The sequence below is a fragment of the Mauremys reevesii genome, linkage group 22 (assembly GCF_016161935.1).
Source record: "Mauremys reevesii isolate NIE-2019 linkage group 22, ASM1616193v1, whole genome shotgun sequence".
Taxonomy (NCBI): domain Eukaryota; kingdom Metazoa; phylum Chordata; order Testudines; family Geoemydidae; genus Mauremys; species Mauremys reevesii.
Window position 1 is genome coordinate 18,939,315 of NC_052644.1, and position 131,658 is coordinate 19,070,972.

Below are 131,658 nucleotides of genomic sequence, written 5' to 3' on the forward strand. Positions count from 1 at the left end.
CTCGGGGGATTTCTGCCCCCCAATACTGGCGACGGCAGCACAAGCCATTCCTCTGTACCCCCTGCCTCCCCACTATATCTGTGGGGGACCCCCTCTGCCCCCCATTCCTTCCCATCCCCCTCCCCAGACATCCCCCCCCGCTGAACTCGAATCAAGGGCTAATGTTTCCTCTTCCCCTCCTCGCCCCAGGGGTATTTTCGTGTTGGGGGGGGAGCAGGTTGGGGGGGGGTCAGGGTTTTGTTGCTGTTGTTGTTGTTTTTTGGAAGCATCTCAATGCAAAACTTTCCCCTGATGGGGGGACCCCAGGCATGGGGGGGAGGTCCCCTGGGTCTCTGCTGCCCTCCCCCCATCTTGGCTTTGGGGGGCAGAGGGAGCCAAGCCATTGGCTCCATTCACCCTGCCCTTTGCCCCTCAACTCGAGCCATCGCCACCCCCCCAAATAATCCCAGGGATTTTGGATCTTCCCAGTCAGCTCAGACCCAAGATGGGGTGCGGGAGCGACCGGTTTGGGAGACCGCCATGGGCCTCCCCTGTGTGGCCCTCCTGGGGGGGGGTCACAGAGTGCCCCCCTTCGGTCCCATGCCTCCAAGCATAAGCCATAGTTGACCGGGGGTGGGTTGGGTCCCTGGATGAACAGCCATTCGGCCAGGACGGGACCCAGCACCCGCTGTTAAAGGAAAGGTGCTGAGATGTGAGGGGACTGGTTGCGGGGGATCCCACGTCGCTGGGAGCGGGGGGGAGGGCGGTCATGGCAGCCTCGGGGATGGTACAGAGAGGATGGGGGCTGTAGGTGGGGGGGGCATGGCGGGAGGTGGGAAGTTGGGAAAAATGGGATGGCAGAGGTGGGGAGGTTGGCAGGAGGAATGTGGGGGGACAGTGGAGGTGTTTGAGGAATGTGGGGGATGGCAGGAGGTTTGGGGGATGGCGGGAGGTGTGGGGGGTTGATGGAGGTGGGGGGGTTGACAGGAGGAATGTGGGGACAGGAGAGGTGTGTAAGGAATGTGGGGGATGGCGGGAGGGGTGGGGAGATGATGGAGGTGGGGAGGTTGGCAGGAGGAATGTGGGGGGACAGCCGAGGTGTTTGAGGAATGTGGGGGGGATGGCGGGAGGTGTGGTGGGATGACAGAAGTGGGGGACGGTGCAGGTATGGGAGGAACGTGGGGGGACAGCGGAAGGTGGGAGGTTGGGGGTTGGTGTGAAGTGCGTGAGGAATGTGGGGGGGACAGCAGAGATGTGAGGGGTCGCTGGGAGGTGCAGGGGTTGGCAGGAGGTGGGAGGGGCTGCGTGGGTTGTATATGAAGAGAACGTGTGTGTGGGGCGCATGGGAGCCATGCCGGGTTGTGCCCAGCTGTGGGCGTCGGGTGTGTTGACACGCGCACAGCGGGATCCGGGGAGGCTCAGCACGGGACGCAATGTGTGTTGCCTGAGACCCAGCTCTCCCTGCCCCTCGCCGGGCCAGGGGGCCTGCACCCCCCGGAGACCACAACCCACCAGCCGGGCCAATCCCCCCACCCCATGCTCAGCACCCACTCCCCATTGGAGTCCACGGCACATCCTCCCCTCCGGGGCTGGGCCGTGTCGCTCCTCCGCCCCGTGGCCCGGTTCTGGAGAACTCCCGGCATGATGCCGAGGGGCACCCAGGGCTGGGCCGTGTCGCTCCTCCGCCCCGTGGCCCGGTTCTGGAGAACTCCCGGCACGATGCCGAGGGGCAGCCAGGGCTGGGCCGTGTCGCTCCTCTGCCCCGTGGCCCGGTTCTGGAGAACTCCCGGCACGATGCCGAGGGGCCGGTTCTTCAGCCCCCAGGTGTCTTGTTTTGCATTTTTTTTAATAGAAAAAAAATTAAATGGTGTCTTCTATTTTTAGAACCGCGACTGTTTTGACCAGTCGCGTCACACGCCCTAAGGGTTAAGCCATAGGCTCTGACTGGAAAGCCCACCCTCAGCTTGCGAGGCGCCTGCCCCCTCCTGACCGGCGCTGACTTCGGCCCCGTCTCCTTTGCCGGCCGGCAGGTACGGTGGCGCCTCCCGTGAAGTTCTGTGTGATTGGACGGGCGCGTCGGCCCCCCGGCTCCCACGCTCAGGGTGTGACCAGCCTCGAAGCTGGCCTAGGCCTCGCTTCGTGGCCACCTGGCTCTCGTCACTCCTCAGGAGTCCCTATTGCGTGGGAGCTCCCCTGGCCCGGCGGAACGAGGCGCACGGTGTCAGTGCCTAGCTGTGCGTGGGGGCAGGGGGGCCAGGGTCCTGAGCCCTGGGGTACGGCTGTATAAACGGCCCATAAACGAGGGTCATCACTAGGCGGCTTGTTACCGCTCGTTCACCCTCTGCCATTCATGGTCTGTTAGGCACTTGGCAGCGCGCTAGTGGTGAGCTTGTGTGTCTCAATAGTCATTTGCTATTCACTCCTCCCTGTCCCCCGTTCACTGCTCACTGTTCACTTTGTTATTCACTTCCACTATCCCCGTTCACTGCTCACCTTTCACTATTAGTTATTTGCTATTCACTGTTCACTGTCCCCATTCACTCCTTGCCGTTCACTATTAGTCATTTGCTATTCGTTGTTCAATCTCACCATTCATTGCTCACCATTCACTATTAGTTATTTTCTGTTCACTATCCCCATTCACTACTGTCTGCTCATTATTAGTTATTTACTATTCACTATCCCCACTCACTGCTCACTATTCACTATTAGTTATTTGCTATTCACTCCTCCCTATGCCCATTTACTACTCACCATTCAGTATTAGTATTTGCTAATCACTGTTCACTTTCCCCATTCACTCCTCACCATTCACTATTAGTTATTTGCTATTTGTTGTTCACTATCCCCATTCACTGCTCACCATTCACTGTTAGTTATTTGCTGTTAACCATCCACATTCACTACTCGCTGCTCATTATTAGTTATTTACTATTCACCGTTCACTCTCCCCATTCACTGCTCACCGTTTCACTCTTCGCTGTTCATTGCCTGCTATGCAGTTTGCACTCTCAGATATCGTTCACTATTCTTTATTCACTATTTGGCCCTCGTGTTTCACTCTTGGATAGACATTATTTCCTGTTCACGGTGTAGCTCGCTCTCTGCCGTTCACTGTTCTTCTTTCTCTTGTCACCGTTTCTCATTAAGACCCTCTCGTTCCCCGTCCACTGTGCTTTGCACACGATTCCCTCTTCGTCGCTCACTCTTCCCTGTGTCTTCGGGCTAGTTCTCATTCCCTTGCTGCTCTTGGCTCCTTGGTTGCCAGCCGCTACTCCCCAGTGGCCGTTGGCTCCTCCTCACCTGCCAGGCCATTTCGAGAAAGGCCCAGGAAGACAGCAGGCGGCCAATCCCACGCACCGCGAGATCAACCCACTGGGGAGCCCCACCATGGGCCGACAGGGACAATGTCCTGTGACCAATCACTTGGGCTCCTGTAGCTCAAACCCAGGGAAATGAGGGCCAAACCCAGGGGAACAGGAAGGGCCTTAGCAGCAGGTCATTCCACTGGCCCCAGTAGCGAAAGGGCCCCAATAACCAGCTGCTGAGGACGGGGAACTCATTTCCCCTGCCGCATGTCGACTCGTTTTCGGCCAGCAGAGGCTGCGGTTCCTGGTGTGCCCTGAACACGCCATCTATGGACAAAAAGGGGAACGCTGCCCCCTGCTGAGCCCCCGCTTCCCGCAGCACAGCACCCCCTGCTGAGCCCCCACCCCACTCCCCACATTATAGCACCCTCTGCTGGGCCCCCACCCTGCTCCCTGCAGCCCAGCACCCCCTGCTGAGCCCTGGCCCCACTCCCGACAGCACAGCGCCCCCCGCCCTGCTCCCCGCAGCACAGCACCCCCCACCCCATTCCCCACATTATAGCACCCTCTGCTGAGCCCCGCCCCACTCCCGCAGCACAGCGCCCGCTCCCGCAGCACAGCACCCCCCAGCCCGCTCCCCCCAGCACAGCACCCCCCACCCCATTCCCCCCATTATAGCACCCTCTGCTGAGCCCACTGCCCCGCTCCCAGCAGCACAGCGCCCCCTGCTGAGTCCCCCGCCCCACTCCCCGCAGCCCAGCGCCCCCGGCCCCAGACCCCTCAGCACAGTGGCCCCTGCTGAGCCCCCCGCCCTGCTCCCCGCAGCATGGTGCCACCTAGCACCACACTGGGGTATCGGGGCCTGCACAGACTGCCTGGGGAGAGCGCCCCCTAGTGAGCAAAGGGCCCATGTAGCCTGGTACCCTGCCCTCTCTCTGCCCCCCCAATAAGACCCATGGGCCCATCTAGCTCAGTATCCCACCCCCCTCTGGATCAGACCCGTTGGCCCATCTAGCCGGTATCTAACCCTGGCTGATCCCACCTCTGGCAGTGGGCAGCACCAGCTGCCTCAGAGGTGGGTACAAGGACACCCCCTAGTGGGCAGCCGGGGAGCAGCCTTCCAAACCTCAGTGCAGCAGGCAGAGTGGGGGTGGCCCTTCTGGCTCTGAACTGCCCCTCACCTGGCAAGGGGGTTCACATGCCTTTAGGTCATCGTCTGCAACCGCCTACCCCGACAGCATCGGGGTGGGAGCCCCATCCGGCTGCAAAAATGACGCAGCCCCTGGATCGCACAGAACTCGGAAGGCGCCAGAACCAAATCAGGTTAATTTAAACGGAATTTGAAGCAGAAAAAAAAAACCCTAATAATGAATAATAATCAAAGTAATTAACTATCGACTCAACGAATCAGGGGACCTCGCCAGCGGGTGCGGCAAATCTCGAAGGACTCTGGGCTCAACCCATAGACCAGTGACTTCATATGTATTTAAAGGAGAAATAAAGTTGTTATAAAGTACCCGGGAATTGCTGTAATTTTGGGATTTTGAATAAACTGATGTTTCCTGCTGCTGGTTATGAGTCCTCTCCTCGCTGTGAGCTGTTACTCACGACAACGTGCAGACGCGGCCCCCTCGGGGGGGGGGGCTGGTTATATGGGGACCCCTCGCCTGCCACTGGGATGTGACCTCTCTGGAGTGGGGCAGGGAGCTGGGTATACGGGGACCCCTAGCTTGGTGCTGGGATGTGGCCCCTCTGGGGTTGGGGTGGGAGCTGGTTATACAGGGGGACTCTACCCAGCGCTGAGACATGGCCCCTCTGGCATGGGAACGGGGACTGGTTATCTGGGGACCCCTCGCCTGGTGCTGGGATGCGGTACCTCTGGGGTGGAGCGCGGGGGCTGGGTACCCGGGGACCCCTCGCCAGGCGCTGGGATGCGGTACCTCTGGGGTGGAGCGCGGGGGCCGGGTAGCCGGGGACCCCTCGCCTGGTGCTGGGATGCGGTACCTCTAGGGTGGAGTGCGGGGGCTGGGTACCCAGGGACCCCTCATCAGGCGCTGGGATGCAGACCCTCTGGGGCAGGATGTGGAGGCTGGGTACCCAGGGATCCCTTGCTCGGCACTGGGATACGGCCTCTCTGGGGTGGAGCATGGGGGCTGGGTACCCAGGGACCCCTCGCCCAGCACTGGGATGCGGTACCTCTGGGGTGGAGCGTGGGGGCCGGGTAGCCGGGGACCCCTCGCGTGGTGCTGGGATGCAGCCCCCTCTGGGGCAGGATGTGGGGGCTGGGTACCCAGGGATCCCCACCTGGTGCAGGACAGCAGCAATTCTCCACAGGCCTGGCAGGATGGATCTGCCCAGCGTGGGATGTGGCCAGGTCCCGTGGCTGTGGCGCTGCCAGCTGGGCGCCCGAGGGCATTTTATGGGGCACCCCAAATACCAGGCCTTTGGCTTTATTATGCTGAGAGAAGGGAACAAGGGCGTCCCCCAGCCCCACCCTGGGGCATCAGGCACCCCCTCCCCAGCCCTCCCTGGGGCGCTGTAGGGCTCATGACACACACACTGAGCCTCTGGGGTGGCTCAGAGGGGGCAGGGAAGGGGTCACAGAGCTTCTCCCCTCTGGAATGTGTCCCCAGACCTGGCTGAAGTGGGGTGTGGTCATTCCTTTGAGTTAGGGTGACCCTAATTCGCCCCCTGCCCACAGTCCCAAGTCCATGAGCTGATTGGCTGATGTTATATTTGCATATTATATAAATATTTATAAGGCTATGCTATATACGGGGAGGGTTCGCTCCTTCAGCTTTGATTGGCTGCTTGGGCTGCCATTTTCAAAAAAAATAAAGGGAAGTCCCACCCCTCCTCTCAGTTTTTTTTTTAAAAGGTCGCGCCCCTTTGTGGGAAGTGGATCGTGTCCGGCCCTCCCACTTCCGCGCGCGCTTCTCCGCTCCCATTGGCTTCGGCGGCCGTCAATCCGGCATTTCAAATCGCTGTCCCGCCCTTCTCTGCGACCGTTAGGGGTAAACAACCCTGTGCTCTCTCTTCCCCCCTCCCTCCTGCCTCTCAAACCGCCGCCTTCACGCGTTCATATTCAAATCCCGCCAATCGGGCGGATGGCCCCGCCCCTCTCCCCCTTTCCCATTGGCTCCTACCCGTCGCGGACATTCGTTGTCAACGTCCTCCCGGGGAAGGCAGGAGGGGGGGTTCAAACCCCTCCGTTCCACCGGGCCTGATTGGGCGGCCGGGATTCGAAAGGGCGTGGTCGGCCCGGGCCAAAGGCTATAAAGTCCCCTGCTGGGCCCTAGCCCAGCTCCAGTGAGGGTGGGAGGCGATTGGAGAGAAGCCAGGAAGGGGAATCCCTGCAAGGGGGGCAGCCCAGATTTTTTGGGGGGGCAGGTAGAGGGAAAGGGGGGAACCTGGTTGGCACAGGTGGGGAGGGGGGGGCCTGGGAGGAGACCCTGCCTCTCCCCACCCCACAAAGTGAAGGGGTGAGTTCTATAGGGCTGGGGGGTAACCCCCAGATTTAGGGGGTGCCCTACCTGTGCAGGGGGCACCTGGTCTCTGCCAACCTCAGGCCAGACCCACCGCCATGGTGAGTGGTTCTTGCTCCCTTGATCTCTGCTTTCCCCAGGCACCCACCAGGTTATGGGGCAGCAATTTTTTGGAGGTGGTTGATCTGCATTTTGTGGGGGGTGGCTGCCTGAGTCCCCTTAATGGGTTGGGGCTGCTTGCAAGGGCTTATGGGGCAGGCAGGTCCATTATCAAGAATAACAGCAGGTTGGGTTGGGGTTTTACCAGGATCTGGTTGCAACTTGGGGTAGGGTGCACAAGGCATGGAAATTGGGTGGGTCCATTAGCCTTTTAAGGTTGAAATAAAGGGCCTACCCTTGGGGGGCAACTGCATTCAGGGAGTCATTAGCCAAAAGCAATGGCTGTGTTTAGAAATAACGGGGGCCACAATTCGCTTAAGATCGAATGGGTACATTTGGTGTGTTAGGATATTTCATGGGGTGAGATTGGGACACCTGGTTCTTTAAAAGCTGTAGCCGGTGCTTATTTAAAAGGAAATACTTTAATAGGCCGTAAACTTGGGGTGGAAGTTGATTTTTTTTAATGTGCCTTGTTTATTAAACAGCTGCTTTTTAAAAATGTAGGAGAGAATTGGCGCCAATATTAGGGAGGTGAAAGGTGGCTGCATGTTTTTATGGGTTATCGATAAAGGCTGCCTTTTAAAAGAAGTATATAGATTTAATCGGGTCTGACAATCATCAGAAGTGGGTCCAATTTTTGCTGCCTCCCTTATTATCGATAATACTAAAAGCGGCTCCTAAGCTCTGCAGAGTTTTTTAAATCTCTGGGTAACCTGACAACCACGTGGCCTTTCAAAATATCTTCTCTGTTGGGTGCCGCTGTGGGAGCAAGGAATGGTGTTCCAATTTGCTTAGCTCTGTGTTGCATGCTGTTTGTAAGGAGGATCTGAACGCGTGGCAGGTATGTACTGTGCCTCTTGTCTGCCGGGTGATGGTTCGTCCCTGGAAAGGACTGGACAAAAAGTGATCTGCATGTATGAATTTCTTCTACACAAGTCCAGTGGCTTTCCAGACTTACCCTTTTTTTGGACAGCGAGGGATCTGCATGGATGATTTTCTTATACAGGCCTTGCACGATCCTGGTGACTTGTCCTAGTAACCTTTGAGTGTAAAATTATCATTATTTTCATGATGGGTGTTTAAGGGGGGTGGGAAAAGCTGAGGGACAAGAAGTTACTAGCTAGTGGATTTGGATGCTGATCTTGCATGGTTTAAGAATACCTGGTAGGAAAAGTTTTTGGTGGCTGGCTGGCATGTGCCATGGGTCGGGCTGTCAGATTCTAGGGCAGGTATGAAGGGCCTTACACCTCCCTGGGTGCCAAGGATGCTCTTATATCCTGCTTTTCAGATCATCTGCTTATTAACGTTTAGATCTTCCCCAGCCCATGTTTCACCGCCCCAGATCTTGTTGCCGGCAAAGGCCGGGACTTTTCAAAAGCATGTAGTTGTTTTTGGATGCCTGATTTGATTTGATTTTTACCTCCCCACAGGAAAACCAAGAGCCCCCTTTTTGGGAGGGGTGGGGGGAGGGGCTCAAGCCACTTTGGAAAAGCCGCGGCCTAATTTTGAACAGGCCTCGGGTGTGAAACTGGCCCACGGAGAGTTGCTGTTACTAAAAGGGTGTAGGGGTGGCTGCCGAGTCATTTCTTGCTGGGGCATAGCCCCGTGGAGCAGCTGCGGCGTGCGTTGTAAAATGTGTCTGTGCAGCACCGCAGAGCCCTGGGGAGGAACCGTCTGCGGCGGGGAATAATGGCTTAGCCCGGGCGGACAGTCCCAGGCTGGCTTGGAGGAGGGCTTGTTTGCATATTTGTTATGTGGCTTCATCTCTGGATGGTCACCTGCCACGTATGGCAGAGCAACGCTCTTTGAGGGATCCCCCCGTGTTTTCTCGGCGGCAGGGCCTAGCACCGGCCCACGGGGTGTCCCTGTGCTTTGCGGGGTTAACCAGGGATCCAGGCTGGGCAGGGTGATGGCTTTCGGAGCATTGTGGTCCTGGGGGGAACCTGCCTTAGGGAAATCCTGTTTCCGGGCCTGGCCTGCCCTGACCACGCTCCCCTCCTTTAGCCGCAGCTTCCTGGCTTTGCAGCCCCTTTGTATTTACCTTTCAGGGGCTGGATCAAGGAGGCAGCTTCTACCCAGGCTGCTGCCTCCTGTCCCAGGACGCTCCTGCTGCTGGCTTCTTGGCTCTCTTTGGAGGCTGAGGCCATGTCCCAGGCTGGTTGTAAGGGGTGGGGGGGTGTAAAACTGACTTGGTTTGAGATTGGGGGCAGGGAAGGTGCTCGGGGTCCCCTTGAGCTGCTCTGGGGCACTGAGCCTGTAGTGTGTCTCTGGCCCTCGTGTGCTCATCCAGGAGGGCCTGCGAGTCATCCCCATCGGAGGTCTGCTGGGCTGTCCTCTCTGGCATGCCGTGAGTTAGTGGGTCTCCATCGGCGTTACCGCCGAGGGACCAAAAAACCAGGACCTCGGGGGGTCACCCTGACGGCCAGCTGAGCACCCTTAAAGCTTTCCCAGGGCAGCTGGATCTGAGGCTCCTGGCCTGCGGTGCATGGTCAGCAGACCCTGCTGTCTCTTCTGTGATGATGCATCTGATCTGGCATAGCCGAGGCTGAATCCACACCTTCCCCGGGATGTGGGATTTGCAGTGGCTCTGGGGCTGGTTGTAGCCTCTCCTGGGGCTCGTCCCGGCGTGCGACACATCCCATTACCCTGGCAGAGACCTTGAAGGGACTGAAACCAAAATCCACTTCCCTTGAGCACTCCCAGCATCTTCAGAAACCGGGCTTGGCCTTGGAAAACTGGGCCTCCCACCCCCAAAAAATCTTATATAGGGTCCTGTGTCCCTAGCACAGTGGGGACTTCATCCTTGTTAATATGCCTAACGAGAATTGGGGAGGAGGGCGGCATCTTTGGATCTGTCTCCCGCTGGTCAATATCCTTGAAGGCCCCCTGCCAACGTTTAGCTGCTACAGGGCTTAAGGGGGAGGAGAGGCCTGCAGGTTCAGGAAGATGCTACTGCTTGATAGTGTGGGTGTGACAAGCTGAACTGAACCCCCCTAGAGAGGTAGGGTGGGGGGAATTTTGCTCTGCCACTTCTGGGGATGAATCCTGGGCATCGGGTTCCAACTGATCCCCATGGACCAGCCCCTTGAGTAGCCTCGGTAAAGCCAATCTGCGTCCCCGGGTGGTGCCTGCTGGTTTGGGGGGAGACCCCAAGACAGGATTTGTGGGGGGGAAGGAAATCAGTGAGTGGCTGAAGCTGATGGGGCAGCCTCTCCTTTTAATCTCTCTCTGGGTTTCATCTGCACCAGAGCCACTCGCTGCCTCTCGTCTGGCCTTGTGACTCGGTGTGAACGGTGCAGGGGGCTGAGTTAACGGGGGATCCCCTTGGGATCTTGGGGCTCAAAGCCAACCTGGACTGGGCGGCGAGAACGCTGGGAGGGGAAGCCGTGGGCCTGGGAGGGGACAGCTTGGGGGGCGAATTAGGGGGCGCTCTCCTCTGTCGGTGCTGAGCCCAGTGCCCCACTGTGCCTGGCCCTGGCACGCTTGGCCCCTGCTTTTCCTGGGCTCCTCTCCGCTTTCCGGGCCTGCGCGGTTCTGGAGTCCATCGGGCACATCGGCCTGAGCGTAACTGCTGGGCCCCGCTGGAGGGGGTGGGCAGAGGGTGACCCCCCCGGAGCAGGTTATCACTTGGTCTGTGACGCGCTCGTGTCCCTCTCTCCTGCAGAACTCGAACATGGAAAACCTGCCTCCCCACGTCATCCGGCTGGTCTACAAGGAGGTCTCCACCCTGACGTCGGACCCGCCGGAGGGCATCAAGGTCTTCCCCAACGAGGAGGACATCACGGACGTCCAGGTCACCATCGAAGGACCTGGTGAGATGGGGGTGTGGCTAGTGGCTGTAAGGGGGCGTGGCTTTACTCTGGCGCCTCCCCCCTTGCTAGCTGCCACCTCCCCCACTGCATTTAATGGTTCTGCTCTTGCCTGAGGCTGGAGGAGTCGATCTCTGCTTGAAGAGGGCGCTGTGATCCCTGCTCTGACCCTAGTGTGGCACTGGGGGCTTAGTGGGGGGCGCTGTGCTGTAGGGAGCCTGTCGGGCCTCAGAGCACGCACACACCCTGCCCCCGGCACAGACAGGGCCTTCCTGGGGTGCGGGGGTCTTTCATTAAGGTCCCACCCCAGCCATGATTTGCTGTCATCTTCCCCTGCAGCCCGGCGCCCCCTAGCCTCATGGGGCTGTTCTGGGGCCGGTCCCCTCCCAGGGGCGAGTTGGGGGTAGGGACGTACCCTGTGGAGGTGGGGTGGGGGGAGTGGATCCCCTCTCACCCGCTCTGCTCCCTTGGCAGAGGGGACGCCCTATGCCGGGGGCGTCTTCCGCATGAAGCTCATCCTGGGCAAGGATTTCCCGGCCGCGCCGCCCAAGGGCTACTTCCTCACCAAGATCTTCCACCCCAACGTGGGCGCCAACGGCGAGATCTGCGTCAACGTCCTCAAGAAAGACTGGAAGGCAGAGCTGGGCATTAAGCACGTGCTGCTGGTAAGCGGCGGGCCCAGCAGGGGGCGCTCTCCCCGGGCAGGCAGGGCTGGCTCTAGGGTGGCACTAGGGGGCGCTGTGCTGCAGGGCCAGGGCTCAGCAGGGGGTGCTCTCCCCGGGCAGGCAGGGCTGGCCCCAGGGTGGCACTAGGGGGCTCTGTGCTGCAGGGCAGGGGCTCAGCAGGGGGCGCTCTCCCTGAGTAGGCAGGGCTGGCTCTAGGGGGCGCTGTGCTTTAGGAGTTGATCTTTCAGATGAGGGGAAAACCCGAGGCTCTGGGTACAAGATCATCAAAGGGGAGCTGCAGGAGTCACCAAGCCCAGTATTTGCTATGGCTGTTGAAGCAGCCTCTTGGGGGTGGGACGCGGGGGGCTGGGTACATGGGGACCCCTCGCCTGGAGCTGAGACACGGCCCCTCTGGCGTGGGACGCAGGGGCTGGGTATGGGGACCCCTCACCCAGTACTGAGATGTGGCTGCTATGGGGTGGGGCTGGTTATACTGGGGCCCCTCCCTCGGCACAGCAGCCCCAGGTCGGCAGCGCAGAATCCTGCCTCTGAAGCTGCAGGGAGCTTTGGAGGGCACAAGCTGATCACCCTACAGGCTGCCCCCACCCCCTTCCCCCAAGATCTGATACCCCAGGACGGGTTTCCATCAGCACAGCGCCCCCTAGTGCCTGGTGCCAGCTACCCCAGCTGTCTGGCCCCAGAAGGGATTGGCCAGTAGCGACAGAGCAGCGCCGATCGGGTTAAACGTCCCGCTGCCTGGCTGGGAGTTTTCCTAGCTAGGACGCCGGGAAGCTTTAAAACCTTAAAGGGACCCTCTGTTTCAAATGCTGCATGAGCTCACTCCAGCCCCCTGCGTTTCAGGGTCTCCCACGGTCCCCCTCCCTCACATCAGGGGCTCTGGTGTCCCATTCCCCCTGTGCTCTTCCCCCCCATCCTATTATTTCTGCCTGGGTGATGGCTCCAGCTTCCCCCCGGGACGACGGGCAGAGCCAAGTGAGGGGTGACTCCGTGTGTCCCCCGTTTTCCCCCTTCCCATTGTCTAGCTTCCCCCCAAATCCGTTGCCTTCTAGCATGTTAGACATCCCATCTTCCCCCCCCCCCCCCCCATGGAGTCACGTCCACCGTGTTATCTGAGCACCTCAATATACTTACCTCTGCAGCTGGGATGGTGGCAGAGTGCGTCTGTCCGGGGAGGGGGGAATAACCCATCTGGTGGCGTGGCTGCATCCACGCTTCGGGGTTGGGCTGATGTAGCTCTGCTGGTAGTCTCTGCAGCGTAGACACACCTTTAGTCTGTGCCTCAGTTTCCCTGCGTACAACGGGGATAGCTGCCCTGCCCTACCTCTTGTGGGGAGGGGGGCGCCGCAGGGAGGATAAATTCAAAGGTGGTGATGGCCAGATGAGCCCCTGAAATAGTCTGGTCATAAGAAACAGCTGTGGTTAAACTCTGCCTCGTGGGAGGCCGGGTGCAGCGCCTAGCGCTCTGCTCGGAGCGAGCCGGGTTCTGTTCCTCGTGCTGCCTGTTGTCGCGTCCCGTGGCCAGGCCTCGGTTTCCCCAGCTAGGGCTCCAGCGACAGGCCCGCCCCTACCCAGGAGAACGACAGCTCTGGGGGTTTCTCAGTGAGCCGTTCAGTCTGGTGCCGGGGGGAGCAGCCAGGATCTCTGTACAACCCAGAGCCAGAAAGCCAGGCAGGCCCCGGGAATCCTGGCTTTTCGGAGCAGCCGTGGGTTGGATTCCCCGCAGTGGGGGCTGCTCCTGGTGGGAGGGTGGCCGGGCGCCTGGGGACGGGGCTGTTTAGGCCGGGGACGCTCTGTCTTTCTGCACTTGATTGTCAGATACTTCCACAGAATCCCCACAGGCCGGGTGACGGGGGTGGAAGTGACCCACAGAATTACCCCTGCCACAGGCGGCGTGGCCAGGGTGCCCTGTGCTGTGGGTATTCCCAGCCCCCCAGGGGCCATACGGGGTGGATTGGGGCCAGGGTGCCCTGTGCTGGGGCTATTCCCAGCCCCCCAGGGGCCATACAGGGTGGATCGGGACCAGGGTGCCCTGTGCTGGGGCTATTCCCAGCCCCCCAGGGGCCATACTAGGATGGGCTGTGTCTTTGACCATCCCTGAGGCTTCCCCGCCCCCCCCAGCCCGGGTCCCATTAGCGCTGGCATGTGGATGGGCCCCCGGGACGTGTGGAGCTCAGTTGGCGGCGTGGCCAGGGCTGGTACATGCCGCTGAGGTGGGAACGCGGGCGAGTCGCAGCAGAGGGCAAACAACCCGAAATCCCCTCCTGGTGGCTCCGTCCTCCTTCGCTGACACGTTCTGCGACTGCCACGGTTCCCCCTAGAGGCGGTCGCATCTCAGCGCTGGGGCGGGGGCAGGGCAACGGGCGCTGCAGCAACACCAGGTGTCCCACTTGGCAGGAGATGAGCTCAGGGCCCCTCGCCCCAGGCTGTGCCCTGCACCTCAGGTCTGGGAGGCCGCTGTGGGGCCGAGTGTTCGCTGCCGCTGCTTCCCGAAGGAAGGGCCAGAGTCTGTCTGTCTGTGGGGCGCTGAGCGGCTGGCATGAGTGGCCCTAGTGTGGTGGGAGGCCGGAGGAGGGGGGACTGGTGAGAAGAGGAGAACGGGGGGCAGTGCTGGGGGTATGGGGGCCCTGGCGTGGTGGGAGGAGGAGAACGGGGGCAGTGCTGGGAGGGATGGGGGCCTGGCGTGGCGGAGGAGGGGAATGGGGGCAGTGCTGGGGATGGGGGCCCTGGCGTGGCGGGCGGCGGGGAATGGGGGGCCCTGGTGTGGCGGGAGGAGGGGAACGGGGATGTGCTGAGGGGATGGGGGCCCTGGCGTGGTGGGAGAAGGGGAATGGGGGCAGTGCTGGGGATGGGGGCCCTGGCGTGGCGGGAGGAGGAACGGGGGCAGTGCTGGGGGATGGGGTCCTGGTGTGGCGGGAGGAGGGGAACGGGGGGCAGTGCTGGGGATGGGGGCCCTGGTGTGGCGGGAGGAGGGGAATGGGGGCAGTGCTGGGGATGGGGGCCCTGGTGTGGGGGGAGAAGGGGAACACGGGGCACACGGAGGGTATGGGGGACGGTTCACAAGGTGTCCTGGAAATAGAGGGGGCTGGGCAGGTGGCCCCCAGGGGATTGAGGGGGACAAGGAGGCCATGGTGTGGCCCTTCGGAAGTACCAAAGGAGCAGATGCTTTTCGGCCTGTATCCTCTCCGTGTGGCGGGGATTGTGCACACGTACAGCCCCTAGCGCAGCAGGGCCTGGCCTTAGATCTGCCCACCCGGGGCTGGCTGCCAGCTGCAACCTGCTGCCCCTCACCCACCCGCCTGGGCACCTTCCCTGTGCAATCCACAGCGGCAGCAGCGTCCCTCGGGGGCAGCCTGGCATTTCCGGCATTCCTGCGGCTTTTGGCATCCCGTTTCCGGGGGGGAGCGGGGCCCTGGAGAGGGAAGGCCAGGCAGCCTCGCCTCAAGCTGCGCCCGCCGGATTTGCTGCGTCTCTCCTGGAAGCCAGGGCCGAGGCTGGATCCTGTTAACTGCGTGTTCCTTCCCCAGCTCCTGCCCCCCAGCGCTCCCCACAGAAACTGGGTCTCTAGCCGGCAGCTGGGACCCTTAACCAGGAAGCGAAACTGACTAGGGCAGCGGCAACTGACGAGAAATTGCCGTGTTGCTTTTTGCCTGCCTCGATTCTTGGGGTGCTGCGGGGGCGCCCCAGATCTCTAGGCACCTGGACAGGCATGTGGCAGGGTGGAGGTTTGGTACTTGTGGTGGGTGCTTGGGGGGGCACCGGCCTTGTAATAACCGAGACCAGCGGGGCCGCCTGACCTGCCAGCAGAAGGGGCCGGAGTGGAGGGAGCCCAGTGGCACCTCGGCTTGTCGCCTGAAGCTGTGGGGAGCCCCCCACTCAGGTTAACCCCGTCCCCCCTCTGCCCCCCGCAGACCATCAAGTGCTTGCTGATCCACCCCAACCCCGAGTCGGCGCTGAACGAGGAAGCGGGGCGCCTCCTGCTGGAGAACTATGAGGAGTACGCAGCCCGGGCCCGCCTGCTGACCGAGATCCACGCCCAGCCCTCCAGCCTGCGGGGGGCCAGCAAGGACCCCGGCGACCCCTGCTCCTCCGCCGCCGCCCTGGCCGCCGGGGGCGAGGGCCCCATGGCCAAGAAACACGCCGGCGACAGGGACAAGAAACAGCTGGCGAAGAAGAAGACGGACAAAAAGCGGGCGCTGCGGCGGCTCTAGGGGCGCACGGGGGCCTGGCTCGAACCATGGACTTGGGGGGGCGGGGGGGGGGGGGTCCAGGCAGGGTTCTAATAAAACTCTCCCTTTTCCCATCTTTTTGTTAAGGCGCTTTCGTATTTTACCCTTTTTTCAATCTTAAGTTATTTAAGTTATAAAAAAAAAATCTATTAAAGGACTTTTTTCTACCCAAGGGTTAATTTATTCCTTTGTCACTGGGCCATCCTTGATCCTCAGCCCCACCCCCCAACACCCCCCTTTTGGAAGCAGGAGGGGGTTGGCAGTGCCTGGCTTGAGATCTGTTACAGGGACCTGCTGGAGAAGGTGTGAATCCAGCCACCAGGGGGCAGAACTGCCCTGTATGGATGTAACATAGCAGTCCTGGCTCCCAGCCCCCCTGCTCTCACCACTAGCCCCCACTCCCCTCACAGAGCTGTGGGCGGCCCCCTTTCAGCCTCAGAGGCTTGGGCCCCTTTGGGGGCCTGCTGCTTGTGCTGGTTGCCTGCCAAAAAGGCTGCTGGAGGTCGGTGCTCGCTTTAGCTGGTATGTGACAGGGCTGGGGTCCTGCTTCTCCCACAATATCGACCCCCCAGCGCCACCTGAGCGGCTCTGCAGGGGAGGCTGGGATGGGATTGTCAGAGGTGTCTACACAAGACACGGAGGCACGTTAATCCCAATTAAGATGTGAATGTAAAGTGGGTTCATTAAACTTTTTTGTGGATGTTTATTCTGAACCGAAGTGACCTTAATCTGGTTTAGTTTAATTCCCATTGGCAATGAATTCAGATTAAACCAGTCTCCTTTAGCGCTGAGTCAGAGCATCCAGCTAGGGCCCAAATGCAGAGTAACTTGTTGAATTGAAATGGGCAGGGGGGAGGAACTGTCCTGTCTGTGCCGTGGCAGATGCTGTGTCTCTGGGGCTCACCGCTCCAGCTGCCTGGTGAAAGCAGGGGCTATGCGGAGCTGTTAGCTACGTGTCTCTCCTGCCCTGGTGCGGACGGGACAATGTCTCAGGCCATAACTGCTTTGAATCCGGAAGCAGTTTGGAATCTCAAAACCAACTGGAGACAAAGCAGGCTGCTCCCAATGGGGGCGATGGGTCCCCTCACCCCCCTGTGGGCTGGGCAGGTGGGCTGCAGCCCATTAAACCAGAACAGCAAGCGCCATGCACAGGGGTGCTGGTTCCCCTTGATCCTGACCCTGCTATCCTGCCATGGGTCCCCCCACAGCTCTGGCGGTGCCCCTCACTCCCGACCCGCAGCCCCTGCGTTTGATAGCCGTTGGCCCCTGTGATTTAGCTTCCGCTCAGCGTTGCTGTGAGCCTGAGGCGTTGGCTGCTGCTGGTCTTTGAGCCTCCTGAGGCCAGTGTCCCGGATCCTCCTGCCCTGTCCCAGGCCCTGGCAATCCCACGGGCAAGAGGCCCCAGCCACTGCCCTGCGTGCCCAGCAGAGGGCCCCCCAACTGCAGCCACTCAAATGCATCCCCGGTTGCTACCAGCCAGCAGGTGCCATCAGTGCTGGGCTAGCAGGGGCTGCGGGTCGGGAGTGAGGGGCACCGGCAGAGCTGGGGGGGAGCCCAGGGCTGGGCTAGCAGGGGCTGCGGGTCGGGAGTGAGGGGCACCGGCAGAGTGAGGGGAGGGGAGCCCAGGGCTGGGTTACCAGGGGGCTGTGGGTCAGGAGTGAGGGGCACCGGCAGGGCTGGGGGGAGCCCAAGGCCAGGCTGGCAGGGGCTGCGGGTCGGGAGTGAGGGGCACTGGCAGGGCTCAGGGGGGCAGAGGGGGGCTGCAGGTCAGGAGTGAGGGGCACCGGCAGGACTGGGGGGGAGCCCAGGGCCCCCTCACTCCCAACCCACAGCTCCCTGCTAGCCCAGCCCTGCAGGGGTGGGGTGGGTGACTGACCCCACAGCGCCAGGGCAGGGACCCTGGGAACAGGAAAGGTCCTTTGTAAACAGGGCTGGGCCTGGAGCCGCAGGCTGGAAGGCCCATGGACCCCCCCTCCCCCCAGTCCTGGGAGAGAGGCAGCCAAGGTGTTAACCCCTGCGCTGCTGGAGCCAGGGTCTCCCGGACTCCTGGGTTCTGCTGAATCAGGGCTGGGATCCACTCCCCACCCCTTCCAAATCTCCTGTGTTCTTGGGGGGCGGGGAGGGGGAGCAGAGGGGCTTTGCCCTGCTGGGGATTTGGGTTTGGGAGCTGCCCCCTGCCCAAGGCTCGGGCCCAGCCTGTAATTCATACACGTCTTGGGGGGGGGGGGGGTGTCTCTGATGCCTGACTCCTGGGTGCATCCCCAGTGGGAGGCCCCCAGATCTGTTCCACCCCCTCAATGCCCCCCCATCTCCTCAGAGACCCTCCTCTAGTGTTCTGGGGGGAGGGGTCTCAGAGGCCAGGGCCCAGCCAGATCTGGGCTGGGGTGGGGGGATGGGGGCACCGGAAATTTAACTGAGACCCAGCAAACTCGTTTCACACACGAGGTGAGGGGCAAATTGCCGTCTGTGCTGCCCTGGGGCTGGATGGGGGCGGCGCCCCCTAGAGGGGCCAGGCCCCGTGTCTCAGGGCTGCGGCCGGCAGCCTGGCGGGTTCCTGACACAACGTCCCTCGCCCCCTGCCTGGAGCTCGAGGCCTGTGGGGCCGGGGTGGGGGGCTCAGGCCATAAGTCATGGAGGGGTCACCGGGGTGTCGGCCAGACCCCGGCTGTGCCAGGCAGCAGGTGCCCGGTGCCTGGCCGGCGCTGGGGGGGGGAGGGGGCAGCTGGGGGGGAATCTCAGCCTAAGAGCAGGGGTGGGGGTGACTGTCTGGGGAAGAGAGAAGGTGCAAGGGGGCGCCCATCTCCCCACAACTGCACCCTGCTTACCCACTGCCAGGCAGAGCCCTCTGGGTGAGCTAGCAGGTGAGGGGCCAGATAGATTGATGGGGAGGGCTGTGGGGAGGGGAGGGCAGGGGTGTTTGGGAGGAGAGGGGGCTGTGGGGCGGGAGGGCAGGGCGAGGGGTGTTTGGGAGGAGGGCTGTGGGGAGGGAGGGCAGGGCGAGGGGTGTTTGGGAGGAGAGGGGCTGTGGGGAGGTGTTTGGGAGGAGGGGGCTGTGGGGAGGTGTTTGGGAGGAGAGGGGGCTGTGGGGAGGGAGGCAGGGCGGGGTGTTTGGGAGGAGAGGGGGCTGTGGGAGGGGAGGAGGGCAGGGAGGGGTGTTTGGGAGGAGGGGGCTGTGGGGAGGGGAGGGCAGGGCGGGGGTGTTTGGGAGGAGGGGGCTGTGGGGAGGGGAGGGCAGGGAGGGGGTGTTTGGGAGGAGGGGGCTGTGGGGAGGGGAGGGCAGGGAGGGGTGTTTGGGAGGAGAGGGCTGTGGGGAGGGGAGGGCAGGGAGGGGTGTTTGGGAGGAGAGGGGCTGTGGGGGAGGAGGGCAGGGAGGGGTGTTTGGGAGGAGGGGGCTGTGGGGAGGGAGGGCAGGGCGAGGGGTGTTTGGGAGGAGAGGGGGCTTTGGGGAGGAGGAGGGCAGGGCGGGGGTGTTTGGGAGGAGGGGGCTGTGGGGAGGGGAGGGCAGGAGGGGTGTTTGGGAGGAGAGGGGGCTGTGGGGAGGGGAGGGCAGGGAGGGGTGTTTGGGAGGAGGGGCTGTGGGGAGGGGAGGGCAGGGCGAGGGGTGTTTGGGAGGAGAGGGGCTTTGAGGGAGGGGAGGGCAGGGCGGGGTGTTTGGGAGGAGGGGGCTGTGGGGAGGGGAGGGCAGGGAGGGGTGTTTGGGAGGAGGGGGCTGTGGGGAGGAGGGCAGGAGGGGGGGTGTTTGGGAGGAGGGGGCTGTGGGGAGGGGAGGGCAGGGCGAGGGGTGTTTGGGAGGAGAGGGGGCTGTGGGGAGGGGAGGGCAGGGAGGGGGTGTTTGGGAGGAGGGGGCTGTGGGGAGGGGAGGGCAGGGAGGGGTGTTTGGGAGGAGGGGCTGGGGGAGGGGAGGGCAGGGCGGGGGTGTTTGGGAGGAGAGGGGGGCTGTGGGGGAGGGGAGGGCAGGGGGGTTATGTTTGCAGTGGGGAGAGAGATCCATTCTCCAGGGCGCTGCCCCCCCTACATGCTTTCTAACCTCAGCCCCCCTCCCCCCCCAGCCCCCGTGCGGGATGCAGATAAGCCGGGGGGCGCCGGGCACGGCCCGGGCACACGGCTGCGAACAATGTGCTGACCCGGCCGGAGCCCAGCCCGGGGCTGATAAGCTCTGGCTGTTTACACTGAGATGGCAACAACCAGGCGGGCGGCTCCCACCCGGCCTGGCAGGACAGAGCAGCCCGAGGGGGCAAAGGGGGGGGGCGCTGCGCTCAGGGACTGCGGGGGGGGGATCCCCATAGAACCAGCCCCCGCTCCCCACCCCAGAGCGGGCCGCAGCGGCTGATCTACCCAGCTCCAAAGCGCTACCCTCCCTCAGAAACCTTTATAACTAACCCAGCCCCCGAGCAGGGACAGAAACCTCCCCTACCTGGACCCCGTCCGCTTTCTGAGCTCCGTGCAGGCCCTTTAAATCACCACCCGCCCGCCAGCAGCAGGGAGGAGACTGGATCAGGGTGAGATATTTTTGTGCCCAGCCTGTGGAACTCCTGGCCGCAGGATTCTCAGCGAGGGCAGGAGCTCAGTATCCAGGTGAATTATTCCATAATCGCGCAGGGGGGGCGGGGGTGTCTCATGCCGTTCCTCCACAGCAGCAGATGCCGGTGGCTGCTGGAGGCCGGATGCCACGCTAGATGGGCCCATTGGCATGTAGTTTCATGCGGCAAGAGGGCTGCAACCAGAGTCTGAGGCAGGGCTGGAGGCTGTGATGTCTGTATGCAGGGGAGTTGGGCGAGGGAGTGTTGGGTTTAAAGGTGAATCCCCCGTGATCTGCAGTACAGAGGCAATGACACACAACGCAGGGCAGGTCCCATACAGCAGGAGGTAGGATGGCTCAGCCAGGGGACTGTGGATGGTGGCAGAACCCGGCCCGGATACCCACGCCGGCCCGGATCGGACTTGGGATGGAGCCAGAACCCGGACTGGAGCCCGACGCCGGCCCGGATCGGACTCGGGATGGAGCCAGAACCCGGACTGGAGCCCCGCGCCGGCCCGGATCGGACTCGGGATGGAGCCAGAACCCGGACTGGAGCCCCGCGCCGGCCCTGATCAGAGTCGGGATGGAGGCGGAACCCGGACTGGAGCCTCGCGCCGGCTCGGATCGGAGTTGGGATAGAGGCAGAACCCGGACTGGAGCCCAAACCCGGACTGGAGCCCCGCGCCGGCCCGGATCGGACTCTCACACCACCGCCTTCTGCTGCTGCTGGTCCCCCACCAGCAGGGTGAAGCTGCTGCGCCTCCAGCCCCTGATCTTGCGGCCCCGGCAGCGGTAGGCCAGGTAGCTCCCGGCCAGGCCCAGCACCCCGGCACCCAGCAGGGACAGCCCCAGCACCCCCAGCACCAAGCTCTGGGCGTCCCGGGCGTAGGCCACGGCCGTCACCGCCACCCCGATCAGCGCCGCCACCACGCTGAAGGGCAGGAGGCAGCTGTGGCAGGCGCCTTCCACGCCGCCCGTCGTCGTGCTCACCAGACGTGGGTCCGGGCACAGCTGGATCTGGACCTCCTCCGTGCCCACGTTCACTGTCACGCGGTCGGACGGCGCCGGGGGGGCAGACATGGCAGGCGGGGGAGGGTGGGGGCGAGCTCCTATCTGGGGAGAGAGAAGCGGAGGGAGACGGGGGTTGGGGTTATGGGAACCGAGTTACAAACCCAGACGCCTGCCCAAAGACCCTACAAAAATGTTGCTCCCCCCGCCCCCCGCCCACCGCAAGGCACCAAAAGGCAGCTTGTGCCTTTAAACAAAGAATTGGCTTGGAGGACCCTACAAAAATACCCCTCCCCCCCAAGCAGAGTGTAACGTGGCCCTGCCCCGACCACACCCCCGATCTGCCCCCTATGGGCCCTGGAGGGCAGGGATTAGCCACAGTGCAGGGCGCCCCAGCCACCCCCCAGTCTGGGAGTGGGAGGAAGGTGCGTGTGGGTCAGAAGGCTCCTGCACGGCAGAGCGGCCATGGGGCGGCCAGGTTTCTGAGGCAGGCGCCGGGGACCTGTGAGGCCCGCCGGGGAGGCGATGGCAGGGGAACCAGGCCCAGGGAGTCCTGCAAAGCCAGCTCTAGAAGCCGCAAGGGGAAGTGTTGGGGCGGACGGGGCAGTGGGGGGTCACCTGTCTTGGGGGGCATGGGTATGAGCCAGAGTGTGGGTGGGCTGCATTCCAGCTGGGGGGCAGGGCGGGGCCGGGGCAGCAGGCCAGCTGTGCGGTGCGCTCCAGATGTGCAGGGGGTCCCAGCTGGGGGGCAGGATGGGGCTGGGGCGGCAGGCCAGCTGTGCGGTGCGCTCCAGATGTGCAGGGGGTCCCAGCTGGGGGGCAGGGCGGGGCCGGGGCGGCAGGCCAGCTGTGCGGTGCGCTCCAGATGTGCAGGGGGTCCCAGCTGGGGGGCAGGATGGGGCCGGGGCAACAGGCCAGCTGTGCGGTGCGCTCCAGATGTGCAGGGGGTCCCAGCTGGGGGGCAGGGCGGGGCCGGGGCAGCAGGCCAGCTGTGCGGTGCGCTCCAGATGTGCAGGGGGTCCCAGCTGGGGGGCAGGGCGCGGCCGGGGCGGCAGGCCAGCTGTGCGGCGCACTCTAGGTGCGCAGGGCAGCCCAGCCGGGGGGCAGGGTGGGGGGCAGGTTGCCATTCCAGATGTGCTGGGCGTGGCAGATGTGTGGCAGGTGCAGCATGATGTCCCAGCCGTGGGGCACAGGCCAGATACCAGGCGGGGGCCCCCCAATGGGCTCCTCTCCCCACTGCCCCCGATTTCTCCTTTACCCTCCAGCATCCAGCCCCCCACTGCCCACCCCGAATGCTGCCAGGCTCTGCCCTGGGCCCCCATGGGGCAGGGGGGGTCGCACGTCCTTTCCTCGCCTTACCTCACAGCTGCCCGGGGCCGCGGCCTTTTGAGCGCTTGGGTTCTTCACTTCTTTTTCCTCTTCCATGTTCCCTCCGTCCTCCTTACCCTGCCCTCTGCCCCCTGCTCCAGCCCTTCGCACCTTCTTTCTGCTTCTCTTTCTTTCTCTCTTTCTTTCTTTCTCTCTTTCTTTCTTTCTCTCTCTGTCCCCGTCCCAGGCTCCGTCTCGCCCTTATCTGCCTGGCAGGAGTGCAATAATTTTGTTTTCTTTTTAATATAACCCTGGCCAAGAACCCGGCCCCCCCCCCCCCCCGCCTCTTGGCAAGTGGCGTCTCGACTCGGCAGATGAAATGATAAGAAGCCAATTAGCCAGTTCCTTTGCTGGGCGGCCAGCGCCACATGGGGACTGGGTCGCGCCCACCCGGCTCCCCCCACCCCGATGGCTACAGATACACAGACACAGAGCAGGGACCAGCCCCTCCAGCAGGGGGCGGCAGACACACACACGCACACACAAATTACAAGCACCCAGTGTATGCACATACACACAACTTCCTTATAAACACAACCCCACCACCAGCCATACACACGACTCCCCTCCACAATGTCTATACACACATACAATTTATCCCGCCACACAGAATTCCCAGACACCCCTCACCACACACACACACACACACACACACACACACACACACACACACACACACACACACACACACACACACACACACACACACACACACACACACACACACACACACACCAGGGCATATCCCCTCCAGCAAGGGGCAGCAGGGACAGAGGGACACACACACAGCACTGCTTCACAAATACACACTGTGACAGCACATGTAACCCAGCCACACACATGTGGCCAGCCCCTCCACCACCACACACTCCTGTCCCAAACCCACACACCCCACGCATATGTCAACACACTAGAGGGGTGTGGCTGGTGTGGGAATCTGGGCTGCCGCTGTGTCTCATGGGAGTTGTAGTTCTGTGTCCCTAACATCCCCATTCCTGCAAATAGGGCCCGTTCCCTCAGCTGGACTCCATCTCCCATGATGCACCATGGCTTCCTCAAACGGTTCAGCTTCTGCAATGCCTCATGGGAGTTGTAGTTCAGTGACCCTGATATCTCCATTTTCCCCTAAGGGCTGCTCCTCAGTGGGAGTCCGTCTCCCATGATGCGCTGTGGCCTCCTCCCTCAGCTCAGCTGCTGCAAAGCCTCATGGGAGTTGTAGTTCTGTGGCTCTAACATCCGCATTCCTGCCGTAGGCCGCATTCCGTCAGCTGGACTCCATCTCCCATGATGCACCGCAGCCTCCATCATGAGACGGGCGGATTTTCCATCACCTGGCATCTTCACAGCAGGACTAAATGTCATTCTAAGAGAGCCCCTCTAGCTCAGCCATCAGATATGGCCTGGAAGCAGCCATCACTGAGTGAAAAGCTCTGGCCTGGGTTACAGGAAGACAGAAACAGCCAGACTGGGTTAGACCTGAGGCCCATCTACCCTGGTATCCTGGCACCAACAGTGGCCAGCACTGGATGCGTCAGAGGGCTCTAGGAACCCTGCAGAGGCAGATCTGGGGCAAGTGGTTAGAGAATGGGACGGACTGGGAGCCAGGATGCCTGGGTTCTATCCCTGTCTCTGGGAGGGGAGAGGGGACTAGTGGTTAGAGCAGGAGGGCTGGGCGCCTGGACGCCTGGGTTCTATGCCCAGCTCTGGGAGGGGGCTGGGATCTAGTGGTAAGGGCAGGGGTGTGGGGGCTGCGAGCCAGGATTCCTGGGTTCTGTTTCCAGCTTGGGGGGTTACAAGGTGCAGAGCTTTACATCACTGCTGGTACTCAGGAGCCCGGCCTCTGCTCATCCCTCAGTGCTGGGGTCCCAGAGAGTCATTTAGCTCCCTGGCTCCTCAGGACACTTCGACCCAGAGGCCTGCGGGAAGTAGGGATCAGCGAGCTGTGGGTTCCCCCAGTCCCATCGACTCGTGATTCTGTCCCCTTTCTGCCCTCACCCCCACCCCCCATGATACGGAGCCATCCCTGTCCCTGACAGATCAACCGCGACACTAATGCCGCTTTGCTGACAGATCTGACCCACCAAAGCCGATTGAGCATATGGCACAAGGCACAGAGCGGCTATAATTAGCTGAGGCCCATTGTAATTAGCCACCGAGGGGCACATGAAACAGCTCTGGGAGGGGAGTGGGGTCTAGTGGTTAGAGCAGGGGGGGTGCTGGGAGCCAGGACTCATCTCTCTACAAACACCTCTATCCACCCATCCACCTTATCTATCTACCCCCAGCCACCCTCTCTACCTATCTTCATACACACCCAGCATCTCTTTATCTAGCTAAACTAAGTTACAAAAACCCTCCTGCGTTTTAAAAGAGCAAATTGTAGTGGGAATCAAAGTCAGGACTCCTGGGTTCTCTCCCTGGCCCTGGGAGGGAAGTGGGGTCTAGTGGTTAGAGCAGGCGGGCTGGGACCAGGACTCCGAGGTTCTCTCCCCAGCTCTGGGAGGGTGTGACAGGATCCATGGGGTACAACCTGGAACTGGGGTACCGCTGTGCCCCCTTAAGTCTCCAGCCCGGCTGTCTCTCCCAATGCTTTGCTAGTGACCCCCAGCAAACCCCTCCAGGCGCTGTGATCGCTCAGCACCACAGCATGGGGAGCCCCACACCCATGAATGCTCCCAGAGCCACTCGTGAATCACACCGAGAAAGGCCCCAGCCAAATCCCCCCGGCTCCCAGCCTGCACCCGGGTCAGAAGCCTGGCCAGGCGGCCCCTCCCTCAATGTGGAGAGGACAATGCGCCTGCCTTTGTAACCGGAGCTGAGATTCCCCCAAGCACTTTCCCCAAAACACAGGGCGTTAGGGGAAATAGAAAACGGGTATTAACAACAGAGAGCTGGATTGTAAGCAGTTATAAGTGGTAGGCACAGCAGGTCACAGAGAGTTATCAAAGAAAATAAAAGCTCTGCCCCCAGGCGAAATCTTTAACCTTCCTACACGAGGCAGCGTTTCGATCGAGCAATTCTCTCAGCCCCCTGGATGTTACAGTTCTTAAGACACAGGCCTCTCCCTTAAGCAGGGGGCTGGGAGCCAGGACTCCTGGGCTTGCCGAGGGGACTGGGGTGGATAGAGGGGTTTGTATGGGCATAGATAGATAGATAGATAGATAGATAGAGGGGGTGGATGGGGACAGATAGAGGGGGTGGATAGAGGGGGATGGATTGGGATAGATAGATTAGATGGGGTGTTGGGGTAGATAGAGAGGGTGGCTGGGGAGAGATAGATAAAGGGGTGTTGGGGTAGATGGGTGTGTATGGGGATGGGTCGATAGAGGGGTGGCTGGGCTGGGGGAGATAGAGGGGTGGCTGGGGGAGATGGAGGGTTTGTTTAGGGGCGGGTCGATAGAGGGGGTGGCTGGGGTGGCTGGGCTGGGGAGATAGAGGGGTGGCTGGGGAAGATGGATGTGATGGATGGTGTAGATAGATAGAAGGGTTTGTTTGGGTGGCTGGGTGTACCTGGGCTGGGGGGAGATAGAGGGGGTGGCTGGGGGTAGATACGGGGGTGGCTGGGAGTGGCTGAGGGGAGATGGAGGGGGTGGCTGGTGTAGACAGAGGGGTTTGTTCAGGGGTGGGGAGATACGGGGGTGGCTGGGCTAGGGGAGATGGAGGGGGTGGCTGGGGGTGGCTGGGCTGGGGGGAGATACGGAGGGTGTCTGGGGGTACCTGGGCTGGGGGTGATAACAGCCATGGGAGGCGGCGAAGCCCGCACGGAGGTGGGCGCACAAGGGCAGCGGCCGACAATTCGCCAAGTGGCTCTGAGCTGCCAATCTCCCTTTAATAGCTAAAGAGCTTCTCATCCCCTGGCCGAAAATGTGCTCAGCGCTCCTGAAATAGCCTCGTGTGTGTGTGTCCGGGGTGTGTGTGTCCGGGGTGTGTGTGTGTCTATCAGAGCCCCCCCCACCTTCCCAGGGAGTCTATATAAGCAGGGGAGCGCGAGGGCTCGGGAGAGAGGAGACAGAGCCAGCGAATCAACCTCCAAGTGCCAGGGATCAGGGCGGAGGCTCGGGGCGCTAGGCGGGGATCAGGGCGGAGGCTCGGGGCGCTAGGCCGGGGATCAGGGCGGAGGCTCGGGGCGCTAGGCCGGGGATCGGGGCGCTAGGCCAGGGCAGAGGATCGGGGCTCTAGGCGGAGGATCGCGCTAGGCCGAGGATCAGGGCGGAGGCTCGGGGCGCCATGGGGAACAGTAAAAGCGGGGCGCTGTCCAAGGAGATCCTGGAGGACCTGAAACTCAACACCAAGTACACGGAGGACGAGCTGTGCAAGTGGTACGAGAGCTTCCAGAAGCAGTGCCCGGACGGGCGCATCAGCCGGGCCGAGTTCGAGAAGATCTACGGCAACTTCTTCCCCAACTCGGACCCCAAGGTCTACGCCCGGCACGTCTTCCGCAGCTTCGACACCAACGACGACGGGACGCTGGACTTCCGGGAGTACATCATCGCCCTGCACCTCACCTCCTCCGGCAAGACCAACCTCAAGCTGGAGTGGGCCTTCTCCCTCTTCGACGTCGACCGCAACGGGGAGATCAGCAAGAGCGAGGTGCTGGAGATCATCACGGTGAGTCCGGGGCAAGGGGGGCGTGCTGCGAGCTTCCCCGCAGCAGTGCCCTGAGGGGGTGCGGCGAGCTTCCCCGTAGCAGTGCCTTGAGGGGGTGCGGCAAGCTTCCCCGTAGCAGTGCCTTGAGGGGGTGCTGTGAGCCTCCCCACAGCAGTGCCCTGGGGGGGTGCTGTGAGCTTCCCCACAGCAGTGCCCTGAGGGGGTGCTGTGAGCTTCCCCACAGCAGTGCCTTGAGGGGGTGCTGTGAGCCTCCCCACAGCAGTGCCCTGAGGGGGTGCTGTGAGCTTCCCCACAGCAGTGCCCTGAGGGGGTGCTGTGAGCTTCTCTGAAGCAGTGCCCTGAGGGGGTGCTGTGAGCTTCCCCAAAGCAGTGCCCTGAGGGGGTGCTGTGAGCTTCCCCACAGCAGTGCCCTGAGGGGGTGCTGTGAGCTTCCCCAAAGCAGTGCCCTGAGGGGGTGCTGTGAGCTTCTCTGAAGCAGTGGCCTGAGGGAGTGCTGTGAGCCTCCTCATGGCAGTACCCTGAGGGGGGTGCCACGAGCTTCCCCACAGCAGTGCCCTGAGGGAGTGCTGCGAGCTTCCCCACAGCAGTGCCCTGGGGATGGGGGAACAATGTGAGTGCTCCCACAGCAGTGTCTTGTAGGGATTTCAGCCCCAGAAGGGCCGGGGGTGGTGGTGAAACAAGGCGTGCTGCAAGCTTCCTTCCCAGCAGTGCCCTGAGGAGGGGTAGATGCGCAGGCTTGCCCAGCACCCTGAGAAGATTCCCGGTGCTCATCGAGCCAGAAACTTTTTCCCCATCTCCACCCACAATTCCCCCTCGTGGCAAATGAAACCGATTCCTGCTTGTTCTCCCCGCCGGGGTAACCAGCTCCCTCACCAGCATCACGGCCTGTCCTCAGGGGCTCCCCTCTCTCTCCCCCGAGGCTGGGCTCCCCCGCTGAACCCGTCACCGCCCGTGTCTGACGCTTCCGTTAACGGAGGCCGGGCCGACGCAGCGTCACAACGGGCCCATTTACCCCGGTATCCCGCCTGCTCCGGGTCCCCCCCGGCCCATCTAGCCGGCTGTCAGCCCCCCGCTCCCAAGAGGCACCGGGAACACGCCTGCCGCCAGCCCATTTGGCGGAGTGGGGAAGGGCCCCAGGGCTGCCTGACCCCCGGGCAGGTGGCGGGATGACGCCGGGCAGCATGACAGTGGATTAGCCCCGATCAAGGTTTGCGTAGTTCGCAAATGGCATTAGCCGCCCCTGCTGGGATCCCCCCCCCCCCGCCCAAAATCCTGTTACGCTAATTTCCCTGGGCTGAGCCTCTTGGTTGCCAGCCGCCCGCCCGAATGGAGGCTGAAAGCGGCTTGGCCGAAAGCAGCCCCCACCCCCCCGTTAATTTCCTCAGGGTGGCCTCACCCGGCCCTTGCAGAGCTGCTGCGCGGGGGCCGGGGCGGTATCGGGGCAGAACGTAACAGGCCTTAAGCTGGATTTGCCACCGCAAAGAGGAGGAGGAGGAAGGCGGGGGGTGGGGGGGGACAGTGGCTTTGAGACGAGAGACGTCACTCTAAAAACAAGCGGGACCATTCCCAGAGGGGGCCATAGCCTCAGTGACGGTGGCGTTCATGGCACCCAAGGGGCCTGGACGTGAGGGCAGCAGGGGCTGAGTAAATGATTCATTCCTCTCTGGAGAGAGAATCCAGGAGTCCTGGCTCCCAGCCCCCCCCGCTCTGACCACTAGACCCCACTCCCCTCCCAGAGCCGGGGACGGAACCCAGGAGTCCTGGCTCCCAGCCCCCCCCTGCTCTAACCACCAGACCCCACTCCCCTCCCAGAGCCAGGGATGGAACCCAGGAGTCCTGGCTCCCAGCCCCCCGCTCTAACCACTAGACCCTACTCCCCTCCCAGAGCCAGGGATGGAACCCAGGAGTCCTGGCTCCCAGCCCCCCACTCTAACCACTAGACCCCACTCCCTTCCCAGAGCCAGGGATGGAACCCAGGAGTCCTGGCTCCCAGTAGCTCCCCTGCTCTAACCACCAGCCTCGCCCCTCCCAAAGCCGGGGATAGGGCCTGTATTGCAATCTATGGGTTGAATGCCCCCTAGTGGCCAAAACCTCCCTTTGCTGCTGATCCACCCTCCTCCCACCTCCACCAGCCTATGCTGGGCTAGCGTCTTGCATCTGAAGTCAATCTGAATGGCACATCGGAATTGTTCTCCCTTGGGACCGGATCAGGGTGGGGTGGGCAGCTGTTATCCTGACCTAATGTCTATGGCGGGCCTGGGGAACTCCCTGCTACTGGATTTCAGAGAGGCTAAAAGATGGCTAAGATTCTTTATATATATATAAAAGGACGTTTTGGGGAGGGGACGAGACCCGGACGGGTTTAAACCGAGTCGGTAGGAATCTGTCCCCACTCCTGAAGAAACAGGAAGCCACCCTGGAGCTGAGCCGCCATTTAACTTGACCCCAAGCTTTTCCCCCTGTGGGTTTAGATTCGGCCGTTTCCGGAGGGGTTTCGCTCAGCTGCTTTTGGGGTGGGGACGGGGGGTGAGTGTCACCTTCAAAATCGAAAGCCGACTCCCATGTGAAAAAGTCTCTTCCAGTCTTTTTTCTCCCCCCTTCTCCGGGATCTTTCCGGGCTCTGAAAAATCCATTTTTTTGATGAGGAGAAAACAGCAGATGAAATGTGGCCCATCACAACCTCTGAGGCCTTCATAGTGTGTGTGGGGGGATGGGGGGCAGGGCCGCCCAGAGGATTCAGGGGGCCTGGGGTCTTCAGCAGCGGGGGGCCCCCGCCACCGAATTGCCGCCGAAGACCCGGCACTTCGGCGGCGGGTCCCGGGGCGGAAGGACCCCGCTCCAGGAGCCCCGAAAAACTCTCGTGGGGGCCACTGCGGGGTCCAGGGCCTGGAGGGGGGGGCTGGCTTTAAATCACAGCGATTGAAATCACCCACTCTAACACCTCCGTTTCAATCACCGACTTTAACCCGCTTTTCCATCTGTACGTCGGACAGAACTGTTCAAACACGGCGATTTACAGCTCCCGGGTGCCTTTACCCGAGATTTTGTGCGTCTTTTTGCTTCCTAGCAGGGTCTGCTGCACGTTTATTTAAGCACCTAGGTAGCTTAATCTTGTCAGGTTCTTATTCATTGTACTTTTTTAGTATGGGAGGAACCGGTGACTCTCAGCTTTCGTTTTAAAAGGGAAAATTGAATCGTTTAAATAGCAGAATTTTAAAAATTCTGATTTAAACTTTAAAAAACAAAATTTTTCAAATAAAGACCAAAAATCATTGGTTTTTATCCCTCCTGGTTCTGCTCCTGCAAGGCAGGGTTAACCAGCAACCCACCAGCAAAGTCTCATGTATTCAGAACAAAAGCTGGTGTCCGAACCGCTCCCCCTCCCATCTGATCCCAAATTACCCGGCTACTGGTGGCATCTGATCAGCTAATGCCTCGCCTAGCACGTATTCACCCTCACCCCCCCCTCACCAGCTGGGCTCTCTGATCCCCTGTAAATCGGGGATTAGCCCTACGCTGCAATGGACACGAACCTAGAGTGGGATCAGAGGGTAAGATAAAGAGTCACCTGCTTGTTAATAGCAGGAGGAGGGGAAAATATGTGGATGGTCAGTGGAACTACCTGCCACTTGATTTTGCTGAGAAGGTGACAGGGAGGCAAAACACTGGGGGCCTTGGGGTGGAGGTTCTTGGCTAGGGGGCAGGTGTTTCTGAGGACCAGGCTAGTGGCCAGGGGAGGATCTTTGGGTGGGAGGATGAGTCTCACCAGGCACGGGTGGGGATGCAGGACTAGGGACCTTGGAAATGGATCAGAAACCGCCTCTGGGAAACAGCTGCCTCCACAGAGTGGATGGGGGGGCTTTGCTGATTGGAATGCAGGGGTGTTTGGGACTCATGGCAGACGGCGAAGAGAAAGTGTCGGCATCCATCCACCAACCCCAACACGTATCCCTCCATCCATCCACCGACCCCTCCATCCACCCCGCCCTCCATCCACGCACCGACCCCTCCATCCACTCACCCCTCCACCTAGCCCTCCATCCACACCCCCACCCCAACACATATCCCTCCATCCACCAACCCACCCCTCCATCTATCCCTCCATCCATCCACCGACCCCAACACATATCCCTCCATCCACCAACCCACCCCTCCATCCACCCTTCCATCTATCCCTCCATCCACTCACCCCTCCACCTAGCCCTCCATCCATCCACCGACCCCAACACATATCCCTCCATCCACCAACCCACCCCTCCATCTATCCCTCCATCCATCCACCCCTCCACCTAGTCCTCCACCCACCCACCGACCCCTCCAGCCACCCACCCCAACACTTATCCCTCCATCCACCGACCCCTCCATCCACCCCTACACCCATCCCTCTGTGCATCCACCCCCCAACCCATCCACGCCTACACCTATCCCTCCAGCCACCCACCCCTCCGGCTGGGTTAACCCCATTCTTTCCCTGGCAGACAGCTCCCGTCCCCCCCCCCCCCAATCCCTTTCCCAAGCATGGCGGTTCCCAGAGGCTGGGTTAAGCTGCCCTCTGGTCAATCCCAGGGACCCTTTAATCATTTGCAATATTCCTCAGGGCTGGGATTCTATTCGGCGCCCGGCTCAGATTAATCTCCTGAGCCCAGACCGGGGGGAAATCTTAATAATGCCCCCCCCACTGCAGTCAGCTGGGGCTGGCAGCAAGGGCATTAGAGCATCATATGAACACAGCTGAGATGAGGGTCACACGGGCTATGGGGAGTGGGGACGGACACCTTAATAGCCATGGCGGTGGGAGCAGGGGGCTGGGAGCCAGGACTCCTGGGTTCTAGCCCCAGCCGTGGTGGGGAGGTGGGTCTAGTGGTTAGAGGAGTGGAGTTGGGAGTCAGGGCGCCTGGGTTCTCTCCTTGCTCTAGGAGGGCAGTGCAGTCTAGTGGTTAGAGCTGGGGGGGCGGGACGCTGGGAGCCAGGCCCACGCGGTTTGCCGTTCTCAGCCTCGTTGCACTGATTTGGAGAGGGTGGCAGAGCTAACCCCTGCCCCGCCCCCGCCCAAGTTGGAGTGCAGCAATAAACCACCAGCTTCATACACCCACCAGCTGGGAAAACTCAGTGAGATGCGGCCAGCTCTGGGGTGAGGCGGGGGGGCTGGGTTTAGGGGCCCCTTGTGCAGCACGGAGATGCAGCCAGCTCTGGGGTGGGGTGGGGGGGGGTTGGGTATACAGGGCCCCTCGCCCAGCGTGGAGACGCAGCCAGCTCTGGGGTGGGGCACAGCAGATGGGTATAGGGGGCCCCTCGCCCGGCGTGGAGACGCAGCCAGTTCTGGGGTGGGGCACAGCAGATGGGTATAGGGGGCCCCTCGCTCGGCGTGGAGATGCAGCCAGCTCTGGGGTGGGGCACAGCAGTTGGGTATAGGGGGCCCCTCGCCCGGCGCGGAGATGCAGCCAGCTCTGGGGTGGGGCGCGGCTAGATGTCCAACGTCGTGTCTCTGCCCACAGGCAATATTTAAGATGATTCCCCCTGAAGAGCAGAAAATGCTGGCTGAGGACGAAAACACCCCCCAGAAACGAGCCGACAAGCTCTGGCACTACTTCAAAAAGGAGGAAAATGGTAAGGGGTCTGTCAGGCCCCCCTCTCCATCGCCCCATGGCCTAGCCCCACCTTGGCCGGCTCAGAGCTGCGCTGCTCAGACAGCCCAGTGCCCCCATATTGGTATTAATGGTGCCACGCCCCCCCACCATGGCACCTCAGGTCAAACCTTGAAGCCCTTTTAACCTACAACGAACCCCAGCCCTAGAGGGGACAGGCCCCAGGCCCCATTCCCTGCCCTGGGGCCAGAGGGGAGCTGGTGCCCCCTACAGGGGAAGGTCCCTATATTGCACTTTATTAACCCTTCCTCTCCTGTCTCCCTCCATTCCCTCCCCCCCAGACAAAATCGCCGAGGGGGAGTTCATCTCCGGGGTGATGAAGAACGAAGCCATCATGAAGCTGATCCAGTACGAACCCAAGAAATAGGAAGGCCGAGGTCCCGGGCTGGGAAGGGAACAGCAACCTGGAGGGAGAGCAGGCGCCGCTCCCCCGCCGTGTGCATGGAGTGAGCGAGAAAACGAGTGAATGAGAAAACGACGAAACGAATGAATGAAACGAGACGTGTGAGAGGGGCCCGACCCATCTCCAGCCATACGCTGCCATGTCGGTCTTCACCCCTTTCCCCGGGTAGCTGCATCCCTCCTCCTCCTCCTCCAACAGACCATCCGCCGCTTCCAAACAGGCTGTCGTGGGGGGCCTAGGCAGGGGGTACCCCCCCCGAGAACCCCAGGGGGCAGAAAGGAGCAGGGGAAAAGTGTGGGAGGTGAAAGAGAGGATGATGAGAAAGGGAGGATAGGAAGGAGAGAAAGAAAAATGGAGCAATGAAGGAAGGAAAGAGGAGGGATGTAAGAGGAGCGAAGGGAGGAAGGAGAAATGGAGATTTAAAAGGAGAAGGCAGAGAACGGGAAATGAGAGGGGAGAAATGGCTGATGGAAGAGAAGGATCATATAAAGGTGCTGCCAGAGAGGCACTGAGATCGGGGCCCCGTCGGGCCGGGCGCCGCCCAGACACAGAGTCACCGAGATCGGGGCCCCGTCAGGCCGGGCGCCGCCCAGACACAGAGTCGCTGAGATCGGGGCCCCAGGGCGCTGCCCAGACAGCGTGAGAGCCGAGCGTTGAACCCAGGCATCCGGTCTCCTCGTCTAACGCTCCAGCCTCGGCTCCTCAGCAAAACCCCCTCTCAAGTGGCACAAACCAACGACCACAGTGCAGGGCCCTGAAGACGGCTCTGCCTTTCTCCATTTGCGTCTTCTCTTCCTGCCCCCTTGGTCTGATTCCTCCCCTCTCTCCATGGGCCTCCGAGGCAGCTCATTCACCCCCCCGCCCCCACTGAAGCCTGTTTGGAAAACACCCCCCCACCCCCACATTCATGTTGTGTTCTGCAGTTTGTGTTTTTGTCTCGTTTCTTCCCCACCCCCGAGCCAGCGGGATTCCCGGCCCAGCGCTGGTGGGGGTGGCAGGAGGGGAGACAAAGGGCATTTGTCTTACGTTTCTGTACTGGTGTCTGGTTTTCAATAAAGAGCGTTGTGTGTAACCATTCGCCGGCCTCCGGGGGGAGGGAGCAGCCCAGGGGGGAATCGAACCAGCCACCTCCAGCACCAGCCCCTGCTGCAGCTGGCAGGCAGGAGCAGGCACACGGCCTGGCCACTAGAGGCGACACCGAGCGCCCTGCCAGAAGCCCCCCCCCCAGCAGTGAAGTACCACGTGCCACCACTAGAGGGGGTAGGTGGGAGCTGGCAAACTAAGCCTGACCCCCTCCTCCTGTAACCACCAGCCCCCACTCCCCTCCCAGAGCCGGGGAGAGAACCCAGGAGTCCTGGCTCCCAGAACTGCTGTAACCACTAGCCCCCCCTCTCCTCCCAGAGCCAGGGAGAGAACCCAGGAGTCCTGGCTCCCAGCCCCCCCCTCTAACCACTAGCCCCACTCCTCCCAGAGCCGGGGAGAGAACCCAGGAGTCCTGGCTCCCAGCCCCCCCTTCTCTAACCACTAGCCCCAACTCCCCTCCCAGAGCCGGGGAGAGAACCCAGGAGTCCTGGCTCCCAGCCCCCCTGCTCTAACCCGCAGCATACGGGCCCCCATTGGCTGTTCCCTGCTGCCCTGACAGGCATTACAGGGATAATCCGTGTGTGCCAGGTCTGTTGGTGGGACGGGGGTTATGTAACAGGGTCCCCCCCCCCACCCCGCTTCCAATCCCATTAGCAAGGATGAGCTCTGGGCCCGGCGCCGAAAGCCCAGTGTAAACACAGCCCGAAGCAGCTTGGCCTGATCAGCCAGGGCCTGGCACCCAGGGGACAGATGGCAGCATCCGAGCCGGCCAAAGCTCCCCGCCCCCGCCCGGGGAATGGCACCTCCGGCCCTGCCGGAGCCCCTCACTCCCAATCCAGTCCCAGCTACCCCAGCCCTTGGATCCCCCCCACCCTGGCGGGACCCCTTGGGAAAGGGCAGCTCGTCCCCCTCTCCCACCCACCCTCCCTGGGATGAAGCCGGCCTGGCTCCGCCTCTCCTGAGTGGCCAGCAAGAGGCAACTTCCTGGGACCAAATCTAGGTCCCCACAGCCACTGCATAAGCCTTCCCATGGGGGTGTGTGTGTGTCACTGCTGCAGCCCCTGTTGTCCACCAGGGGGCGCCCTCCCCCTGCTATTGTCAAGCCCAATGACAGGAAGAGGGCCCAGGCCCCACAGGTCCAAGGGAGCCACCGCACGGGAACCCCCCAACCAGAGACCAAAAGATCTGGGTGGCAACTTGGGCTGCTGGGCCTCAGACTCCTGGGTTCTGTCCCCAGCTCTGGGAGGGGAGTGGGGGCCAGTGGTTGGGGGGGAGGGCTGGAAACCAGGACTCCTGGGTTCTCTCCCTTTTCAAGATCACACAGTGGCAGAACCATGTCCCATCTCCCTGCCTCAGTTTCCCCACCTACGAGAGACTATGCCTGAAGAACACAGGACCACCGCCACGGGGCACCCCCCCTCCAGATGTCGTGCATCCCCAGGGACCCGCCCCCTGTCCCGTTCTCCCCCCACAGAGGTTGTGCCACGCTGCGGGCTAGTTTGAACCCTTTATTGGGACGTGCTAGCCATTCACGCAGTCTTGGTAGCCCGGGTTCTCTTCTTCTTCACCACCACCGGCTTCTGGCTCCGCAGGATGGCGCTGGCGCGGCGCAGAGCGGCCTGGAGACGGGGGGGGGGAGCGTGTGAGGCTGATGCACAGTGGAGGGGCCCCTGGCACAGCCCGACCCCAAGAGTGCGGTGCCCCCTGCAAAGGGGGAGGGCTACGGCAGCGACGGGGCCTGGCTTCCCCATCCCGCCGCCCGCTGCACCCCACTTCTAGAGCTAAACGGGGTGAGGGCACTGACCAGGCATGGCGAGCGGAGTGACTATCACCCCCACGTCACTCTTCACCCATGTGGTGGGAGGGGGGTGCTCAGATTAGGGTGGCGAGGAGATCGCCAATCAATCCCCCCTTTCTAGCGTGATCACAACCCCCCCCCCCCCCCCGTGAAGGGAGGGGAGGCCTCCAACCAGGCACGGTGAGCTGAGCGCAGCACCCACCTGGGTTAAAGCCAGATCATCCCATCTTTAAAATGGAGGTGTCCCCCCGCCCCGATGCACCCTCCCTCCAAGAACCAGCTGCGTCCCTTTCTGCCCCTCAGGATGGGCGCTTTGGCCAATGGGGCAATGCCCCTCTGCCCCACGGGTTCGTGGGAAGCAGGGGACCAGACCCAGGACGGGGGAGGCTCAGCTGCCCCCCCCCAGCACTCACCATGCGCAGATCCTTGCGGTAGTTGTTCTTGCGGATGATGTGACGCAGGCTGTTGAGCGTCGCCCGGGCGTTCTTGTTAATGGTCATCTTCTCGTAGGACGTGGCTGGCTTGCGCTGGCCTGGGGGAAGGGGCCACGGGTCAGAGCCAGGGGGAGGGATCACTAGTTAGCAGGACAGGACAGGGGCACCAGCTCTGAACCGGCCCCAGGGCAGGGGGCCTGGTGGGCTCGAGGGAGGACGGGGGACCAGGCACGAGGCCTTTCCCATCTAGGGGGCCCAGCTCTGAACCGGCCCCAGGGCAGGGGGCCTGGTGGGCTCGGGGGAGGACGGGGGACCAGGCACGAGGCCTTTCCCGTCTAGGGGGCCCAGCTCTGAACCAGCCCCAGGGCAGGGGGCCTGGAGGGCTCAGGGGGGTGGGAATGGAGCATGGGGCCTTCCCCCCCTTAGGGGGCCCAAGCACTGAACGGAGGGGGGGTCTCCACCCAAATCTGCCCTCCCCAGGAGCAATGAGGATTTCACATCCCCTGGCTGCCGGCATCGCCCCACCTGCCCGTTTCTTCAGCACCACCACGACCCCCTTCCCGTCGGCCGCGGGCTCCACGCCGACCGTCTTGCGGTGGATCAGCCCGTTGTAGCGGAAGGAGTTCCGGGCCTTCAGGTTGTTCGGCTCCTTCGGGGAGAAGCGCCCGGTTAGCGGGGCCGGGGGCCGGCTCGGTGCCCCCCACCCCCGCGCGGGGTCAGGGCGCACCCGGGCCGGAGCTTGGCAGAGTCCGGTCCTGGGTCCAGCGCCCGGGGGGAGAATCCGGAGCCCGGACGCCTGGGTCCCCGCGGGGGGAGGGGAGGGGAGGGAATCCGGAGCCCGGACGCCTGGGTCCCCGCGGGGGGGGGGGTGGGGTGGGGTGGGAATCCGGACCCCTGCCGCCTGGGGCCCCGGGGGGGGGGCGGGGGGTGGGAATCCGGAGCCCGGACGCCTGGGTCCCCGCGGGGGGAGGGGAGGGAAGGGAATCCGGAGCCCGGACGCCTGGGTCCCCGCGGGGAGAGGGGAGGGGTGGGAATCCGGAGCCCGGACGCCTGGGTCCCCGCGGGGGGAGGGGAGGGAATCCGGAGCCCAAACGCCTGGGTCCCCGCGGGGGGAAGGGGGGGGAATCCGGAGCCCGGACGCCTGGGTCCCCGCGGGGGAGGGGAGAAATCCGGAGCCCGGACGCCTGGGTCCCCGCGGGCGGGGGGGGGCACTCACGGTGCTGTAGGTCTGTTTGTTCCGCTTGAGGAGGAAGCTGGAGCAATTGCGAACGATCATCCACTGCAGATGGGCCGACATCGCCCTGCGGGGACAGCGCGTTAGCGGGGGTCGGGGGCACCGGGGTTCGGGAGGAGGGGCCGGTCCCGGGGGGGGGGTCCCACGTGGGGCCGGGCCCGGAGCTCCGCGCGCTACCTGCTCTCGCGGCCGCTGCCGGAAACGGAAAGGGAGGAACCCGCCGATTGGCGCAAGGACGGAACATCCGCTGCGGGCGCCTCACTCGGGAATCTCCGGCACCGCCCCTCGGGCTCGTTCGGCTCCTCTCGGGAATCTCCGGCATCGCTCGGGAATCTCCGGCACCGCCCCTCGGGCTCGTTCGGCTCCTCTCGGGAATCTCCGTCATCGCTCGGGAATCTCCGGCACCGCCCCTCGGGCTCGTTCGGCTCCTCTCGGGAATCTCCGTCATCGCTCGGGAATCTCCGGCACCGCCCCTCGGGCTCGTTCGGCTCCGCTCGGGCTCGTTCGGCTCCGCTCGGGAATCTCCGGCACCGCCCCTCGGGCTCGTTCGGCTCCGCTCGGGAATCTCCGGCACCGCCCCTCGGGCTCGTTCGGCTCCGCTCGGGCACGTTCCGGCGCTAACCCCCCTTTCCCCGCGCACATCAAAGGGGGGACGCGTGTAAATCTTTCCTCGTCCCCTGCAGCCCAGGGACCTGCCCCCCCCGCCCCGCACCGTCCCCCCAGTTGGGGTGGGGTGGGGTGAGGTTTTTGACTCCCAGTATATATCTCTATTAGGTGTATTACGGTAGGCCTGGGAGCTAGGCGCTGTTCATTGTTCATTCGGTGTATTACGGTAGCGCCCAGTCATGGCCCCCTGGTGCACGGTGCTGTACATGACGGTAGCACTAAGTGACATTTTTTCTTGTGAGGAGCTGTGGGTCGGGAGTGAGGGGCACTGGCAGGGCTGGAGAGGGGTCGGGCTTTGTTAGCAGGGGGATGTGGGTTGCGAGTGGGGGGCACTGGCAGAGATGGGAACCCATGGCTGGATTAGCAAGTGGCTGCGGATCGGGAGTGAAGGGCACCAGCAGAGCTGGGGGGGCAGTGCTGGGCCAGCAGGGGGCTGCGGGTCAGGAGTGAGGAGCACCGTTCACCGAGCCAGTTGCGGGGGCTGGTAATTAACAAGCCCTGGGGGGTGCATTGATCGGGGCTGGCGTGCAGGCCGGGGATCGATGGGGCGCGGGGCTGGCTCTGGTGCCCAGTCGGGACGGGGCCGTGGGCGGGCGGGATGGGGCTGTGGGGGGCCCTGGTGCTGCTGGCCCTGCTGGGGGGCGGGGGGCGCCCCTTTGAGCTGCAGGAGGCCATCCGGGAGCTGCAGAGCGAGAATGCCCAGCTGCAGGGCCGGGTGCAGAACCTCAGCCAGGCCCTGGGTGAGCTGCGTCTGCTCGTCTGGAACCGCTCGCGGGGTGAGCTGGGGATGGGGACGGGGCGGGCCCTAGAGAGCGACCCCCCCCGGTGCAGAGCCCCCCTCCCTGGGTGCAGAGCCCCCGCCCTGTGACACCCCCTGAGAGCGTAGCACCTCCTCCTAGGGTCCCCTAACATCAGAGCCAACCCCCCTCCCTGGGTGCAGAGCCCCCGCCCTGTGACACCCCCTGAGAGCGTAGCACCTCCTCCTAGGTCCCCTAACAGCAGAGCCAACCCCCCTCCCTGGGTGCAGAGCCCCCGCCCTGTGACACCCCCTGAGAGCGTAGCACCTCCTCCTAGGGTCCCCTAACATCAGAGCCAACCCCCCTCCCAGGGTGCAGACCCCCAGTGCAGATCCCCCACAGGCCTATCCCCCCCGAGAACAGAGCATCTGCACCATTGAGAGTAGCCCCCCCCAGACCGGAAACCCCCTTTTCTGAAACAAGACCCCCCCAACCCAGTGACCCAACCCTGGAACCCAGAGACCCCCCCTTTGAGATCAGTGACACCCCCCCCACGTCCCCTTCCCCTCAAGACTGGGACCCCCTTAGACCAGAGACCCCCCCCCTCCTTCACTCCCTCTGTGCCACTCCCCCAGACTGGACACCAGCTCAGGGGACCCCAAACCTGGAGCAGGGTGGGGGGGCTCCATCATCCAGCCTTTGACTTCTCTGCTGGGGGGGGCTGTCAGTGCCCGGGAGGGGCCTGTTTGAGAACTAGGCTGAGGCCCCCCAAACTCATCACACATACGTAGGCATCAGGCCATGACTGATCTGAGCTGGGACATCAACTGGACCCTTGGCTCTAGGAGCAAGGGGGGGGGGTCTAGTGGTTAGAGCAGATTTGGGGCTGGGAGCCAGGACTCCTGGGTTCCATCCCTGGCATGGGGGCGGGGGCGTGGTTAGCGCACCTCTGATTCCCCTCTGTCCTCCCCCCCAGATTCAGGAGCCGCGCCTGAGCACCTACTTCTCGACCACCTGCCCTGCCGGCCGGACCCGCCCCATGGCCGCGGTGCCGCCCCCCAGCTCCACGCCCCCTGCCTGGGGCTGCTGGTGGCCGGCCTGACCCTGGGGGCGCTGGCCCTGCATGACCCCCTCCTGCTGCCGGTGGGGGACTGAGACACTGTGCGCCCCTGGCTGCTGAGCCCCCCGGCTATGGGGGGGGGGACTGACCCCCACCCTCTTAGGAGGCTGAAGAGCAAAGAACTATGAGGGGAGGGGCTGGAGTTGGGACAGATTTGGGATGGGAAATCCCCCCCGCCAAGCAACCCTACAAAAATAAACAGCCTGGGGCAACACGGATGAGGCTGGGCTCATGTTTTGTGGTGTCAGGTTCCCCACTGTTCCCCCTGCCCAGCCCCCCATCCTCCTCCCTTGCAGGCGCCTCTCTGCCCCCCCTCCAGGGACACATCCACCCCACAGCCATTTTCCTCTGCCCCATACCCAGCCCTAGATCTGTCCCTGCAGGCCCCCCAACGCGCCCCCCCCAACTCGCTCCATCTCCACCCCCAGAGCGGGACCTGATGCAGTGCTGGGAGGGAGAAGGAAACAGCAGGTGGGGAGTGGGGTCTAGTGGTTAGAGCGGGGGCGGGGAGTCTGGGCACCAGGACACCTGGGTTCTATCCTGGCTCTGGGAGGGGATTGGGGCTGCCTCCCCCCTCCCCGCAAACTTTAGTGCCTCAGTCTTAAACCCTTCCCAATACCACCGAGCTCCGCTGGCCCAGTTCCATGTTAGTCCCTCGATCCCCCTGGGGGAGCCGGGATAGAGAGGTGCTGAGTCCCCCTGGGTCAGGCCAACCCGCCCCCCCAAGCGGCGTGGGGGTCGGCTGATTCCTGGCGGGTAGGAGGTGGGCAGAGGTCGGCTGGGCTCTGCCCCATCTGGGGGTGGGGGTAGTTGGGGGGGCGCTGGAGATTTGCTTTGGATGCAGCAGCTTGGGGGGGGGATAGATTCAGCTCTTGGCCCCCAAGGGGGGGGCGGAAGGAAAATAATCCAGGGAGCAACAATCTGCACTTCCAGCCCAGAGCCTGCTCCGTTCTGGGGGCCTCAGCTCAGCAGGGGCCTTGAGACGCTGAGGGAGCCCAGGGCCGGGCTAGCAGGGGCTGCGGGTCGGGAGTGAGGGGCACCACAGCAGAGCTATATCAGGACCCCCACTGGCTTGGGGGGTCCAGCCCCTCCTCCCGTCCCCTTCAGTTGATTAGCAGCTGCTGCTAATTGTGTCATCAAGCAGCAGGGGCTGAGGCAGCTGTTGGTGACGTGGGGCTGCAGCTAATATGGGTCACTCAATGGGCTTTTTCCATCCTGCCCCCCCAGTGCGGGCCCAGAACCCCCGGGGCGGCGGGGGCTGAGCAGGGAACGGGAAGGAGCAAATTTGTAACTGCAACACATGGTTCCAATGGGGGCCTGATCCTGGGAGCCTCCCAGAGCCCGGGGGAGAACCCAGGAGTCCGGGCTCCCAGCTCCCCTCTCCCTAACCACTAGACCCCACTCCCCTCCCAGAGCCAGGGAGAGAACCCAGGAGTCCTGGCTCCCAGCTCCCCCTTCCCTAACCACTAGACCCCACTCCCCTCCCAGACCCAGGGAGAGAACCCAGGAGTCCGGGCTCCCAGCCCCCCCCGCCACTTCCTGTCCCACTGCTCAGTCTCTCTCCTTTAATTACTTCCCTGGGTTTAAATCTGCCCTGGCCTCACGGGCTTTAGGGGAAATGCTCTGGCTCCGTAACACGTTGATCTTAATGAAAGGAACATGCCAGGCAGCGTTTTGCTGCCAGCTGGGCCCTAATCCCCTGGGATTTCAGCTCGAGGGGGGGCAGGTCCCCCGCTAACTCTGCCCTCCACTCCCAGCCTGGATGGGAGCTGGTGCCCCCTGGAGGGGACAGGCCCCAGCCCCATTCCCTGCCCCCCCTGAGCCAGCCGAGCTGCCCCTTTGGAATCCAGCTGGGTCCCCATATACCCCCTATCCCTGCCCCCCCCATTCCTGCACCCCATGTCCCCTCCCCTGGTGCAGGGGCCTGGGTCTGGACCCCTCCCTCCACTGACCTCTGCTCCCCCCTTTGCAAGGGCCTGGATCCTGCGCCCCAATGCAGAGGAGCCGATTGGTTCCTTTCCGGGCATAGTGGGAGCTGTGGGGCCCGATACGGACCCGAGCCAGGCTGGCCCCCTCAACCCAGGCGTAGCCGCCAGCAGGGGGCAGTGGGGAGTGTGAGCGGATCCCCCCCAACAGGGGGCAGCGGTGAGTGTGAGCGGATACCCCCACCCCAGCAGGGGGCAGCGGGGAGTGTGAGCGGATACCCCCACCCCAGCAGGGGGCAGCGGGGAGTGTGAGCGGCTCCCCCCCCCAGCAGGGGGCAGTGAGGAGTGTGAGCGGATCCCCCCCCAGCAGGGGGCAGCGGGGAGTGTGAGCGGATACCCCCCCCAGCAGGGGGCAGCGGGGAGTGTGAGCGGATACCCCCCCAGCAGGGGGCAGTGGGGAGTGTGAGCGGATCCCCCCCCCAGCAGGGGGCAGCGGGAGTGTGAGCGGATCCCCCCCCAACAGGGGGCAGCGGGGAGTGTGAGCAGATACCCCCACCAGCAGGGGGCAGTGGGGAGTGTGAGCGGATCCCCCCCAACAGGGGGCAGCGGGGAGTGTGAGCGGATTCCCCCCCAGCAGGGGGCAGCGGGGAGTGTGAGCGGATCCCCCCCCCCCAGCAGGGGGCAGCGGGAGTGTGAGCGGATCCCACCCCAGCAGAGGGCAGCGGGGTGTGTGAGCGGATACCCCCCCCCAGCAGGGGGCAGCGGGAGTGTGAGCGGATCCCACCCCAGCAGGGGGCAGTGGGGAGTGTGAGCGGATCCCCCCCCCCAGCAGGGGGCAGCGGGGAGTGTGAGCGGATCCCCCCCCAGCAGGGGGCAGCGGGGAGTGTGAGCGGATCCCCCCCCAGCAGGGGGCAGCGGGGAGTGTGAGCGGATCCCCCCCCAGCAGGGGGCAGTGAGGAGTGCGCGCTCAGATACACACACACATCTGCACACACGGATCCGCTCTCAGGGATCGTTTCTGTCGCGTGTATCCATCACGCTGCTTATCCCCTGCTCCGTCTGTCTCCTGAGCATCCGCAGTCGCTTCCTTCCAGCCACTCACCGACCCCCTCTGCCGAGACACCCCCCCTCTATCCATCCATCCCCATCCACCCCCCATCTATCTATCATATCCACCCCCTCTATCTATCTATATCCACCCCCCATCTATCTATCCATCCCCAGCCACCCCCATCTATCTATCTATATCCACCCCCATCTATCCATCCCCAGCCACCCCCCATCTATCCGTCCCCAGCCACCCCTTCTATCTATCCATCCCCAGCCACCCCCCATCTATCTATCTATATCCACCCCCATCTATCCATCCCCAGCCACCCCCATCTATCTATCCCCAGCTACCCCCATCTATCTATCTATATCCACCCCATCTATCCATCCCCAGCCACCCCCATCTATCTATATCCACCCCTCTATCTATCCATCCCCAGCCACCCCCTCTATCTATCTATCTAACCCTCCACCCCCACCACGTCTCACCCACACACTGCCCCCCCGCTGACCCCTCCAGCTGTGCAGGGCCGAGGGGATCAAGCTGAGTATCTCCCCCCGCCCCCCATTGATTAGATGCTAATCCACAGCCCTCGGCACCAGGGCGCCTTTGCGCTAATGAAGAGCTTTTCAATCAGCCGCGCGGTGTGTCCCCCCCGGCGGCTCGGTCCCGGGGGAAGCGGTTCCCCCAGCCCCGCAGACATCCAGGGCCGTAGCCAGACGCAGGGAGACCCCGGATTTTATGAAGCCAGCCAGACTCCAGGCCGCATCCCGGGGGGGTGGATCCCCGCGGAGGCGGGTCCGGTTTGAGACCGTTTCAATCCACGGAGCAATTCCTCGCGGCTCCGCTTTTCCTTTGCCCCCCCCCCCCCGAGCTCGATCGCCAACATCGCCTGGTGGCAGAGCCGCGGCGGTTTTATTGAGCGAGGCAAAATCCGACCCCCCGGCCCCGCTCCCTGGGTCGAACAGCCGAGGCGAGCCGGATCTCAGACTCTGCTGGAGTTTAATTCCTTTGACGGGAAAGGCCCGGCTCGAAGCGTCTTCACCTCTTTCGGGTCGTGCTCCCCGGTACCCTCCCCGGCTTGAAGACTCAGTCTGGCGGGGGCGGGAGGGGGGGTGATCTTTTGAACAGATTAAATCTGTGGGGACCAAACGAAGGGCCGTCGTGCGCCCAACCCCAGTTTAAGGCCTCGTAAGAGCCGAAGTCCCGCGTCCGGCTCCCCGATCTCAGCAACGACAGTCCCCGGATTTCAGACTCCCTCGCGATTTCCTTCTGCGGGCTCCACCCAGGTAACTCAGCGCCCATCTGGGGTTCTCGACGGCTGATCCTGGCCCTGCGTCGGCAAATCGGGCCCGTCACACTCAGATTTTTCGCAGGTAGCCCAGACGCTGCCTCGTTTGCCGCCCAGCACCGGTCTGAGGTGGCTGCATCTTGGTGCCGGGTCCCCGTGAACCCCACAGGGGGCCGTGTCTCAGCCCACCGCCGGGATCGAACTGGGGACCTCGGGGGGCGAAATGTATGAGCTGGAAGCCACCTGGCTGGAGCGCAGCCTCGTTAATCACTACGTGGTCTCCGTGCCCCTCGATGGGCCGGCGCGCCACGCCCGGGAGGCGGGTGGGTTCCCAGGGCCCCACGGTGCCGCCAACCCCGAACTGAGCAGCTGATCTTTCGCCCGGTAAAGCAGCGGGTTGGGAGCAGGGGGGGGGGCAACGGGGAGCTGGACGCTACATAATTCGCCGCAGCTTTGCAGGGAAGACAGCGACCCAGCGCCGGATTAGGGAGCAGCGAGAAGATTTGATTCCTGCCTCAAGACAGGCCAGCCGCTAAGAGTGGATTAAGCTGCAGCGCGGGGAGCATCGGCCTCGCCCGTCCAGTTTGGGGAGGGAGGGAGCCGAAATCGCCATCTGGAATCCAAGAAACTTTCTTTCCCGGAGAGATTTGACTCCTTGGCTGTGAGCGGGAGGGAGAGAGAAGGACCCGGGGGCGGGGGGGCGCATTGGGAAGGTCTGTGGCGCCGGGGGACGATGCTCAAGCTGAGCCGGAAGACGCGCTCGCTGCTGGCTCTGGCCTTGACCTCGCTGGCCCTCTGCTTCGCCGTGTCGGCCTTCGCCACCAGCTACTGGTGCGAGGGGACGCACAAGGTGGTCAAGCCGCCCTGCCTGTCGGCCATCAGGCAGGGCAACTGCGTGCCCGCCGGGGCCAACGAGACGGAGGCCGGGAACGCCACCCTGGACCCCAACGTGGTGCAGTACATCTGGGAGACGGGCGAGGACAAGTACGCCTTCCGCTACTTCCACACCGGCTTCTGGCTGTCCTGCGAGGAGCACCACGGAGGTAGGGACAGCCCCCGCGCCCCACCCCAGAGGTGGCTGCATCTCAGTGCCGGGCGAGGGGTCCCCTATACCCAGCCCCCGCGCCCCACCCCAGAGGTGGCTGCATCTCAGCGCCGGGCCAGGGGTCCCTGTATACCCAGCCCCCGCGCCCCACCCCAGAGGTGGCTGCATCTCAGTGCCGGGCCAGGGGTCCCTGTATACCCAGCCCCCGCGCCCCACCCCAGAGGTGGCTGCATCTCAGTGTTGGGTGAGGGATCCTATATACCCAGCCCCTGCAACCCACCCCAGAGGTGGCCGTGTCTCAGCCCACCGCCAAGGTAAACCCCATAAAGATTTGGTGGGGGGGGGGGTTGGACCATGCCCCCTCCGTCCCGCTGATCTCACACTCTGTCCTTTTCTCTCTCCCCGCCCCCCCAGACGAGATCTGTCGCAGTTTCATAGAGCTGCCCCCCGAGTCGGAGAAAGGTGAGCGGCCGGCAGACGGGCAAAGCCGGGATGGGACTTTCCCCTCCTGCCAGCCAAGGCCCTCGCCAGAGCCATGTGGTGGGCCCGGCGTGGGAGCTCCCCCACGGGCACCCCCAGGATGGGGGCTCCAGCTGGCAGCCCCCCCCCACTGACACACACAACCAACAACCCCCCCACCGACACACACACCAGCAGCCCCCCCCTCACCGACACACACACCCAGCAGCCCCCTCCCGTCTGGGGCAGAGCGGGGCCGGGAGGGGGGCAGCGGGGGGCAGGGCCGGGGGACGGGAAGGGGGGGCTGTGCTGACCGTGGGGTGCCCCCCCAGGGGTGCTGTGGCTGTCGGTGGCGTCGGAGTTCCTGTACATCGTCCTGCTCAGCGTCGGCTTCGTGCTCATGGGCCTGGACGCCACCTGCTACGCGGACTTCATCGCGGGGCTCAAGATCAACGCCTTCGCCGCGGTGATCACCGTGCTGTCCGGTCCCGGCCCCCGCCTGCCCCCGGCCCCAGCCTGCCCCCAGCCCTCTGCCTGCCCCCTGCCTGCCCCCAACGCCTTCGCCGCGGTGATCACCGTGCTGTCCGGTACCAGCCCCCGCCTGCCCCCGGCCCCCGCCTGCCCCCGGCCCCCGCCTGCCCCCAGCCCCGCCTGCCCCCAGCCCCTGCCTGCCCCCGGCCCCCGCCTGCCCCCGGCCCCTGCCTGCCCCCGGCCCCAGCCCCCGCCTGCCCCCAGCCCCCTGCCTGCCCCTGCCTGCCCCCAACGCCTTCGCCGCGGTGATCACCGTGCTGTCGGGTACCGGCCCCGCCTGCCCCCGGCCCCAGCCCCCGCCTGCCCCGGCCCCAGCCCCCAGCCCTCTGCCTGCCCCTGCCCCCGCCTGCCCCCAGCCCCCGCCTGCCCCCAACGCCTTCGCCGCGGTGATCACCGTGCTGTCCGGTACCGGCCCCGCCTGCCCCCGGCCCCCAGCCCCCGCCTGCCCCCGCCCCAGCCCCCGCCTGCCCCCGGCCCCCGCCTGCCCCCGGCCCCTGCCTGTCCCCAGCCCCCGCCTGCCCCCAACGCCTTCGCCGCGGTGATCACCGTGCTGTCCGGTACCGGCCCCCGCCTGCCCCCAGCCCCCGCCTGCCCCCAGCCCCTGCCTGCCCCCAGCCCCTGCCTGCCCCCAACGCCTTCGCCGCGGTGATCACCGTGCTGTCGGGTACCGGCCCCCGCCTGCCCCGGCCCCCAGCCCCTGCCTGCCCCCAGCCCCTGCCTGCCCCTGCCTGCCCCCAACGCCTTCGCCGCGGTGATCACCGTGCTGTCGGGTACTGGCCCCCGCCTGCCCCCAGCCCCCGCCTGCCCCAGCCCCCGCCTGCCCCCTGCCTGCCCCCAACGCCTTCACCGCGGTGATCACCGTGCTGTCGGGTACTGGCCCCCACCTGCCCCCAGCCCCCGCCTGTCCCCAGCCCCTGCCTGCCCCTGCCTGCCCCCAACGCCTTCACCGCGGTGATCACCGTGCTGTCGGGTACCGGCCCCTGCCCCCAGCCCCCTGCCCCCAGCCCCTGCCTGCCCCCAGCCCCACGCCTGCCTCCTGCCTGCCCCCAACGCCTTCGCCGCGGTGATCACCGTGCTGTCGGGTACCGGCCCCGCCTGCCCCCAGCCCCCGCCTGCCCCCAGCCCCTGCCTGCCCCCAGCCCTCTGCCTGCCCCCAGCCCGCCAGCCCTCCGCCTTCGCCGCGGTGATCACCGTGCTGTCGGGTACTGGCCCCCACCTGCCCCCAGCCCCCTGCCTGCCCCCCCAGCCCCATGCCTGCCCCCTGCCTGCCCCCAACTCCTTTGCTGTGGTGATCACTGTGCTACCGGGTACCAGCCCCGTCTGCCCCCGGCCCCTGCCTGCCCCCATTCATCAGTGTACTGCCGGGTGCCAACCCACCCAAACTCCCATGGCCCCCCGACATCACCCCCCTTAACCCCTTCAGTGCCACTGCCCTCCCTGATTCCCCGCCCACCTCCCATGCTCACGGGGCTCTCTCTCCCCAGGCCTTCTGGGTATGGTGGCCCACATGATGTACATGACCGTCTTCCAGGTGGCCGTCAACCTGGGGCCCAAGGACTGGAGACCCCAGACCTGGTTCTACGGCTGGTCCTTCGGGTGAGTGACCCCAGGGATCCCTCTAGGGGGCGCCGGCTCCCATCCGGCCCCAAGTGCCCTGCTGCTCCCCCTGTTCCAGGGACACACGGTGGAGTCCATCCTGGCCCTTTGGAAGAGCCCCGGAGATGCTGGACAGGCGGGAGCACGGCTGGGGAGGGGCAGGCCTGGGGGACGGACGGACTGAGGGACAGAGGGATGTGGGGTGGCTGGGTGGGAAATACCTGGGCGGGTGAGAGGGTGACCAGCTGGCTGGCTGGGACGGGAATGGCGGAAGAGCTGCTGGATGGGAAGATCGCTGAGTGGTGGATGGTGGGTGGGTGCGGATGGCCGAGTAGATAGCTGGGTGGGTGGATGAGTGGATGGATAGGTGGGTGGGTAGGTAGGTTGGTGGGTGGGTGGATAGGTAGGTTGGTGGGTGGATGGATGGATGGGTGGGTGGGTAGGTGAGTGGGTGGGTGAATGGATAGGTGGGTAGGTACGTTGGTTGGTTGGTGGACAGATGGATGGGTGTGTGGGTGGGTAGGTGGTGGGTGGACGGGTGGATGGGTGGGTAGGTAAGTCCTGGGTGGACGGATGGATGGGTGGGTGGATGGATGGATGGGTGGGTAGGTCAGTGGGTGGACGGATGGATGGGTGGGTAGGTAGCTGGGTCGGTGGGTGGATGGGTAGCTGGGTCGGTGGGTGGATGGATGAGTGGGTAGGAAGGTGGGTGGATGGATGGATGGGTGGATAGGTAGGTTGGTGGGTGGACGGGTGGATGGGTGGTAAGAAGGTGGGTGGACGGACGGATGGGTGGGTAGGTAGCTGGGTCGGTGGGTGGATGGATAGCTGAGTGGGTGGACGGGTGGATGAGTGGGTAGGTGGGTGGATGGGTAGCTAGGTGGGTGGGTGGGTAGGTGGGTGGGTGGATGGATGGGTGGGTAGGTATGTAGGTAGGTGGGTGGATGGATGGATAAGTAGGTCAGTGGGTGGACGGCTGGATGGGTGGGTAGGTCGGTGGGTGGGTGGGTAGGTGGATGGATAGGTGGGTAGGTAGCTGGGTCAGTGGGTGGATGGGTAGCTAGGTGGGTGTGTGGGTAGGTCGGTGGGTGGACGGATGGATGGGTGGGTGGGTAGGTAGGTAGCTGGGTCAGTGGGTGGATTGGTAGCTGGGTGGGTGGGTGGGTAGGTCGGTGGGTGGACGGATGGATGGGTGGGTAGGTCAGTGGGTGGATGGGTAGCTGCGTGGGTGGGTAGCTGGGTGGATGGGTAGCTAGGTGGGTGGGTGGGTAGGTCAGCGGATGGACGGACAGATGGAAGCTATGTGGAGGGGGCAGCGGGTACCTGGATGTAGGGAAGAGGCTGGGGGCGGGTGGGATGAGGTGGGGAGCGCAGGGCTGGGCAGTTGGGGGGCTGTGGCTGGGGTGTACCACTCCCTGGCCCTTGGGCTGACACCCCCCCCCCCCCGCCGCCCGCAGCATGGCCTGGCTCTCGTTCACGCTCTGCATGTCGGCCTCGGTGCTGACCCTCAACACCTACACCAAGACGCTGCTGGAGTTCCAGTACCGCCGGCGGATCTGCGAGCAGCAGAGCCAGCGGGGGCCGCGCTCCCCCAGCCTGGCGCCCGACCTCGAGCGCTTCCTGTGGGACAAGTACGTCTTCAGCGTCAGCGACTCGCTGGACTTCTCCCCCGGCCGCTCCCGCCCCACCGCTGGGGGGCGCAAGGGCCGCGGGGGGGGCTACGCCGGCCTGGCCGGGGGGCGCTGCGGGGATGCCGGCGACCCAGACGATGGCGAGCCCTGCTAGGGACTGGGGGGATCGACCCACACAATCCCCCTCCTCCATTCATGCCCCCTTCCTCCTCCCCCTCCCCAATCCATGTCCCTTTCCCCTCCTCCCACAACCCCCTCCCCAATGGGGAAACTGGGCAGGAGGCCGGGGCAGCCCCAGGCTCAGAGACCCCTAGTGGGGACACCGGGCGGTGCAGGCTGGGGCAGCCCCAGGGTCAGAGACCCCTAGTGGGGGCGCCGGGCGGCGCAGGCTGGGGCAGCCCCAGGGTCAGAGACCCCTAGTGGGGCCGCCGGGCGGCGCAGGCTGGGGCAGCCCCAGGGTCAGAGACCCCTAGTGGGGACACCGGGCGGTGCAGGCTGGGGCAGCCCCAGGCTCAGAGACCCCTAGTGGGGGCGCCGGGCGGCGCAGGCTGGGGCAGCCCCAGGCTCAGAGACCCCTAGTGGGGACGCCGGGCGGTGCAGGCTGGGGCAGCCCCAGGCTCAGAGACCCCTAGTGGGGACACCGGGCAGCGCAGGCGAGGGGCTTGCACAGGGAGGGGGATGTAACGGCCAGAGTCTGGAGTTGGGGAGCGAGGCACCTCCGGGCCGCCCAGGGGCCATCACTGGGGGTGAGAGTTACCAGAGCAGCAAGGGGGAGAAATGTCACCCTGGGTCCTGCTGGTGTCACCCCCTGTGGGAATTCCTGTGGGGTCACCGTGACATCGGGTGGCCATGTGGGAGCAGGCGTAGCTGTGCCGGTGCCCCTCACTCCCAACCCGCAGCCCCCTGCTAGCCCAGCCCTGGGCTTCCCCCCGCCCCCCAGCCCTGCTGGTGCCCCTCACTCCTGACCTGCAGCCCCTGCTAGCCCAGCCCTGGGCTCCCCCCCCAGCTCTGCCGGTGCCCCTCACTCCTGACCTGCAGCCCCTGCTAGCCCAGCTCTGGTGCCCTCAAGTCCCAATCCCCCCCCCATCTCCTGATGTGTGTGGCAGGGATGTGTAATTGCTGCTTGGTTCTGATACGGCAGCTCCCATCTGGGGAGCTCAGAGGTCGTAACACTCCGTGTGATTAAAGAAATTAAGAATTAATCAGCGCCAGCCTGGTTCTTCCGGCGGGAGCAGAGGGGGGAAGTGGGCACCGTGCCAGCCTGCTCCCGGGTGCATCGTCCTGCACCACCTCTGGAGACAGATGGGGCCAAACGCTGCAGGAGCAAAGGGACTTTTCGCCCCACCTCGGGGGTGGCGGGGTGCTGGGGGGCTCGGGCTTCACTTCTGGGGTGGTTGAGTGGCAGGCTCCAGCCGGGGGGCTTTGGGCACCGACCCACAGCTCCGGGCTCAAGCACTGAGCCCCGGCTCCGGCCACGGTCTCTGGCCCCTGGCTGTGTAGCGGTGGGACTCACCCCCCCATCACCCCGGCCCCTGCTGCCTCCCCCTCCGACCACCCCCATCCACGGCTTCATTTGTCCTGGGGCTTGCTGAGAAAAGTGATATTAACAAAGATACAAAGTTTTTTTATCATTGAGTCTGCAAAAAGCAAAACAACTCAACCCCCCCCAACCCAACAAAACACCCCCCCAACCCTACATAAATAAAGGACAATGATTTGGATGGGTACAGTGCATATGTATTTGTTTTTCCTAAAGTTCAGTATTTTAGGGAAAAGGGTCAGTGTGGCCCCCAGTGAGAGAACCCAGGAGTCCTGGCTCCCAGCCCCCATCCGCTGTAACCACTAGCCCCCACTCCCCTCCCAGAGCCAGGGAGAGAACCCAGGAGTCCTGGCTCTCAGCCCCCCTGCTCTACCCACTAGCCCCCACTCCCCTCCCGGAGCCAGGGGGAGAACCCAGGAGTCCTGGCTCTCAGCACCCCTGCTCTACCCACTAGCCCCCACTCCCCTCCCGGAGCCAGGGGGAGAACCCAGGAGTCCGAGCGCTGGGGCGGGAGCTCCGGGAGGAGGAGCGAGGGGCCGGGCAAGCGGAAACCGCTTCCTCATTCAAAAGTCCCCTCGGCCAATGGGAGCGGCCGGGGCTCCCCGCCCCTGACTTGGGCTGGAAGGAAGCGAAATCGGAAGCGAGCGGCTGGCTGGAGGATTCGGAGCTGGGCCCGGGCCAGAGGCTCCCGGGATGGACCCCGAGAGGCCGGGCTCTGCGCCCCTGCAGCCATCGAGCGAGCCAGGTAAAGGCCGGACCCTGATCTCAGTCCCCCGGGCTCAATCCGGAGTCACTCCCGGCTGCATTGGGGGCAGGGCTGGGTTGTGATCTCTATGCCCCCCGGGCTTAATCCGGAGTAACCACCTGGCTGCACTGGGGCAGGGAGAGGTTCTGAACTCAGCCCCCCGGGCTCAATCCGGAGTCACCCCCGACTGTATTGGAGGCAAGGAGAGGTTCTGATCTCAGTCCCCGGGCTCCATCCGGAGTCACCCCTGACTGCACTGGTGCCAGGGCTGGGTTCTGATCTCTATGCCCACCGGGCTCAATCCGGAGTCACCCCCGGCTGCACTGGGGGCAGGGACAGGTTCTGATCTCAGCCTCTCGGGGTCAATCCGGAGTCACCCCCAACTGTGCTGGGGGCAGAGCCGGGTTCTGATCTCAGCCCCCCGGTGTCAATGCGGAGTCACTCCTGGATACAGGGGGTTACACGGATATAGTTTAGGGTTAGTTGCTCTCTCTGGTCTGTTTTTAATTGCTACTCACCGAAAATATTTTTTTAGACTTTGGAGTCTGACTGTGTATCCTGGGGTGGGGGCAGGGCTGGGGATCAGGCTTCCTGTGTATTCTGGGAGGGTGGGGGGCTGCCGTGGGGCTGGGGATTGGGGCCCCTTGTGTATTCCCTCCCCCCGAAGATGGGCAGAATCCTGCTGAAACCTTCAGGGTTTGTTTCCACACCTTCCCCAAGCCGGGGATAGAACCCAGGAGTCCTGGCACCCAGCCTTGCTCTAACCACTAGACCCCACTCCCCTCCCAGAGCCAGGATAGAACCCAGGAGTCCTGGCTCCCAGCTGCCCCCACTCCTCTCCCAGAGCCGCCTTGGGGCCAGCGCTGCCTGCCAGGGGAAAGCGCTCCCTGCTGAGCCCCCCCACCCTGCTTCTTCTTGCTCTGGGCCCCTTAGTGCCATGCTGGGACACTGGGGGTCAGCACCGGCTGCGAGGGGAGATCGGAGAAACCCAGGCGTCCTGCAATCAGCTAGGACAAGCTTTTGCCTTATTAGGGTGGTGGCCTCTCTGGGCTCACAGGGGTTCTTGCTTCTCACATGCAGGTTTCGTGCCGCTTCCCTTCTTCCTCCGGCACGACTGCCCAGTGTCCTGGGACCTCTGTGCCTCTATCCCGGCAGCCGAGAGCCTGGACTCCTGGGAGAGCGGCTTGCTGCGGGATGGAGGGGCGCTGGTCATCGCCAATTCTTCCTGGGGGCAGCCGGGGATGCCAGGGGAAGGTAAGGAGGGATTGAACTCGGGATGTTTGGCACCAAGAGCACAGGGCTTTGCCACTGGAGCTAAAGGAGGAGGTCTGGTGACCGGTAGCAGTAGGAGGCTGTTATCCTGGCAGCAAAGGGGCATGTGATGCGTTTGGCCGCAGAAAGCACCGTCCACACCAATTACTAAGCTGAACCAGTTTTGCGCTTTAATACGCACACGTTAGGAGGATATGTTACTACTTTAATTAAGCGTAAAAAGGAAATAAGGCCGATAGAGCAGGGTAGCGTGACGATGAATCATTCAGCCTTAGGGCACAGGTAGCTGGTGCTGCTGGTGTTAGATTGAAGCCGGTCCGATCCGGTGTAAGTCTTGCATTGTTTTATTCCCCTTTGGTCAAACCCAGCGTTTTTATCCCCCGTGTCTTGTGACACGAGGCAGGCGCAGGTCACTGAAACGGCCGCCTCCACCAACGTATTTTAAATATAATTCCAGACATGCCGGCATAAAATTCTTTGAATGGATGCGTTTTTTCCCCTTAGTTGGCTAACACGTTGCTTGGTACCTTTTTTAATTTATTTTCACTGTTACGATGCGTCTTAATGAACGCTGGGTTTTCATTGCGTTCGTGTGTTTTCCTGCGTCTTACAACGGGTTGTGCTGGCTTTTCCTCTCGGCGTTACTGGGTGGCCAGCATGATTCGCGCTCCCTTGTCTGTTTTACCAGGGAGGCGTTGGTCTGGCTAGTGCAGGGGTAGGCAACCTATGACACGCGTGCCAAAGGCAGCACGCGAACTGATTTTCAGTGGCACTCTCGCTGCCCGGCACCTGGCCACCAGTCCGGGTGGCTCTGCATTTTAATTTAATTTTAAATGAAGCTTCTTAAACATTTTAAAAACCTTATTTACTTTACATACAATAGTTTAGTTATGTATTATAGACTTATAGAAAGAGACCTTCTAAAAACATTAAAATCTATTACTGGCACCATGCGAAACCTTAAATCAGAGTGATGAATGAAGACTCGGCACACTGCTTCTGAAAGGTTGCCGGCCCCTGGGCTAGTGAATCACCCTTTTGGCTTTCGCCCTGTTATCTCTGCAGGCCAAGGCGACACAAACCAACTTTCCGATTTTTATTTTTGTTACAAGTTTTGAAACCGGCGTCGACAAGACATGCACCGAAAGCTGAAAAATTCCCTTTGGTGTTTTCTTAGAACACTATTCAATAGAGAAGAGTTACGTGTTCCACATGATTTAATAGAGTTCATTACACAGATATTGACGTCTCTTTTTTTCCCTCTCTCTTTCTCCTTTTCCCTTTTTTTTGTCTCTGGTTTTTCTTCTCTTTTTTCCCCCCTTCTTTTTCTAACCTTCCCTGTTTTCACTTCCCAGCTGGCTCCATCTCCCCACAGCCACCTCTGGATCTCTCCGGGTTTCCTTCGGCCGAGCCCTGGGACATCCTCTCGCCGGATGCCCCCGCTGACGCAGCCCCTGATTTCATTCACCCCCTGGTGGCGGCTGCTCACCTGGATCCTGGTGCGCCTTGGTTGATGTCAAGGATAAATGCAGGTGACGTCTGGGGTGGGGTGGGGTGGGGGTCGCTGCTGTTGCCTGCCTGGGGAATTGTGGGTAGCTGGGATCCTGGTGTTGTGTGTCTCTGGGTCTCGGCCTGGGATGGATCAGACATGGAGGCTGAGCTCCCACTGCTGCTCTGTAGGGAGGCAGATGGTGTCCCAGTGCATGCTGGGAAAAGCTGGCCAATGTCCTGTCCGTGTTCTGCCACTCAGTTGTCTCTGCCCCTGTGCATGCTGGGAAAACCTCGCCAGTGGCCTGTCCAAATCCTACCACGCAGCCATCTCTGCCTCAGGGCATGCCAGGAAAATGTGGCCAATGGCCTGTCCATACTCTACCACCCATCCATCACCGCCATGGAAGATTTGGACAGAAACGACTGTTTTGGGTCTTTTTCTCTTGGATAAAAGTGACTCAATCTCATTTTTTTACAAAAATGTCTTTTTTTTTTTCCTGTCTACTGAGGTATTTCTCACCCAAAGGTCGGTCCGTACAACGCTTGTCCGGCCTGGAGAGCTGGGATTTCAGGAGGCACTCACGCTAGCAAAATATCTCCTCCATAACATACCATCTTGTGCCCATTTCTTCTTCTCTTGTAGGATGGGGTGTGTCTACATTTGAAACTCTACAGTGCTTCAGTGTAGACACTAGGGAGGTGCCCTCACACCCCTGAGAGATGCAGTTAAGTGGACAGTTTTCTGGCAACTACAGTCCCAGGCTTTCGTAATCAAGGTGTTTCATTATCTTCAGCTCAGCCCAGAGGGTCCCCTATTCAGAGTCTTTTCTTGGAGGTTCTTTTCTTTGTAAACGCTCGGGCGTGGACCTGCTCCAGCTTGTGACTGCAGCAGGGCTGGGTGGAAAGATACCTGATTTGTTCTCATTCTCAACTGAGCTAGCTGAGTTCCGCCCTGCCTCGGGGAGGGGGGGGGGGGGGGAAGAGAGGAACGTGCTTCACCTCCAGCAGTTTCGGAACGTAATATCCTACGTTTTAGGTATCTCTTAAACTCCTTCCCATACAAATGCCTCTCGCTGGCCACAAGGATCGGCCGGCCCTTAGCTTTCAGCCGCATGCCCCCTTTGGTGACGTCTCAGGAGGGTGGCCAGACGCAGGTGTAAATATACCTGTCTGGGCACGTCTGCATCACACTCCCCAGCGACGTCGCATCTCCCACAGCGCAGCCTCCTATCCCCAAGAGCGGGGACCCCGGTGTACTGTGGGAGATGCAGTCTCATGGATCATGGAGTCTCTGCTGTAGGGTAGAATGGGGGAGGGGGGGGCATAATGCACCCCGGCAACTTTTCCGAATGGAAACTTTTTGTTTTTTTTAATGAAAACTTGAAATTTTCTGTGGAAGATTTGGACAGGAACAACTGGCTTTGGGCGTTTTCTCTTGGATAAATGTGACTCGTTCTCATTTTTTACAAAAATGATTTTTTTTCCCCTGTTGTTTTGGTGCCAAAATGACTCTTTTTACCCTCGAGTTTTCTCTTTCCTTGTTGTTGTTTCTCTTCTCTTTGATCTCCTTCCTTCCTTCTGTTTTTTTCTTTTTTATTTTTTACCACCTTCCCCCCTCTTCTCTTCTCAGCTGGATCTACCCCTCCTCTACCACCTCTGGATCCTGCTGGTTTTCCTTCGCCTGAGCTCTGGACTGGGCCCCACGTGGACGCCCCGCCTGACGCAGCCCCCGATCCCGCTGCCCCGTGGCTGCTGCCTGCCTGGATCTCACAGACGTACCCCCGACATCCAAGACAAATCCAGGTGAGGCCCCCGGGGAAGGTAGGAGCTGTCCACCCTGGAGGATTCTGGGTAGTCAGGATCCTGCATGTTATGAGTTGCTGGTTCTCGGTCCGGTTAGAACAGGCTGAGCAGAGAGGCTGAGGGCTGGATCGGATCCAGAGGCTGCTCCCTCCATGCCCCTCCCTAAGGAGGCAGGTGCTGTCCTAGGGCATGCTGGGAAAAAGGGGCCAATGGCCTGTCCATACCCTACCACCCAGCCGTGATTGCCATGGTGCATGCTGGGAAAACCTGGCCAATGGCCTGTCCGTACCCTGCCACTCAGCCATCTCTGCCCCGGTGCCTGCTGGGAAAACCTGGCCAATATCCACACATTGTCTCTCTGGGTGGTGCTCTCCAAAGACATAGGTTTGAGGTCTTGTGGGCTGGAGGGCCTCTCCTTCCTGTTGCTCAGCACCGCCGTCTCCCTCCCTCCATGCAGACTTGGGTGAAGTCTTGGCCCACGTCTCTAACACCCTGAGATGCCACCCCAAGGGTATGAGGGTGAAGCCGCTGATGAAGAGGCTGCGGAAGGAGCATGGGGTGGACCTGTTGGCATTCAGCCGGGACGGAGGGTACCAGGGAGTCGTGTCCTTCCTGCAGGAGATGCCGGATATCGAACTCTGGAACCCCGAGAAGGGAGAGAAGTGTCGTGTCCTGAGCTGTACCTTTAAGAAGAGTGAGTGGGGAGATGGTTTCTTGTAGCCCGGCCCCCTTCCTGAATGTGGAGAGAGCCCCTGGCCAATGGCACACTGGCCTCTCCACACCCAGCCGTGTCTGCCCCAGTGCATGCTGGGAAAACATGGCCAATGGCCTGTCTGTATCCTGCTGCCCGGCATCTCTCATGGCGTCTCTGTCTTTCCAGACGTCACAGACCCCCTGCCGCTACTCTGCAGCACCTTGGGCTCCTTCCCCAATGGCCTGCGGGTCTTCAGCCTGAGGAAGGCCATGTGGCAGAAGCACGGGGTGAACTTGGAGGAATTCAGCCAGCAGCAGGGATATCTGAGCACCCTGGACTATCTGACCAGGCTGCGTGGGATCAGGCTGCAGGGGCTGGAGAGAGGGGAAAAGTGTCTTGTCCAGCTTCAGAAGGGTGAGGAGAGAGGGATGGGGTCCAGGCATCAGGGCTGAACTGGTCTTGGGTAGGATGAGGGCAGGTTATCCCACTGCTGACAGCAATGGGCATCCTGCATCTTCCTCTGAGGCCAAACGGACTATATGGCCCTTTGGGCTTCCTCCCCCATGAGCGTTCATCTCCCACAATGCACTGTCCTACTGCCATCATGCACCACCTCCCGCCGCCAAGAATAGAAGCTATGGTGCATTGTGGGTGATGTAGTCCGACCAGGGAGCCTGGGCTGTAGAGGTGAATGGCAGTCACAAGGCATCTGAACTACAACTCCCATAAGGCACCTCAGTGACTTTTTTCTAAATTAAAACAGCTCACTGAAAACTTGAAATTTTCTATGGAAAATCTGGACCACAGTGAGTCCTTTTTGCCTCATGTTTTCTTGACGAGTGACTTTTCCCCCTGTTTTGACAAAAGTGACTATTTTTTTCTCGCTCTTTTTTGACAGCCATTTTTTCTCTCATTTTTGACATAAGTGAGGTTTTCCCCTCCATATTTTTTTGACAAAAATGACATTTTCTCATCTGTTTTCTTGACAAAAGTGACTTTTTTACTTCACGTTGTTTGATAAAAGTGACTTTTTCCCCTCTCCGGTTTGTTTTTTTTGAGAAAAGCCGCTCCTTTTTTCTCACATTGTTTTGACCAAAATTACTCCCCCCCCTTGACGTTTTTTGACACGTGCAATGGTTTTCTCTCGGATTATTAACAAAAGCAATGTTTTCCCGCCGCATTTTTTGACAAGACTTGCTCCTTTCTTCCTCAGCTTTCTTCAAAACCGGGGACGTTTAGTTCCCTTGGGCCTGCTCCACCCGTAAAACGTCGGTCGACGGAGCTGCGGCGTTCAGGGGTGTGAACAAACCACGCTCCTGAGCCCCGCAGCCTCGCCACCCTGGCCCCGGTGTAGACTCGATTAGGCAGAGGGTGAATGTGTCCGTTGACGTGGTTCCCGTTATTCGGGGAGCGGAGCTCCTCCAGCAAAGCTCCGTTCCGGTGCTGGAATCGGTGCGGCGGGGTTACAGCGCCGCAGACGCGGCCCCCCTGGCTGCGCTGCTCTGGCGCCCGTAGTGTAGACGTGACCTCAGGGTATTTCGGACAAACTCGAGTTTTTTTTTTTTTATCTCCGATGTTTGATGAAAGCCTCCGTTCCCCACAGTGTTCTTCATCAAGGGGACTCTGTTAGTGCCTTTTGTGGGGACAAAAATGTCTTTTTTTTTCTTTTTTTTTTCTTCTGTTTGTTTTGCAGACTTGATGCTTTTCTCCTCAGCCTTTTGACCAAAAAATGTGGAAGGAAAGGAGGAAGGAGCAGCTGGGCCTGTGCCCAGTCCGAGGGATAGCCATGCCTAGTGGTGGGAGCTGGGGGTGGGGGGCGAGCCCAGTGGCGGGAGCTGAGGAGGGGATGTGCCTGGTAGCGGGAGCTGGGGGAGAGGAGGGGGACGTGTCCGGTGGGGATAGCTGGGGGGGGGTGGGGGACGTGTGGGGGCCGGGTGAACTTGTCTTTTCACTCCCACTGAGCTGCTCTTCTTTCTTCTCCCCTCCTTTAGGTGAGGCTGTGAAGCCCCTGCCCGCAGCCCCCAGACCCTGCTCCCCCATCGGCCCGGCACAGCAGCAGCCCCCCGCCCGATGCCCCTGCCGACGGGGGGCCGACGGGAGCCCCGGGGGAGACGCCTGGTGAGCAGCTCAGCCGGCTTCTCAGCGAGGCTGCTGTGTGTGGGGTGTGAGCCTGGGCGGGGAGGCCTCAACCCAAGCCAGGCCCCCCAACGCCACCCCCCCATCGCCCTGGAGTCTGAGCTCCCGTCTGCCCCCCGGGGAAGGGCTCTGTGGGGCTCGGCGGCTGGTCTCTTTCCCTCGCTCATTTCGGGGGGCGGGGGGGCTATGGGGCAGGGCATGTTGGAGGGAGATGGCTGGTGTTGTCGGGGGAGGCGGAGACTGTGGGTCCGTGTTGGCGGGGCCTAGGTGTGTGGCACCATTGCCATTTGCGGGGGACTCTTCGGGGACTGTCGGGTTCATGTTGGTGTGGGGGGGGCTGGGGATAGAGGGAGGGGGGTAGGGGGATGTGGGGGGGGCTGGGTATGCAGAGAGGAGGTTGGTGAGGTGGGGGGGCTGGGGATGGAGGGAGCAGGTTGGGGTGTGAGGGCTGTGGGGTATGGGGTAGAGGAGGAGGTTGGTGGGGTGGTGGGGCTATGAGGGGCTGGGGATGGAGGGAGAAGGTTGGTGGGGTGGGGTTCTGTGGGGATGGGGATGGAGGGAGTAGGTTGGGGGCTGTGAATGGATGGAGGGAGCCTGCGGCCAGGATACAGGGGGTGGCTGGGGGGACACACTGGCAGCGGACTGTGAGCTGTGGGGGGCAGCATGTGGGGTGCTCTCCTGGGCCCTGCCCCCGCTCTGGGGATGCCCGAGGACTCAGGCCCGGGGGCTGCCGAACGGCCCCTCGCCCCAGGGCCGGGTGCACACGCAGAGGGTGCCCCATGGCGGGGCGGGGGGGGCTCTCAGCTGGCGCAGGCTCTCACAGCCCCCCTCTCCCCCCCGTCTCGTGGCAGGCTTGGCCGAGGTCTCGGCCTGGGTGCGGGACGTGCTGGGCCGGTTCCCGCTGGGGCTGAAGGTGGGGAAGCTGAAGGAGGCGCTGCGGGGCGAGCGCGGGCTGGACCTGGAGGAGCTGAGCCGTCAGCGGGGCTGCGGGGACGCCCTGCGCCTGCTCCGGGCTCTGCCCCACGTCTGGCTGCGGGACCCGGACAAGGGCGACGCCTGCCTGGCCCGGCTGGACGCGGGTAGGTGGGCAAGAGGCTGGGGGGGGGTGCCAGGCAGCTGGGTCCGTGGAGGGTGGGGGAGGACGTGGCTGTGGGGGCCCTGGTCCGTGTGGGAAGGGGTGTCGTACTCGAAGTCCTGCACAGGAGCTTTTCGGGGGGATATGCCAAAGCGCCACTTTTTTTGTTAACACATCTTATAAATAAACACTGTGTCACATGCATATGATATATATATATATATATATATATATATATATATATATATATAATTGCACACGCACGCATGCGCGTGCACACACACACACAAAATATCTTGTTGTTGTTACCAATGAGTTGCTCCCCTTAACTGCACTGGCCAGGTGAGTTAGATGGGGGAGGGGGTGGAGCCGAACTTCTGTCGATCCGGATTGATGCTCCCATGTTGACAAGACGAGACCCGGGGGGGGGGTCCTCTGCAAGACCCCTCCCACTTATAGCAGCTCCCCTCTCATGCAAATCTGCACCAGAGGCAAAGTCTGTGTCTGTGTCAGTCGGTCATCTAAAAAAAGAACGAGGCGCACTTGTCCGACGAAGTGGGTATTCACCCACGAAAGCTCATGCTCCAATACGTCTGTTCGTCTATAAGGTGCCACAGGACTCTTTGCTGCTTTCACAGATCCAGACTAACACGGCTCCCCCTCTGACACTTGAGTACTTGTCGCACATAGTTGGGGACGGGGGGATAGCTCAGTGGTTTGAGCATTGGGCTGCTAAACCCAGGGTTGTGAGTTCAATCCTTGAGGGGGCTGTTTGGGAATCGGGAGCTAAATAAATTTAAAAAAAAAAAAAAAAAAAGTTGGGGATTGGTCCTGCCTTGAGCAGGGGGTTGGACTAGATGTCCTCGTCACAGACTCACAGATTGTGCCCACTCTTGGCCCCGTGGGGGGTGCTCCTTCTAGTGCGACAGCCCTTCTCGGGGGTCCACTCTCTCCCAGGGTCAGGCCCCTCCACCTCCTGGAGCTGCAGCTCTCTGAGCCTTAGCACGTCTGTTTCTCGCCTCAGGGAGTCCACTTGCTCTGGACCCCCCGGGCCTCAGCCCCTGAAGGCGTTGATGCCCAGCTGTGACTCCTGAGCTGGCTCTCCATCCTCCAGGCCATCGGCCGGGGTCCCGAGTCCCTCTCCAGTCCTCTGTACCAACAAACTCCCTCACCTCGTTAAACCAGTAACACCCAGGGACACTGAGTCCCACCCGCTGTGAATGCAACCCCCTGGGAAACACAGAAAAACCAAGAAAAACCCCCACTTCGTCACAATCCTCCTGAGGTCCCTTCCAACTCTGATATTCTATGATAAGCTTTCATGGGCTAAACCCCACTTCATTGGATGTGTGTAGTGGAAAATACAGTAAGAAGATCTATGTCATCTGTGGTGCCTCCTTCTCGGTGTTGTCTTAATGCTTCCACGTTTATTTCAAAGGGGGGTGTTTTCAAAGGAAGGTGCTGGCTCCTAACTCCCAAGGCCCTCAGTATGTCTGATCTTCTTTAACGAGCCCCCTTGACAAGTTTTATTGTTCTTGGATCTGGCTTCCATCCCCTCTCCAAGGGTTGCAGCTGTCTGGAGGTGCTGCCTTCCACCCCTTCCTCAGTCACACCTCGTTCATTCAACAGGGCAATTGATTAAAAGGTGGCAGATCTTCATAGAATCATAGAATATCAGGGTTGGAAGGGACCTCAGGAGGTATCTAGTCCAACCCCCTGCTCAAGGGAGTATCTTATTCTACTCCTAAGGAAAAGACACTTGTTTCCTACCTGAACTACCCCCAGGGGCTATAACATTATACCAAGGCTCAGTACAAAGTTTCTGTATAAGGATTTGGTACAAAGTTCCCATATCAAAGTTGTATGAAAACAGGTTATATCTGGAAAGATGTAGTACAAGGTTATATGAAGAGGCACAATACAGAGCCGTATGAAGATGATGAAAACAATACACAGTTATGCAAGGATGCTTAATACAGAGATTTATCTACGGGGCAGGGTACAGCTGGGCATGTGCCCAGGGAGTGGGGGTTCCTGGTGGGGGGCGTGTTGCAGGGCACAACAGAGATATTGGGGTGGAGGGAGGCATGGGTGGGCCTGCTGCAGGTAGGGGGCGGTGCTCATTGGTGGGGGCTGGGGGAGGGGAGCGGGAGGTGCCCGGTGTGGGAAGCTGTGGGGGAGGAGGATGTGTCTGGTGAGGGGAGCTGGGGGAGAGGGGGACGTGCCCGGAGGGGAGAGCTGGCCAGGGAGGGGGATTTGCCCAGTGGCAGGAGCTGGCGGGGGGGGGGTGAACTTGTCTTTTTCACTCCCACTGAGCTGCTGGTGTTTCTTCTCCCCTCATTTAGGTGAGGCTGTGATGCCTCCTGCCCCGCAGCCCCCCCCCAGACCCTGCTCCCCCATCGGCCCAGCAGAGCAGCAGCCCCCCGCCCGATGCCCCTGCCGACGGGGGGCCGACGGGAGCCCCGGGGGAGACGCCTGGTGAGCAGCTCAGGCGGCTTCGCAGTGAGGCCGCTGTGTGTGGGGCGTGAGCCTGGGCGGGGAGGCCTCAGCCTGCCAGGCTCCCAACGCCCCCATCGCCCCATAGCCTGAGCTCCCGTCTGCCCCCCGGGGAAGGGCTCTGTGGGGCTTTGCGCCTGGTCTCTTTCCCTCGCCCATCTCTGGGGGGGGGAGGGGCTATGGGGCAGGGCATGTTGGAATGAGATGGCTGGGGGGGGGTCTGTTGGCAGGGGCTGGAGATGGGGGAGCAGATTGGGATGGGGGGCTGTGTGTGGGCTGGGGATGGAGCAGGTTGGTGCGCTGGGGGCTGGGGATGGAGGGAGCAGTTTGGGGGTTGGGGGCTGTGGATGGAGGAGCCTGCGGCCAGGATACAGGGGTGGGTGGGGACACACTGGCAGCGGACTGTGAGCTGTGGGGGCAGCATGTGGGCGCTCGGCAGCCCCTGCCCCCGCTCTGGGGATGCCCGAGGACTCAGGCCCGGGGGCTGCTGAACAGCCCCAGGGCCGGGTGCACACGCAGAGGGTGCCCCATGGCGGGGTGGGGGGGCTCTCAGCTGGCGCGGGCTCTCACAGCCCCCCACCCCCCCGTCTCGTGGCAGGCTTGGCCGAGGTCTCGGCCTGGGTGCGGGACGTGCTGGGCCGGTTCCCGCTGGGGCTGAAGGTGGGGAAGCTGAAGGAGGCGCTGCGGGGCGAGCGCGGGCTGGACCTGGACGAGCTGAGCCGTCAGCGGGGCTGCGGGGACGCCCTGCGCCTGCTCCGGGCTCTGCCCCACGTCTGGCTGCGGGACCCGGAGAAGGGCGACGCCTGCCTGGCCCGGCTGGACGCGGGTAGGTGGGCAAGCGGCCGGGGGGCGGGTGCCGGGCAGCTGGGCCTATGGCGGGGGATGCAGCTGGGGCCCTGCCCGGTGTGGCAGGCGGGGGAGGACACAGCTGCGAGGGGCTGTGCTTGGGGGGCGGGGGGGGCACGGCTGGGCATGTGCCCGGGGGTGGAGGTTCCTGGGGTGGGGTTGCAGGGCACGGCTGGGGTTAGGGGCTGTGAGGGGGCCATGCCAGGCTGAGGGATGCGTGGGGGGGCCTGTGCCCGCTGGCCGGAGGTGGACCCGTGGGGGGCCTCGTGTTCTCACTCCGTTGAGGGTCTTTTTTGTTTCTTTTCCCCTCTTCCTCAGATGCTGCTGTCAATGCCCCTGCCCCCTCCCACTCCCAGCCTGCTGAGGCGGGGGGGCCGCGCGCCGTGGGCCCAGCGAGGCGGACGCAGGCCCAGCGTCGGGGGGCAAAGCCCGGCGCCATGGAGACGTTGATCCGGGGCGTCCTGGCCCCCTACCCCTCTGGCATCCGGGTGAAGAACCTGCAGAAGCTGCTGGCGGGGAAGCATGGAGCCGACCTGGAGGCTTTCAGCCAGGCCAGTGGCTACGGGGGCGTGGTCCCCTTCCTGTGGGACGTCCCGGGACTCACGCTCCGGGGCGCAGAGAAGGGCAACAACTGCATCGTCCAGCTCCAGAGAGGTAGGGAGTGCGGCCCAGAGCGAGGCTCAGAACCCAGGAGTCCTGGCTCCCAGCCCCCCCTGCTGTAGCCCCCACTCCTCTCTCCGAGCTGGGGGTAGAACCCAGGAGTCCTGGCTCCCAGCCCCTCCTGATCTAACCATTGGACCTCACTCTCCTCCCCGAGCTGGGGATAGAACCCAGGAGTCCTGCCTCCCAGCCTCCACCCCACTAAAGGCCAAAGGGCATCAAAATGTGACGCCAACCTGGGACCCTGACTCGCTCCGCTCTGCCCTGTCGCCCCTTTGTCCGTCCCCCAATCGACCCCTGGCAGGCCGGGGCGGGGGCTGGCATGTCGGGGTTTGGGGTGGCCAGTGAAGGCCCCATTCTGCCTTCTCCAGGGTCCCCGCATCCCCACGCAGCTTCCTGTCCTGGGGAAGCAGCTGCCGGCATCCCCCCGAAGCCAGGGGCGGCCGACAGCTGGGACGCCGGGGACCAGGACCCAGAGCCTGCCGCTGCGCTGGAGAGAGGTAGGGCGGCCAGATAGCAAATGTGAAAAATCAGGAAACTTTTGGAGGATAAAACCCCTAAGATTGGGATGTCTGGGCACCCTAGAGAGAAGTGAGGGGGCTGTGCTGGGCCGGGGCGGGGGGAGTAGCCCATAGGGCTGCGTTGCCTTTGTTATGTTCACCTGTAACCTACAGGCCCATATCCCATAGACAAACGGCCCCACACTTGCCTCTATCCTGCCGTGGCAGGAACAGGGAAGTGGTAACCGCAAAACCCGTTGGAGCCAGGGGTGACTGGTGCGGTGATGAATTAAAATGCCATCAGCCCGGTCCCTCCCCTCCCCTCCCCTCGCCAGATTTCACGGGGCAGGTCTGATTTCACGGTCCATGACCCGTGAAGTTTTTCACGGCTGTGACTACGGTAGGGCCCCACCTATCGGATAAGTGCACCCGACGAGAAGGGTGAGGAGGTTAGATTTGGGCACGGAAGGCCAAGCTCTCGAATGAATCCTAGAACTGGCAGGGCCCTCGAGAGGTCGTCTAGTCCAGTTCCCGGCACTCATGGCAGGACTAAGTATTATCTAGACCATCCGTGACAGGTGTTTTCCAACCTGCTGCCAAGGCCAGTTCCCCACTCTGGCACTTCAGGTGCAGAAAGTGGGGGCCGGCAAGGATTCAAAAAATTCACACTGGCCGCTCCAGGCTTGTATTAAACTCCCAAGGTTACAGCTTCTCTCTGACCGTGGCTGGGTAGCTGCTGCCACCACCCAAATGCAAAACCCCTTGAATCCCAGAGAGGCGCGCTTGGGAATTCCTCCCCGTGGGAGCCCTTTCACCCCCCCCCTTCCTCCCTCAAGCCCTTTCACCCCCCCCTCCGGGGACGAGCTGAGGAAGAAAACAAGGGAAATCAGCTCTTGCCACCAGCTCATTAAACAACAGGCGCACAGAGCTCTTAGGATACAAAAATCCAGTTCTGTTCTTAAAGAAGGTAAAATTTTATTAAAAACAAAAAGAAAAACAAAATACATCTGGGAACTCAGGCTAGTGCTAGATGTAAAAAAAAACCCTTACAAAATTTAAACATCCTTCTTGAGGTCTAGCTTAACGGTTACAAGCAAAACAAAACACATTTGGGTTTAGCACAGAGCCAATCAAAAATAAAAGAAATAACCCTAATCGCGTCTTCCTAGACGTTCCCGAATTTACTTACCTTTCTGGGGTTTCAGACAAGCTGTCTTCAAGGATGAGCTGATGGTTTTTCATACCTGGTTTAAAGCGTCTCACAGCATAACTGCTCCCCCGTTCCCCTCTTTCCCGGAGAAACACGACGCAGACAAAGGGAAGTTGGCTCTTTTGGTCAGGTGCCCACTGCTTTCCTTTTACCGGCCGGCTTGTTAACGCTTTACAGGAAACGTAGGTAGAGAACAACCACCGAGAGGGATTCCACAGCCAACCGGCTGGCTGGGTGTCCACAAAGAGGAACTACCCGTCCCCGCTCTCATTTATCACACCTGCTCTGAAAAACTTCCAATGATGCAGATTCCACAACCTCCCTGGGCGATTTATTCCGGCGCTTAATCACCCTGACAGGAAGTTTTTCCTAATGTCCAACCTAAACCGCCCTTGCTGCAATGTAAGCCCATTGCTTCTTGTCCTCTCCTCAGGGGTTAACGAGAATTTTCTCCCTCCTCTTTGTAACAACCTGTTATGGACTTGAAAACTTAGCACGGCTTCTCTCAGTTTTCTCTTCTCCAGGCTAAACAAACCTGGTTTGTTTTTTTCAATCTTCCCTCCTAGCTCATGTTTTCTAGACCTGAATCATTTTGGTCGCTCCTCGTTTTGGACTTTCTCCAGTTTGTCCACATCTTTCCTGAAATGTGGCGCCCAGAACTGGACACAATACTCCAGTTGAGGCCTTGTCATTGCAGAGTAGAGCGGAAGGATTATTTCTCGTCTCTTGCTGACGACCCTCCTGGTAATACAGCCAAGAATGGTCGCTTTTTTGCAGCAGCGTTACACTGTTGACTCATTTAGCTTGTGATCCACTCTGAGCCCCAGATCCCTTTCCTCCATACTCCTTCCTAGGCAGTCGTTCCCCGTGTTGTACGTGTGCAACTGATCGGCCCTTCCTACGTGGAGCGTTTTGCATGGGTCCTTATTGAATTTCATCCTGTTGACTTGAGACCGTTTCTCCCGTTTGTCCAGATCATTTTGAATTTTAATCCTGTCCCCCAAAGCGCTCGCAACCTCTCGAAGGGTTATTCATGGTAGCGCTCGGGCCCTGTAATAGCCCCCTCCACACGGTGGTTGGCCCTAGCTAGCCGTCCCTTGAGCCTTCTTCTCGATTGTTATCTGCTGTCCCTTTGGAGCGTTGAGGAACCTGGACCATCAGACCTTTGTCTCTGCCCACCAGGCCCTGGAGGAAGGGTGGGAGCATGCAGATTTAGGAGGAGGTTCTCCAGGTATCTCTGGTAGTGTGTTGTTCCTATCTCGTTACGAGCTTTTCTGGCTTTATTGCTGATCTTGTTCAAAATCGCCGTGGCTTTGCTTTGTCCCTGGTGCGAGGGTCCTTGCCAGACGCCCCGAGGTTCCCGCCACGACTTCAAACTCCTTGGTAGTAGCCTGATTCTGGGACAAGAACCTTATTCCCGCTGGATCAATTGGCCATCGGTGCGAGTATTGTTAACGGTGAATAGGATCGGGCGACGCGCCCCGCCCGGGTGTGTACGACAGGCCAAACCGATCACCCCGGATCCTGGGGTTGGGGGGTGCGGATCCGAATGGGCCAGAATCCAGGGAATAGCTAGAGGCCAGTGAACAGGTGTGTAGGGGCTGCCCCCTAGTGGAGGGTAGGGGAATTGTAGCCTTTGTGTTGGAAGAAGTGGGGCATAGCTGGTTTCCTCCCCTCTCCACCCCCCAACCTAGGACGTGGGAAACTCAGATTCATCCCTTCCCCTGGAGCCAGCCAGTCCCTGCCCTGGGGCTGGATGGGAGCCGGCGCCCCCTAGAGGGGAGAGGCCCCACGCCCCATTCCCTGCCCTTCTGAGCCAGCCAGTCCCTGCCCTGGCGCTGGATGGGAGCTGGTGCCCCCCAGAGGGGAAAAGGCCCCATTCCCCACCCCTGACCTTGCCGATCTTTCTTCCCTCGGCCTCTGTGCAGGTGCGACTGAGGTCCTGACGCTGCTCAGGTGCCTGCTCCGCCAGTACAAGTCTGGCCTGCGGCTGCAGAAGGTGGAGGAGTTGATGCTGGAGAGACATGGGCTGGATCTGAAGCGGTTTGTGAGCTCCCGGGGCAAGGAGGACGTGCTCGGATACCTGCAGAGGCACCTGCCCGCGCTGAAGTACAGGCAGACGGAGAAGGGAGACAAGTGTATCGTCTGGCTGGGGACAGGTACGGTGGGGAGGACGAACAGGACAATAAATCCCACTCAGAGCCGGGGAGAGAACCCAAGAGTCCTGGCTCCCAGCACCTGCTCAAACCACTAGGCCCCATTCCCCTCCCAGAACTGGGGTGAGAACCCAAGAGTCCTGGCTCCCCCTGGACCGGGTCAGAACTCCATTCCACAGGCCAAAGCCCTGCCCCCAGCTCTCCATGGAGCCATTGGGGGTAGCTGAGACCTGGCTTCCTTATTGTCTGACTCTCCGGCTGTGGGGCAGGCTGTGGGGGTGTCTCCCCCCCGCAACTCACCCATGGCATAAACCCGCCTTTGCTCTCGTGCATTGTGGGAAAAGTCCAGGTTGGTCCGGAGCGGGATACAGGCAGAGTGGTAACTGCAGTGCATGCTGGGGGATGCCATGTGCCTGTTACCCACCCTGACGGCGCTCCCCTCCCCCCCCCCCCCAGGGCAGAAGAAAGGCTTTGGATCTTTGCCCCCTGGCAGTGCCCGCCCCTTGCCCGGCTCCAAGAGGTGCCTCCTCCCAACGAATGCTGCAGAGCGCCCGCCCCCGCCCGCCACCGACTGCCTCAACCGCCGGCTGCCCAGTGCCACCACCAACCAGCCTCTGCTTCCCAGCCTGCCCTCGGGCCGGGAGCCCTTCCGTGCCCCCGCCGTCCTGGGCAAGCTGGGAAAGTCCCCAGGGGCCAACCCCCGCCTCCCAGCCTGGTTACTGAGCCCACCCCGGCCCACCGGCGCCTGCTCAGGCCTGCGAACAGAGGAGGGGACCCAGGAGTCCGGGGCCAGGCCTGCCAGCGCCCCCTTGGTTCTGCGAGCAGAGGAAAGGACCCAGGAGTCCGGGGCCAGGCCTGCCAGCGCCCCCTTGGTTCTGCGAGCAGAGGAAAGGACCCAGAAGTCCGGGCCAGGCCTGCCAGCGCCCCTTGGTTCTGCGAACAGAGGAGGGGACCCAGGAGTCCGGGGCCCAGCCCCCTGAGGACCTGAGGGAGCTGAAGCGGAAGGTGGGGGCCATCCTGGCCGGGCACCCCGAGGGCATGTCCCTCTTCCAGTTCCGTGCCGCGTACAGCGCCGCCCACCAGCACCCGCTGCCCTGGGCCGCACGGCCTCCACCAAGCAGCGGCTGGCGAGATGCCCGACGTGGTGAGGATGCAGGGCTGCGGGGTGCAGATGCTGCTGCTGCCAGTGGACCCCGACGAACCCCCCGGGGCAGAGCCTGGTACGTAACGGGGGGACGGGAGGGCAGCTGCCTTGCATGGGGTGGGGGGGATATTGAGGGGCTGGGTCTCCCCCAAGGGGTGTGTGATGGGGCGGGGTCAGGCTGGGCCCCGAACCATCGGCCACTCTGTTGTGGGTATAGGAACGGCGCCCAGAGCCACGGGCCCGCCCAGCCTCAGGCCAGAGGGTCCCGTTGTGACTGGCTCAGCCAGTCCTCCTCCTTCCCAGCTCTCCCTGTGGCGGGACGTCTCCCACCATGTCCTGCTGGGCCCGCTTGCTGTGCGGCCCACCCCGGAGCAGCCCGGACCTTCCCAGAATGCACTGGGGCATAATGCACAGCGGGGCGGGCCGTTTCCCAGCATGCATCGCTGGTGCTGCGCTGCATTCCACTGGCTGAGGCACGCTGGGCATTTCCCAGAATGCACTGGGGCATAATGCACAGCGGGGTGGGATATTTCCCAGCATGCATCGCTAGTGCTGTGCTGCATCCCACTGGTCGAGGCATGCTGGGTATTTCCCAGAATGCACTGGGGCAGGCAGCGCATCGAGGGCAGGGACGGGACTCTGTCGCCCCCTGCTGGTCGGTCCGGCTCAGAGGATAAAACCCTCCAACCGCTGCCGGCTGAGGGAGCTCCCCCACCAGCCCAAGCAGCGTCTAGCGCTGAGCTTGGCAGACCCAAACCCCGCGGGCAGGGGCAAGGGCAGGGGCAGGGGCAGGGGAGCGGCTCAGCTGTGGGGGTGGCACCGGGCTCTGTCAGTGGGATTGAACTGGGTTTGTTGTTCAAGGTCTTGCCCTGTGGATCCCACAAGAAGCTGCTGCCCTGGTTGGAGACCCCGACGACCCAGCTGAGCCCCCACCTGGCCCTGCTGTTCCTGACCCAGCTGGGGACCCCCACGTTCAAGCCAAGCTCTGTTCCACTCTGGCCGAGATCCCCCCAGCTCCCGCCCTGGCTGGGGACCCCGACACCCCAGCTGAGCCCCCTCCCTTCCCTGCAGCTCCCGCCCTGGCTGGGGACCCCGACACCCCAGCTGAGCCCCCTCCCTTCCCTGCAGCTCCCGCCCTGGCTGGGGACCCCGACACCCCAGCTGAGCCCCCTCCCTTCCCTGCAGCTCCCGCCCCAGCTGGGGACCCCGACACCCCAGCTGAGCCCCCTCCCACCCTGGCCGAGATCCCTCTAGTCCTCACAGCTCCCGCCCCGGCTGGGGACCCCGACACTCCAGCTGAGCCCCCTCCCTTCCCCCCAGCTCCTGCCCTGACTGGGGACCCTGACACCCCATCTGAGCCCCCTCCCACCCTGGCTGAGATCCCTCTAATCCTCACAGCTCCTGCCCCGGCTGGGGACCCCGACACCCCAGCTGAGCCCCCTCCCTTCCCTGCAGCTCCCGCCCCAGCTGGGGACCCCGACACCCCAGCTGAGCCCCCTCCCACCCTGCCCGAGATCCTTCCAGTCCTCACAGCTCCTGACCCAGCTGGGGACCCCAGAGTCCCAGTCAAGCCCCCTCCCACTTTCGTGGCTCCGAGATGGGGGCCGAGCCCCCAGGCCCTGCAGCGCCCAGAGGCCGCCGGACCTGAACCCAGCTGGGAGTTACCTGTCTTGGTGCCCAGTGCCCCCGTGGTTCTCCCGGCATCGGGGCTGGGCAGCAGCTCGTGGTTCCGGCTTGGGGCGGAGCCCCCCCCCGCCCTGGGTGATCCCGGTGCTGCTGCTCGCCCAGTTGTGTACCCTCCCCCCCAGGAGGTCCCCCCGGCCCCCTCTGCAGCCCCAGAGCCGCCCTCCCTGCGCCCAGCGGCACCGGGGCCACCCCAGGCCCGGCTCAAGCGGGTCCAGTTGGTGCCTCCCTTCCAAGACCACCCCGGGGCTGGGGATGCCCCTCGGGCACAGCCGGTCCCTAGAGCCCTGGGTCCGAATCAGGGCACGTCAGCGGCCGTGGGATCCCCTGTGGGCCCGATCCCTGCAGCTCCATCCACGGGCCAGGCCGTCTCCCCTGCTAAGCAGCTCCCAGGGGTGGCCCCGGCTCCCCTCCCTCCTCCAGATGCTAGTGGCTTAGTGACCCCCGAGCGGGGCTGGCCAGACGCCGGGCGCCCTGGCTCGGGTGGAGATATCGGCTCTCCTGTTGACCCCTTGCTGCGCTGCCGTCCGGCTCAGCCAGTCCTCTGCAGGGGACCCAGCCGGGCCCATGGGCCGAGATCCCCTCTGCCCACTCGCCGCCACGCCACACCGACACCTGCGTTCTCCTATAGCCACCGCTGGCAACTCGGGCTGATGGCTCTGGGGTGGAGCAGGTCGGCCTGTGGCCAACTCGGTACAACGCCCGGGGCTTTGCGGAGCTCTGCAGGCGAGGTCGGGATATCTCCAGCAGGGGGCACTGGGGCATTTCACACCCCCCACCCCAGGCCCCCTGGGCGTTGGGGCTTTTCTCCCCCCCAGGACTTGATCTCTTTATCTAGTGGCCTTGAAAATGTTGGCTTACAACTTTAAAGAAGTGGCCACTGACTATTTTGCGGGGGGAGGTGGCTTAATTTGAGGACTCCCAACGCCAGAGCTGCCCTGAGACACCCCCCCCCCCCCACCACCACCGCCGAATCGTGAGTGCTCGGTGCTTCTGGAAACCAGTCGTGGCTTTTCAACCGAACGTTGCCCCAAACTGGTGGCCACTTGCCGAAATCGGTGGCCAGCCACCAACGTCTCAGGGAGAGCGGCCTGCGCCCCGCGTGCAGCATTGACATTTTAGCCATTAAATTTTCTAACAAACGTCAGCCAAAGCTCCCGTGTGGTTTGGTTTCGCCGGCGTCTCACCAAGTCGCTGGCGCCTGGAACTCTTCCGTTGCCGCGGCTTAGCCCGGCCTCCGCCTTTGTTCCGGCAACCGAATTCCTTCTGCAGCGCCAGCGGGGGAGCGCGGGGGCGTCGCTTTGCCGCTCCGTGCCTCGGTTTCCCCACGCTGCAGGATGGAATTAATGAGTGCGACCTGCTGGGTAAGATGCACTGATTGGTTTGGCGTGTACCGGTGAAAAGCGCTTCCCAAGCTGGGGGGAGGGGGGAGCGTTTCCAGAATCTCCATTGTGGGGAGGTTTTGCAAAATCTCCCACAATGCACTGGAGGGGCAGTGTGAAGGGGAATCAATTGTCCAGCCCCCTCGCCCCCCAGGGGCCATGCTCGAGGCAGAGTGTCCACCCCCCGCCCGCCCTCCATCAGCCCCCCCGCCCCCGGAGCCAACGACAGCATCTGCCCCCCCCCCCAACACAGGAATATTGGTGCTTACTGCCCCCCCCCATCCCTGGGGCATCTGACCCATGCTGCTCCTCCCAGAGCATCTCAGCCTCCTGCCCCCAAATCCCCCCCCATGGGCTCAGCTTCATTTAGCCATAGGCTATTCCAGGCCCAGCCCATTGCTTGTGTGTGGGAGGAGCCAAACTGGGAGGGGGGCTTGAAGTGCCCCCTAGCCTCCCCCATGAGGTGGACAGGCCGGGGGGGGAGTCTATCTCATCCAGCTCCCCCCCCCGGAAGAGTCAGAGCTGGGGGGTGTTTTCCCACCAACCGTCTCTGCTAAGTGGGGCAGCTCTGGCTGGGGGGGGTCTGAAGATCTGGGGGGGGAAGGGGAGGCAGTGCCCCTCCCCCATGGTCATGGGGCAGGTTCAGGAGCTGGGAGTCCGAGGGGGGCAGCAGGACTGTGTGTGGGGGGGTGTGGATGAGGGTTTGGGCGGGGCAGATGGGGAGGAAGCTGGGGCGGGGCTCTTTCCTCTGTAGCCATTGCCCCCCCCCAACAGTCAGCCATTTTTGCTGTGGGCAGCATGGCCTCAGATTTCCACCGTCCCCCTTTTAGGGAGCGGGTTCTAGAGAGACCCCCTCCGTCGCCCCTTCTTGGCCTGGGCGGTTAGGTGTCAGGCGGGGTCCTTGGGTTGTTTCACTGGGGAACAGAATCATGTGTTTTCCCCCCGGCGCCGTCCCGTTTGCTTGCGAGGAAGGCGGGACGAATCCTGTTTCCCTGGGCACAGTGGGACCAACCAACCAACCGTGGGCAGATGGCTCCTTCCTCACAATGTCAAGTCCACCTTCCCCGTGGGTTCTGGGCCCACCAGAAGCTCATTTTCTGCTCTCTCTCGCCGCTTGCTAAACCAGCCCATAGCCCCCGGTTACTTATTGCTGCCTTGGGCGGTGGCTTCTTTTGTTTACAGTATCGCAGTGTAAACATGGCATTTAATTGCTCCTTCTCTATAGGTCAAAGCCCGGCTTCATAGCGTCTAAGCCCAGATGGGACCATTGGGATCACCTAGCCCGACGCAGGCCGTAGGGTTGCCCTGAACTAACTCCTGTGTGAACTAGAGCAGATCTTTTAGGGAAAGGGCCTGTCTTGGTTTTAAAATGGCCACCCATGGGTCATTCCAGTGGTTAATTCCCCTCCCTAGGAACAATTCACACCTTCTTCCCAGTCGGGATGGGTTTGGCTTCAACGTCCAGCCATGGGGAGGGGGGCTGAGGGTGAGTTTGGGGGCAGGGGGCCGGGCAGGCTTGGAGGAGGGGACCAGGCTGCACAGGGGCAGGCTCAGGGAGGGGCTTGAAGGTGAGTTGGGGGCAGGCTTGGGGGCAGGGGCCAGGCAGGCTCGGAGGGCCAGGCTGCACAGGGGGCAGGCTCAGGGGAGGGGGCTCGAGGGTGAGTTTGGGGAGCAGGCTCGGAGGGGGCGGGCCGCACAGGGGCAGGCTCAGGGGCAGGCTCAGGGAGGGGCTCGAGGATGAGTTGGGGGCAGGCTCGAGAGGGGTCCGGCAGGCTCGGAGGGGGCCGGGCTGCACAGGGGCAGGCTATGGGGAGGGGCTCGAGGTGAGTTTGGGGGCAGGCTCGGAGGGGGCTGCACAGGGCCAGGCTCAGGAAGGGGGCTCGAGGGTGAGTTTGGGGAGCAGGCTCGGGGCAGGCTCGGAGGGCCGGGCCGCACAGGGGCAGGCTCAGGGAGGGCTCGAGGTGAGTTTGGGGAAGGCTCGGAGGGGCCGGGCTGCACAGGGGGCAGGCTATGGGGAGGGGGCTCGAGGGTGAGTTTGGGGGGGCAGGCTCGGGGGCAGGGCCGGCTCGGAGGGGAGGCCGGGCTGCACAGGGGGCAGGCTACGGGAGGGGCTCTGAGGTGAGTTTGGGGGCAGGCTCGGGGGCAGGGGGCCGGGCAGGCTCGGAGGCGGGGGCGGGCTGCACAGGGCCAGGCTCAGGAAGGGGGCCTGAGGGTGAGTTTGGGGAGCAGGCTCGGGGGCAGGCTCGGAGGGGGCCGGGCCGCACAGGGGCAGGCTCAGGAGGGGCCTGAGGGTGAGTTTGGGGGCAGGCTCGGAGGGGGCCGGGCTGCACAGGGGCAGGCTATGGGGAGGGGCCTGAGGTGAGTTTGGGGGCAGGCTCGGGGCAGGGCAGGCTCGGAGGGGGCCGGGCTGCACAGGGGCAGGCTCAGGAGGGGCTGGAGGGTGAGTTGGGGGGGGTAGGATCGGAGGAGTGGGGCCGGGCTGCACAGGGAGCAGGCTCAGGGGAGGGGGCTTGAGGGTGAGTTGGGGGGGGTCGCATCGGAGGAGTGGGACCGGGCTGCACAGGGAGCAGGCTCAGGGGAGGGGGCTCGAGGGTGAGTTGGGGGGGCAGGCTCGAGGGTTGCAGGATCCCAGGGCAGCCCAACCGGTCCGGCAGGTTTGCATTATCTTGGCGCTGGGGCCCAGGGATTCTTGGTAACAACCATCCGGCTGCCAGGCCCTGGGCCCAGCCCCTGCCCAGATCCGGGATGCTGCCAGCGGCGGCTCGGTGCCAGGGCTGCCAGGCAGGCGCTGCCCCCTGCCCCAGCGGGATGGGGGATGACGGATCGGTTAGCCCCAGAGCAAACCTCCAGATCCCACGCTCGGGCCCTGAACACCCCCTGCCCCATAGATACACATGGGGGGGCGGTGGTCGGGGCTAGGCCCTGCATCCCTGGCTCTGAGAGGGCAGTGGGGGCTAGTGGTTAGAGCAGGGGGGCTGGGAGCCAGGACTCCTGGGTGCTCCTCCTGGCTCTGGGCGGGGAGTGGGGGCTAGTGGTTAGAGCAGGGGGCTGGGAGCCAGGACTCCTGGGTTCTCCTCCTGGCTCTGGGAGGGAAATGGGGGCTAGTGGTTAGAGCAGGGGGGCTGGGAGCCAGGACTCCTGGGTTCTGACTTTTTCCTGGCCTCCTTTGCACAGCCCTGGAGGACCCCTGCTGCCAACTCAGGTGCCACCACAAGGTGAAGGGGCCCCGGCCTCATTCGTCACCTGGCTGCCCACGGGCAGGGTGAGGGCCCAGCCGCCTTCCCCTTTACCTGGCAGCTCTGTCCCCCCCCCCCCGCCACTTCCAAGGAAGTCCTGGGCCCAGCTCCAAGCTCCGCCTGGGGGGGCGGGGGGCGGGGCCTGCGGAGCCCAGGGGGAGGAGCGCAGCCTGGGGAATCATTAACAGGGACAGGACAGCGCGGGAGGGAGGATATGAACCCGGATCCCTGGGGCAGGTAGGTGTGGGCTGCAGTGGATAGAGCTGGGTGGGCTGGGAATCAGGACTCCTGGGTTCTCTCCCCGAGTCTAGGAGGGGAGTGGGGGCTAGTGGTTAGAGCAGGGGGGCTGGGAGCCAGGACTCCTGGGTTCTCTCTCTGGGTCTAGGAGGGGAGTGGGGGCTAGTGGTTAGAGCAGGGGGGCTGGGAGCCAGGACTCCTGGGTTCTCTCCCCGAGTCTAGGAGAGGAGTGGGGGCTAGTGGTTAGAGCAGGGGGGGCTGGGAGCCAGGACTCCTGGGTTCTCTCTCTGGGGCTAGGAGGGGATTGGGGGTTAGTGGTTAGAGCGGGGGGGCTGGGAGCCAGGACTCCTGGGTTCTCTCCTCGGTTCTTGGCAGGGAATGGGGGCATGGGCCCCATTATGGCTCTTTCTTGCTGCTCTTCCCCGTTCCTCGATTTTATGAGATTAAACCCTGGCGGGGCCGGTTCTGTTTGTTTGCAGGAAATGATGCCCTGGCGATTAGCTTGTTCCTTGTTGGGAGCGTGGGGGGCGGGAAGGGGAGAGTCTATGGTCTATGATAGAACCCCAGCCCCCCGGCTCGAACCACTGGACCCCACTGCCCTCCCAGAGCCAGGGATAGAACCCAGGCGTCCTGGCTCCCAGCCCCCAGCTCTAACCATTGCATCTCATGCCCTGTCCAGCCCTGAGCCCCATAACTCACAGAAATGGAGGTGGGGAACCCAAAACACACCCCTTGAGCCTAATCTTATCGTGCCTTCCGCTGCCGCGCCTGGCCGTGAGCAGGGCGGTGGGGTGTGTCTCTCTTCCCCAAAGCTGGGATCTTGCCCTGAGGCCTTGTCTCCCTCCCTCTAGGGCCTTCGACCGGCGGAGCCCCCCAGGGCAGGAACCCGATTGCCGAGGGCTGGGTCCCGGGGGCACTCACAAGCGCCAGTTGGCCCAGGAGAGGTCCGTGCCAGCTGCCAGCACGACAGAGGCACCCATCTGTTTTAGATCCTCCTCACTGTGGTATCTGGGGAAACTGAGGCACAGAGCCCGGGGCCACAGTGCAGCAGGACCTTGAACCCAGGACTCCTAGCCCAGCCTGACGTCTGCCCCCCAGGCCAGACGGGGGCAGGGTCCAGCTGTGAGGTGCCCCAGGACAGCGACACCCCCTGGTGTGGGGGTGTTTCCCTACAGATGTCGCTACCTCCTAGGACCGCACTGTCAGAGGTGCAGGGTGCTGCGCGTGGGGGCTTGCGGCAAACCGAACGGGGACTAGGTGCCATGCTTTGGACAGGGGATGGGAAGGACTGACGACTGTGAGCTCTGTGTCTGGGCAGCGCCCGGCCCGATGGGGCCCTGATCTCAGTGATTCTGTGTCTGGGCAGCGCCTGGCGCAGAGACAGAGGACTGACCATCTGACCAGGGAGGTTGGCAGAGAGCAGGGTGTTTTGGGGAGGTGTCTGTGTGTGTATCTATTGTGTCTGTAGCTCTGATTGTGTGTGTGTGGGGGAGGGGTGCCCCCAACCCCATCCCCACTCGCCACGGGGCCCATGGCGGCCTCCCAGCTGGACTGCCTGGAGGACGCCCCCGCGGGGACCCCAGTGACTGAATCCAGCCCCGAATTCTTCTACTCGGAGGGGCAGCGGCTGGCTGTGGAGGCGCTGCTGGCCGGAGGGCAGTCGGCCTACGTGCAGCGCCTGGCGCAGGACAGGCTGCGCCCCTTCCTGTCCGACGACGAGCTCCGGCACCTGGCCGAGGCAGCCCGGGACGTCCCAGAGCCAGCGGGGGAGTGCGACGGGGACGCCGACGAGCTCAGCCTCAGCTACTGGCCCGGGTGCTCGGATGAGCCCATCCCCGAGCTGGAGCTGGGCTGGCCCCTGGACGGGAACTGGAAGGGCATCACCCGGGCGGAGGTCTACACGCACCCGCCGGGGGACGGGGCCCCCAAGGTCAAGGAGCTGGTGCGCAGGAAAATTCAGGAGGCTGCCAAGGTAACGGGGAGCCAGGACGCCTGGGTTCCATCCTCCGCTCTGGGAGGGGAGTGGGGTCTAGTGGTTAGAGCAGCGGGGGGCTGGTGGCCAGGACTCCTGGGTTCTCTCCCCAGCTCTGGGAGGGGAGTGGGGTCTAGTGATTAGAGCAGGGGGGCTGGGAGCCAGGACTCCTGGGTTCTCTCCCCAGCTCTGGGAGGGGAGTGGGGTCTAGTGGTTAGAGCAGGGGGGGCTGGGAGCCAGGACTCCTGGGTTCTCTCCCCAGCTCTGGGAGGGGAGTGGGGTCTAGTGGGTTAGAGGGGGGGGCTGGGAGCCAGGACTCCTGGGTTCTCTCCCCAGCTCTGGGAGGGGAGTGGGGTTAGGCCTGTTGTTGGGAGTCGCAGAGGAATGATACCGGGTGCTGGGAGCCCAACCTACCCTGCTCAGCCTCCCCCTCTGCCCCCCCCAAGCCGGCCGGTCTCTGCCCTGGGGCTGGATGGGAGCCGGCGCCCCCTAGAGGGGATGTGTGCAGCTCTTTGCGGGGTGTTTCCCAGGTGGTTGCCATCGTGATGGACGTCTTCACGGACCCCGACATCCTGCTGGACCTGCACGAGGCCGGCATGCAGCGCGGGGTCCCCGTCTACCTGATCCTGGGGGAGCAGCACCTGGCCGCCTTCCTCAGCATGGCAGAGGGCGCCTGCCTCAACGTGCGCTACATGGAGGTGAGGCCTGGCCCCCTGCAGCCAGCGCCCCCTAGTGCTGCCCTGGGGCAACGGGAGAAGCCCCGACTGCCAGGGGAGGGCGCCCCCTGCTGGGAAGGGACTGCAAAGGGGCAAAGCGCGGGCGGGACGTGCTCCGTGGCTGGGATACAGAGATCTGGGGCGTCTGGCTACGCTCAGGGACCCCAATCCCCTCTGGCTTTGGTTATCTGCCCTGGGGGTGGGGATCCCCCACCTCCTGATTTTGTGCCTCCTCCCCTGCCCCCACCAGAACCTGCGGGTCCGGGTCATTGCGGGCTGCACCTTCTGGAGCCGACAGCGCAAACAGGTCACTGGGACCCTGAAGGAGAAATTCCTGCTGATCGACGGGGACACGGTGATAACGGGGAGCTACAGGTGAGAGGGGGGGCATCGGGGATGAATGGGAGGGGAGAGCACCCCCGGCTGGGCCCCCCGCTCCCTGCAGCACTGGGGTGGGGGTTCCTTTAGCATCTCCCATCTTCTCCCAGCCCAGAGGAGCCTTCTCCACGCCAGCTGAGGGGTCCCCGTATAACCCGGAGGGGCCGCATCTCAGCGCCGGGCCTTGGTCTCTGCAATTGGGTGGGGGAGTTGTGTGATGGGGACGGACCCGGCCGGTTGGGCAGCGAGGCTGAGAACGTACTGAACTCAGTTCACGAGTGGCGAGAAAAGCCCTCGGTTTAAGCAGCGTTGGGATGCGCAGATCATACGGCGGGTGCCAAGAGGCGGGGCAGCGTGGGTGCTGGCGGGTGTGTGTGTTGGGGGTGATATGCCACCCCTTTGTGCTTTGCAGAAGGGAGAGCGCCCCCTGGTGATCCCCCTACTGGGGAGGGGTCAGCACCCCCACACTGCAGTAGGGGAATCCTGCAGAAAAGCGTGGGGAAGGGACCAGACCCCTAGATCCCGTAATGTGTTTGTGACAGTGTTAGGGGCTGAGATGGGGAGAGAACCCAGGAGTCCTGGCTCCCAGCCCCCTCTGCTCTAACCACTAGACCCCACTCCCCTTCCAGAGCTGGGGAGAGAACCCAGGAGTCCTGGCTCCCAGCCCCCTCCGCTCTAACCCCTAGACTCTCTAGCTGCTGAGTCCATCACTCCTCTCTCTGGGCTCCAGACCTCATGGTGACATCGCTCACTGTGACATCACTGCATGGTGATGACATCACTGTGAGATCACCAGGCTCTGGCTGGAATGGGCCAATGAGAATCTTGCTGCCTTATTGTGAGGTCATCGCTGCTGGGCTCCTCATTCTGGGCAAGGGGGCTCGAGGCAGCACTGAGCTCTCTGCAGCGCCCACGGCCGGTAGCCCAGAGCAACCTGGTTAGCGACAGACACGTTCGGAGGGGCTGGGAGTCCGGATCCGCCAGCCAGACCCTGGTTCTGAACTCGAGTCCTGGCGGCTCCCACCTGGTTCTGGAGTGACTGGATCCGAGCAATTGGGATCCAGCTCTTTCCCTGGTTCTGACATCGCTGGAGCCAGGAGATCTGGATCCAGACCTTGGTTCTGACATCCCCGGAGCGGCGCAGATCCAGACCCTGGTTGTGAAGTTGCTGGATCCAGGAGATCTAGATCCAGACCCCGGTTCTGATGTTGCTGGAGCGGCGCGGATCCAGACCCTGGTTCTGAAGTCACTGGAGCAGCCTGGATCCAGACTCTGATTCTGAAGTCACTGGAGAGGCGCGGATCCAGACCCTAGTTCTGAGGTTGCTGGATCCAGGAGATCCAGATCCAGAGCCTGGTTCTGATGTCCCCCGTGCGGGGTGGATCCAGATTCCGGTTCTGAAGTCACTGGAGCAGGAGGGCCAGGACCTGGTTGTAACATCCCTGGAGCAGCCCGGATCCAGACTCCGGTTCTGAAGTCGCTGGAGCAGGAGGGCTGGGACCTGGTTCTGACGTCCCCAGAGCGGCCTGGATCCAGACCCTGGTTCTGAAGTCGCTGGGTCAGGAGGGCTGAGACCTGGTTCTGACGTCCCCAGAGCGGCTTGGATCCGGACCCTGGTTCTGCCCTCTCCGTCTGTGCGATCACCATGCTGCCCCTGCTGGCGCTCTCTCTCCTGCTGGTGCTGCCCGGCGCCAGCCCCAAGGAGTGCTTCTTCTGCGAGGTGACATCCTCCCGCCACTGCCCCAGCACCCGCATGAGCTGCGCCCAGGATGAGGATTGCTTTGTGGGGCACGGGGCCGCCCTGGGCGTCTCCCTCATCCAGACCAAGGGCTGCACCCGGGCCATCCGCTGCGGCAAGGAGCACCCCGTCACCCACATGGGGGTGACCTACAGCCTGGTCACCGTGTGCTGCAAGGGCAGCCTGTGTAACGGGGCCGGCGCCCGCCCGCGAGGGCCCGGCCTGGGTCTGCAGCTGGCGCTGGGCATGGCTGTGCTGCTGCGGGCGCTGTGAGAGACTGGGGGGGTTGCGCGAAGAGGCGTTGGCAGAATAAAGCCCTGGCACAGGGTGACGGCTGGTGTGGTTGTCTCTGCGCCGAGCTGGGGGTCCTGGGGTCCCTGGTCCTGCCGGTTTTGGGGGAGCTGGGTGCCATGGGGCTCTGGGTGAGGAGTCAGCAGGGCTGGCGTGGATTAAACGGGGCGGGGGGGGACAGGACAGCAGGAAGTGAAAACTGGGAATAGGACCCAGGCGTCCGGGCATGAATATAGAGTCATGCAGGAGGGATTAGACACTGGGAATAGGACCCAGGCGTCCGGGCATGAATATAGAGTCATGCAGGAGGGATTGGACACTGGGAATAGGACCCAGGCGTCCGGGGGTGCACACAGAGTCATGGCGGATGGGAATGGGAGTGGAGGGGATGACAACCTGGGAATGGAACCCAGGCGTCCGGGAGTGAATGTAGAGTCATGCAGGAGGGATTGGAAACTGGGAATAGGACCCAGGCGTCCGGGGGTGCATGCAGAGTCATGGGGGCTGGGAAGGGGAGTGGGGGGATGGCAAACTGGGACGGGAACCCAGGCGTCCGGAGATACTTCCACCCCCACCCCATGTCTCATCCATGCCGCGTTGGCTCTTTGGGAGCAGGACCCGTCTTTGCATCGGCACAACGGGAATCGGCCCCAGGATCGGTGCCCACGAACCCCGGGATCCGGGCCCAGTCCCGGGTGGGTCTGCGGCCGTCTGCTTCCCTAAGTGCCCCCTGCCTCCGGCCTCAGTGCGTGGGGACGAGGTGAGCGGTTGCTGCGTCCCACCCCCGAGGGGCTGTGTGGCAGCGCTGGGCAGGGGGTCCCGGGAGACCCAGCCCCGTGCCCGTCCCAGAGGTGGTCGCCCCTGAGCACCGGGCAGCGGGTGCAGCGGGTGCGATGTTGCTGTTCACCCCACCCCCGAGCGGATGCTCTCCTGGGGGGAAGGGGCCGTTTGCTGTAGGGTGGGGGGTTTGGGGGTCCCCCCATTTCCCAGCGTTTAATTGTCCTTACGGACGTTTCCAATGTTGTTGGTTCAGAACGTTTAGTTTTTCTTGTTTTCTCCCTGTCTCCCTGCACCCCACTTGCCCCTCCCCACCCCTGCACCCCACTCACCGCGCCCCCACCCTGCTATCCTCTGGCCCCTCCCCACCCCTGCACCCCACTCACCGCGCCCCACCCTGCTATCCTCTGGCCCCTCCCCACCCCTGCACCCCACTCACCGCGCCCCACCCCGCTATCCTATGGCCCCTCTCCCACCCCTGCACCCCACTCACCGCGCCCCACCCTGCTATCCTATGGCCCCTCTCCCACCCCTGCACCCCACTCACCGCGCCCCACCCCGCTATCCTATGGCCCCTCTCCCACCCCTGCACCCCACTCACCGCGCCCCACCCCGCTATCCTATGGCCCCTCTCCCACCCCTGCACCCCACTCACCGCGCCCCACCCCGCTATCCTATGGCCCCTCTCCCACCCCTGCACCCCACTCACCGCGCCCCACCCTGCTATCCTATGGCCCCTCTCCCACCCCTGCACCCCACTCACCGCGCCCCACCCCGCTATCCTGGCCCCTCTCCCACCCCTGCACCCCACTCACCCCCCCACCCCGCTATCCTATGGCCCCTCCCCACCCCTGCACCCCACTCACCGCGCCCCACCCCGCTATCCTATGGCCCTCTCCCACCCCTGCACCCCACTCACCGTGCCCCACCCCGCTATCCTATGGCCCCTCTCCCACCCCTGCACCCCACTCACCGTGCCCCACCCCGCTATCCTATGGCCCCTCCCCACCCCCCTGCACCCCACTATCCCCTCCCACCCCATGCACCCGCTGTCCTCACTTGCACCTCCCACACTCCGCTATCTCCCATTCACCCCACCCCACCCTCGCTGCTGCACCCCACGCCCTCCCTGCCCTGGCACACCCTCGCCTTCCCCTCGCTCCTGCACCCACTATCCCCACACCCCCGCAGCTTCACGTGGAGCGACGCCCGCCTGAGCCGCCAGCTGGTGACGCTGCTGACGGGCGATCGCCGGGCCTTCGACCGCGAAGTTCCGACCTCTACGCCGCCTCGCCCGCTGGCGCTCGCGCCCCTGCCCCCCCCAGCCCCCGGCCCGCGACGGCCGCCCCAACGGCCAGCCCACCCTACCGCAGCGAGCTGGCCGGGCTGCAGCTGTCCAAGGGCGCCCACGGGTGGCCGAGCGCCGCTTCGTGGCCCCAGCCCGTGGCCAAGAGCCGGGCCGGGAGTGGGAGCTGGTGCGGGTCGTGCGGGCCACGGTGGGCGACGAGCTGCCCGCCCTGCCCGGCGCCTGGGCCCCGAGGCCATAGCGCCCTGAGCGACGTGGACCGGGCGGCCGGCCGGGCCGGCTGGCGGGCGCCGCGGGGCAGAGACCCAGCAAGTCCCTGTGGGACCTGAGCCGCCTCTCCCAGCTCTCGGCTCCAGCGACGGCCCCGAGTCGGGGACGAGGCGAAGGTGAGCGGGCGGGGCCGGGCCAGGAGGGGCTGCGAATCCTAGGGGCATTTGGGGCTTCACTGTGTGTCCTGGGGCAGGGCTGGGGATTTGGGGGCTTCACTGTGTGTCCTGGGGCAGGGCTGGGGATTTGGGGTTCACTCTATATCTCTGGGGGTCAGGGCTGGGGATTAGGGGGCTCTGTGTATCCCGGGGGTGGGGGGGCAGGGCTTTAGGATATGGGAGTCTCCTGGGTATTCTGTGGGGGAAGGCTTAGGATGTGGGGTCCCCTGTGATCCCAGGGGGCAGGGCTGGGGAGTAGAGCCTCTGTATCCTGGGTCGCAGGACTGGAGATTTGGGGTTCACTGTGTATCCTGGGAGCAGGGCTGGGGATTAGAGGGCCCTGTGTATCCTGGGGCAAAGGACTGGGGATTTGGGGGGGGTTCACTGTATATCCCTGGGGGACAGGTCTGGGGATTTGGGGGGTTCACTATATCCTTGGGGGACAGGACTGGGGATTAGGGGGCCCTGTGTATCCTGGGGGGGGGCTTTAGGATATGGGAGTCTCCTGTGCATCCTGGGGGAAGGGCTTAGCAGGTGGTGGCCGCTGTGTATCCAAGGGGGCAGGGCTGGGGACTGGAGCCTCTGTATCCTGGGTCGCAGGACTGGAGATTTGGGGGTTCACTGTGTATCCTGGGGCAGGGCTGGGGATTAGAGGGCCCTGTGTATCCTGGGGCAAAGGACTGGGGATTTGGGGGGGTTTCACTTTATACCCCTGGGGGACAGGGCTGGGGATTTGGGGGGTTCACTATATCCTTGGGGACAGGGCTGGGGACTAGGGGGCCCTGTGTATCCTGGGGGAGGCAGGGCTTTAGGACATGGGAGTCTCCTGTGCATGCTGGGGGAAGGGCTTAGCATGTGGGGGCCCCTGTGTATCCCAGGGGGCAGGTTTGGGATTTGGAGGGACTGTGTATCCCAGGGTGGGGACAGGGTTGGGGCCCCTGTGTATCCCAAGGTGGGGCCTGGGGATCAGGGCCCCTGTGTATCCCAGGGTGGGGGCAGACCTGGGGCCCAGAGCCAGAGATTGCCCCCCCCATTCATCCCAGGCAGGGCTGGGGTTGGGGTGATGTGTCCCCCCCACACCGCCCCCGTATCTCCGCTCCCGGCTGCACCCTGGGCCCTGCCTTAGTGCAACATCTCCTCCACCCTGGGTCAATATTGACCCAGGCGCTGCTCCCGGCTCTGCCCCACAGGGCCTTTGCCTTCCTTGGGCCAGCCGTGGGGCAGAGAGGGAGCAGCGCCGCTCCCCCAGGCCCTGACACCCCCTGAATTCCCAGCTGCATCTCCCCTGCTCCAGTGTCTCCTCCCCTCCTCCTGTCTCTCCTTTCCTCCTTCCCTCCCTCGTTCCCTGGCTCTTTGCCATCCCCCCCTTTCTCCTTTGCTGCCATGGGGGCTGGAGTGGGGGCAGATGGGGGATGGCACTGCAGGATCCGCCCCCCCCGAACCCTCTGTGCTGGGGGACCCTGGGGCGGGGTGAAGAAATGCTGGAGCGGGTTGGGGTTGTGGCAGGGACCCCAGGAAGATCTAGGGGAATTCAGGATGGGGACATACAGGGGAGCAGGGACCCATTGGGTGGGAAGATGGGGTGAGAGGGTGGGGCTGGGCTGGGAGATGGGTTGGAGGGCTTGGGGGGGCGGTGGAGTTTCTGGGACACGGGCAGGAGAGCCCTGAGGGAAGAGGTGTGGGGGTGAGAGAGACTCTGGGGTGGGATGATGGGGGGCAGAGGATGCTGGGCTGTGGGGCAGAGGGCACTGGGGGGGGAGACAGGCAGGGGTGCTCCCAGATGGCACTAACTCTCATCCTCCCCCCACAAGGGCAAGCACAAGTGGGGCCTGCAGGACACGCCAGCCCGGGCGCTGATGAGACGGAGGGGCGCGCCCCCGGCCAGCGAGGAGCCCCGCCAGCCCCCCATCTTCCTGTCGCCCGCCTACATGCCCCCGCCGCAGGGCTACCGGGCCTTGGGCCGGCTGCAGGGGCAGCTCTACCACAGGCCCACGGCCCTGCCCCGTGTCTGGGGGGCCCCCCATGGCTACAGCAGGGACCGTCGCTATTGAATGGGCACCTACCAGTAGCAGCTGGCTGAGGGGTGGGGTTTCAGACATCCCCCCATCTCCCCAGGCTGCCCCCAACTGGGGCAGGCCTGTAGGTTACACCGGAGCCGGTGTGCGAGCAGGAGGGAGTTATCCTGGTGGTGCTGGAGGAACCGGAGCCGGCGTGCGAGCAGGAGGGAGTTATCCTGGTGGTGCTGGAGGAACCAGCGCCGGCATCTGGGCTAAACTGGAATGTTTTCGGCCCAGGGTTTAACTGGGGTTGAAAAGCTGAGGCTGGGAAGTCACTGGAATTAACCCGGCCCTGGGAGCCACGGTACTGGTGTTACTGGGAGGAACTGGTGGGCCTAGAGAGGGCCAGGGCTCAGTGCTTTGCGGGCGGGCGAGTACGGCTTACGCTGGGACACGAAACCGGGAGGTGGAGGATGATTTTGGGCAGCTCAGGGCACAGGGCTGGCAGGCACCAGGCATGTCCCCCGTCCCCGGCACTGATGGAGCTTGGGGGGGGGGGGAAGCTGGGGGGTGGCAGATTAAACTGGCATGACCTGGGAGCGCAGATTTCCTCCCACGCCTCAGGGGTGAACCGGGCTGGGACCTGGCAGCTACGCGGGGTGCTGGAGCATTACTGGGAGGAGGTGGGACAATGGGACTGGCTTTGGGAGAGGGAGCTGGGGACGCCCCTGGGACATTTCCAAGCAGCACCGGTGGCTATACTGGGATTCCAGTGCCACACCAGAGGGCTGGGGAGCAGCGCTCTGAAGGAGCCGGAGCCCAAGCAACTGGGACGAGAACGGGGTTTTAATGGGGTCTAGGGGTTAGAGCAGGATGGGCTGGGAGGCAGGACTCCTGGGTTCTATCCCCCTGCTCAGGGAACGGGGGGTCTGGGAACCCGGGTTCTGTTGCCAGGTTGCACGCTGATGAGGGATGATAATTATGTACAAAACACCAGAACAAATTGTCTTTTCCAGTTGAAAGGGGGAGTTTTGTTTCCTTGCGGCGTTTACCCTCCACCTGCTGGCTTGGGACCCTGGAGCAGGGGCCCCATCAGGGGCTAAAGCCCCAGCTCCTGGAGTCATGAGACCCTTGTTGCATCTCCACCATCAATTAACCAGGCACCTCTGGGTCTTGGGAGAAAGGGGGGTGGGGAGAAGAGGAACGTGACTGGCCCTTGCTGGGGTCTGAGGGAGCTTGAGGCAGGGTGGGGCCTTCACTCCCAGCCCCACTGCTCTGGGCCTCCTGTGGGGCAGAAAGGAAAGAGCCCCTCACATTCCCTCATCAGACAAACTGCAGGGCTGCCAGTGGTAGGTGGGAGGAGACCCCCCTACAGTGGTACCCCCTAGGCCCCTCCCCCCACACCAAGTGGCTCTGGCCCACCTAGGACAGAGACAGGGTGGGAGCTCAGGGACCCTCACCTCTGGGTCAGACTCGCTCCGCCCAGCCTCTCAGCTCCCTCCCGAACTCCCAGCTTGGGGGCAGCACTCCCCCCCACAGGAAGGTCTGCAGGACTTAGGGTCTACAGGGCTGCAGAGAAGAAAAATGGGGAGGTGGGCTCAGGGGACCTCAAAAATAGGACCACAGGCCCCTCCAACAGCCTCCCCACCCCTCCCTCCACCCACTAAGTGCTTCTGGGCTCTTGCCACCTTAGAAGCACCAGCGCTAATGTCTACTTTCCACAGGGTAACAACCTACTACTGCTGCTGCTGGCAGCATGCGCGCCCCTATTTCAGGGCAGGTGGGGGCAGGCTTAGGGCTCCTTGAGAGAAGTGTGGGGCCATGTTTGCTGAGCACCCCCTCCCCCATTTCATGTCAAGTACAGGCAAGTTGTAGGAAGCCCAAAGCCCTGGTACAACTGTCTCCACTTTCATAAGCCCTGGACACCCCCCCCGCGCCTGCCCCTGCCCCCTTGAACACACAACTCGAGCCAGAGGAGGGGGTTTTCCATATTACAGGAAATGGAATGAGTCTGAAGTTGCACCTGGTCTGAAACATTTTTCACATTTTAATTACACAAAAGGGTTTTTTCTTTTTCTTTTCCGAAAAAAGAGGGGGTAAAAACTTGAGGCTCCTGCGTCTGGATTTTTATCATAACCACGTGTTTTGAGGGACCAGCCCCTCGTCTTTTGAGAGCTTCCTTTCAGGTCAAAAATGTTTGGAGCAAAAACGGCAGCCGCTGAGTTCCTTGTTTGACCTCTCGTAAGAAAAAGCTGATAGAAAACAATGAATTTTTTTTATGGGGGCGGTGGGGGAAAGAAAAATCAAGATTCTGTTCTCAAAGCACCCAGTTTTTCCTTCCTCCTGGATGAAATTTCAGCCGAGTCAGACACATGCGTTTTCCTAAATGTTTTTGTTTTCGGGGAGCAGGGGGATCAAAATCCCCTTTGATGAAAACCCAGCCCGCTTCACACCCCACCTCCAGGGAAGGAGGAATGAGGGCCCCAGGGCCGATGGGATCATCCGGTCTGACCTCCTGCGTAACACACGCCGCCACCAACTCCTGGGAAACACAAGACAGCTGCAGCCGACGCCTGCCTGAGTTTGCTGGGAGCCTGAGCCGGGGGGGCCGACAGCGGGTGGGTGGATCCAGAGGGTCACAGACTCTGTGTAGAAGGGAGAGGGGCAAACATCTCCTCCACCAGCCCACCTGCGTGGAGGCGCACGGTGTACGTGCTGCCTCTCGACGACTTGTGTAGCCAGATCCCGGGCACCTGCCCCAGCAGCCGCAGCACGTCTTCGTACCCTGCTTCCCGGCTCAGCGCCACCAGGTCCAGGTCCTGGTCCCGCTGCACGGCCTCCAGCAGCTTGGGGAGCCCCAGGCCCAGGGGGAAGGGGCGCAGGATATTCCACAGAAAGGGGGCGAGGGTGGCAGCCACACCTGGGGACAAACACCATGAGATCAGAAGCAGAGGGGCACATGGGACCCTGGAGATTGGAGCCAGCTCAAACCCTAAACCTAGGAGTCCTGCTCTCACTGCTAGACCCCACTCCCCTCCCGGTGCCAGGGCTAGAACCCAGGAGTCCTGGCCCCCAGCCCACTCTGCTCTCACCACTCGACCTCACTCCCCTCCCAGAGCCAGGGCTAGAACCCTGGAGTCCTGGCTCCCAACTCTGCGCTTTAACCACCTCTGTCTCCCATGGATTTCCGTCTCTTTGACCGAGCAGGCTTCTTCGGCCGCTGGCGTGCCAGGTCCCCCGTTCCGGGGTGGCAGGAGGCAGAGGACCCAGGATCCAAGTGCGGGGCTGGCTGTGACTGGCTGTTGCATGGGGCTGGACTGGGGGGGCCCCCGGGGGCTAGTGCGGATTCGTCTGCCAATTCTAGAAAGGGGAGAAAAGTAACAGAATTTACAGCCAAAAAAGAAATCACTAACACTGACCAGAGATAAAGCAGCAGCGGGGCCGCGGGGTGGGTCAGACACCCCGAGGAAAGATCAAGGCGAGATACAGCCAGCACACACCCACCCACTGCCCCCACCGGCCCGCCAGACGTCCTCAGCATGCAGCATCTCAGCACTCCTCGAAACAAAAAAATGAAGCGTCTCACCATTCAGGCCGCAACAAACTGCTCAAAAACATGAAACAGGCGCAGCTGACGCCTGCCTGAGTTTGCTGAGAGCCTGAGCCGGGGGGGGGGGGCGCGACAGTGGGTGGGTGGATCCAGAGGGCCACAGACTCTGTGTAGAAGGGAGAGGGGCAAACATCTCCCCCACCCACCCACCTGCGTGGAGGCGCACGGTGTATGTGCTGCCTCTCGACGACTTGTGTAGCCAGATCCCGGGCACCTGCCCCAGCAGCCGCAGCACGTCTTCGTACCCTGCTTCCCGGCTCAGCGCCACCAGGTCCAGGTCGTGGTCCCGCCGCACGGCCTCCAGCAGCTTGGGCAGCCCCAGGCCCATGGGGAAGGGGCGCAGGACATGCCCCAGAAAGGGGGCGAGGGTGACAGCCACACCTGTGGAGAGACAATGAGGGATCAGAAGCAGAGAGGCACATGGGACCCTGGAGATTAGAGCCAGCTCAACCCCTAGAACCTAGGAGTCCTGTTCTAACCACTAGACCCCACTCCCCTCCCAGAGCCAAGAATAGAACCCAGGTGTCCTGGCTTCCAGTCCACACGCTCTAACCACTGGACCCCACTCCCCTCCTGTTGCCAGGGACTGTACCCAGGAGTCCTGGCTCCCAACTCTGCACTTTAACCACCTCTGTCTCCCATGGATTTCCGTCTCTTCGACCGAGCGGGCTTCTTCGGCCGCTGGCGCGCCAGGTCCCCCCTTTCGGGGCAGAAGGAGGCAGAGGACCCGAGATCCGAGCGCGGGGCTGGCTGTGACTGGCTGCTGCATGGGGCTGGACTGAGGGGGCCCCCTGGGGCTGGTGCGGATTCATCTGCTGACGCTAGAAAGGGGAGAAAAGTAACAACCTACAGCCAAAAAAATATCCCTGACACTGACCAGAGATAAAGCAGCCATAGGGCCGCAGGGTGGGTCTGTCCGAGACCCCCGGGGGAGGAGATCAAGGCTGAGATACAGCCAGTGTGCACCCACCCACTGCCCCTGCCTGCCTGGCAAACGCCGCCTCAGTGTGCAGAATCTCAGGACTCCTCGAAATGAGAAATGAAACGTCTCACTGTTTGGGCTGTGACGAACTGCTCAAAACCAGGAAACAGGCGCAGCCGACGCCTGCCTGAGTTTGCCGGGAGCCTGAGCCCATCGCTCCAAGAGGGAGGAGGAGCCACCGAGTGTACACAGCTCAGCATTGGTTAAACTCGGAGCAGCTCCCCCGTCACACAACAGCGAGCTCAGGCTGTGGGCAGACTCAGGCAGGCAGCTCTGCGCATGCTGTACAAGAGACGCACCTGCCCATGCGCAGAGGCAGAGCTCCCTCTGCTGGGCCACGAGAACGCAGCGCCGGCTACAAGGCAGGCAGTTCCTGGCCAGGGGAACACGTCCCGGCAAGAGGGGCAGTAATATGGGGATCTCTGGCATGTTTAGGGGAGGCAGGGCGGGCTGCAGATCTGCCCGGAGGGAGAAATTCACACACCTACCTCTCTCAAGCTGGATAAGGCACTGGGGGCCTCTCTCAGGGGTGCACACCCGCAGCCCAGGCACCTGGGCCAGCAGCCCCAGGACGTCCGCGGCGCTCGCAGCGTGGCACAGCGTCTCCACGTCGACCCCATGCTGGTTCCTCATGAGCTCCAGCAGCTTTGCCAGCCTCAGGCCCGAAGCGAAGGCCGACAGGATGCCCTGCACCAGGGGGACGATGGCTGCAAGGCCTGGGATGGACAGACAGAGAGAGCACAGAGCTTGGGGTTAGGAGTCACCCCTGGAGAGTGCAGCCAGCTCAAACCCTAGAACCTAGAGTCCTGCTCTAACCACTAGACATCACTCCCCTCCCAGAGACAGGGATAGAACCCAGGAGTCCTGGCTCCCACCCTCCCGCCCCTGCTCTAACCACTAGACATCACTCCCCTCCCAGAGCCAGGGATAGAACCCAGGAGTCCTGGCCGCCAGCCACCCACTCTACCCCACTCCCCTCCCAGAGCTGGGGATAGAACCCAGGAGTCCTGGCTCCCAGTGCCCCCTGCTCTAACCAGTAGACCCCTCTTCCCTCCCAGCACCAGGAGTCCTGGCTCCCATCTCTCCGCTTGAACCACCTCTGTTTCCCATGGATTTCCAGCTCTTCGACAGAGCAGGCTTCTTCCGCCGCTGGCGGGCCAGGTCGCCTGTTCCAGGGCAGGGGGCAGAGGACCCGGGATCCGAGCGTGCGGTTGGCTGTGACTGGCTGCTGTGTGGGGCTGGCCTGGGGGGGACCCCTGAGGCTGGTGCGGATTCATCTGCCAACTCTACAATGGGCGGGGGAAGAGAATCGACAGCAAAATAAAACTCACTGACACGGAGCAGAGATAAAACAGCAACAGAGCCATGGAGTGGATCAGAGACACTTGACCCCAGGGAGAGATCAAGGCTGAGATATACCCGGTGTGAACCCACCCAGCACCTGAGCTGGTCCACCAAGCCTGCCAAATCTCAGCGCTCCTCCCAACTAAAACCAACGTCACCCCCCTCCCAGCACCAGTAATAGACCCCCGGTGTCCTGGCCCCCAGCCCCCCCCCCCCCGCCGCTCTCACCACTAGACCCCACCCCTCCCAGAGCTTGGGAGAGAACCCAGGAGTCCTGGCTCCCAGCCCCTGCTCTCATCACTAGACCCCACTCCTCCCAGAGCTGGGAGAGAACCCAGGAGTCCTGGCTCCCAGCCCCCTCCCCGCCGCTCTCATCACTAGACCCCATTCCTCCCAGAGCTGGGGAGAGAACCCAGGAGTCCTGCCCCTCCCTCCACCTACTCACTTCTTGGCCCAGCCGGTTCCTTGGGCCACTCGTGAGCTGGGTCCCAGTGGTCGGTGGCCCAGTGGCCGGGGGAAACGGAGCATGGCCAGCTGGGGGTACCCCATGTGGGGGGATCCCGACCTGAAGTGGGGAGAGAATAAACCCCCCGTTGGGGCACAAAACCAATTGGGGGAGATAAGAGCCCAGGGGCAGGGGATAGAGGGCTGGGATCCTGCCCATGCATCCCCCAAGGACCCCAACCCCACGAGGAAGACAGAGTACAGGCTCGGGGGGGGGGGGGGCAGCACAGCCCCCCCAGGACAGACAGATGGACGGGCAGAGGGTCTGTCACACCTGGGACAGAAACAGACATCAAAGCCACAGACGCACCAGGCCCCATAGCTCCCCAACCCTTAATGCTCCCCCAGGCCTACGAAAACCCTCCAACTCCACCTCTTTGCCCCCACCCTCTCCATCACAACCCCCCAATGCTACCCTAAACTCTCCACACCCCCTCCCCCACTCCACCTTGCCCCATCACCCCCTTCCCATACAGACCCTTCTCCCACACCACCCTCCCCCCCAACCAGGGCAAAGGGGTGCCCGCCCACCATACCAGCTGGCTGCGGGGGCTCCCACTCCATGGGGGTCTCTGTCTGAGGTGGGGAGCGGCGAGGTCTCTTCCTAGCCGGGGAGCACCCCTCCCTGTCCGAGCCCAGCCCCGGGGAACCGGCAGCCACCACCACCACCTCAAGCCAGGGCTCCATGGTGCCCAGCTGGGACCTCAGGCAGCCCTGGGTGCAGCCCACCTGTGAGGGGAGAGCTAGTGAGCCAGAGACAGAACCCAGGAGTCCTGGCTCCCAGCCCCTCCCCTGCTCTAACCCACTAGACCCCCCTCCCATCCCAGAGCCAGAGCCAGAGACAGAACCCAGGAGTCCTGGCTCCCAGCCCCTCCCTTGCTCTAACCCACTAGACCCCCCTCCCCTCCCAGAGCCAAGAAAGAACCCAGGAGTCCTGGCTCCCAGCCCCTCCCCTGCTCTAACCGACTAGACCCCACTCCCTTCCCAGAGCCAGAGACAGAACCCAGGAGTCCTGGCTCCCAGCCCCTCCCCTACTCTGCTCTAACCCACTAGACCCCCCCCACCTCCCAGAGCCAGGAAAGAACCCAGGAGTCCTGGCTTCCTTTGGACAGACCCAAACAAATGAGCTACCAGGACAGATACTAAAACCAGAAGCCCTGGGCCTAGGGGTCCCCTTTATACCTTAATCCCTTATGGGGCGGGACCCAAGGGAGCCAATCAGGAGACACCCTCTGGTCACTGAAGGCGGGACCTGAGGAGCAGGCCTTGCCATTGGCTGGTGCTCAGAGCCAATCCCTTGTGCTTTCTGGGAGTTCCAGACCCGCCCCTGACCCAGCCCAGATTTGCAGCAGGCGGTGGCGGCGAGGTTCCCTGCCCAGCCTCACAGCCGCCCCGAATTCATTCCTGCTTGAAGCAGAGCCGATCTTTTCGCCAGCCCAGCCCGTCTTGATGTGAAAATGGCCGGCCACAGAGAATCCACCCTAAACTGATCCACCAGTTCATGCCCCTCCCTGTTAAAAATGATCGTGACGGGGGTGGAGAAAGGGACCAGGGAAGTATTTACCCCTCACATCGCACAGCACCCGGGGGCCAGCCGATGAAATGAACAGGCAGCAGGTTTACAAGGAACCTAAGGAAGGGACTTTTCATCCACCTCCCAGTCAACCTCAGGGTGCCAGAACAGGGGCCCACGGGCCTCCCATTTTTTAAGGGTGAGCAACAGGGGGAGGGGGCAGAGAGGAACAAATGAGGGGTGGAGTCTTGGGGGGAAGAGGTGGCACAGGGGCAGGGCCTCGGGGAGAAGGGGTGGTGTGGGGGTGGGGTTACAGATCTGGCACCGGAGGCCCCTCCCTCTTTTACGGCACCCCCCCCTTTTGCTCCTCATTAACCTGTGGAACTCACTGCCAGCGGATGGCGTGAAGCCAATAGGATAACTGGGTTCAAGAAAAAGAATTTGAGCCGTTCATGGAAGATTGGTCTGGCTTCAGCCTCCACCTTGTTGGACCTTTGTCTGCTAAATCTTGTGAAACGGCTGGGCCCCACGTAGGCACTTACAGCCCTGGCTCAAGTCACCCGCTCGCCTTCCCTTTGTGAAGCTGAGCAGCCGGAGACGCTCACCAGCCGGCAGATTTTTATTTTCCCTCGATTCCACTCCCACCCTGCTCAGTTCACGTTCAGCCAGCCCGTTCCAAAGGAGCCAGGGACCACCAGGAGTCCGGCAGCCACTGAAAGCCGGGACAGACGGTTACACCTTCCTACTGGGTGTATTTCCCCCCCCCTCCAACTCATAGACTTTAAGGTCAGAAGGGACCATTATGATCATCTAGTCTGACCTCCTGCATGACGCAGGCCACAGAATCTCACCCACCCCGTCCTGTAACAAACCCCTCACCTGTGTCTGAGCTATTGAAGTCCTCAAATGGTGGTTTGAAGACCTCAAGCTGCAGAGAATCCTCCAGCAAGTGACCTGTGCCCCATGCTGCAGAGGAAGGCGAAAAACCTCCAGGGCCTCTGCCAATCTGCCCTGGAGGAAAATTCCTTCCCGACCCAAATATGGCGATCAGCTAAACCCTGAGCATGTGGAGAAGACTCACCAGCCAGCACCCAGGAAAGAATTCTCTGTAATAACTCAGATCCCAACCCATCTAACATCCCATCACAGACCACTGGGCGTACTTACCTGCTGATAATCAAAGATCAATTGCCAAATTAATTGCCAAAATTAGGCTATCCCATCATACCATCCCCTCCATAAACTCCCGCTGCCACAGCTGCACCCAGCCCAGCTACGATGCTGCCTGTACCAGCTCGGATGATCCCGTAGTGCCAACGTGGTTGGGTTTTCCCCTGTGCATTAAAGATGGAGAACAGCATTCAGGCCATATGCACAACAGACCATCCAGGCCCCTGGGTGTTAAAGAGTGGCCGGACAGAGTCCTTGATAGGTCCAAAAATCTGAACATCCCATGGACTGGACCATCCCAACAAACAGATCTAATACGAAACCTTCCCCCGCTGCACCTCACACTAATTTCTGATTAGATCTGGGACAACGACCCAGATTAGTTCCCTGGTAGAGCAGAAAAATAAGCAGAACATTTTAGTTTAGGCCAAGTGACTCTGCCCTGCTGGGTTCCAGGGCAGGGGGTTTTGACCTTTTTTTATTTGCAGACCCCCAAGAAGATGTCAAATAGAGAAGTGGACCCCTTGGGAAATCTTAGGCATAGTCTGGGAACCACTAGGGTTCTGCAGATCAGAGGTTGCAAACCACTTGTCTCAATCCCCCTAATCTAAAGAGCAGGGGTTTTCCATCATGTCATGCATTCCCTGCCCCCCTCCCTGATGAGAGAAAAAAATGGATGCACCAGCAAACAAAAACAAACCCAGGCTGTGAGTCTTGCAACTTAGAGCCAGGCTGAGAACAAGCTTGATGGAGGAGGATCCCACTGCTTCCACCATTTGGCACTCAACTGTCTCTGAAGCAGCCGGCATCTCCCTTAGTTGGAAAAGTTGCTCGAGAGAACTCAGCACTGAGCCAACCTGGTCACCTCCCTGCAGCACACGCTGCCCCAACGGGTTATGTGAAGGAGCCTGCAGTGATGACATAGCCTTGCTGGGTTCTAGGTTCTGCAAGCCAAGGGTCACTCTGCTCTAGCACCTTTAAGAGGTGATTTCCCTACCAGATCATGGATTTTCCCCTCCCTGATGAGAAAAATGTTGCAGAAAGGAGATTATTCAGGAAGCAATTTTTATTGAGAGAACAGCTGGAGATTCATTAAATAAAAAACAAGACAAGATTCCCCCAAAGGGGTGGGAATATAAATATTTAAATAACATTTTTCCTTTGCTCAGGGCAATGATATGGCTCCAGAGCGGCCACAGACCCTCTCCCGCCAGCTCCCCATAACACTGGGTGTGAGCATGCCCCTGCCGAAATGGGGTGGGGGCTAGATCCCCAGGGAATGGAGGGGGTTCTAGATTCCCCAGCCCACAACAAAATGGAACATGTTCTAGATTCTCCACCAGAATCAGTGCTACATTCCTCAGGCCTCCACATAATGGAGGGGGTTCTAGATTCAAAGAGGGACAGGTTCCAGATCCCAACATGTCCTGACCAAACGGAGTGTGTTCCAGAAGCCCCACACCAGAATCTAACTAGTTCTAGATTCCCAGCCCTTCCTCACCAAGTGGAACAGGTTCTAGACCCCCCTTTCCCAAACCAAGTGAGTTCTAGATTCAACAGATTGTCCCAACTGTTGGAGAGGGTTCCAGATTTACCACCATGCTGGGGTGGGTTCTAGATCTGCCCCAGCCCCTACACTAAAAGAGGGTGGGTTCTGGATCCATCCCAGATGGCTGAATCCCAGAAAGACCCCAGCTTTAAGGGAAGGAGTAAATGTTTCTATGTACTCTAGGCTAGTGAATCCACCTCTCACTCAGACCAGTGCTACTGGGAGGGAACTGGCTGCCTCACTTGGAGGGCAGCTGCCTTCCACCTCAAGGGGGCACTGAGGCCAATCCAGCCCCACACTGGGGTGCTGCAAGGATACGGGCCATCCACCTACATTCAAACTGGCCCGCTGACCATCGTGAAGACTCCACCCAACCCCACATCGACCCCTCTGCCACTTTCTCCTCACCATCTCCCCTTCTCTGCCCACTCCAGATCCGCTCTCAGCTGGCGATGCGGGAGCCAGGGCAGAATCCGGCTCCCTCTCCCCGAGCAGGAGAGAAGCGTTTCTAACACATGTGGGTGCTTGTCCTACAACCCTCCTCCTATCCAGCCTGACCCAGCCCATTGTGCTGTCCCCACCCATGTCAATTTCACGCCCCCCATGCCAATTTCACACAGACACCGTCAACTCACAATGCCCACCTCACAGAAGGACACAGCTGTCAGATTTGCGCTTGGGTGGCTTCCTCTTACTCCCCATAGGTGGGGGGTGGGGCGGGGAGATTCGGGGCAGACGGGGCTCTGGCTTGATGGCCGCCCATGGTGCCCCCCCGTCCTCCCGATGTTTGTAGGGGGATGCCAAGCTGGGCTCACCCAGAGGCAGGGGCCTGAAGGGTGATCTCTCCCTGGGGGAATCTGCGGTGCCAGGGATATCTTGGATGGGGGACCAGGCTGGCTCAGGGGAGAGCACGGCCATCAGAGGATGGACACCAGATATGGGTCCTGGCAAAGCTGGGGAAAAGGATGGCTTTGGGCTGGGACAGCTTGCAGAGCTGGGGGCAGAGTTAAGGCCGTAGAGGACGGCATCCGTGGCAACCACATGGTCCAGGCTCAGCGGTGGGGTGGGACCGCAGGGGGAACCTGCAGGGGACAGGGATACAGACGATGCCAGAGCCAATGGCAGGGAGAGCTCGGCCCCCAGTTCAGATGGCACAGTGCCAGCAGCTGGTGTAGCTGTGGCGATGCCCTCCATGACGTCCGTCTGCTCAGTGATGGGCCCCGTGGATTCATGCTCCCATCCCGTCTCTGGTGGCCAGGGGGCTGCCGAGGCAGCGGGGGGCATGGGGAGCTCAGCTGGGGACCCCGGTGCCATCCTGTGCCCTGGGGGAGGGCTGCAAAGGACAGGGGGCTGCTCTGGGCCTGCAGGAGCCAGGGGGGCCTCTGGGGAGCTGGCAGAGATGGAAGGAGACGGACAGAGCACAGCTGGGGCGGCCGGTGCCACATTGGGGCTGGCAAGAGCGACGACGGCCTCCGGCAGAGACGGGGAGAGACCTAGGCAGACACAAGAGAAGGGAATTCACTCAGGGACTGGGAAGCTGAGAGAGGGAGAGCGAGAGCGCCCCCTACTGAGTCCCCAGCCCCCTACTGAGCCCCCCCACCCCCACAGTCCAGTGCCCCCTACTGAGCCCTCACACCCTGCTGAGCCGCTGCCCCGCCACCCACAGCCCAGCGCCCCCTGCTGAGCCCCCACAGCCCAGCAACCCCACTGAGCCCCCGCTCCCCACAGCCCAGTGCCCCTACTGAGCCCCCACACCCTGCTGAGCCACAAACCCCTCCTGAGCCCCACCCCGCAGCCAAGCCCCCGCTGAGCCCCCAGCCCCTGCTGAGCCCCGCCCCACCCCGCAGCCCAGTGCCTCCTGCTGAGCCCCAAGCCCCCTCCTGAGCCCCGCCTCTGCAGCCAAGCCCCCTTCTGAGCCCCCAACCTCTTGCTGAGCCCCTAACCCGCCCCACAGCCCAGCACCCCTGCTGAGCTCCCGCCCCTGCAGCCCAGTGCCTCCTCCTAACCCCAGCCTCACTCCCGCAGCCCAGCACCCCTGCTGACCTCCTGCCCCCAGGCCAGTGCCCCTGCTGTGACCCAGCCTCGCCCTGCTTAGCTGGATCCCACTCAGGCCCAGCCTGACCCACAGACTGACTCCCGGTCTCTTAGCTCCAGGTGCGGAGGCCCTCGCTCTCCCCTCCCCAGGTTCGATCCCCGACGTACCAGTCTCCTCGCTGGGGAGCTCCTGGGGGCAGACCGAAAGAGCATCGTCTGCACCCCAGCCCTGCACCCTGACCGCCCCGGCATGGCCGCCAGCTGCTCCTTCACCGAGGCCGCTGTCCAGGGGAAGGGTGGCCGAGGCAGCGCCGTAGGCCTGGCGGAAGCGGAAGAGGAGATGCCCCGGGGTGGCCCCGCAGGACCCGCCACATTCTGCTCCAGCTCGGCCTGCTCGGCCGCGGGGGGGTCCAGCCGGGGGCTGGCCGGGCGGGTGGGGCGGGGCAGCCGGCTGGGGGCCGGTGCGGGGCTATTCAGGGCAGCCCCCCAGGATGTGGCCAGGCCCAGTGGCTGGTTGGCAAAGGTCAGCAGGGGCAGCTGCCGGGGGGCGGCCACGGGAAGGCGGGAGCTGGGGAAGCGGCTCAGCGAGGCAGCTCGGGGCAGCCAGGCGCTGGGTTGGTGCCCAGGGGCAGATCCGGCCGGCGGGTGGCCCGGGGGCGCAGCCAGGTGGTGGCAGGAGTTCCAAGGCCTGGGAGCTGGAGGGAGAGGAGAGAAGAGACACCCGGTGAGACGCCGCCCGCCGCCATCCCCAGTAGGATGCACGAGCCCCTCTAGGGGGCGCCGGCTGCACGGAGCTGGACCCCGCTGGGCGAGCAGCGGGTGGTCTTCGGGGGCTGCCACGTTGTGACGTTATAAGTGTCATATAATATCTCACTGAAAGGTGACAGGGCCCCAAAAAGTTAATTAACTCACAAACTGACCTGACCCATGGCCGAACTTTAGAAACTTGTTAGGAAAATGACTAGAGCTTTGAAATGCAGCCAGCAGTGTCAGAGGTAAAAGGGTAGGTGTGTGCTCAGGTCTTGTGATGTCAGCAAACAAGTCTTGTCTATCGCCATAGCTTTGATTCAAAGACCAAAAAAGGAATATTAACGTTTAGGAAGAGACTTGAGTGAAATAGTATTGTTGTCTCTGTGTCTCTTTGAAGGTTGTGGTAACCTGTATCTGAACTGTTTAAGACAGGGGTCGGCAACCTTTCAGAAGTGCTGTGCCGAATCTTCATTTATTCATTCTGATTTAAGGTTTCATGTGCCAGTAATACATTTTAATGGTTTTAGAAGGTCTCTTTCTAGAAGTCTATAATATAGAACTAAACTATTGTTGTATGTAAAGTAAATAATGTTTTTTAAATGTTTAAGAAGCTTTATTTAAAATTAAATTAAAATGCAGAGCCCCCCGGACCTGTGGCCAGGACCCAGGCAGTGTGAGTGCCACTGAAAATCAGCTCGTGTGCCGCCTTCGGCACGCGTGCCATAGGTTGCCTACCCCTGGTTTAATGGATAAATTACCCTGTGCTAAGTGCCAGGATGTTTGTTTTCTCGGGCCAAAAGGCGGCTGGAAACGTACAAGAACCCTGGGACAGGATCCTTCTGCATCTCAGATCTGCTTTGGGTTTCAAGAGGGGGAAACCTTAAGCCATAAGGATTGAGATCCCCAGTCACTGACTGGAGTCACCCTGAACATGGACATTGGACTATAACCCCTGGACTATTTCTAAAAGGACTTTTGGCAACTACAAGCTCATCTCTGCTGTGTACCTGAACCTCAAGAATTGAATTCAAGTCTGTCTGTATATGGATCTTTTAACCAACACTCTCTCTCTCTCTTCTTTAATAAATTTTAGCTTAGTTAACAAGAGTTGGCTAATAGCGTGTATTTTGGGTAGGATCTAAGTTATAATTGAACCTGGGTGTGTGGCTGACCCTTTGGGGTTGGAAGAACCTTTTCTTTCATATGATGAGATAAGATTTTCAGTAATCATCATATGTTTAACAGGTGTGTCTGGATGGAGGCCTGAGGCTGGGCACTTTAAGGGAACTGCGTTATTTGAACTTCTGAGGAACCAGTGAGGTACTGTAGAAGCTGTTCTGTGCTGGTTGGTAAATCTAAGTACTGGAATATCCACCAGCGTCTGGGGTTTGTCTGCCCCGTTTTGTTTGCAGTTCACCCTGATTGAGTGACCTCAGCTGGCTCCCACGGGTTGACGCTGGTTTTGCAATGCACTGGCTCTGCACGGGAGCTGTTGTAAGCTGGGGCAGATTTTGCACCGAGCCGGGGCTCCCTCTAGGGGTGGCTGGGCCCCGTAGCACAAGCCTGGGTCTTTCAGCTCCATCACTAGAGACTTGTGCAAAGAATCTGGGATGGGGGTGTCCAGGTTCGCTTCCCCAGGCACAGTCACTCCCTGGGACCTGGCGTCCGCATTTAAGGTGGAGATTCCCAGTGAGGGCATTTTCCTGCATCCCCTTTGCTGCATCCTCTGTACCAGCCCTGTTTACACGATGACCGTTGGGCATTCAGGGTACCCCCCGGCTCCCCATCATTGATTTCACCTGCCCCAAAGCAAAGGCAGGACCATATGGTTTCCCTTGTTACAGCAAGCTGACATGCTCCACCCCAGGGGCAGTTGCATTCTCAGGGCTGGACTATGCCCCCCAGCCAGAGGGCATCAAAGCCAGAGCTGTGGTTAAGTTTCGCAATCTGTAGGCAAGAATTATTCTGCTATTTTCAAGGGGGAGAGGGAGAGACTTTGCCAGAGGTAGATGGCAGAACTGGGACCAGAGCCCTGTTCTGACCACTAGACTACCACTCCCCTCCCAGAACTGGGGGTGGAACCCAGGAGTCCTGTCCTCCCCCCTGCTCTAACCATTAGACCCCCACTCCGCTCCGCTCCCTGAGCCAGGGCGAGGACCCAGGAGTCCTGACACAGATCTGTCCTGAAAATCACTGTTGCACCTGGTAGTGTAGACAGCACCTGTAGTGCTCGCTACCCTGACAAAGGGAGGGGTTAGGGACACAGCCACCACATGCAATTCCCATTCCCCCCGTAGGGGGCAGCCCCCCACGCGCCAACACTGTACCTGATTTAGGAGCCTCTGCCAGCTGCCGTTCGGGTGGCGCCTCCTTGTGGACCTGGGGATGATGGAGGCGTCTCTTGGGGGGCGTGGCCTCCGGCAGCAGGTTGCAGACTGGGCGCCGGCACCGGACCCATGGTTCCTTGCCCTCCTCGTCCAGGACCACCAGCTCCTTCATGTCACCCAGCAGGTGGCGCAGCGAGCGGTAGCTGTGCCGGGGCAGATCCAGGCGCCGGCCATGGTGCTGGTGGAAGAGCCTCCCGAAATCCCGCAGGGGGATGCCCCCCGGGTGGCTCAACAGCAGCCCCAGCACAGCCCCCTGGAGGGTCAGCTGCGAGCCGGGATCCAGCCCCCCCCCAGCAACAGCTGGAAGGAGAAACAGCTGTTGGGGGGCTCAAAGGGCACCAGGAGGGAGGATTTTATCCTTCACTGGCCACCAGGGGGGACTCTCCCACAGAACAGCAGAGCTGTGGGCCTGGCACAGCCGGGAGACCAGGGTAGATGGGCCCCTGCTCCAAAGTGGGAGAGAAATTCCCTGCACAAGGTAGGACTGCAGGTCAGGACTAAGGTTCTCATCAGCAATGGACAACTGGGGGGGGGCAGCCCCCCTCCCCAGAGCCACTAGGCCCCACTCCCCTCCCAGAGCTGGGCATGAAACCCAGGTGTCCTGGCTCCCACCCACCCCTGCTCTAACCACTAGACAGCACTCCCCTCCCAGAGCCAGGAGAGAACCCAGGAGTCCTGGCTCCCAGCCCCCGCCACTCCCCTCCCAGAGCCGGGAGAGAACCCAAGAGTCCTATGGGCTCCCAGCCCCCCTGCTCTGACCACTAGACCCCACTCCTGGCTCCCGCCCGGGCTCACCTGCCATAGCCTCCGAGAGTGCAGTTTACGGGAAGCAGGTGAGCGCTCCCCTGGGGCCCTTTATAGCCTAGGTGCATCGCCCCGCCCCCTCCCGGCTCAGGCTGGGCTGCTGTTAACCCTTTGGGCGCTGTCACAAAACTGCAAAGTAGGGGCTGGGAGCCAGGACTCCTGGGTTCTGTCCCCGGCTCTGGGAGGGGAGGGGAGGCTGGTGGTTACAGCGGGGGTTGGGAGTCAGGACACCTGGATTATATCTCCAGCCCTGAGAGGGGAGTGGGGGCTAGTGGTTTTGGAAGGGGGGGGGGCTAGGAGCCAGGACTCCTGGGTTCTATTCCCTGCCAGTGTTTTGGGCAAGTCACGTTACCTCTCTGCTTAGCTCACCTAGATGTAGGACCCCCCAGTGAGCCACCCACCCTGGTCCCTACTGCATGGTGCCTCGACTGTCTAGTCCCCCTCATGGGGGGGGGGGGGACAGGACCATCCCCTCCAGTTTATTCCCCACCCTCGGGTAACCCAAGATCCCCCCCCCCACATACCCCTTCGGCACCTAGATTGGTCCATCCATACTAGTCTTTACAGGGGCAAAGGTAGGGGGTAGGAAACGAACCCAGGTGGCCGGGCATGGCACCCTCCCCCGGGGCAGCCAGGGCCCCCCTGCTCCTCATCCAGCCTCTCCTTTCCTGTCCAGTTCAGGCAGATGCCCCCACCCATGCTCCCTCCCTCCCCCCAGGAGCTCCCCGTCCAGCCCCTGCCACCCCCACCCCATGCACTCCTTGTGCCCAGACTGCTGGGTCACACCCAGCCACCCTGCCACTCCCTGATCCCAGCCAGGATTGGCAAGTGCCCGGGTCCAAAGGTGCCCTGGGAGGCTGGGAACTAGCTGCTGAGAAGAAAAGGGGGGAGCAGTGCCCAGCCTTCAAAATAGAACCCAGGAGTCCTGGCTCCCAGCCCCCCTGCTCTAACTGCTAGACCCCACTCCCTTCCTAGAGCCAGGGAGAGAACCCAGGAGTCCTGGCTCCCAGCCCCGCTGCTCTAACCACTAGCCCTCACTCCCCTCCCAGGGGAAGGGAGAGAACCCAGGAGTCCTGGCTCCCAGCCCCGCTGCTCTAACCACTAAACCCCACTCCCTTCCCAGAGCTAGGGATAGAACCCAGGAGTCCTGGCTCCCAGCCCCCCTGCTCTAACCACTAGCCCTCACTCCCCTCCCAGAGCCAGGGATAGAACCCAGGAGTCCTGGCTCCCAGCTCCCCTGCTCTAACCACTAAACCCCACTCCCCTCCCAGAGCCAGGGATAGAACCCAGGAGTCCTGGCTCCCAGCCCCCCTGCTCTAACCACTAGCCCTCACTCCCTTCCCACAGCCAGGGCTAGAACCCTGTAGTCCTGGCTCCCAGCCCCTCTCTGCTCTAACTCATCAAGCCCCAATACCCCACTATTGCACTAGGGGGCGCTATGTGCAGGGAGCAGGAGGAGGGGCTCAGGAGAGGGGGGCTCTCCCCTGGCAGTCAGCGCTGGCCTGATACCCCAGGGCACTGCTAGGGGGCGCTGTGCGGCAGGGCGGGGGGGCAGAGGTCACTAGGGGGGCTCTCCCCGGCCGTCAGTGCTGGCCCCAGCGCTAAGCAAAGTTCCAGTTACTCCGGCAGAGAGAATCCTGCAAACCCCTGGGCAGGAATTACAGCCGTGGCCGTCGTCACCTCCCCCCCGTGTCCTCGGCTCCATGGGCCTCTCAGGAGACGCGTCGCCAGCGGGATGGGTCCTGCTGGGGTCTCCCTGGGGTTGTCCCTCTTCCATATTGTGGTTCTGACCCCACCTAACCCAGAGCGGCCAGCCGGGGTCAGACCAAAGGTCCGTCCAGCCCAGTGTCCTGTCGTCCTCCCAGCAACCAGAGGCCGTGCCCCACCCCCTCCCCCTCCGGCCGGGGTCATTCCAGGCTCTGTCTGTGTCCCGTTCCCACGGCCCCGCCCCACAGGGCCCATGTGGGTCCCACTGCCACCCTGCACAATGGGGCCCGGTGTGAATCCAGGTCACTGCTGGTGGGGCTTCGGGGGGATCCCTTTCCCCTGCCCCTCCCCCAGGGCAGTCCCAGCCGGAGCCGGCCCCCGCGCTGGGCAGTGATGAGGGTGGGGGGATCCCACGGGCGCTGCCACTAGGGGTCCGATGAGAACAGCTGGTGCCCCCCCCCGGGAGCCCACTCGCATATCTCAATCCAGCCCCCTGCTAGTGTGTGTGTGTGTGTGTTCGTGTCCCCAGCACTGCCCCCTGCTGGTGTGTGTGTGTGTCCTGCCCCCTGCAGGTGGTGTGTATGTTGTGCCCCCTGCTGGTGTGTGTCCAGCACTGCGCGCTGGTGGGTGTGTGGGTGTGTGTGTGTGTGTGTGTGTGTGTGTGTGTGCGCGCGCGCTCCCCCTGCTGGCTGCCCCCAGCCCAGGCCAGCATAAGACGCTCCCCAGCACTCAGGCGATGGGAAGGAGGCCGGGCCCTGGTACTTTGCAGCTGATCCTGTCCCAGGCGAGCTCCCTGCGCGCTCCCGGCACTGACCCGACTGGAAATCGGTGGGTGCCCCAGCCGGGGCTGTTCTGGGGCACGGCCAGCCGGGCATTTCCAGCCCCTCGGCGCTCGGCAGCGCTTCACTTATTGCTTAATAATCCCCACGGGTCACAGCAGTGTTTACTGTCAGGCATTTCCCCTGTTGCGCTGCTGGAGAGGTGCTGGGAGGGGCCAGGGCAGGGGCTCCAGGCACCTACAGGAGATTTGCATTGAGTGAAAGGGCCAGAGTGGCACAGAATGATGCGGTTTAAGCATTTTTATCCATTGAACTATTGAGAGATGTGCAAAATGACGGGGGTGGTGCCAGGCCATGGAGAGGTCAGATGATAATTATGACATGACAGCAGATGGGGAGATGCAGGAAGTTAAGAGGGGCCAGACCTGGTCAGACCAAAGGTCCATCTAGCCCAGTGTCCTGTCTGCCGACAGTGACCAATGCCAGGTGCCCCAGAGGGAATCATCAACTGATCCATCCCCTGTCGCCCGCTCCCAGCTTCTGGCAAACAGAGACATGGGACACCATCCCTGCCCGTCCTGGCTAATAGCCATTGATGGACCCGTCCTCCATGAACTTATCTAGTTCTTTTTTGAACCCTGTTATAGTCTTGGCCTTCACAACATCCTCTGGCAGTGAGTTCCACAGCTTGACTGTGCGCTGGGTGAAGAAATACTTCCTGTGGTTTGTTTGAAACCTGCTGCCTCTTCATTTCATTGGGTGCCCCCTAGTTCTTGTGTTACGAGAAGGAGTAAATAACACTTCCTGATTTAGTTTCTCCATCCCAGTCATGATTTTACAGACCTCTGTGAAAGTTACTAGTGGTCCCCCTTAATAGCTTACAAGCGGCCAGTAGGGGGAAGCAGAAGCCTTACGTACACAGTGACCTGAACTGTTTAACTATCTTTTCTCTTCTGCCTCAAAGCCGAGAAATCTTGCTCCAAGCCAGTTTTTACTAACCAGATAACAGAAGCACAGGGTTTGACACCCACCAATGAAGGGTTAACATGGCATGGTCTTTGTCTGAAAGTGTATAAAAAGCTTGGGAAACTTGTGTGCAGCAGAGTTTTTCTATCTTGATACAGAGCTCTCCTCTCTTCTGCAGAATAAAGCATCTTTTCCTTATCCCTGTCAGGCTGTTATTGGCTCTCAGCTAGGCAGACCCGATATTTCGGTAACACCTCCATCGTATCCCCCCTTAGTCGTCTCTTTTCCAAGCTGTTCGAAAGTCAATGGAGGTGCTGCACTAAGGGAAGAAAAACCAAATGCACAAACGCAGGATGGGGGTAGCCGGGTTGGCAGCAGCGCTGCTGGCACGGAGCGGGGAGCTGTGGTGGATCATCGCACCCTCGACGTGAGTCAGTGACGCGATGCCGGTGCAAGACAAAAGCAAATGCAACGTGCGGCTGCACTACCAGAGGTGCAGCGCGCACGTCCCGGGCAGTGAGAACCGCTCTGCTCGGCGCTGGGCAGGCCGGGAGCTGTGTCCAGTTCTGGTCCCCGCTCCACAGAAAGGAGGTGGAGACACTGGAAAAAGGATCCAGAGGCGAGCGACAAAGGGGTCACCTCAGCTAGGGCGCCTCCCTCGGGCGGCTGTAACAGGCCTCGGCCAGGATCAGCCCCAGGACGAGCAGGACCGTGGCGCCCAGCGCCAGGCGGGCGATGTTGGCGTGGGTGAAATCCGGGCGCCCCGGGGGGGCTGCTGTGGGGGAAGGGGAGAGTCACTCGGCGGCTCGGACGGGGAGATCAGCAGCTGGCGCTGCCCCGGGAGCGGAGTCCCCAACCCCCATCCGGCAGGTCTGGCTCCGGGGCCTGAGCTTCCCCAACAAGGCGGTTGCCCGGGTGAACAAACTGCCCCTGCCCTGAGGCCCCCCCCGACTCACTCCACGCCCCCCCCCATCGCTCGCTTTCCCCCACCCTCAGTCATTTTCACTGGGCTGGGCAGGGGGTTGGAGTGCGCCAAGGTCCCTTTGCAACCGGGTGTGCGGGTCAAAAACTGGACACCTGGGAACCCGAGCCCCAGGCCCCGTCCGGCCACCCAGCTGGTCCCAGACCCAGAGCCAGGCCCCCGGGTCCTGTCCCTCTCCTGGGACCCCCCAGTAGCTTCCAGGCAGCAACCTACAGGGCAGGAGGTGTCGGAGGAGCTGGGGGGTCTGGTGGTGAGGGAGGGGCAGGGGCTGCCCCTCCCCGTGGTGTCTGGGCTCATGCACCAAGAGTCACTGCCCCCGTCCCACCCCCAGCCCCAACCCCCGGGGGCGGCTCCTTGGGCAGCATGAGCCTTCCAGGGCTGGTTCAATGGTGATTCCCCCCCAGTCCATGTACCTGGCCCCACGCTGCCCGGGTGGGTGGGAGTCGGCGCTGCTCCAGGCTGGGTCGGGTCGGTTCCCCCTGCGGGAATAGAACCAGCATCTGTTGAGGTGGGGGGAGGGGCTGAAACACTGACTCGGCGATTGCCCCCCCACCCCCAAAACTCAGCTTCAATCATCACTGTTATTCCCGGGGGGACAGGGTGTTTGTGTGGCTGGGGACTGTGCCATAGGGAGCCACTGGGCCCTGACCCCTCCGTGCATCCCCGGAGCAGGGAGAGCCGTCTGGGGGCCGGGATCCCCCCTTCCTCTGCCCCAATCTCCAGTGCCACGTTGTCCTCTCTGCTGGTCCCAGGGGAGAGCCTGGCTCTGAGCGTCCCATTGGTGCAGAGCCCCCTGATGACCAGGCTGGGAGTGGGGCTGGGAACGGGGAAATGGAGCCGGGCCCCTCACCTGCTACCGCCAGCTGCATGGGGTCGCTGGGCTGCGAGGAGACGAAGGGCTCTGACCGGGGCCGGTAGCTGCAGCTGTAGCTCCCTCCGTGCTGCCGGCCCACGCTGGGGATGGGGAACTCGGCCCCGGCCCCAGCAGGGTCCATGTGTCGCTGCGGGTTCAGGTCTCCAGCCTTGTGCAGGAAGAACCTCACGTCCCAGCGTGGACCCTGACACCGGATGGTGACGTCTGCCCCTGGGGCGGTGACCCCAGTGGGGCTCAGGGAGATGGAGGGTCTGGGTAAGCTGGGATCTGCGCACAGGAGACAGACACTGAGAGCCAGACCCGGGCACCCACCCAGCCCCGGCCGGCCCCAGCCACAGGCAGATCCTGGGGCCCCAGGCAGAGATTCCCTCCCAGATCCCAGAGTTTCCCCCACCCAGAATCCCGGCCCTGCGAGCTGGGCTCCCAGCCCCACAGACACGAGCCGCGGCTCCCTAGTACTTGGGATCCTCATATGCCGTGTGTGGCCCCTGCCTCACTCACTGCCCTGGACAGAGCGACTCACGGGCTGGTCTCTGGCGCCGGCACCGCAGGCCCAGGGTTGCCGGTGCCCAGTTTTCAGCCGGAAAGTGGGTTGAACAGGGAACCTGGCAGTGCCGCTGCCCGGACACTAAACCTGATTCCCTGCAGTACCCGGCCTCTGCCACCAGGGGGCGGGAAGAGCAGCTGAGCTACTCTGCAGTGGCTCTGGCCCACTCACCCCCACCCTCACCCCTGGAGGTAGCTCACCCGGCAGGGGGAGGGTGGAGATAGCAGTGAGTGTCGGTTGAGGGGAGGGGGGAGAGGAGCAGGGGGCGGGGCCTCAGGAAGAGGCGGAGCAGGGGGTGGGAGAGGTTCCCGCACTCAGTGTCCAGTTTTCACAAATTGGAAAGTTGACACCCTAGCAGGGCCTGAGCCCCCCACAGGAAGGGAGTCACCCCCTGGGAGGCAGGGAGGGGTCATTATCCCCATTCTACATGGGGGGAAACTGAGGCACAGACAGATTCACTTTCCTCAGTGAGCTCCCAGGGGCAGGGACTGTCTCTTCATTCTGTGTTTATGCAGCGCCTGGCACAATGGGGCCCTGACCATGGTGGGGGCCCTACATGCTCCCCCAACCCAAGGGATCCAGCGCTATTGAGGTCAGCGTTTGCAGACGTCTCCACTAACTGGGGGCATCTCGGTTTGTGGGCGCTCGGCCTGTGATCCCCCAAGGTTGCGCCCCCCCCCCCCCCCCCCCCGCCAAGGAAGGACACTTTTGAAAACTGTGACGTGCTCCCGTCACACAGAGTCTGTGGCCGCGCCAGGAGCTGGGCCAGATCTCCTGGGTCCCAGCCCAAGACCGTGTCCACCAAGCCACGGCTTCTCCTGCAGCCCCTGCCTCATTCAGCCCTGGCCGGGGCACTGCCTGGGGCGGGGCCTGGAGAACAGAGGCGATGGGATCACGGGACTAAATAGCGTCTCATGGTTCCTACGCACAAGGGGCAGCGTTAAAGTCGCCTCCCTGCCCCGAGTCCCCAGGGGCTGCTGCTCCCCCCCTGGCTGGGGAACCCCCCAGTGACTCCGTCCCTGCTCCCCGGCCGGGCGTCCCCTCTGCGGGGTCAGGGCTCAGGGCCATGGGCGCCGACTTATATGGGCTCCTGGGGCTTTAGCCCCAGGAATATTCACAGACAGGGGCTCTGCTCCAGCAATATTTGGAGCTAGGTTTCTCCCCTGCTGTGCGCTGCTGGCAGCCCAGAGCCTTTTAAATCCCAGCCGTGGCAGGGACTCAGAGGGCTCTGGGCTGCCCGCCGCGGCTGGGATTTAAAAGGCTCTGCGCTCCCCGCGGTTGCAGGCAGCCCAGAGCCCTTTAAATCCCAGCCGCGGCTGGGATTTAAAAGGCTCTGCGCTCCCGCGGTTGCAGGCAGCCCAGAGCCCTTTAAATCCCAGCGCGCTGAGATTTAAAGGCTCTGGGCTGCCCGCCGCGGCGGGGCGCCCAGAGCCCTCTGATTCCCGGCCGCGGCTGGGATGTAAAAGGCTCTGCGCTCCCCCCCGGTTGCAGGCAGCCCAGAGCCCTTTAAATCCCTGCCGCGGCTGAGTTTTTAAGGGCTGCGGGCTCCCCGCGGTTGCAGGCAGCCCTGATCCCTTTAAATCCCAGCCGCGGTCACCCAGATATAGCTCAGGACCCAGCAGCATGAGGGATCACTTGCCCCCCTATCCCCCTCTGAGGCCAGCCAGGGAGCCTGACCACTGGGCCTCCTGCAGCTCTGTCCCCCACCCCGGGGTTGGAAATACAGTCTGTGACCTCCGGGAATCACACAAGACCCACCTTTCCCCAGGCCTTGGGAATCGGGGGGCTGTGAGTGCAGGGGAGGGAGCTGTTTGGGGTGGATCTGGGGGCAGGGGCAGATCTGGGGGGTTCTCCCCACGGCTGCACTGACCGGGAACGTCCCCCCCCCGCCCCCGATCCTCACAGCCTGTCGGGGGCAGGACTTTGAACCAGGGGATGGTTCCTATTTGCTTTGTCAGACCCCAGAATCCAGATTCAGCTCCTAGTTACTCCAGGGGGGCGGGAGGAGGGGCACAGAAGAACGGGGCCGGATCTGAGCTCTCAGGGGGAGTTTGGGTTGAGTTTTGGGGACGGTTCAGGGCTCTGTTCCTCTTTTCCCCACCCCATGCATTCCCTCCCCCGTCCTTGATGTTACCCTCCTCCCCACAGACTGATACTCACCTCCCCACACCCCGCTGTGCCCGGCCGGCCAGCCAGCCGCCTGGAGAGGAGACAGCTCGTTAGTGACCAGATCCCAGAGCAACTGGATCCTACACCCTGGTCTCAGATCCCCCGCATGGGCACACCCCCTGGCTTTATCCGATACTCACCGAGGAGGAGGAGAACAATGAGAGCAGATGCCATGATGGGGGAAGCAAGGGGCCCCTCAGCACCGCCACCAACACCCTGGCGCCCAGCTCCACCGAGTCCCAAATGAGGTATTCAGCTGGTAGCTCCAGCTACAGGAAGTCAATGATATCTCTCATCACACCTCCTCTCTAATCTGCAGGCGAAATCTAGTCTGGTCAAAGTAAGCAGAGATCCCTGCAAAACCCAGGAAACCCTGGGCCCCTCAGCCTGGCCAAGCATCATGCAGCTCCCAGCTTGTCTATGTCCCTGTGGGGACGGGGGAGAGGTCACTCTCTGTGCATCTTCCACCATGGGGAAGGTACATCGGGCTGGGAGCCAGGAGACCACAGGGTCTTGTCTTCAATCTTCCACTGACCACTACAGTAGAACCTCAGAGTTACAAACTGACCAACCAACCACACCCCTCACTTGGAACTGGAAGTGAGCGATCAGACGGCAGCAGAAATAACTTAAAACACCAGCAAATACAGAACAGTTCTGTGTTAAACATAAACTGCTAAAAATGTAAAGGGAAAGTTTACAAAGAAAGATTTGACAAGGGAAGGAAACTGTTTCTCTGCTTGATTCACTTAACTTAAGCTGGTTAAAAGCAGCATTTTTCTTCAGCAGAGTCAAGTTTCAAAGCTGTGCCAAGTCCATGTTCAGTTGTATGAAATCAATGTTCAGTTGTAAACTTTTGAAAGACCAGTTGTGACGATGCGGTTCTGGCAGGACCCAACTGAAAGTGCCAATTCAGAACCAATTGCTCAAACAGGGCAGTCACAGCCCTAGGCTGGGGTTTTTCCACCTCTAAGGCAAACCAAACCAGCCAGACACAGAGGACTTTGGTCTCACCCCACTGGCTAACCACAAGTCACACAAGCAATTTCCTTAGACACTCCAGTCTCCCAGTATCACCACCAGTCCCACTCGTCCTGGGGATGAATGGTTATGAAAACCAACACCCCAATAAAAGAAAACGGTTCTCTCGATCCCAAAGAATCAAGCCCCAGACCCAGGTCAATATACACATCAGATCTTACCCACAAATCACGCTGTTGCCAATTCTCTAGAATCTAAAATCTAAAGGTTTATTCATAAAAGGAAAAAGGTAGAGATGAGAGCTAGAATTGGTTAAATGGAATCAATCACATACAGTAATGGCAAAGCAGCAAAGAATCCTGTGGCACCTTATAGACTAACAGATGTTTTGCAGCATGAGCTTTCGTGGGTGAATACCCACTTCTTCGGATGCAAGCAGTGCAAAGGTCTTAGTTCAGGCTTGTAGCAGTGATGGAGTAAACTGCAGGTTCCAATCAAGTCTCTGGAACATCCCCCGCTGGGATGGGTCATTCAGTCCTTTGTGCAGAGCTTCAGTTTGTAGCAAAGTCCCTCCAGAGGTAAGAAGCAGGACTGAAGACAAGATGGAGATGAGGCATTAGCCTTATATAGGCTTTTCCAGGTGTAAGAACCTCTTTGTCCTTACTGTGGAAAATTACAGCAAAATGGAGTCTGGAGTCACATGGGCCAGTCCCTGCACTTTGCTGAGTTACAAGGTTTATCTGCCTTCTCTCCATGGGTCATTGGGTAGCTGATGGTCCTTAATGGGCCATCCAGCAGGCTAGGCAGAGCTAACACCAACTTGTCTGGGGTAACTCCCAGAAGCACAGCACAAATTTGAAATACAGACAGTACAGAGCCAATACTCATAACTCCAACTACAAAATGATACACAGACATACAGACAGCATAATCCTAACCAGCAACCCAGAACCTGGTCTTAGACACCTTATATGACCCCCTTTACATAAGATTTGGTGCCACTACAGGACCTTGGTTGCAAACCATGTTCTATACGGTCCCAGTTTATATCAATAACGTCACAGCAGTGTGATGAAGTCAGAGATTTTCTTGTTTTTTCTTTGGTTTTTCAATGGTTTGCATGCGGGGTGGGGGTGGGACTCAGTTTCCCTGGGCGTTACTGGTTTAACGAGGTGAGGGGAGGGGGCGTTTGTTCTTACAGAGCACCAGCGAGGGAACTTGTCCTGTCGTCCTCCCAGCAACCAGAGGTCGCGCCCCACCCCCTCACCCTCCAGCCGGGGTCATTCCAGGCTCTCTCTGTGTCCCGTTCCCACGGCCCCGCCCCACAGGGCCCATGTGGGTCCCACTGCCACCCTGCACAATGAGGCCCTGTGTGAATCCGGGTCACTGCTGGTGGGGCTTCAGGTCACTGCTGGTGGGGCTCCCCTCCCCCTCCCCCAGGGCAGCCCCAGCTGGAGCCGGCCCCCGCGCTGGGCAGTGATGTGGGTGGGGGGATCCCACGGGGGGGCTGCCACACTAGGGGGTCTGGTGGGAACAGCTGGTGCCCCCACCGGGAGCCCACTCGCATATCTCCATCCAGCCCCCTGCTGGTGTGTGTGTGTGTGCAGCACTGCCACCTGCTAGCTGCCCCCAGCCCAGGGCAGCATGAGACGCTCCCCAGGGCTCAGGCAATGGGAAGGAGGCCGGGCCCTGGTACTTTGCTGCAGGTCCCGTCCCGGGCGAGCTCCCTGCACGCTCCCGGCACCGACCCGACTGGAAATCGGTTGGTGCCCCCCCAGCCGGGGCTGCTCTGCGGCACGGGCCAGCCGGGCATTTCCAGCCCCTCGGCGCTCGGCAGCGCTTCACTTCTTGCTTAATAATCCCCACGGGTCACAGCAGTGTTTACTGTCCGGCATTTCCCCTCTTGCGCTGCTGGAGAGGTGCTGGGAGGGGCCAGGGCAGGGGCTCCAGGCACCTACAGAGATTTGTGTTGAGTGAAAGGGCCAGAGTGGCACAGAATGATGCGGTTTAAGCATTTTTATCCACTGAACTATTGAGAGATGTGCAAAATGATGGGGGTGGTGCCAGGCCATGGAGAGGTCAGATGAGAACTGTGACATGACAGCAGATGGGGAGATGCAGGAAGCTAAGAGCGGCCAGACTGGGTCAGACCAAAGGTCCATCTAGGCCAGAGTCCTGTCTGCCGACAGTGACCAGTGCCAGGTGCCCCAGAGGGAATCATCAACTGATCCGTCCCCTGTCGCCCGTTCCCAGCTTCTGGCAAACAGAGACGTGGGACACCATCCCTGCCCGTCCTGGCTAATAGCCATTGATGGACCCGTCCTCCATGAACTTATCTAGTTCTTTTCTTGAACCCTTTTATGGTCTTGGTCTTCACAACATCCTCTGGCAGTGAGTTCCATAGGTTGACTGTGCGCTGGGTGAAGAAATACTTCCTGTGGTTTGTTTGAAACCTGCTGCCTCTTCATTTCATTGGGTGCCCCCTAGTTCTTGTGTTATGAGGAGTAAATAACACTTCCTGATTTAGTTTCTTCACACCAGTCATGATTTTATAGACCTCTGTCATATCCCCCCGTAGCCGTCTCTTTTCCAAGCTATTCGAAAGTCAATGGAGGTGCTGCACTTAGGGAAGAAAAACCAAATGCACAAACGCAGGATGGGGGTAGCTGGGTTGGCAGCAGCACTGCTGGGACGGAGCGGGGAGCTGTGGTGGATCATCGCACCCTCGACGTGAGTCAGCGACGCGATGCCGGTGCAAGAGAAAAGCAAATGCAACGTGCGGCTGCACTACCAGAGGGGCAGCGCGCACGTCCCGGGCGGTGAGAACCGCTCTGCTCGGCGCTGGGCAGGCCAGGAGCTGTGTCCAGTTCTGGTCCCCGCTCCATAGAAAGGAGGTGGAGACACTGGAAAAAGGATCCAGAGGCGAGCGACAAAGGGGTCACCTCAGCTAGGGCGCCCCCCTCAGGCGGCTGTAACAGGCCTCGGCCAGGATCAGCCCCAGGACGAGCAGGACCACGGCGCCCAGCCCCAGGCGGGTGATGTTGGCGTGGGTGAAATCCGGGCGCCCTGGGGGGGCTGCTGTGGGGGAAGGGGAGAGTCACTCGGCGGCTCGGACGGGGAGATCAGCAGCTGGTTCTCCCCGGGAGCGGAGCCCCCAACCCCCCGTCTGGCAGGTCCGGCTCCGGGGCCTCAGATTCCCCAACAAGGCGGTTGCCCGGGTGAACAAACTGCCCCTGCCACGAGCCCCCCGCCCACTCCATCCCCCACATTGCTCGCTCTCACTCACTCGCTAATTTTCACCGGGCTGGGCAGGGGGTTGGAGTGCGCCAGGGTCCCTTTGTAACCGGGTGTGCGAGTCAAAAACTGGACACCTGGGAACCCGAACCCCAGGCCCCACCCGGGCACCCAGCTGGTCCCAGCCCCAGAGCCAGGCCCCCGGATCCTGTCCCTCTCCTGGGACCCCCCAGTAGCTTCCAGGCAGCAACCTACAGGGCAGGACATGCTGGAAGAGCTGGGGGGTCTGGTGGTGAGGGAGGGGAAGGTGTCTGGGCTCATGCACCAGGAGTCACTTCCTGCATCCCACCCAACCAGCCCCAACCCCTGGGGGAGGCTCCTTGGGCAGCATGAGCCTTCCAGGGTTGGTTCGATGGTGATTCCCCCCCAGCCCATGTACCTGGCCCCGCGCTGCCTGGGTGGGTGGGAGCTGGCGCTGCTCCAGGCTGGGTCGGGTCGGTTCCCCCTGCGGAAATAGAACCAGCGTCTGTTGAGGTGGGGGGAGGGTCTGAAACACTGACTCGGCGATTCCCCCACTTCCGAAACTCAGCTTCAATCATCACTGTTATTCCTGGGGGGACAGGGTGTTTGTGTGGCTGGGGCCTGTGCCATAGGGAGCCACTGGGCCCTGACCCCTCTGTGCATCCCCAGAGCAGGGAGAGCCGTCTGGGGGCCGGGATCCCCCCTTCCTCTGCACCGAATCTCCAGTGGCTGCGGCTCCTCCCTGGCTGGGGAACCCCCCAGTGACTCCGTCCCCGCTCCCCGGCCGGGTGTCCTCTCTGCTGGGCCCAGGGTAGAGCTTGGCTCTGAGCGTCCCATTGGTGCAGAGCCCCCGGATGACCCGGCTGGGTGTGGGGCTGGGAACGGGGACGCCGAGCCGGGCCCCTCACCTGCTACCACCAGCTGCACGGGGTCGCTGGGCTGCGAGGAGATGAAGGGCCGGGGCTGGTAGCTGCAGCTGTAGTTCCCTCCGTGCTGCCGGCCCACGCTGGGGATGTGGAACTCGGCCACCTCCCAGGCATGGTCCATGTGTCGCTGTGGGTTCAGGTCTCCAGCCTTGTGCAGGAAGATCCTCATGTACCTCATGTACCTGGGCGGACCCTGACACCGGATGGTGACGTCTGCCCCTGGGGCGATGACCCCAGTGGGGCTCAGGGAGATGGAGGGTCTGGGGAATCTGGGATCTGCGCACAGGAGACAGGCTGTGAGAGCCAGACCCGGGCACTCACCCAGCCCCGGGCTCCCCCAGCCACAGGCAGATCCAGGGGCCCCCGGGCAGAGATTCCCTCCCAGATCCCAGAGCTCCCCCCACCCAGAATCCCGGCCCTGCGAGCTGGGCTCCCAGCCCCACAGACACGGAGCCGCGGCTGCCTAGATCTTGGGATCCTCATATGCCGTGTGTGGCCCCTGCCTCATCCACTGCCCTGCACAGAGCGACTCACGGGCTGGTCTCTGGCGCCGGCACCGCAGGCCCAGGGTTGCCGGTGCCCAGTTTTCAGCTGGAAAGTGGGTTGAACAGGGAACCTGGCAGTGCCACTGCCCGGACACTAAACCTGATTCCCTGCAGTACCCGGCCTCTGCCACCAGGGGGCGGGAAGAGCAGCTGCTGCTGGAGCCTGGAGGAGCAGTGGAGCCACTCAGCAGGGGCCCTGCCCCCCGCCCGGCCCCCCGCCCCCCCACCCCCATCCCAGCAGCACAGCTCCCCCTCCCCCAGCCTGCCCTGCTCACCCCCACCTGCTCCTCCTCCCCCCCAGCTCCGGAGCGTGGGTCCCCCGCCCTGCCACACTCAGCCCCCCCCGCCCCACTCCCGATCCTGCCCCATTTCCTGCCCCCTCACCTCCACCCCCACAGCGTGGCTCTCCCTTTCCCACCTTCCCCCAACCTGCCCCACTCACCCCCTCCCCACTCACCCCCACCTCTGGAGCACGGCTCCCCTCCCTCCCCTCCTCCCCCCCACCCCCGGAGTGTGGCTTTCCCTCCCCTGCCCCGCCAGGAGCTGGGCCAGATCTCCTGGGTCACAGCTGAGTACCGTGTCCACCAAGCCACCACTTCTCCTGCAGCCCCTGCCTCATTCAGCCCTGGCAGGGGCACTGCCTGGGGCGGGGCCTGGAGAACAGAGGGGATGGGATCAGGGGATTAAATAGCGACTCCCGGTTCCTACGCACAAGGGGCAGCGTTAAAGTAGCCTCCCTGCCCCAAGTCTCCAGGGGTGTCTGCTCCCCCTGGCTGGGGAACCCTCAGTGACTCCGTCCCTGCTCCCCAGCCAGGCGTCCCTTCTGCAGGGTCAGGGCTCAGGGCCAGAACCGGCTCCAGACCCCAGTGCGACAAGTGCGTGCTTGGGGCGGCGTGCCGCGGGGGGCGCTCTGCCTGTCGGCGGGAGGGCGGCAGGTGCCTCCGGTGGACCTCCCGCAGACTTGCCTGCGGATGCTCCACCGGAGCCGCGGGACCGGCGACCGCCAGAGAGCCCCTCCGCGGAGTGCCGCCGTCAGGGCCGGCTCTAGACCCCAGCGTGGCAAGCACGTGCGTGGGGCGGCCCTTTCCCGGGGGGGGCGGCAGGCTGGGCCGGCGGACCTGCCGCAGTCATGCCTGCGGGAGGTCCACCGAGCCCCGGGGCGACGGACCTGCCGCGGGCATGACTGCGGAGGGGCGCTCGTCCGGCGGCTCCTGTGGACCTGCCGCAGGCATGACTGCGGACAGTTCGCTGGTCCCGCGGCTCGGCTGGACCTCCCGCAGGCATGCCTGCGGCAGCTCCAGCGGAGCCGCCGGACCTGCGAACCGTCCGGAGGTCCAGCCGAGCCGCGCGACCAGCGGACCCTCCGCAGTCATGCCCGCAGGAGGTCTGCTGCTCCCGCGGCTCTGGAGCGCCTCCCGGGCACAAATGCTTGGGGCGGCCAAAAACGTAGAGCCGCCCCTGGCCGCCTTGCTTGGGGCGGCAAAATTGCTAGAGCCGCCCCTGCGCAGGGCAGAGCCTGGCTCTGAGCGTCCCATTGGCACTGAGCCCCCGTGAGGGTCTGGCTGGGGGTGGGGCTGGGAACGGGGACGCCGAGCCGGGTCCCTCACCTCTCACCACCAGCTCCACGGGGTCGCTGGGGTACGACACGGAGAATGGCTCCGATCTGCTGCGATAGGAGCAGCTGTAGCTCCTGCCGTGCTCCCAGCACACGTTGCTGATGGGAAACACAACCTCCAACCCATCCGAATCCACAGATGGGAAATGACATCACACTTTATTCAGCACGAACCGCACGTCCCGGCGCTCCCCACGACACCGGATGGTCACGGCTCCCGCCAGGGAGACCCCCCAGCTGGGGCTCAGCAGGGAGATGGTGGGTTTGGGGTAGCTGGGCTCTGCAGTGGGAAGCAGACAGGCCGTGAGACACAGGCCCCGTCACTCAACCCTGGGGCCCGTCCTCACTACGTGGCCTCAGTGGTGGGTCAGACCCGGCGGCCCTGGGGATGGGCTCCTGGATCTCTTTCCACAGGGGCCAGAGTTTCCCCTCAGCCCTGGGCTCACAGCATGAGACACGGAGCAACCCCAGCCCCTGGGGCCCAGAGCTCTGCTCCCCGGCGGGTGACAGGCCAGGCCAGTCTCCATGGGCCATTCACTCCCTGGCTTCTCTGCTGGGAGCCAGGACTCCTGGGTTCTTTCCCTGGCTCTGGGAGGGGAGTGGGGTCTAGTGGGGAGAGCAGGGAGGATGGGGGTCAGGACTCCTGGGTTCTGTCCACAGCACCACCACCGACTTGTGGGGGACTGTGCAAGTCTGTACTATACACTGAGGTTTAAAACCTTCAGCTCCGTCCATCACCCTGTAACAGGGCCGCTCAGAGGATTCTGGGGGCCCGGGGTCTTTGGCGGCGGGGGGCCCTTCCGTTCCGGGACCCGCTGCCGAAGTGCCCCGAAGACCCGCGGTGGGGGCCCCCCCGCCGCCGAATTACCGCCAAAGCGGGACCCGCTGCTGAAGCGCAGCCCAGTCTTCGGCGGTAATTCGGCGGCCAGGGCCCCCCGCTGCGGGTCTTCGGGGCACTTCGGCGGCGGGTCCCGCTCCGTCTTCGGCGGTAATTCGCGGGCGGGGGGTCCTTCCGCCCTGGAGCGGAAGGACCCCCCGCCGGCGAAGACCAGGAGCGAAGAAGCTCCTGCGCCCGGCCCCGCAAGAGTTTTCCAGGCCCCCCGGAGCGAGTGAAGGACCCCACTCCAGGGGCCCCGAAAAACGCTGGTGGGGGTCCCTGTGGGGCTCGTTGCCTGGGGCAAATTGCCCCTCTTGCCCCCCCCCTCTGGGCGGCCCTGCCCTGTAACCGATGTGTTGCCTGGGAAAGGCCCCTTTGCTCTGCAGCTCCTCCTGGGGGCAGGGATCCCCCCCTCCCTCTTCCCCAAGTCTGCAGTGGCTGCTTCTGCCCCAGGCTGGGAACCCCGCTGTGACTCTGTCCCCTGTCCCCGGCCAGGCGTCCCTTCTGCTGGGCCCAGGGTTCAGGGCAGAGCCTGGCTCTGAGCGTCCCATCGGTGCAGAGACCCCCTGTGGGTCTGGCTGGGTGTGGGGCTGGGAGCCGGGATGCTGAGCCGAGCCCCTCACCTGCTACAATGATCTCGACGGGGTCGCTGGGATAGGATGAGCGACTCTGATCCGTTATGGAGTGATAGTCGCAGGTGTAGCCCCCTCCATCTTCCCAGCTGACACTGGGGATGGGAAATTCAGCTACGGTCCCATTAGGCACCGTCCGCACCTGCGGGTTCGAGTGTCCAGGTTTATGCAGAACGAACTCCATGCCCGGGTACCGACCCTCACAGTGGATGGTGAGGTTTCCCCCGAGCGCCACCACCCTGCTGGGGCTCACCCAGATGGTGGGTTTGGGGTATTCATGCCCTGCTTTCAACAAGAGACAGGAGTTAAACAGGGGAGACACTCCCCCCACCTCCCCTCCACCCCAATTCAGTCCATCCGTCATTCGGCCTCTCTAGGAGTCTGTCCCCTACCAGGGTTGGCACTGCCTGCCCATGGGGCTCGGGGGCAGGGGTTTCACCCAGACGTAGATCAGGACCGATCTCCATGAGAGATCACCTCTTCCTCCCCCACCCCTGCAACCCCACCTGAGGCCAACCAGGGAGCCTGACCAGTGCCCCCCCTGCAGTTCTGCCCCCTGCCCCGGGGTTGGAAATAGAGTCTGTGACTGGCAGGAGTCACACAACACCCACCTTTCCCCAGGCTTTGGGAATGGGGGGGCTGTAAGTGCCGGGGACGGAGCTGTTGGGGCTGGATCTGGGGACAGGGGCAGATCTGCGGGGGTTCTCCCCACGGCTGCACTGACCGGGAACGTTTTGGTTCCTCGAGGGGATCTAGAGCCCACGGACGGGCCCTGTTAGAGTTTGTAGGAGCTGAAATAAATCCACGGGCCTCCCCCCCTCGCCGATCCTCACAGCCTAGGGGGGCAGGACATGGGACAGTGAACCAAGGGACTGTTCCCAGCTGCTTCGTCAGACCCTGGGAGCCAGATTCGGCTCCTAGTTACTCCATGGGGGAGAGCACAGACGAACGGGGCCGGGTCTGAGCTCCCAGGGGGAGTTTGGGTTGAGTTTGGGGGAAGGTTCAGGGCTCAGTTCCTCTTTTTCCCCACCCCATGCATCCCCTCCCCCGTCCTTGATATTACCCTCCTCCCCACAGACTGATACTCACCTCCCCACACCCCGCTGTGCCCAGCCAGCCAGCAGCCTGGAGAGGAGACAGCTCGTTAGTGACCAGATCCCAGAGCGACTGGATCCTACACCCTGGTCTCAGACCCTCCCCCCTCCATGGACACATGCCCTGGCTGTCTCTGATACTCACCGAGGAAGAGGACGGTGAGAGCAGCTGCCATGATGGGGGCAGCAAGGGGCCCCTCCGTGCTGCCACCAACGCCCCAGTGCTGAGCGCCACCGAGCCCCAAATAAGGACCTCAGCTGGTGGCTCCAGCTACAGGAAGTTGACGATGTCTCGTCTCTTCCTGCGTCCATCACACGTTCTTATCGGCAGGCAAAATCTAGGGCAGCCAAAGCAAGCAAAGATCCCTGCAAAACCCAGGAAACCCTGGGCCCATCAGCCCGGCCAAGCATCATGCAGCTCCCAGATTCTCTATGTCTCTGTGGGGAGAGGGGAGAGGTCACCCTCAGTGCACCCTCAGCATTGGGGAAGGTGCATCGGGCTGGGAGCCAGGAGACCACAGGGTCTTGTCTTCAATCTTCCACTGACCACTACAGTAGAACCTCAGAGTTACAAACTGACCAACCAACCACACCCCTCACTTGGAACTGGACGTGAGCGATCAGACGCAGCAGAGATAACTTATAACACAAGCAAATACAGAACAGTTCTGTGTTAAACATAAACTGCTAAAAACGTAAAGGGAAAGTTTACAAAGAAAGATTTGACAAGGGAAGGAAACAGTTTCTGTGCTTGTTATTTTTCAATTCAGCTGGTTAAAATCAAAATTTTTCTTCAGCATAGCTAAGTTTCAAAGCTGTGCCAAGTCCATGTTCAGTTGCATGAAGTCAAAGTTGAGTTGTAAACTTTTGAAAGACCCGTGTGACGAAGTGAGGAATTTTCTTTCTTTTTCTTTGGTTTTCCAGTGGGTTGCATGCAGAGGGCGTGGGACTGTGTCCCCGGGTGTTACTGGTTTAACGAGGGGAGGGGAGAGGGAGTTTGTTGGTACAGAGGACCAGAGAGGGAACTTGGGACCCCGGCCGATGCCCTGGAGGATGGAGACCCCAGCGACTGGGGACCTGGAGACCCAGCTCAGGAGTCGCAGCCGGTTCTGGGCAGTGGGAGGACAATGGGCTGCAGGGAGAGGACCCCGGTGACCTGACCAGCCGGTTCCGGCCAGAGGGGCCAGAGGGGGGCTGAGAGGAGAGGAGGCCCAGGCCCCCCTGTTTATGAGCCTGTTTCCCTGGAGAGAAGACAATGGACAGAGGGGGGGCTTGGGGCCGGGATATCAGATGCCCAGCTGGGAAGCAGGGGGGCTCTGGGCTGAAGAGGGGGAGCAGGCAGAGCCCACTGGATGCAGGGAGACTGGGATGTGCTGGGCTGAGGGAGGCCAGGCCTGAGGCCCTGAGAGTTTCCTGTGCTGGGTTCAACTCTCAATAAACCCTCCTGTGTTACACTGGCTGAGAGTCGCTCTGGGCTAGAGACCAGGGGGCATCAACCCCTTTGGGGGGTGGAGGCCTGTGGGGGTCCAGAGCGACTCCCTGAGGGGGCCCACGGCAGAGACAGACGTGCTAAGGCTCAGAGAGGTGCGGCTCCAGGAGGTGAAGGGGCCTGACCCTGAGAAAGAGAGGACCCCCGAGAAGGGCTGTCGCACTGAAAGGGGCACCCCCCACAGACCGCACGGGGCCAACAGTGGGCACCATCTGTGAGTCCGTGACACCCAGGGCCCCTCGCTCCTTACTCAGCCTCTAGTGCCAGCCTCTCCTTTCCTGTCCAGTTCAGGCAGGTTCCCCCAATCGATGATCCCTCCCTCCCCCCAGTAGCTCCCCGTCCAGCCCCTGCCAACCCTACCCCATGCACTCCTTGTGCCCAGATTGCTGGGTCACACCCAGCCACCCTGCCCCTCCCTGATCCCAGCCAGGATTGGCAAGCGCCCGGGTCCAAAGGTGTCCTGGGAGGCTAGGAACTGGCTCCTGCGAGGGAAGGGGGGGGGTGCCCAGCCTTCAAAATAGAACCCAGGAGCCCTGGCTGCCAGCCTCCCACTTGCTGTAACCACTAGACCCCAGTCCCCTCCCAGAGCCAGGGATAGCACCCAGGAGTCCTGGTTCCCAGCCCACCTGTCTAACCCATCAGGCCCCAATACCCCACTGCTGCACTAGGGGGCGCTATGTGCAGGGAGCAGGAGGAGGGCTCAGGAGAGGGGGGCTCTCCCCTGGCAGTCAGCGCTGGCCTGATACCCCAGTGCACTGCTAGGGGGCGCTGTGCTGCAGGGCGGGGGGGCAGAGGTCACTAGGGGGGCTCTCCCCGGCCGTCAGTGCTGGCCCCAGCGCTAAGCAAAGTTCCAATTACTCCGGCAGAGAGAATCCTGCAAACCCCTGGGCAGGAATTACAGCCGTGGCCGTCGTCACCTCCCCCCCGTGTCCTCGGCTCCATGGGCCTCTCAGGAGACGCGTCGCCAGCGGGATGGGTCCTGCTGGGGTTTCCCTGGGGTCGTCCCTCTTCCATATTGTGGTTCTGACGCCACCTAACCCAGAGCGGCCAGCCGGGGTCAGACCAAAGGCCCGTCCAGCCCAGTGTCCTGTCGTCCTCCCAGCAACCAGAGGCCGCGCCCCACCCCCTCCCCCTCCGGCCGGGGTCATTCCAGGCTCTGTCTGTGTCCCGTTCCCACGGCCCCGCCCCACAGGGCCCATGGGGGTCCCACTGCCACCCTGCACAATGGGGCCCGGTGTGAATCCGGGTCACTGCTGGTGGGGCTTCGGGGGGATCCCTTTCCCCTGCCCCTCCCCCAGGGCAGCCCCAGCCACAGCTGGCCCCCACGCTGGGGCTGCCCTGGGGGAGGGGCAGAGGAAAGGGATCCCCCCACCCACAGTGATGTGGGTGGGGGGATTCCGTGGGGGGGCTGCCCCACTAGGGGGTCTGGTGAGAACAGCTGGTGCCCCCCCCGGGAACCCACTCGCATATCTCCATCCAGTCCCCTGCTGATGTGTGTGTGTGTGTGTGTGTGTGTGTGTGTGTGTGTGTGTGTGTGTGTGTGTGTCCAGCACTGCCCCCTGCTGGTGTGTGTGTGTGTGTGTGTGTGTGTGTGTGTGTGTGTGTGTGTGTGTGTGTGTGTGTGTGTGTGCCCCCAGCCCAGGGCAGCATGAGACTCTCCCCAGCGCTCAGGCAATGGGAAGGAGGCCGGGGCCCTGGTACTGTGCAGCTGATCCTGTCCCGCAGACGAGCTTCCTGCACACTCCCGGCACCGACCCGACTGGAAATCGGTGGGTTCCCCCCCCCAGCCGGGGCTGTTCTGTGGCACGGGCCAGCCGGGCATTTCCAGCCCCTCGGCGCTCGGCAGCGCTTCACTTCTTGCTTAACAATCCCCACGGGTCACAGCAGTGTTTACTGTCAGGCATTTCCCCTCTTGCGCTGCTGGAGAGGTGCTGGGAGGGGCCAGGGCAGGGGCTCCAGGAGATTTGTGTTGAGTGAAAGGGACAGAGTGGCACAAAATGATGCGGTTTAAGCATTTTTATCCATTGGACTATTGAGAGATGTGCAAAATGATGGGAGTGGTTGTGACGAAGTGGGACTGTCCTTACTGGGGTCTGTGAATGCTGTGTTGGTGCCTCAGTTCCCCCTGTGCAGTTCTTAATATCTAGGTGGTGGGATCAGGGTGTGGGATTGCTGCAGAGGAAGGGGCCAGTGCACCTGAATGCCTGACACTCTGTCTCCTAGCAACTGATGGCCTGGGCCCCTCTTCTGCAAAGGTGCTGGCTGAAGGTGTTGGAGACAAAGGGGTCAGGTGACCTCCTGGCCCGGGAGAGGGGGTGGGGCAGACTGGAGCTGGCTGGGGAAGGAAGGGAAGCACAGACAGGGCTCTGATTCCCCAATGGGGGCTGTGGGGCTCCTGGGGCCCCAAGATGGACCTAACAGGGGGGATCCTGTTATCTGTGCCTGCAAGACTTGTCCTGGACTGTGCTCCTGTCGTCTAAATAAACCTTCTGCTTTACTGGCTGGCTGAGAGTCCTGGTAAATCGCTGAAAGCCGGGGGTGCAGGGCTGGACTCCCCCACACTCCGTGACAACTGGTGGCAGGGATGGGATCTACTGCACCCCATGGACGACGCTTCCTGCAGTAAGTGACTGGGGCGCAGTAAAACGAAGGGGTGATTAACCCCTGGGAGTGTGTGGCCAAAGAGCAGGACTTTACAGTAACAGGGTCCCCCGGGGGATTGCAGCGAGCGGTCCCAGGGGCGGAGGAGTCTGCAGCTCGACCCTGGCAGAGAGGCGGTGACCTCAAGGACTGGCACAGTAGGGGTCCCCCTGGAAACCGTGGGGAGCGGCGAGCACCCCGGCCTGCGAGTGGCCAGCAGGAAGATGTATGCCACGCAGCGCAAGTGCGACCCGGTGGAGCTGTGCAAGCAGAGGGGGCTGCGCAGTGGGAAGCTCACCAAGGACCAGCTGATTGCCCAGCTGGAGGAGAGAGACCGCGTCATTGAACCGGTCCTGGTCTCTGAGGGAAGCAGCCTGGCAGATGCAGCACAGGCATCAGTGTCTGTCCCAGCTGGGAGTGGTCAGCCGGCTGCTGAGGGCTTCCTCAGACCCCCACTTCCTAGGGGGAGGGGGAGGAGAAGCCCAGCAAATACCGAGGGCTCAGCGGCCAGCATGGGATCGTCCCGGCGGAGCTCCCTGTCCCTGGCGCGGATGCGGATGGAACATGACAGGGAGCTGAGACGGGAAGAGCTCGAGTTAAGGAGGCAAGAACTGAAGGAGCGGGAGAACCAGTGTAAACACGAGGAGAACCAGCGCCAGCAGGAGCGGAAGGAGAAGGAGAAGCAACGTAAACATGAGCTGGAACTGGCCCAGCTGAACAACCGTAAGGCCCCGGCTGCGGTGAGTGAGGGGGGACCCAAGTCTACAAAGAGCTTTGATAAGAACTTCCTGGCCCGGCGTAAGGAGGGGGAGGACATAGACACCTTCCTGACGGCCTTTGAGAATGCCTGTGAGCTGCACCGGGTTGACCCTGCAGACAGGATCCCGTTTCTCACCCCCTTACTGGACTCCACCGCCGTGGAGGTGTACAGCCGAATGAGAGGGGCGGAGGCAGGGGACTACAACCTGTTCAAAGAGGCCCTGCTCCGCGAGTTTGGGCTGACCCCGGAGATGTACCGGAAGAGGTTCCGGAGTCAACATAAAACCTGTGAGGTCACATACCTACAACTGGTCAACCGGGCGCAGGGATATGCCCGCAAGTGGACGGCTGGGGCCCAAACTAAAGAGGACCTGCTTGACCAATTCATACTGGAGCACCTGTATGAGCAGTGCCCGTCGGACCTGAGGCTGTGGTTGATGGACCAGAAGCTGGAGAACCCGCAGCACGCAGGCCAGCTGGCCGACCAATTTGTGGACAGTCAGGCAGGGGATAGCAGGGAGGCGTCTCGAAGGAGCAGGTCTGCCTCAACGCAGAGAGAGAGTCACCATGGGACCTCCCATCAGGGGCCTATGGAGAACCCCCACCAAAGGGAAACATCCAGCGTCAGGTCCATCCGACCCACTCGAGGGGACCCACGAGACATGGGCTGCTATCACTGTGGCCAATGAGGCCACATACGGGCCCAGTGCCCCAAGTTCAGGGACAGACCGAGCAGACCCAACCTGCAGAGGGTTGACTGGGTAGAGACCCAGTTGGATGAGGGGCAACATTCCCAGTGTGGAAGCAGGGAAATAATTAACAAGGATTTGAAGGGGATTTTAATGCATGTTAGTCAGTTAGCAAGAGTTAGGCTATACTATAACCCTAATGACGTAAGACTTGTAAAAGCAAAAATAGTGTAGGACAAACAAACTAACTGTGTAAAAAGTTATTATGACCTTGCATTAATAACCAAATATGCAGGCTTGCTTTTTTTAGTAGTAAGACAAATAAAATAGCAGAAAGGCTTATGTATAAACAAATGCAATTGTTTTTTTTTTTACTGTCTGTATTATTGCTAAAAATTGTTTGTAACAAAGGTATAAAGGCTTGCTGTAATTGTTTACCAGTTGAGAGACCTGTCCAGGACTGGGGTGACCCTGTGTCCTAGGGCACTCTCTTCCTCCATTGTAATTACTAAAAAAATAATAAAGTATTTGATTTTGCTGCACCCAAACGAAAAAGTGAGAACTGAGTTTTTCTCCGACAATTTGGGGGCTCGTCCGGGATGGCACGCCCACGGACCCTGAGCAACTACTACGAATCATTCCCCTTCAAACCCCATGGCGCCACATGAGAGGTATGAGACCTTTTGAAATCTCTATTGGGGTATCGAAAGAAAACTGTCCGTGAGGACGTCTGTCTCTGTTGGGCTCACGCCATCTAAACTTATTGACTGTGCAGCAAAATCAAATGCAAAGTGGTATTGGAGAAAGGCCCCAACAAGGTTAGGTATAAAGGCTTGCTGTAATTGTTTACCAGTTGAGAGACCTGTCCAGGACTGGGGCGACCCTGTGTCCTAGGGCACTCTCTCCCTCCATTGTAATTACTAAAAAAATAATAAAGTATTTGATTTTGCTGCACCCAAACGAAAAAGCGAGAACTGAGTTTTTCTCCAACACCAGGAAAGGGGAGTGGGCAGCGTTCCACCTGGGAAAGAGGGAGGAGGGCCCCAGGTCTGCCCCTATGGGGGGCTGGATGCTCCAGACTCCGGGTTTTTGGTTTACAGGGTGGGCACGGGGCTGCCCCTCCGGAAACAGTGACTTGTTCCCCTGGAGGTAGATGGGAGGGAGGTCACCGGGTACTGGGACACGGGCGCAGAGGTGATGCTGGCCCGGCCCGGGGTGGTGGACCCAGATCGGATGGTGCCCAACACCTACCTGACCCTGAGGGGTGTGAGCGGGACCCCATTCAAGGTGCCCGTGGCAAGGGTGCACCTGAAGTGGGGGGACAAGGAGGGCCCCAAGGATGTGGGGGTGCACCCACATTTGCCCACGGAGGTGTTAATGGGGGGGGGGAACCTCGAGGACTGGCCAAGCAACGCCCGGGGTGCCCTGGTTGTGACCTGCAGTCAGAGTCGGCGCAGGGCACTGCGCCCGGACAACAGAAAAGGTACTCTGCCCGAGGTGCAGGACCCTAACCTGGTGCGGGGGGAACGCCCAGGGACACGGTTCAGAGAGGCTGCAGCCTCAGACCCAGCCGGTGAGAGAGAGCAGGTCCCCATCCCTGTCCCAGCTGCCGAGTTCCAGGCCGAGGTGCGAGAAGACCCCTCCTTGTGGAAGATAAGGGACCTGGCCGACCTCGGTGGGGGACAGACCATGGGGGGAGGTGGCCGGAAAAGGTTCCTGTGGGAGAAGAGGTTCCTGTACCGAGAATGGGCTCCCCCAGGGAAAATAGAGTCAGGGGGGATCAGGAGGCAGCTGGTGGTACCCCAGGAGTATCGCCACCAGCTGCTGTGCTGGGCCCATGACATCCCCCTCTCAGGGCACCAGGGAACCTGGCGTACCCAGCAGAGGCTGCTACGGAGCTTTTACTGGCCTGGGGTCTTTCCCCATGTCCGGCAGCACTGCCGCTCCTGTGACCCCTGCCAGAGGCTGAGGAAGGCCCGGGACAAGGAAAAAATGTCTGTAGGACCGTTGCCCAGCACAGAGGAGCCTTTCCAGAGGGTGGCCAAGGTCAAAAGGGGGGTTCTGAACCAAGAGAGCCTGAATCACAGCCCCCCAGCCTGGAACGTGGGGAGAAGGCCCCAGCCCAGCTTGAACCCCAGGGGTATTCGGGTGGGGAAAGGGCGCGGGCGGCATAAGCCTTCCAACCTGCAAACTGCGAGTGCCCTCGAGTCCCCCCGACTTACAGGGGAGTAGGAAACTGGAATGGCCTGGGGTAACTCTTCCTCCATAACTGGGGGGATCCTGGGGCAGCCATGGGAATGTAGGTGGGTTCGAACTTCCCCAGGTCACTGGCTGGAGTGACCCCGCTCAGTTTGGTCTCGAAGGGGGGAGAGGTGCGACCAAGTGGGACTGTTCTTACTGGGGGCTGGGAATGCTGTATTGGTGCCTCAGTGCCCCTGTGCAGTTCTTAATATCTAGGTGGTGGGATCAGGGTGTGGGATTGCTGCAGAGGAAGGGGCCAGTGCACCTGAATGCCTGACCCTCTGTCTCCTAGCAACTGATGGCCTGGGCCCCTCCTCTGCAAAGGTGCTGGCTGAAGGTGTTGGAGACAAAGGGGTCAGGTGACCTCCTGGCCCGGGAGAGGGGGTTGGGCAGACTGGAGCTGGCTGGAAGGAAGGGAAGCACAGACAGGGCTCTGATTCCCCAATGGGGGCTGTGGGGCTCCTGGGGCCCCAAGATGGACCTAACAGGGGGGATCCTGTTATCTGTGCCTGCAAGACTTGTCCTGGACTGTGCTCCTGTCGTCTAAATAAACCTTCTGCTTTACTGGCTGGCTGAGAGTCCTGGTAAATCGCTGAAAGCCGGGGGTGCAGGACCCTGACTCCCCCACACTCCGTGACAGTGGTGCCAGGCCATGGAGAGGTCAGATGATAACTATGATGTGACAGCAGATGGGGAGATGCAGGAAGTTAAGAGCGGCCAGACCTGGTCAGACCAAAGGTCCATCTAGCCCAGTGTCCTGTCTGCCGACAGTGACCAGTGCCAGGTGCCCCAGAGGGAATCATCAAGTGATCCATCCCCTGTCGCCCGTTCCCAGCTTCTGTCAAACAGAGACGTGGGACACCATCCCTGCCCGTCCTGGCTAATAGCCATTGATGGACCCGTCCTCCATGAACTTGTCAGGGACTCGAACCCCGACAGCGAAGTTCGTTGTCTGACCGCAGAGAGACAGGCAACACCAGCAAGGTCCGATCAAAAGCTTTATTGACAAGTGCACGCATCAATAGAGAGCAGCTCGTCTCCAGAGAGAACCAGCCCCCCCTTTACAGCTTAGTATCAGCCTATATAGACAGTTTTATTACGTCATACATCACTCACTTGAGCAACCCACCCCCCTTTGTCTAACAACTGGAAACTAGACACTTTTAATATACACGCATGCCTAGTCTCTATGTCTATAGCATTAGATTAATAATATCTTAACAAACACCAAAAGTTAGGAATGCAGGGGAGTTTTAAACAAGCCGATAACTCAACCAGGGAGTTGGAAGTTAGGGTCCTTATCAGTTCTTCAGACACTATTTCTAACACAGCACAGCTGGTACTATGCCAGGAATGCAACCCCTGGCTTATCTCACTTTCTTTTCAGGGCTTTGTGAGACAATGCTGCTTCTCAGTATTTCCCACTCTGGGATTACCCAGAAACCTCTGTTAGCCTGACTTCAGTCAGGTTGGCATACCTCTTTTGTCTGCTATATCTTTATTCAGGCCTAACAAACTTATCTGGTTATTTTTTTGAACCCTGTTATGGTCATTCTCTGGCAGTGAGTTCCACAGCTTGACTGTGCATTGAGTGAAGAAATACTTCCTGTGGTTTCTTTGAAACCTGCTGCCTCTTCAGTTCATTGGGTGCCCCCTAGTTCCTGTGTTACGAGAAGGAGTAAATAACACTTCCTGATTTGGTTTCTTCACATCAGTCATGATTTTACAGACCTCTGTGGAAGTTACTAGTGGTCCCCCTTAATAGCTTACAAGCCGCCAGTAGGGGGAAGCAGAAGCCTTACGTACACAGTGACCTGAACTTTTTAACTATCTTTTCTCTTCTGCCTCAAAGCAGCGAAATCTTGCTCCAAGCCAGTTTTTACTAACCAGATAACAGAAGCACGGGGGTTTGACACCCACCAATGAAGTGTTAACACGGCATGGTCTTTGTCTGAAAGTGTATAAAAAGCTTGGGAAACTTGTGTGCAGCAGAGTTTTTCTATCTTGATACAGAGCTCTCCTCTCTTCTGCAGAATAAAGCATCTTTTCTTTATCCCTGTCAGGCTGTTATTGGCTCTCAGGTAGGCAGACCCGATATTTCGGTAACACCTCCATTGTATCCCCCCTTAGTCGTCTCTTTTCCAAGCTGGTCGAAAGTCAATGGAGGTGCCGCACTAAGGGAAGAAAAACCAAATGCACAAACGCAGGATGGGGGTAGCTGGGTTGGCAGCAGCACTGCTGGGACGGAGCAGGGAGCTGTGGTGGATCATCGCACCCTCGACATGAGTCAGCGACGCGATGCCGGTGCAAGACAAAAGCAAATGCAACATGCGGCTGCACTACCAGAGGTGCAGCGCGCACGTCCCGGGCGGTGAGAACCGCTCTGCTCGGCGCTGGGCAGGCCGGGAGCTGTGTCCAGTTCTGGTCACCGCTCCATAGACAGGAGGTGGAGACACTGGAAAAAGGATCCAGAGGCGAGCGACAAAGGGGTCACCTCAGCTAGGGCGCCCCCCTCGGGCGGCTGTAACAGGCCTCGGCCAGGATCAGCCCCAGGACGAGCAGGACCGCGGCGCTCAGCCCCAGGCGGGCGATGTTGGCGTGGGTGAAATCCGGGCGCCCCGGGGCGGCTGCTGTGGGGGAAGGGGAGAGTCACTCGGCGGCTCGGAAGGGGAGATCAGCAGCTGGCGCTGCCCTGGGAGCGGAGCCCCCAACCCCCCGTCTGGCAGGTCCGGCTCCGGGGCCTCAGCTTCCCCAACAAGGCGGTTGCCCAGGTGGATGAACTGCCTCTGCCCTGAGCTCCCCCTCCACTCATTCCGCCCCCCTCCCTCCATCGCTCGCTCTCCCGCACCCTCACTCACTCGCTCATTTTCACCGGGCTGGGCAGGGGGTTGCAGTGCGCCAGGGTCCCTTTGCAACCGGGTGTGCGGGTCAAAAACCGGACACCAGGGAACCCGAGCCCCAGGCCCCGCCCGGGCACCCAGCTGGTCCCAGCCCCAGAGCCAGGCCCCCCGGATCCTGTCCATCTCCTGGGACCCCCCAGTAGCTTCCAGGCAGCAACCTACAGGGCAGGAGGTGCCGGAGGAGCTGGGGGGTCTGGTGGTGAGGGAGGGACAGGTTTCTGGGCTCATGCACCAGGAGTCACTGCCCCCGTCCCGCCCAACCAGCCCCAACCCCTGGGGGAGGCTCCTTGGGCAGCATGAGCCTTCCAGGGCTGGTTCGATGGTGATTCCCCCCCAGCCCATGTACCTGGCCCCGCGCTGCCCGGGCGGGTGGGAGCCGGTGCCGCTCCAGGCTGGGTTGGGTCGGTTCCCCCTGCGGGAATGGAACCAGCATCTGTTGAGGTGGGGGGAGGGGCTGAAACACTGACTCGGCGATTGCCCCCCCCCCCAAATCTCAGCTTCAATCATCACTGTTATTCCCGGGGGGACAGGGTGTTTGTGTGGCTGGGGCCTGTGCCATAGGGAGCCACTGGGCCCTGACCCCTCCGTGCATCCCCGGAGCAGGGAGAGCCGTCTGGGGGCCGGGATCCCCCCT

General features: G+C 62.0%; 13 protein-coding genes and 1 long non-coding RNA gene across 16 annotated transcripts; 9 read left to right on the top strand and 5 right to left on the bottom strand.

The window, feature by feature from the left end:
• Window positions 1–6,676: 6,676 nt before the first annotated feature.
• On the top strand, window positions 6,677–15,819 carry UBE2S (ubiquitin conjugating enzyme E2 S). 2 transcript variants are annotated; one of them, XM_039510528.1, is made up of 4 exons: window positions 6,677–6,873; window positions 10,596–10,743; window positions 11,215–11,405; window positions 15,335–15,819. In XM_039510528.1, the coding sequence occupies exons 1-4, from the start codon at window positions 6,871–6,873 to the stop codon at window positions 15,632–15,634; spliced, it is 642 nt and encodes a 213-aa protein (XP_039366462.1). In that variant the 5' UTR covers window positions 6,677–6,870; the 3' UTR covers window positions 15,635–15,819. The 2 variants fall into 2 exon arrangements, with proteins under 2 accessions (XP_039366462.1, XP_039366463.1); XM_039510529.1 differs by lacking the exon at window positions 6,677–6,873 and adding an exon at window positions 7,088–7,772.
• Window positions 15,820–20,042: 4,223 nt separating this feature from the next.
• LOC120388604 (transmembrane protein 100-like) lies at window positions 20,043–22,662 on the bottom strand. The gene is made up of 2 exons (XM_039510531.1): window positions 22,539–22,662; window positions 20,043–21,284 (listed from the first exon to the last, which is right to left on the bottom strand). Exons 1-2 carry the CDS (start codon window positions 22,602–22,604, stop codon window positions 20,874–20,876), a joined length of 477 nt encoding a protein of 158 aa, XP_039366465.1. The 5' UTR covers window positions 22,605–22,662; the 3' UTR covers window positions 20,043–20,873.
• Window positions 22,663–26,560: 3,898 nt separating this feature from the next.
• On the top strand, window positions 26,561–34,261 carry RCVRN (recoverin). Its single transcript, XM_039510530.1, has 3 exons — window positions 26,561–27,155; window positions 32,651–32,762; window positions 33,082–34,261. The coding sequence occupies exons 1-3, from the start codon at window positions 26,775–26,777 to the stop codon at window positions 33,165–33,167; spliced, it is 579 nt and encodes a 192-aa protein (XP_039366464.1). The 5' UTR covers window positions 26,561–26,774; the 3' UTR covers window positions 33,168–34,261.
• A 1,519-nt stretch (window positions 34,262–35,780) lies between these two features.
• On the bottom strand, window positions 35,781–38,081 carry RPL28 (ribosomal protein L28). The gene is made up of 5 exons (XM_039510532.1): window positions 37,930–38,081; window positions 37,735–37,819; window positions 37,044–37,167; window positions 36,498–36,616; window positions 35,781–35,905 (listed from the first exon to the last, which is right to left on the bottom strand). Exons 2-5 carry the CDS (start codon window positions 37,813–37,815, stop codon window positions 35,816–35,818), a joined length of 414 nt encoding a protein of 137 aa, XP_039366466.1. The 5' UTR covers window positions 37,816–37,819; window positions 37,930–38,081; the 3' UTR covers window positions 35,781–35,815.
• A 996-nt stretch (window positions 38,082–39,077) lies between these two features.
• LOC120388606 lies at window positions 39,078–40,491 on the top strand. Its single transcript, XR_005590615.1, has 2 exons — window positions 39,078–39,194; window positions 40,132–40,491. It is a non-coding gene; the product is annotated as an uncharacterized LOC120388606 (long non-coding RNA).
• Window positions 40,492–45,261: 4,770 nt separating this feature from the next.
• On the top strand, window positions 45,262–50,268 carry LOC120388600 (germ cell-specific gene 1-like protein). The gene is made up of 5 exons (XM_039510527.1): window positions 45,262–45,585; window positions 46,002–46,049; window positions 46,379–46,531; window positions 48,062–48,173; window positions 49,631–50,268. The coding sequence occupies exons 1-5, from the start codon at window positions 45,276–45,278 to the stop codon at window positions 49,956–49,958; spliced, it is 951 nt and encodes a 316-aa protein (XP_039366461.1). The 5' UTR covers window positions 45,262–45,275; the 3' UTR covers window positions 49,959–50,268.
• Window positions 50,269–51,963: 1,695 nt separating this feature from the next.
• On the top strand, window positions 51,964–59,071 carry LOC120388444. Its single transcript, XM_039510264.1, has 7 exons — window positions 51,964–52,089; window positions 53,170–53,343; window positions 54,717–54,893; window positions 56,483–56,673; window positions 57,166–57,349; window positions 57,536–57,763; window positions 59,043–59,071. The coding sequence occupies exons 1-7, from the start codon at window positions 52,038–52,040 to the stop codon at window positions 59,069–59,071; spliced, it is 1,035 nt and encodes a 344-aa protein (XP_039366198.1). The 5' UTR covers window positions 51,964–52,037.
• A 3,455-nt stretch (window positions 59,072–62,526) lies between these two features.
• Window positions 62,527–69,408, top strand: LOC120388445. The gene is made up of 7 exons (XM_039510265.1): window positions 62,527–62,559; window positions 62,969–63,038; window positions 63,655–63,882; window positions 64,221–64,556; window positions 64,934–65,062; window positions 68,201–68,431; window positions 68,885–69,408. Exons 1-7 carry the CDS (start codon window positions 62,527–62,529, stop codon window positions 69,406–69,408), a joined length of 1,551 nt encoding a protein of 516 aa, XP_039366199.1.
• Window positions 69,409–69,560: 152 nt separating this feature from the next.
• LOC120388446 (basic proline-rich protein-like) lies at window positions 69,561–73,481 on the top strand. The gene is made up of 4 exons (XM_039510266.1): window positions 69,561–69,648; window positions 70,434–71,948; window positions 72,485–72,619; window positions 73,468–73,481. Exons 1-4 carry the CDS (start codon window positions 69,561–69,563, stop codon window positions 73,479–73,481), a joined length of 1,752 nt encoding a protein of 583 aa, XP_039366200.1.
• A 4,052-nt stretch (window positions 73,482–77,533) lies between these two features.
• Window positions 77,534–85,764, top strand: LOC120388447 (protein FAM83E-like). The gene is made up of 6 exons (XM_039510267.1): window positions 77,534–78,082; window positions 78,613–78,780; window positions 79,049–79,173; window positions 83,174–83,252; window positions 83,308–83,478; window positions 85,525–85,764. The coding sequence occupies exons 1-6, from the start codon at window positions 77,642–77,644 to the stop codon at window positions 85,762–85,764; spliced, it is 1,224 nt and encodes a 407-aa protein (XP_039366201.1). The 5' UTR covers window positions 77,534–77,641.
• LOC120388732 (sperm acrosome membrane-associated protein 4-like) lies at window positions 80,031–81,242 on the top strand. Its single transcript, XM_039510765.1, has one exon. The coding sequence runs from the start codon at window positions 80,822–80,824 to the stop codon at window positions 81,185–81,187; it is 366 nt and encodes a 121-aa protein (XP_039366699.1). The 5' UTR covers window positions 80,031–80,821; the 3' UTR covers window positions 81,188–81,242.
• Window positions 85,765–87,997: 2,233 nt separating the features above from the next.
• On the bottom strand, window positions 87,998–93,297 carry LOC120388693. Of its 2 annotated transcripts, none has more exons than XM_039510700.1 (9): window positions 93,265–93,297; window positions 92,687–92,879; window positions 92,092–92,211; window positions 91,400–91,588; window positions 90,791–91,018; window positions 89,950–90,141; window positions 89,566–89,701; window positions 88,879–89,070; window positions 87,998–88,630 (listed from the first exon to the last, which is right to left on the bottom strand). In XM_039510700.1, the coding sequence occupies exons 2-9, from the start codon at window positions 92,835–92,837 to the stop codon at window positions 88,093–88,095; spliced, it is 1,746 nt and encodes a 581-aa protein (XP_039366634.1). In that variant the 5' UTR covers window positions 92,838–92,879; window positions 93,265–93,297; the 3' UTR covers window positions 87,998–88,092. The 2 variants fall into 2 exon arrangements, with proteins under 2 accessions (XP_039366634.1, XP_039366635.1); XM_039510701.1 differs by having other exon boundaries at window positions 88,204–88,630; window positions 89,471–89,701.
• Window positions 93,298–95,647: 2,350 nt separating this feature from the next.
• LOC120388448 (vegetative cell wall protein gp1-like) lies at window positions 95,648–102,369 on the bottom strand. Its single transcript, XM_039510269.1, has 5 exons — window positions 102,349–102,369; window positions 101,494–101,853; window positions 98,789–99,111; window positions 98,585–98,735; window positions 95,648–97,875 (listed from the first exon to the last, which is right to left on the bottom strand). Exons 1-5 carry the CDS (start codon window positions 102,353–102,355, stop codon window positions 97,028–97,030), a joined length of 1,689 nt encoding a protein of 562 aa, XP_039366203.1. The 5' UTR covers window positions 102,356–102,369; the 3' UTR covers window positions 95,648–97,027.
• A 3,565-nt stretch (window positions 102,370–105,934) lies between these two features.
• On the bottom strand, window positions 105,935–107,824 carry LOC120388773 (leukocyte immunoglobulin-like receptor subfamily A member 6). The gene is made up of 3 exons (XM_039510852.1): window positions 107,642–107,824; window positions 107,205–107,270; window positions 105,935–106,584 (listed from the first exon to the last, which is right to left on the bottom strand). Exons 1-3 carry the CDS (start codon window positions 107,784–107,786, stop codon window positions 106,454–106,456), a joined length of 342 nt encoding a protein of 113 aa, XP_039366786.1. The 5' UTR covers window positions 107,787–107,824; the 3' UTR covers window positions 105,935–106,453.
• Between the last annotated feature and the right edge of the window lie 23,834 nt (window positions 107,825–131,658).

Excerpts from the sequence above, each read along its gene's own strand:
- LOC120388732 (XM_039510765.1), top strand. The coding sequence starts at position 80,822 with ATGCTGCCCCTGCTGGCGCTCTCTCTCCTGCTGGTGCTGCCCGGCGCC.
- LOC120388448 (XM_039510269.1), bottom strand. Across the intron at positions 99,112-101,493 it reads GGCAGAGGCTCCTAAATCAG|CTCCCAGGCCTTGGAACTCC; the intron begins GTACAGTGTTGG and ends CTCTCCCTCCAG. Across the intron at positions 98,736-98,788 it reads AGGCCGAGCTGGAGCAGAAT|GCCTACGGCGCTGCCTCGGC; the intron begins GTGGCGGGTCCT and ends CGCTTCCGCCAG.
- LOC120388444 (XM_039510264.1), top strand. The coding sequence starts at position 52,038 with ATGGACCCCGAGAGGCCGGGCTCTGCGCCCCTGCAGCCATCGAGCGAG. Across the intron at positions 52,090-53,169 it reads GCAGCCATCGAGCGAGCCAG|GTTTCGTGCCGCTTCCCTTC; the intron begins GTAAAGGCCGGA and ends TCTCACATGCAG. Across the intron at positions 57,350-57,535 it reads GAGCTGTACCTTTAAGAAGA|ACGTCACAGACCCCCTGCCG; the intron begins GTGAGTGGGGAG and ends CTGTCTTTCCAG.
- LOC120388773 (XM_039510852.1), bottom strand. The coding sequence starts at position 107,786 with ATGGACCCTGCTGGGGCCGGGGCCGAGTTCCCCATCCCCAGCGTGGGC. Across the intron at positions 107,271-107,641 it reads CATGCAGCTGGCGGTAGCAG|GGGGAACCGACCCGACCCAG; the intron begins GTGAGGGGCCCG and ends CTATTCCCGCAG. Across the intron at positions 106,585-107,204 it reads CCCGGGCAGCGTGGGGCCAG|CAGCCCCCCCGGGGCGCCCG; the intron begins GTACATGGACTG and ends CTTCCCCCACAG.
- LOC120388447 (XM_039510267.1), top strand. The coding sequence starts at position 77,642 with ATGGCGGCCTCCCAGCTGGACTGCCTGGAGGACGCCCCCGCGGGGACC. Across the intron at positions 79,174-83,173 it reads GTGATAACGGGGAGCTACAG|CTTCACGTGGAGCGACGCCC; the intron begins GTGAGAGGGGGG and ends ACACCCCCGCAG. Across the intron at positions 83,479-85,524 it reads TGCGGGTCGTGCGGGCCACG|GGCAAGCACAAGTGGGGCCT; the intron begins GTGGGCGACGAG and ends TCCCCCCACAAG.
- LOC120388446 (XM_039510266.1), top strand. The coding sequence starts at position 69,561 with ATGCCCGACGTGGTGAGGATGCAGGGCTGCGGGGTGCAGATGCTGCTG. Across the intron at positions 69,649-70,433 it reads ACCCCCCGGGGCAGAGCCTG|GTCTTGCCCTGTGGATCCCA; the intron begins GTACGTAACGGG and ends TTGTTGTTCAAG. Across the intron at positions 71,949-72,484 it reads GTCGGCCTGTGGCCAACTCG|CCCGGCCTCCGCCTTTGTTC; the intron begins GTACAACGCCCG and ends GCCGCGGCTTAG.
- LOC120388693 (XM_039510700.1), bottom strand. The coding sequence starts at position 92,837 with ATGGAGCCCTGGCTTGAGGTGGTGGTGGTGGCTGCCGGTTCCCCGGGG. Across the intron at positions 91,019-91,399 it reads GAAATCCATGGGAAACAGAG|GCCTTGCAGCCATCGTCCCC; the intron begins GTGGTTCAAGCG and ends TGTCCATCCCAG. Across the intron at positions 89,071-89,565 it reads GCGCTGAGCCGGGAAGCAGG|AATTGGCAGACGAATCCGCA; the intron begins GTACGAAGACGT and ends TCCCCTTTCTAG.
- LOC120388445 (XM_039510265.1), top strand. The coding sequence starts at position 62,527 with ATGCTTAATACAGAGATTTATCTACGGGGCAGG. Across the intron at positions 62,560-62,968 it reads AGATTTATCTACGGGGCAGG|CAGAGCAGCAGCCCCCCGCC; the intron begins GTACAGCTGGGC and ends CCATCGGCCCAG. Across the intron at positions 65,063-68,200 it reads TGCCGCTGCGCTGGAGAGAG|GTGCGACTGAGGTCCTGACG; the intron begins GTAGGGCGGCCA and ends GCCTCTGTGCAG.
- LOC120388600 (XM_039510527.1), top strand. The coding sequence starts at position 45,276 with ATGCTCAAGCTGAGCCGGAAGACGCGCTCGCTGCTGGCTCTGGCCTTG. Across the intron at positions 45,586-46,001 it reads CTGCGAGGAGCACCACGGAG|ACGAGATCTGTCGCAGTTTC; the intron begins GTAGGGACAGCC and ends CCGCCCCCCCAG. Across the intron at positions 48,174-49,630 it reads TTCTACGGCTGGTCCTTCGG|CATGGCCTGGCTCTCGTTCA; the intron begins GTGAGTGACCCC and ends CGCCGCCCGCAG.
- UBE2S (XM_039510528.1), top strand. Across the intron at positions 10,744-11,214 it reads GGTCACCATCGAAGGACCTG|AGGGGACGCCCTATGCCGGG; the intron begins GTGAGATGGGGG and ends CTCCCTTGGCAG. Across the intron at positions 11,406-15,334 it reads GCATTAAGCACGTGCTGCTG|ACCATCAAGTGCTTGCTGAT; the intron begins GTAAGCGGCGGG and ends TGCCCCCCGCAG.
- RPL28 (XM_039510532.1), bottom strand. The coding sequence starts at position 37,815 with ATGTCGGCCCATCTGCAGTGGATGATCGTTCGCAATTGCTCCAGCTTC. Across the intron at positions 37,168-37,734 it reads ACAAACAGACCTACAGCACC|GAGCCGAACAACCTGAAGGC; the intron begins GTGAGTGCCCCC and ends TTCTCCCCGAAG. Across the intron at positions 36,617-37,043 it reads GGTGCTGAAGAAACGGGCAG|GCCAGCGCAAGCCAGCCACG; the intron begins GTGGGGCGATGC and ends CCCTTCCCCCAG.
- LOC120388604 (XM_039510531.1), bottom strand. The coding sequence starts at position 22,604 with ATGGAAGAGGAAAAAGAAGTGAAGAACCCAAGCGCTCAAAAGGCCGCG. Across the intron at positions 21,285-22,538 it reads CGGCCCCGGGCAGCTGTGAG|ATAGGAGCTCGCCCCCACCC; the intron begins GTAAGGCGAGGA and ends CTCTCTCCCCAG.
- RCVRN (XM_039510530.1), top strand. The coding sequence starts at position 26,775 with ATGGGGAACAGTAAAAGCGGGGCGCTGTCCAAGGAGATCCTGGAGGAC. Across the intron at positions 27,156-32,650 it reads AGGTGCTGGAGATCATCACG|GCAATATTTAAGATGATTCC; the intron begins GTGAGTCCGGGG and ends CTCTGCCCACAG. Across the intron at positions 32,763-33,081 it reads CTTCAAAAAGGAGGAAAATG|ACAAAATCGCCGAGGGGGAG; the intron begins GTAAGGGGTCTG and ends CCTCCCCCCCAG.